At 40.7% G+C, this 144,179-nt stretch overlaps 1 protein-coding gene across 1 annotated transcript; it reads left to right on the forward strand.

The window, feature by feature from the left end:
• Nucleotides 1-35,491: 35,491 nt before the first annotated feature.
• Nucleotides 35,492-86,502, forward strand: LOC148025312 (etoposide-induced protein). The gene is made up of 11 exons (XM_087692245.1): nt 35,492-35,733; nt 75,942-76,007; nt 76,470-76,602; nt 77,728-77,780; nt 77,887-78,012; nt 78,118-78,181; nt 84,899-84,984; nt 85,087-85,169; nt 85,830-85,906; nt 85,980-86,101; nt 86,197-86,502. Exons 1-11 carry the CDS (start codon nt 35,492-35,494, stop codon nt 86,252-86,254), a joined length of 1,110 nt encoding a protein of 369 aa, XP_087548371.1. The 3' UTR covers nt 86,255-86,502.
• The last annotated feature ends 57,677 nt before the right edge of the window (nt 86,503-144,179 follow it).

Genomic DNA, 144,179 nt, shown 5'->3' on the forward strand with positions numbered 1-144,179 from the left:
ACCCATAAGAAACCATTAATTTATGAGGATTGGCATTCTGATCAATTTTATAAAGAAAAGATTCACGACCTGATGTTTTGAATGGTTGTAGCTCATAGGTAAGTAATCCATATTGCATTAATAAAAGGAAACCCTTGAAATTTTGTGAAAACTTATGAGATATAAATGTTCTTAATTTATTGTAACAAGTAAGTGATGAGGTGCATTGGATGTAATTGATGTCAGAGAGAGAACTAGGGAGAGAGAAAGAGGAGAGAGAAAGACTGCAGAGGAGAGAGAAATACTGCAAGAAGAGAGAGAAATAGAGTGACGAGGAGAGAGAAAGACTAGAATTGGAGAGAGAAATACAGGAAAGATGTAGAAGCCATGGAAGCTTGGAGCAAGAAGGGAGAGAAAGATTGTAAATGTATTGATATGTCAAAAGATGTGAAAAATTACAACTTCTCTCCTTATATACCAGTGTCAGTGTGACATGGCATATTATTAGCATTCTAAGTATTCCCAGCTTCTTACAATACATCCCTTCCCAAAAGTTTTTGTCCCCAAAAACAAAACTAGAAAGAGCTAAAGAAAAGATGGATGGAACAGAGTACTACTCTGTTTTTACAACTTTACAAATAGGGAATGAGTGAAGAATTATCATTACAAGGGCTGAATTTGAAGTACGGAAAGTGGACCCTGCTATATACATGATTTGAAGAACTTTAGAAGCCATTGGAGCCATAGAATCTTCAACAAATAGTTCCAGAAGAAAGTAGACAGCTTGCTGAAATAACAGTCCCTGCTAGACCAAATCTGCCATAACTTTTGATAGAAGTGTCAAAATGAGATGTACCACATATCAAAACGAAGCTCTTGAAGAGTACTTTAAGCTCATGTAGATAGCTCAATTCTGAAAATGAAGTACGGCAAAAACTGTTCTAAAACAGCGTGCTGTCCTGAACCAGTCTGCACCAATACTAGCTCCATAAGCAATAGACTTCAGCCACCAATGTATTCTTCAAGTATGGATACTCATCCAATATTGAATCAGGTCTCCAAGAAGCCTCTTCAGAGGGTAAACCTCTCCATTTAATCAAATATTCTGCAATAGAACGTGATCGAAGCTTCTTTTCACGCTGACCTATAACAGCCTCTGGGATGTACTGAACGATACCATCTTCATCAATAGGTGGCAGCTCATCAACTAAATCCACTGGATCACCATAATAGGGCTTGAGCTGACTAACATGGAAGACGTTATGAATCTTTGTAGAAGAGGGAAGCTCTAGTCTGTATGCCAAATCTCCAATCCGCTTAAGGATCCTGTAAGGGCCATAGAATCTGTGGGCAAGCTTATTACTGGATCCATCTTTCAATGTAGAATACTTGGATTTGGGCACCTTCAACAAAACTAGCTCTCCTTCCTGGAACTCTAAAGGCCTCCTCTTCTCATCAGCATACATCTTCATCTGATCTTGAGCCTTCCTTAGATTCACCTTGCATTGCTGAAGAAGGGTCTGCATTCTATCCAATTCTTCCTTCCCATGAGGGTTGATCTTTTCGTTAAAAATGACTGTCGGTAGGGGCACCTTGTAACCATACAAAGCCTCAAAGGGTGAAACTCCTATGCTCGCATGAGTGGAATTATTATAAGCAAACTCAACCAGGTGTAACCAAGAATCCCATGAGGTTTGGACATCATAGCAAAAATGGCGAAGATAAGTCTCCAACCATTTATTAACTCTCTCGGTCTGTCCATCAGTTTGGGGATGATAAGCCGTAGATGGAGCCAACTTGGTACCCATAGATGTAAATACCGCTTGCCAAAAGTTACTCATAAACTTTGAGTCCCTATCATGGACAATCACCTGCGGTAATCCATGCAATCTGAAAATATGCTCCATAAACTGGTTGGCCACCTGAGAAGCAGTAAACTGTATTTTTGTTGGGATAAAATGAGCTGCTTTGGTGAGTCTGTCAACCACCACATAAATACTATTCCACCCCTTCTTGGTAGTAGGTAAGCCAGTGATAAAGTCCATAGTAATATGAGTCCATTTACCCGTAGGAATAGGCAATGGCTGCAATAAACCCCCTGGCTTATGGGTGCTATCCTTATTTTGCTGACAAGGCATACACTTCATAACGAAGTCCTTGACATCTTTCCACAGTCCTTTCCAATAAAAGCTCTTGCTGATCCTGTCATAAGTCTTGAAAACTCCCAAGTGTCCAGCTAAAGGCAAAGAATGCATCTCCTCCATAATTTTTCTCTTGAAAGAAGAAGTAGAGGGAATAACAATCTTGCCCTTCCACCAAATAAGACCATTTTTAAGCTGGTAATGTGAGTTTTCTTCCATGAGACCTTGCTGTAATTTCTAAAAGATTTGGCTGAATTCCTCATCTAAGAGATATGCCTCTTGTAGCTCTTCAATCCAATCACTATGTAATTCCGTCATGGCTGATACTTTGCAGGCCCACATACGAGAGAGAGAATCAGCCACTATGTTATCTTTGCCCCTTGTATGAGTGATGTCAAAGTCGTAATTTTGTAATGTTGCTACCCATCGTCGTTGCTTTGGAGTAAGATTTGACTGAGTAAGGAAATACTTGAGTACGCAATGATCACTATGTACTCTGAATCGGCTGCCATATAAGTAATGGTGCCATTTCTTGATTGCATGCAAAATAGCCAACATTTCTTGATCATAAACATTCATGGCCATCTCCTTATCAGTAAGCTTACGGCTTTCAAATGCAATTACTCCATGATCCTGAAGCAAAACAGCCCCAATGCCACGGCCACTAGCATCACATTGTATAGTAAACTCTTTAGAGAAATCCGGGCATACAAGAATAGGAGCAGAGGTAAGTAATTCCTTTAACTGGTTGAAGCTGCTATCTGCAAGAGAATCCCAAAAGAAAGCCTCTTTCTTCAACCTGTCAGTTCAAGGGGTTGCAATTGCCGCATAATGCTTTATAAATTTGTGATAGAATGAAGATAGACCAAGAAATCCTCTAAGAGAGGTAGTAGTAGTAGGCGTTGGCCAATCTTTTATGCATTGCACCTTCTTGGGATCAGCCTGTATTCCTTTTTCACTGACTATATGTCCCAAGTATTCCACTTCAGTCTGCATGAAAGAACACTTCTTCTCCTTAGCAAAAAGCCTATGATGTCTCAACACATCAAAAACCTTCCTCATATGCGACAAATGATCCTGAAAAGTCTTGCTGTAGATCAAAATGTCGTCGAAGAACACCAAAACAAACTGAAAGAGGAAAGGTTGTAGAATCTTATTCATCAGGCTTTGAAAGGTAGCTGGAGTGTTTGTAAGGCCGAATGGCATCACCAAGAAATGGTAGAGCCCACGATCAGTCCTAAAAGCAGTCTTGACCTCATCACCCTCTCTCATGCGAATCTGATGATACCCTGATCTCAAATCAATCTTCATGAAGAATCGAGCCCCCTTAAGTTCATCAAGCAAATCATCTATCCTGGGTATAGGATACCTGTTCTTCATTGTTATCTTATTGAGATCCCTGTAGTCTATGCACATTCTGAAAGATCCATCTTTCTTTTTGACTAACAGGACTGGGGATGCATATGGTGAAGAACTTGGTTCAATGAATCCCATTTCAAGAAGCTCTTTGATTTGCTTGGCTACTTCCTCTCGTTCACATTTTGATAATCTGTAAGGTGGCTTATTGATCGTCTTTGAGTTGGGTTCCAAATCAATGGGGTGATCCACCGCTCTCTTAGGAGGCAATGAAGTAGGTACTTCAAATAGATCTCTGTACTCCTCAAGAAGAGCTGTCAAGGCTGGATGGTTTGCTGAATTATTGGGCTGATCCTGTGTTTCTTTGTTCAAATGCAATACAAATATCTGTGAGCGCTTCTTGTACTCTTTCTTGAGTTGTTGAATGGTGATAAGCTGAAAATCAGATTTACTAGGGATCCCCTGTAAACGGATGAGCTGTCCATTGGAGAAAAACTCCATATATAACTGTGAGAAATCCATAGTAATCCTGCCTAAGGTCATCAACCAGTCACAACCAAGTACAATATCTATGGGCCCCATTTCCAAAGTGATCAGGTTTACTTTGACTTCAAAATTTTCAGCCATCTGCAAAGAAACCTGTGGACAAATCTGTGTGATGATTTCCTCTTCACCATTAGCCACTTGTACTCTAATGGGCTGCTGTAAGTCGGTGGGAACACAATTCAACTTGTACAAAATGGATTTATTGACAAAACTGTGGGTACTGCCACTATCTATCAGGATGAACGCTAGCTTTCCACATATGCTTCCCTTCATACGAAGAGTATTAGGGTTCTTAGATCCCGTCCAAGCATCCATAGAGATAGAACAATTAGTGGCAGCAGGCAACTCATTACAAAATCCACCAGGATCAAATGGGATATCACCGCCTGGATCAAAAGGAAAAGAGTCAGATGGATCATAAAAGTACTCCTGTCCACCATCATCCTCGAAATCTTCATTTTCAGCATTGATTGGGACTGCATTAACTTCATCTATGTCATTTTCAAGGTCCTCAAGAACTAGCATACTCTGAATTTTTTGCTTGGCATTTTTGTATACACACTTTGAAGCATGGTCAGGAGTATACTTTTCCCCACACTTGAAGCATAAGCCTTTGTCCTTTCTTTCCTTGTAAAGATCCATGGGAATATTTCTGGAATTTGTATTGGCTGAAGTAGACTTAGGCTTATTGTCACCTTGCTTAAATTCAACCTTTGGACTGTTTGCTGTCCTGAAATTGCTTTGAATCCTAGAAGCATTAAATGGAGGATAAGTTGGTATCCGTAAGCTCCCACTAGGCATATGATTGCTGCCATAATTGTTACCAACTTGCCCTTGCTTTAAAACAGTCCTTGGCTGTCCATAACTTGGCTGAAATGAAGACTCTTTCCTATACTTCCTTTCAAAGCGCTCTGCAAGCTCAATAGCCTTGAAAAGTGAAGTAGGATTCTGCACCATAACATCAGCTGACAGGGATGGTTCTAAACCATACATGAACTTGTGTAACTTGGCCTCATCACTGATGTTTTTCACATACATAGTCAAGCTGAGGAATTGGTTTGTATATTCTCTTACACTTAGGCTCCTTTGTTCCAAGTTATACCATCTTCGTTCTAACTTCTCTTTTTCAAGAGGTGAAACAAAGACTTCAGCCATAAGTGCCTTGAAAGCTTCCCAATTCTCAATAAGTACATTCTCTTTCTTGATATACCTCCACCAAGTGTGAGCAAATCCTTCTAAGTGGAGGGAGGCAAAATGTATCTTCATGTCATCAGTTTTAGGAAATATGTTGAAATAAGACTCCATCTTAGAAGTCCATTCCTCTAATTCTGATGGTGAAGATGACTGGCCATTGAATTTGGATAAAACAATTTTATCCTTGAATTCTCTATCATGGAAAGGTTGCTGTCCCAAAACTGGCTGATCGGAATTTCTAAGTACAGAACCCCCAAAATGAGATTGAAATCTTCCAACAGGTGGCTGAGAATTACCCTGTAATCTTCCTATTGGTAAAGCACCCCTAGAATGCTGAGTATGCAGTCCAAAAGCTTGAGTATTGGCACCGTTCAAACTGCCCAAATAGTCATCATGCCTTTGTGAAGCTTCTCCCACTTCATATTGACTATTGGGTATGCCTCTCCTTCCTATGATCCCATCCCCATAACCATTTTGGTTGGATGGCTGAAGTGGAACTGAGGGGTCACTATTTGAACAAGCCTTCTCATTTACTTCTTTTGATCCCTTTTGTGACTGCATGAGTTGAGAAAATTGTGCCATAAGTTGGGCATTAGATTCTACCAACTTATCAATGGAAGCATTGGTTCGGTTAGTTGATTACATCATCTTCTCAACAGTAGACTTCGTTTGATCAAATGATAAAATCATATGCTCCATTGCTGACAAAATAGTCTCATGACGTTCCTTATGTCTAAGTTCATGGGCACACAAAGCGTCATTGAGAATACTAATCTCTCCTTTTTGAGGCTCTTCAGGGTTCTCTTGAAGTGTGCTTTCCATCATAGAATCCCTGATTTGCTGTGCATAGTCCTCTTGGACCTTATTTTTGCCTTTATGCCCTGCCATACTAGTGTAGTCTTGTAGTACCCCCTGTCAGTAAAACGGCTATAACTTTGGCTAGAAAACTCCGATTGCAAAACTTTTTTGTGCGAATCGAAGCTTACAATGCCCTCTTCGAGATGAGCTATAGCACGCTATAACAGGTTTAGGACAGAAAATTCTGTAACTGAATTTCAGAGTCTGAACTGTCCAGTCCTGCACCCTGTTTAGACCTGTAAGTGCCCTGTTTTGACCCTGTAATGCAAGAAAGTAACCTCCAATGGCTACCAAACCCTGCAAAGGGGTATATAGGACCTGTGGGTACCCTGTAGTACCTGCACCTGTACTTCAGTATCAAAGGGTGTACCTGTATCCACCTGTAAATACCCTGTGGATAACCTGAAAATGCCCTGTTTTACACTGTTTTACTCCAGTAGGTACTTGAGTCGTTGGAAAGTCTTCAATCTTCAATTCTCCACGCGCTGTATCTATGTGAGGGATAAAACGGCAGGACGGGCTCTCTACACGGGCTCCGAATCACCGGGAGGTGGGCAAAGTTCCCCCCGGGTCGGTTGGTTGCACCCCTTCGGGATCTTCGATAGTGAGGGAGGGTCACCTCTCTTTTGTCCCACTATCTCCCCCGGCATCCACCTTTTTCCTCGGTGGGAATATCAACATGGCAGAGGCTAGTGTGCTAAGCAATCAGCATGATATGCAATTGAAAAATAACCATTCAGCCTTTCATGAGATGCAATTGATTGAGATAAAAGAACTTGAGATGGGAGAAGGGTTTTACCTATGCAATTCAGTGACTCACTGATTGCTAGTACTTACCCTTTACAATTTTCCAATTTAGGCAAAAGAGAATCAACCAATCAATTGGATTAGAGTAAGCAAAGGAATCAATGAATGTATTCAGTCCATAGGATTCAAATGTTATGCTGAAATCTCAGATTAAGGCCCTTCATTCACTGATTGAAGACTAATATGCATTAGGCAAACATTGCATTCATGAATAGATGAATTCAAGCAAAGGTTGGCTGAGAATTTGATGAAAATGTTCAATTCTTTAATCTCTCAGTCAAATGGCTTAAGCTCAGCAATTGGATTAATGAGAGAGATTAAAAATTGAAGAGAAATACCTTGACATGGCTGAAAATAACTTGCCAAATGCTTGATAAGGCTCCCGGTTGTCCAATGTTAGCAAAATAATCCATGAAGCTTGTTTATCTGATGGTAGAGACCAAACTTGAAGCTTCAAATGCTTGAAATTGAAGCATTAAACCCGTTTCCCCCAAATTTTTGCTCCATAGAAGCTCTTGATCTTCAATCTTAAGCCATCCCGTGCTTAATCCTTGCAATTTGTTGAAGAATCCTTGCTGAAATGATTCCATGGGCCAAAAGGATGAAGAATCTTCAAGAAATTGTCAAGAAATAGAAGCTTGGGCTGAAGCTTTCATGGCTGCCCATGGACTGTTCATGTAAGGTTCAAGAGATGCTGAAGAATCATGAATGGAGCTGAATCCTCCCTTGTTTGCTGAAGATTTCTCTTGCCAAGGACCAAGGAGAGTGTCAGGAGCTGGAGGTGAGGCAGGCTGAGCAAGGGCAGGGCTGGAATCAGCCCGAAAATTGCGCTGCAATTTTTGGGGCTGTTCCTGGCCTGAATGCTTGCTCAATCTTGAGCAAGTAGGTGATCAACTTGAAGCTCATGTTGAAAGGCTTCTATTCCAGGTGATTGTTGGTCAGGAAGATCAGAGGTAAGAGAGATATGAGCAGATCTTGGGGCTGAACCTCCATGGAACCTGCAGGAATTTCCAGGAAAGGGGAAAGAGAAACCCCTCTTTTCAAAGTAACCACAGTTTGTTCTCAAACTAAGCCCGGTTAACCATTCTTTACCCTAGTTACCTCCATTTTTCCATAAAATTTGATGACGTCCAGCCATTTAAGCCTTTACCCGCCATATCTGACCTTGAATATCTCCAGATGTAGTCATTGCTAACTGTAGTTGTCCTGCAGCACTCCACTAGTCACTGTCTTGTACCATTTTTGTCTGAAATTGGTTTTGAAATAGGAAAATGAGAGTGAAAATGGAAGAAAATAATGGATCAAAGACTGAAGCTCTGATACCACTTGTCAGAGAGAGAACTAGGGAGAGAGAAAGAGGAGAGAGAAAAACTGCAGAGGAGAGAGAAAGACTGCAAGAAGAGAGAGAAATAGAGTGATGAGGAGAGAGAAAGACTAGAATTGGAGAGAGAAAGACAGAAAAGATGTAGAAGCCATGGAAGCTTGGAGCAAGAAGGGAGAGAAAGATTGTAAATGTATTGATATGTCAAAAGATGTGAAAAATTACAACTTCTCTCCTTATATACCAGTGTCAGTGTGACATGGCATATTATTAGCATTCTAAGTATTCCCAGCTTCTTACAATTGATCTTCAGGATTGTTTATGCAACGGCTTCTTGGTCCTTTATTGGAATATCTCCAAGTAATTTATTAGCAACATTTAGTGCAAGGGAAATGGAAGCCAATGATTCTATCCATTCCAATGTGCAAAACCGGGTATTCTTCACCTAAGTTTTTGTATATAATTTTAAAAATAGACATTATTATTCTTAGAAAACAATATAGATTAGTTTTCAAGTTTCTAGAATAACCATAATCATATGCTTAACACGACATATGACTAACAAATTAACAGATATTTTATTTGATGTTCTCTTATCGATATATTCTTAAAAATGATAAGATTTATTTGAAACTAGGGTGTCTTTTTTTCACATTTTTAATGATTAAAATCGATTCACACATGCACACTAATAATTTAGAAAAATCTGATTGTTTGCATCCTTGCACAAAGTATGAGCTTAGCATTAAAAATAATGCATAAATAATTCATTAAATCCTTAACACATAGCTTAAGTTGTTGTTATTTGTTAAAATCTCATTGAAACATCTAATTTGACAAAAAAAAAAGATTATATTTCTCATAGTTGAGAAAATAACTTTCAAACGATGAAAGGATATTAATATGCATGAATTATTCTAGCACTTTAGAGATTACAACAAAATGGTTGTACTTAGTTGCATGTTGAAAATGCACATAATTCTAGCTAAGTGATATTTAAAAAATATTAAAAGACTAAAAACTAGAATTTTTACTTAATACGATCGCTTAAATGATCAATTAAAATGTTGATTTTTTTTTCTCATTTAAATAATATAATACTATTTGAGAAGAATTGACTAGTTATTGCTTGCATTGGGATGCTATGTATAATGTGTATCCAAGAAATTTATTGAAAAACTTATCTATGCCTAGATATCAGACAGGATTGAGCAGATTGTACCTCCCCCAATAGCAACTATTGGGCTTGTATAGAGCCAATTTTCATTCCATCTATGAGTGCCAGACTAGTATCTAGGTAGAAAGATCATGTAAAAAAGTTCCCTCCTATGGTAACACGTAACTAAAAAAAGGGTAATCACATAGCTGGCCCTAAAATGCAGAAGAAACACACACATATATGATATGCCTTAAGCATCGGGAGCCCAAATGGATGAGAGCACAACTACTCACAGTGGAATCAGTACTTCCTCATCATTTGAGTTCCCCCAACCTCAATGGCAGCTAAATTGCTCCCTTCCTTAGCACTCAAACTATCACTCTCCTTGAACTATCCCTCTGCTTAGCAGTAATATTCAATGTCTCTATTCCTTTGAGTCATTAAATCACTCACATTGACTACAATAGTGATAGTATTTAATATGAAAACATACAAATAAAGTTATCCGAGTCCCACTTCACATGAGAATTGAAGCACTTATATGGCCATTCTAGCCATCTTGTATCTTCTTCTTTATATAATCCAAGCACACATCCTCAATGCCCATATATTTGTCCATGGCTCTCTACATGTAGGTGATGTATCCTTATCCCTAGGCACAACATGATCCTTGATTTGAAGGACATCCCACATGAGAGTATCGTAGCCCTCTTCTACTACCCATGCTCATACTTTGAGCAACTGACTTTGAGTTTATGACATGCATGATGGAAATGTGTAATGTTGTGCTCTCGACATCTAACTTTATGCTTTCTTCTCATATGCATATGACTTCATGTGCTCACTCTTCACAAAGTGGGTTCCACTTCACCTAAGCTACATATGGGGGATATCTACATCAATGTCATGCTCCTTCTTCAAGTCAGATACCAAAGAAATCCACGTATGAAATTGGACATGAAAAAAATATGTTTGCAATATATTTGCATGCAAACCTTCAAGCCTTGTCCGTATGTTCACTATATCGATGATCATTTGCAAGAGTTCCAAATTAGTGGGCCAGGGCATCACAAGTATCCATCAAATAAGTTAATCACAAGGCCTTAGAGGCAAAAACATTTGGAAACCAAGGCTTCACCTATCATTGAGGTAGAGGTGTTGGCCCTTGTCATTGACATTGTATGAATGCCTAATTGTAGGGAACATTGTAAAGACCCATGGAAAAGTTTACTACAACAAGAACTATTGTAGACACCATACTATCCACTATTTATAGGAGGATCTTCATGAAGCTATTGTGACCAAGATTTTATCCTTATGCCCTATAGTGGAAGTGTATGTGGCCTACTTGGTCCTTTACTTAAAATCTAGTCACTTTTATGAAGATTTTTTCAAAAATTTCCATTCTTATAATCATTGTAATAGAGATATAATTTGCTATCTCCATCATGTAATCAATTGTAATAGTCCCATTTCTTGTCTTTGAGGGAAAAAATCCTTGGGTGGGGATGGATTCTAATGAAATGAAAAATATAACTTATTTTTAGAGAGAGAATATATGAGAAATACTCTAGCTATACAGACCTCTTATAGTCAAAATTTTTCTAGTATTTCTCTCTCCTTATACATACATTTTCTTTGCTATTCAATTTTTTTGTCCCCTCTTAGACTCCCTCCTTATTATAAATGGTTTATGAGAAGACAAGAGAGCTTAAACTCCAAAATTCCATAGTTTATTACTTGAGGATGTTGCTAGTAGATTCAAGCTTAACAAGGATATGCCACTAGGTATAGTCTCAAATTGGCAGTAGCATAAGCTATCACCCTACTCATGACTTTTTTTTCAAAAAGGTTTTAACCTTATTAAGGTAATAGCCTTTGCACACAAAGCCCCTTTCATACTAGAAATCAAGGAAACTAGTTGAAGACATGTGTTCACACTACAATCCACTAAATTGGATATCCTAGAAAATTTTTACACACTGAGATTGGCTTGTTTAGTTATTTTTGAATTGGTTTAGAAACCTATGTGCTCACGCTATAGAGAAGTTGAATGAGTTATTTTGAAGGGCATAAAGGTGATTTCTATACAACTTTTGGGTGTTATTTTGGAAGGCAAAACATTTTGAAACAATTCCAAAAATTTAGCATGTTTTGAACATTTCTTAGACTTCATTTTCAACACAAAATACTATAGATATAAATCTAGAAAAATAATGTAATTACAACCCATAAATTGAAGTTCTTTGGGTCGTATCAACATTGTTTGAGCTCTATATGCATGGTTCTTGATGAGCAACTAATGTACATGATGTTGGGATATTCTTGGAATATTTTTTGATGATTTCCAATATGCAAAGCTTGGGACCCCATATTATGTATTTGCAATAGCTTTTTAATGTCCTTGGGATATGTGTGTGTGTGTGTGTGTGTGTGTGTGTGTGTGTGTGTGTGTGTGTGTGTGTGTGTGTGTGTGTGTGTGTGTGTGTGTGTGTGTGTGTGTGTGTGTGTGTGTGTGTGTGTGTGTGTGTGTGTGTGTGTGTGTGTGTGTGTGTGTGTGTGTGTGTGTGTGTGTGTGTGTGTGTGTGTGTGTGTGTGTGTGTGTGTGTGTGTGTGTGTGTGTGTGTGTGTGTGTGTGTGTGTGTGTGTGTGTGTGTGTGTGTGTGTGTGTGTGTGTGTGTGTGTGTGTGTGTGTGTGTGTGTGTGTGTGTGTGTGTGTGTGTGTGTGTGTGTAGTTTGGCCATTACTTTGACACTTTGGATACATTTGGTTTGCTAATTTTTGGCTATCATAATGCCAAACAATGCTCAAATTATGCAAATTGTTGGGGATAAGTTGATAAAGGATAATTATAGTATTTGATCTATCATGTGGAAAACTTTCCCATGGGAAGAGGCCTTGGGGACCTCATAAGAAGTGAGGATACATGTCTTGAGCTCCCTAATGAACCAAGAAAAGAATAGAAAAAGGCCTACAATGATTGGACAAGAAAAAAAAAGATGGTGCCACATTGGATTTCCATATGTCTATTAGAGACTTTGATTCCACACATAAAAAAACAACTACTCATAAGGATGCATGGGAGGTCATAGAGAAGATATATGACACTTGTATAAAGGCACATAAGATACATTTGAAGCAAAGATTACATGGTGCTACATGGCATGAGAATCAAAGTATCAATGCTAATGTTTCATATGTTAAGTACATTGCAAAAGACCTAGTTTCAATTAATGCACAAATTGAGGATGATGACTTATTTTTCATCACTCTAAATGGACTTAGGCCTATATACAAGTCCTTGGATACTTCTATTCCAATGTGAGACGGCTCTATGTCTAGCTTCGAGAGGAGCTAATTGCTCTTTTGATTTACAAAATAAATAAAACTTGGTCTTAATGCATCTAGCAATGGCAAAAACACTTATGGTGATCATGTGTTCTATCATCATAGAGGATGTGGTAGTCTTTTGAGAGGTACCTTCCTATGGTCAAGCAAATGCTTTTTCTCATGGTTGTGGCTCTTATTGATGTGGATATCTTATACCTAGAGGTAGGGGAAGAGAGTTCCCTACTTGGTTCACATCAAATCCAATGACCAAGTCATGGATATGGAGTATTGTATCCACAAGCTCATTCTGAGCTTGAGGGGGAGTGTTGAGAAAGAAGACTAGGTTAAGTCTATATTCTATGTATCCATAAATAAAAGAGAGACTATGTGTACATAGAATTAAAGTTCAAAAGAGATATAGCACTTTAGAGGGATACTTTGTGTGTAAACTATTGACAATTGAAGGAGTAAAGATTGCTTGAGCTTCCATGTCTTGTGCTATTCTCCCTTCCATTGTCCATATTGAGTCTTTTCACTAAAGCTACCCTTTTAAAGAGGAAAAACACTCTTGAGCTACACATTGCACTTATAAAATTATGCACTAACATAACAAAACTTACATAGGCTTACCATGCAATAATGAAGTTGCCTTATTGCACCATAACTTTGCTTGAACTATTGACATTTCTTGTGTAAATTGGAAGTTTTACATACTTACTTACCTTAATAGAATATCTTAGTATTCACATTAAAGAGAACCATTATCTACTTTTGTGAAATATTACAAGCAATCATAATCTTTAAATTCTATGTGTACCTAATGTTAAAAACATATCCAAGTGTGTACATTCATCCATGTACACACAACTCAATTAGAGACACAAGAAAAAGTACAATATGGTATAGAAATGGTCATATATTTGATGCAAGAAATTACACAACAAATTGACATGGATCATCATTGCAGGCTAAAAAAATATATGGCATTGCCATTAGTTGAAAACTAGCTCTACATAGCAAATATACATATTTTCAAAATCCCTCTGCATGTATGCCTATATTAGACATGAATAGATGGGAAATATATTTTAAAATAACATAGATACAATTGAACTAGCCTAAAAATGGCCTCAACCCAAAAGCACCAACCTAGTCTAAGTGACAATTTTAAACTAGTGATTTTTCAAATTTGTCTAGCTTGGATACAAGTGCTAGAAACCATTTACTTTTGAAGGAAATTTCCTTCCAAGTAGGCTATTAAATCTTTGAGCTCATTTACCAAATTGATTGAAGCTTGAATAGCCTTACAACCTAGAATTGCAATTCTTAACTTGGATACCTGCTGCTCACAATGCATAGTTCCATTAGATTTTGTTCATTCTCTTTGATTCAAATACGACTAACAACTTCCTACAAATAATTTTAGAAAAGCATCTAGGCCAAACTAAGTGCCTCAAGGTCTCCTCTTCACCATTACTACATTTGACAAATGTGAGGCCTCTCTTGCCTAGTTTCTTCCATGTGAGTATGCCACTCATTATGACATGCAATAGGAAAACTCTATCCTTTACATGAAGGGGAAGAGGTCAATTTGTCGAAATGGCATTGCCCAATTTCCTTGCATCTATCTACCAATGGTATTCTAAGTTGATTGCTCACCTTGTTGACGTCTTATAAAGATGGCTATTCCTTCTTTCATTGAGAAAGTTGATAAGGCACACCTATCCTTGAATTTCCAAAAGGGGAATGCAAGCCCAAAATTCTTGTCCTTAGAAGACAACATGATTTCAAATTGTGAGAGACAGCCTCCCAAGAAATTTTGTTGGCTTTGGTCAATTTCTAGTGCACTTTGGCTTCTTTGAAAAAGTGACCATATTTTTGCCTCATTCAATTAGTGCGAGACCTTAGAGCATCCAAACTTGCAAAGACAAATTCCCATTTTTCCAAAATACCTTGGCAATTTAAGAAAGCCTAGGTCCAGTAGACATTAGGGGAAATATGGACTCCAAAAGGGCCTTACAAGGAATTGATAAGAAAACCTTAAACTTAGATTTTTTCCTTAAGTGTAGTTATCATTTCATGGCTTTTTGTCCCATGTACCCCCTACATTCCTAGATTCCACCCTATCTTTAGTGGTGGACCACATCCCAAAAGAATGGGATCTACCTTTCTTTTCACCTAGATAACAACCCTTTTCATTGTCTAAGATGGGATCCACCACTCTTTCAAAAGTGCCACATTAGTAAGTCGGTTTTACTTTCTCCCCAAACAATAACCTTTTTATTTTTCACAAAGAAATGTTTTCTTTATCTCAAAAAGTACCCATTCACATTGAAGTTGAAATTACCCATTTTTGTATTCTGTTTTGCATTAAAATGTATGTTTAATATTAAAAAAGTATTAAACAAAAATAAAAAATTAAAATAGTCACTACCTACACTGTCATCATTGCCCTCCTCTACATCATCCACCTCATGACATCATTATTAGTAGTATAGGGGCATAAAGATTGTAGCAAAGCTCACAAAAAAGATCACAAAGTATTCCCTATGCTATAGAGGAAAGCATGCTCGGTGTTGACTTCATTGATGGTGGCAATATAAAGCCCATTACTACTAAGGCTTAAACCCACTATTCTTTGTGAGGTGTTGGTTGAGAGAGAGAGAGAGAGAGAGAGAGAGAGAGAGAGAGAGAGAGAGAGAGAGAGAGAGAGAGAGAGAGAGAGAGAGAGAGAGAGAGAGAGAGAGAGAGAGAGAGAGAGAGAGAGAGAGAGAGAGAGAGAGAGAGAGAGTGTGTGTGTGTGTGTGTGTGTGTGTGTGTGTGTGTGTGTGTGTGTGTGATAGTGATTGATAAGGAAAGAAGGGAGATAAGAGGAAGAGGTAGGATATATATATATATATATATATATATATATATATATATAGAGAGAGAGAGAGAGAGAGAGAAGAAAAGAGGGGAGAATAGTCAGAAAGAGAGGAAGTTAAAAAGAGACAGGGAAAAGAGAATTAATAGGAAGAGAGGGAAATAGAGAAAAATATAGCAGTTGGGTTATTATTTCCTGCTAGAAACTCCCTTGTTTTGCCAAATTTTGAGAATCTTGTTTGCCTCACCTAGTCTTACTTCAAGACGACATACAAATTTAGAGGTGCTACAAGGCCCCAAGGTGGATAGAGCAAAGAACAAGCTGTAAGAAGTTCACTTGCTATGATCCCCAAGGTAGTAGAGAGCTAGAGTGGGACAAGAGGTTGCATATATAAATGAGGTCCCATCTGATTGACTTCTACTCAAGTGCCATTGGATAGATTCAAAGTTATTTTGATTAAATTGTTAATTGATTGATTAGTCAGCTACTATTACTACTTGTAATAATGAAGGGAAAAGAGTAGTTCATATTCATTCTTGTCCATCCTTAGATTACTGTGCATTTAAGATGGAATTCAAACTTACAAGATCCTCAGGATATGGAAATGAAATTGCTCGTTAGGAACTAGTTAGGATTATTCCTTTAAAATCATAACTACTAGGAGTAATGGTAGATGCATTGCATATGTGTGTTAAGGCATTGCATGTTAAGATGATGCATTGTTTAATGGACATCTATTAACCTCCAAAAGGATGAAGAGTATTTGAGGGGTATCACATCCTAACAATGAGGGGGCTACCATATATCAATTATAAAATTGCACTTAAGGAGAAATAAATCATGGATTATAACTTTTGGAAACTATTTTGATTTTAGATGACATTGATAACCCAAAATTTATGCAAGAAAAAGGTACAAAATGTGGTCTACATCGGCAAAAAGAAAATTCAAGCAGCTATCATTGACAATATTCTTTGTAATTTGCCATGGTATTTTAGTGGGTCCACATTGTAAAGCCATGAGCATGAGAAGTAGTGTGCGTGTTTGCAAAAGTTGAAAGGTTTTAATGTTTCAATGTTCATAGACCTCCTTTCTAAGGTCTAAGAATGCTCATGTAAAACAAACCCTTAAAGGAATATGAAAAGGTGGAAATGAAGAGCCATGCAATTAGTGGGAAAAGGTGGTTTGGGGAGTTACAACTTCTATTCCTCTCCTTTATCTAGCTTCTTGCATGTATCTTCTTTTCTCTCTTGCATTGGCACAACTCTTGCTCTCTTTCCTTTCTTGTGCTCTCTTGCTTTATCTCTTCCATGGAAGGAGAGAGTGAGGATGAAGATGATGGTCTTATCTCTTGTGTGCCCAAATCTTGTGTGTGAGCATGGTTTCTTGTTGAGAGGAAGGGTGTTTCTTGCAAGTTTTTAAGGGCACAGGCATTGTAGATGCCACCATGAGGCCTGCTCTCTTGGTAGATTAGGTGCTGTCCTTGGGCTGTTCAGACATGTTTTAAGATATGCTTGTTTCTTGGAAAATGATGATTTTCTAGTTAAGATTAGGCTAATTGCCTTGTTTGTGGATTTCTAAAAGAAGAGCTATTGTGTTGCTATGAGCAAATTGTAATCTTCCCATTACTTTGTTTATTTTAATGTGTGTATACATTCCAAAGAAAATTGATTTATGTTGCACATTTAAAAAAAATAGCTCTAATTATGAAGATAATTATTATTATCAATGAGGTATTATATGCCAGTTCATGGAAGAAAGAGTTGGGAGACCCTCCCAAGACTAGCTTATTAAAACTATGTTTGTAGTATTGAACAACAAAAAGAACTAGCCTAGTGGATAGTCACTTAGCAGATAAGTGCACTGGGAAACAATACTATCGGGATGGATGATATCCTAGGAAGATTTTCCTACAAGCTAGTAGGAGCTTCTCGTGCGCAACCAACAATGCCAACGAAACCTTCATAGCCCGTTGCAAAGTATGCCAAGGCCAAGATGCCAAGGTCTATGCCTTGGTCGTAAGCCTTGGAGTGACGACCGACGACACCCTACACGATGCTCGTCCATATATTCGTAAATTTTTGTCTTCGCGCTACAAAAATGAAGCTCCCTCTCTAACATCATCAATGATGCCATCATAAGCGCTAAAAGAAAGTGTTCTCTCTTTGTCATCGATGATGTCATCGAAAAATGCTAAAAAGCAAGCGTCCTCACTTTTACCCCCTGTAAAACTATAAATTGAGGGCTTGGGGATGACCGAAAAAGGGGGACAAGAGCAATCTTGACGAGGACGAGACACCAATCAGGAAGGAGGAAACTCTATTTCGCGAAAGAAAGAGACATCATTCCATTCAACCCAAGGAAGGGGATACGCTGAAGGTCTCTCATCCTCTTCTACTCTAATCCAAGAAGAGAAGGCAATGAATAAATTTATCCTATTTTATCAATCCGGTTAGAAGTCATACCTCTACTCTCACCCCCATTCCGTCTACTAGAGAGAGAGAAGTATTGCTCTCCACAAGGCAAGAAGGACCATATGTGAGGCCTACTTCATTGAATCCTGCAATAACCATCATTATCATCGAGAGTCTTGCACCCAACCATCATTATCATCGAGAGTCTTACACCCTTGCTAACCGGTATTACTGTCATGTTATTCTTCTATGAATCCTATTTCCATCATGGCCTCGAAGAAAAATAATTCAAAAGTAGAAACCGTGAATGACCCTACTAACGTGGAAGCAACAATTGGAGTTGCGTGCACGGGAGTCACGGGTGTGGATAACAACCCTTAACCAATTTCGATACCACAGGTTTTTTTCTAAAAATTTATATCCGAACTCAATAGAAATAAGATAAGTCTCTTAAGAAATTCTTATAGGCTAGAAACTATTAGGGAAACTACAAAATTCTAGAACTCAAGAGAAATCATGAGGGAATTTTCAAGACGTATTTATTGAGAACGAATCCCGAAGAAATTAGTCAAGGATGTAATTGAATCTGGAAGCTTTGATAGAAGATTTTAAGACTAGAAATATCTCTAAGTTGAAGAAACGGACTTAAGGCCAAGAAACTTGGTTACAAGAATGTCATTATAAACCTTAAACTGAGAGGTTAGAGATCCCAACATCTAGATACCCTAGGGGAAGAGCTCACTGCGTGAATTTCAAAGGTCGATTGCTACGAGATTAATCATCACTTGAAAGTTGCATGAATGCTTGAAGTCATAATTGCTTGAAGACATCAATCTTGTTTGTGATTTTCTAGATTAGATCTTGATTGAATTAAGTATTGGAACAAATATAAATTGAGGACCCCTATACCTCCCCCAAGGATAGGTGCTAAATCCCCATACCAAGAGGGGATGTTTTTATCGCCACGGAAGCATGAACCGACTTCGATGGTGAGATGTCTCCCAAAAAGGATCGTATTAAGTAGGAGGTGGGTAAGGTGCTAGGGGGGGCTTTGGCTAGTAAATCCTTTTCGCACCTAGGAACTATTCGGTCCCCTATATGGCCCAAGTTCTACTTGGGATACCTAAAAATGCTAGCTATAGGTGGATTTGGTCTTGGTGATGTGTAGATGCACCGAATGAGGCAACATGTGAAATTATAATTTTTATCCTATATGGGTGGGAGAACACGCATTATGGAACATAATCAATGAAATCATTTTATTATGATTGTATGTTCGTGAGTAAATTATACAAATGAACAACTCTGTATAAAATGATTCTTTTTAATTAATGAAGTTGTTTTTATATGTTTCACGTAATGTAGTAGGTAATTAGATAACTAAGAACTTCCATATAGGGAAGTGGGTGGATGGATTTCCAACGAATCTAGTCCAATGGCAGGGTGGTCTTGGTTAGCCGAGAGATTTTCCCAAAAACAAACACCACGAAGAAATTCCAAGAATGGCCGATTTGTTGACTTACCTAGGGCTTGGTCTCAGAACCCGAACTATAAATTATCTTAGGGGAAAGGTACGGTGGCTATGCCAAAGCACTATGAGGGATTTCATAAATCCTTAGTCTGCTACTGGAAAAAAGCGTTATACTCCATGAACCAAGGGTAATGGCAGTCGCTCCTTCCGGACAAGAAGCCTCTTGAAGGACACCTTCGGATGTGAACTAGTTGTTGATAGGTGACTGTTTGGTCAATTAGGAACCATTAGGTGGGTCCTCCATGGGTAATGGTAGGAGGCTTCCCTTGCGGGGTAGACCTAGGGTTATAGAGCCGGACAAAATACAAACAAAATATGATCATTCTGGTTAGAGTACGGATGGCGACGACTGGAAGGTAAACTCTGGGCAACTACTAAAATGTTACTCATCACCTAATAAAGGCAGGTACGTTATAAATGATATCAGAGCCAAAAGAAATAGAAACTTGGTAATTGTAGCTTGAGATATGAGTTGTTTTTCCCTTCCCTTGCTAATATGTGTTTTTATCCTACCCACAGAGACGAAGATTGGGAGCGGTTCCTAGTCTTTCGAGTAATGTTTACATTCGCAATGCATTTTGCAGATTATGGATGGACAATGCAAGTAATGCGGATTGTGGATCGCATCTATGATCCTTCTCCACTATATTGGGAAAGACGCTGGATGATAAGCGGTGGATATTGTTATATCAATGCAAACCGTCTTGCCTTCCTTCAGACCAATTTGAAGAGGATAAGATGGATAGAAAACCTCTAAGTCGTAAAGGTTTATTTATTCCATGAAGCCAGAGTGAACTTAACTTTATTCACTAGAGACCGAGAGGTTAAACTAAATCGATATATTTACGATGAAGCGACAAAGGTCATCCTAGGGGATCGAATTATAGTTGTTGGTCGCTCTAAATGCCGCAACTACGTCAAAGATGGACTTCTTGATCTTCCTTTAAAGTACTAATTTTTAGATATACATTCTTCAAAGCCTGATTATTACCCAATGGATGTATCCAAATGCCATGCTTAGATTGTATTAAGGAAATTTTCTCTCCCAAATAACCAGCCATCCCAAAATAAACCATGTATTTTTTCCCTTCAGCAAAAGAAGTTATTTTGTCTATCCATTGAATATGAAATTCGTTACCATTCTAGCAATTAATAATTATTGAGTCTGTAGATATATCCATGGTTAGATTCCTTAAGTTAATTCAGAAAACTCTATCATGATATAACCTTCTTTGAATATTTAATATAAAGTATTTCTATCCTTCTAAAATGATTTCTCTTTTTGAAAAGATACGAGAAAATTGTATGATAACATTCATAGAGCTGACTAGAGAAAATCTTACAATACCATAGGAAGCTGTTCCTACCCTTAATGCTATTGAGATCCAAGAAAAGAAGTTTATGCTTAAGCAAATCAAACCACCTGAGTTTGATGGCCAAGGCAAAAATGTCAAAATTGAAGTAGAAATATGGGTCGAGTCCATGGAAGATTATTTCATTGCTAATCAAGCAATGATCGGCGAGTTAAAGCTAATAGGAGAAGCTTGAATTTGGTGGAAACAATGGTGTAAAGTCCAAGGAATCTCCGAAGTGTTTGTTAGTTGGGATGTATTAAAGGATGCAGCGAGAGGCTGGTATCTCTCGCTAGCATACCGCACACAAAAGATGAATGAATTCTTTGGTCTAAAGCAACTTGGAATGACACTAGAAGCTTATTACTCAAAGTTTGTAACACTTATCAAGTATGCGCTGTCTATGGATATTGCGTAGCAAGTATCCAAGTTTTGCCACAGATTGGATGATCCCTTGAACACATGGGTTGAAGCAATGCGTCCATCCAACCTCCAAGACGCATTGATAAGAGCAAGACCGATTGTACATGAACTCTACTCCAAACCAAGAAACAATAAGCCTTGGAATAATAGGTTTCAAAATAGAAATATAACTAGGGGCTATGCAAAAAGAGCCCAAGGTCAATTCCAATATGCTAATAGCAAGAGGGCTAAGACGTCAACAGTGGAGAACTTTACTGATGGTAGTAAGGATACTTTCAGGTGCTATTATTGTAACAAACTTGGCCACATCCAAAGGCAATGCCCAAAACTCAAGCAAAACGAACGCCAAAGCAAGTTTCGTAATGACCAGAGTCGGTGGATAGCCACAACTAGAGGAAGAGTTGCCATCATAACCCTCAAGGAAGTAGAAGATGATGAAGGTCCCACCTTGGAGACCAACATGGAAAGAGCGAGAATTCATGCCTCTCTCAACAAGAAGGGACCAAATCGATAGTTCTCAATGATTCAAACACCATCAACCTATAACAGTAGACCCTTTAAAAATTTGATTGATTGTGGAAGCACACATTCATTCATGTAACCAAGGTGTGCTAGAAAACTAGGCATAGACACAATGCATGTACCTAGGATGATAGTTGAGTTAGCTGATGGAAAAGAAGTTTCCTCAATACAACATACAAGTAAAGTGGAGTTTAATCTGGGTGGTAGTTAGACCAACATGCAATTCAAAGTGATGAACTTGGGAACCTATGAGTGCTTGCTAGGAATGGATTGGTTAATTCCCAATGACACTCATATTCATTGTGAAAAGGGCCAAGTCACATTCTTGAATCTTGTAGGACAACAAGTGACCACACAAGGAGAAGCAAGGAAACCAAAGATTCAATTAGCGAAAGCTTCTTGAATTGCTAAAGGTTTAAGAAAAGGCTCACTTATATACCTAATCAAATTAAATAAGATGAAATAGGATAAAGAAGCCGAAGATGAACTGTCATGGCTTAGGGAATATGCTGATGTATTTTCCGAAGAATTAACTAAACTTCCACCATAGAGAGAAGTCAACCACGAAATCAAGCTAGTACTAGGAGCTACACTAGTTGCAAAGCGACCATATCAAATGTCCATTTAATGCAAGATATATTCATAGCTTATATTGATGATTTTGTCCTTGTATTCTTTGGCGACATCTTAACATATTCCAAGGATGAAGGAAGTCACGAGTCACAATTGCGGACAATTCTTGAGACAATGCGAACTCACAAGTTGTATGCTAAGAAGAAGAAGTGTGTGTTCTTCAAGAATCAAATCAAGTATTTAGGGTTTATAGTCTCAACAGAGGGAATTTCAATAGATCTGGGCCAAGGTCAAGGATGTACAAGACTGGTTGCCTCCAACCATCATAAGTGAAGTTTGTAGCTTTTTGGGTTTAACAGGATGGTATCGTATCTTTATCAAGAATTATACTTTGATTGCTGCACCCCTCATCAATCTACTCAAGAAGAAAATTGCCATTAAATGGACCCAAGTTGAATAGTCTAGCTTTGACAGGCTCAATCTAAGCTTAGTCACAGACCTGATTCACAAACTTCTCGATCTTAGCAAAGAATTCGAAGTGGTGACCGATGCAAGTTCTCTTGCCTTGGGATGTGTACTCATGCAGGAAGGACATCCAATAGCATATTCCTCCAGAAAATTGAAGACTCATGAGAGAAATTATGCTACTCATGACCTGGAATTACTTGCAATTATCCATGCTCTTAAGTTATGGAGACATTATCTACTTGGGAAGAAATTCTCACTAGTATAACCGACCATAAAAGTCTTAAATGGATCTTCACTCTACTAGATCTAAATATGAGGCAACGTCGGTGGATCAAAGTCTTGCAAGAATATGATTTTGAGATCAAATATAGACCAGGCAAAGAGAATGTAGTTGTAGAGGTTTTAAGCCGCAAATCATTTCTCAATACACTTATCTCAGAAGAACCTCCTAAAGCTCAAACACTAACTACAATGATATCAATGCCTAGCAATCCCATCATCGAGCTAGCCAAGGAGAAGGCGAATAATGATCCTAAATATCAACAAATAGTGAAGGAAATTCAGAATAAAGAACAAAATTCTAAGCTTAAGACAAAGTATCTTAACTTCTCTATTAACGAAGGACTTGTCTACTTCAAGCAAGATTATGTACTCCTTCAAGTCAAGAACTTAAGAAGAAGATACTATGGTAAGCTCATGATTCCCCATTTTTAGGACATCCTGGCTATGCCAAAACTCTCAATGTAGTTAGGAAAAGCTATCATTGGGAGAATCTCAAAAGTGACATACTTAAATACGTAACCGAATGCTTGAGTTACCAACGAATAAAAGGTGAGCAAGTTAAGCTGTCAGGAAAGCTACAACCACTTGATATTCCTCAGAGGAATTCATTAGTATGGATTTCGTAGTTAGATTATCCTCAGTTCAAGGAGGATACAACTCCATCATGGTAATTGTGGACATGTTGACTAAGGTTATCCACCTTATTTTGGTCAAAAGCAACTACAAAGCCTCTGATATTGCCATGTTATTTGTCAAAGAAATCTTTAGACTTCATGGAATGACAAAAAGCATTATCACCGATTGTGATTCTCTATTCACTTCACATTTTTGAAAGGGATTATTTGAAGCTATCATTACATAGCTTTGTTTTAGTACAACTTATCACCCTCAAACTGATGGGAAAACAGAGCGTGTAAATCTAGTCATTGAAGACATACTTAGGGCATATTGTTGCAAAGAACCCAGACGGTGGATACAATATCTACCTTTGGTGGAATTTGCTTACAATGCATCCTATCATCAGAGCATTCTGATGACCCCATTTCAAGCTCTATATGGTCAAGAATGCCTAACTCCACTAAACTTCTCCGACCCTACCTTGAAGGTTGAAGCTTCTAAGAAGATGCTTGAAGAGATGGACGAACAAGTCAAAACCATCAAGCAAGATATACAAGCTACCAAGGATCAACAGAAAGCCTATGCTGAACTAGGGAGAAATAGCAAATCTTCCAAGAAGGGGACAAGGTTTTATCCGTGTACGCCCAAAAAGTAGCTTTTTATCCCTGGGAAAATTCAAGAAGCTAAGCCCAAGATACTATGGACCTTACAAAGTCATAAAGGCTCTTGGACCTAATGCTTATAAGCTGCAACTTCTTGAAACCCTAAAAGTTCATGATGTATTCCATGCTAGTCTCTTGAAGCCCTATATACCTAATCTTGATCATATTCTTGATGATCAATAAGTTGTAATGCCGAGCCAAGGTTTACTTGAACTTCAACCTGATAGAATCTTGCATCTAAAAGAAAGAATCCTTAGGAATAGGACCATTAGAGAATATCTCATCCAGTGAAAGGATTATCCTGAAGAGGATGCCACTTGGGTCGATGAGGTAACCCTTATGAAAGAATACCCCAAGTTTCTCTCGAGATGAGGACATCTCAATTTCTTTAAGGAGGGAAGAATTTAATGTTCCCATTACTTAGTTTATTTTAATATACATATACATTCCAAAGATAATTGATTTATATTGCACATTAAAAAAAGTTATAATTATGAAATTAACTCTCATTATGAAGATAATTATTATTATCAATGAGGTATTATATGCTAGTCCATGGAAGAAAGACTTCGGAGACCCTCCCAAGACTAGCTTATTAAAACTATGTTTGTAGTATAGAACAACAAAAAGAACTAGCCTAGTGGATAATCACTTGGCAATTAAGTGCAGTTGGGTGATGACATTGCCAGGATGAGTGACCTCTCGGGAAGATTTTCCTACAAGCTAGTGGGAGCTTCTTGCATACAGCCAATGATGCCGACGAAGCCTTCATAGCCCGTTGCTAAGTATGTCAAGGCCAAGATGCCAAGGTCTATGCCTTGGTTGTTGCCTTGATCGTAAGCCTTGGAGTGATGGCCACCCAATGACGTGCCATGTAGTGCTCACCCATATATTCATAATTTTTTATTTTCACACTACAAAAATGGAGCTCCCTCTCTGACATCATCAATGATGTCATTAGAAGCGCTAAAAGAAAGCGTTCTCTCTTTGTCATCGATGATGTCATCGAAAAACACTAAAAAGCAAGTGTCCTCTCTTTTACCCCCCACTCTGCAAAACTATAAATTGAGGACTTGGGGATGACCAGAAAAGGGGGACAAGAGCAATATTGATGGGGACGAGACACCGATAGGGAAGGAGGAGACTCTATTTTGCAAAACAAAGAGACATCATTTCATTCAACCCAAGGAAGGGGATACGCTGAAGGTCTCTCATCCTCTTCTACTCTGATTCGAGAAGAGAAGACAATGAAGAACTATATCCTATTCTATAAATTCGGTTAGAAGTCATACCTCTACTCTTGTCCCTATTCCGTCTACTAGAGAGAGAGAAGTATTGCTCTCCACGAGGCAAGAAGAACCATCTGCGAGGCCTACATCATTGAATCCTGCAATAACCATCATCATCATTGAGAGTTTTAGACCCTTGCTAACCTGTACTATTGCCGTGTTCTTCTTCTTCTACGAATCCTGTTTCCATAATGGCCTTGAAGAAAAAGAATTCAAAAGCAGAAATCGTGAATTACCCTACTAACGTGGAAGCAACAATTGGAGTTGTGAGCACGGGAGTCACTAATAGAGTCATGGGCACGGATAACAACCCTTTACCAATTTCGATACCCCATGTTTTTTCTAAAAATTTCTATCCGAATTCAATAGAAATAATATAAGTCTCTTAAGAAATATTGTGATCTTAGAGTATTCACTTAGTAAATTATTAGAATATATTATAGGCTAAAAACTGTTAGGGAAACTACGAAATTCTAGAGCTCAAGAGAAATCATGAGGAATTTTTCAAGATGGATTTATTAAGAACCAACCCTAAAGAATTTAGTTAAGGATATAGTTGAATCTAGAAGCTTTGATAGAAGATTTTAAGACCAGAAATATCTCTAAGTTGAAGAAATGGACTTAAGGCCAAGAAAATTGGTTACAAGAATGTCATTATAAGCTTTAAACTGAGAGGCTAGAGACCCCAAAATCTAGATACCCTAGGGGAAGAGCTCACTGCATGAATTTCAAAGGTCAATTGCTACGAGATTAATCATCACTTGAAAGTTGCATGAGTGCTTGAAGTCATAATTGCTTGAAGACATCAATCTTGTATGTGATTTTCTAGATTAGATCTTGATTGAATTAAGTATTGGAACAAGTATAAATTGAGGATCCCTATACCTCCCCCAAGGATAGGTGTTGAATCCCCATACCAAGAGGGGAAGTTTTTATCACCACAGAAGCATGAACCGACTTCGATGGCGAGACATCTCCCAATAGGGATCATATTAAGTAGGAGGTGGTTAAGGTGCCAGGGGGGGCTCTGGCTAGTAAGTCCTTTTCGCACCTAGGAACTACTTGGTCCCTTGTATGGCCCAAGTTCTATTTGGAATATCTAAAAATGCTACCTGTAGGTGGATTTGATCTTGGTGACGTGCAGAAGCATCAGATGAGGCATCATGTAAAATTGTAATTTTTCTCCTGTACGGGGTGGGAGAACACACATTATGGAACATAATCAATGAAATTGTTTTATTTTGATTATATGTCCATGAGTAAATTGTGCAAACAAACAATTGTGTATAAAAGGATTCTTTTTAATTAATGAAACTGTTTTATATGTTTCACGTATAACTAAGAACTTCCATAGAGGGAAGCGGGGGGATCGGTTCCCAACGAATCTAGTCCTATGGCAGGGTGGTCTTGGTTAGCCAAGAGGTTTCCCCAAAAACAAACGCCAGGAAGAAATTCTAGCAAGGGATGATTTATTGACTTACCTAGGGTTTGGTCTCAGAACTTGAACTATAAATTATCTTAGGGGAAAGGTATGGTAGAGCTATGCTAGAGCACTGCGAGGGATTTCAGAAATCTAAGCTTAGTTTGCTACTGGAAAAAAGTGTTGTACTCCATGAACCAAGGGTAATGGCAGTTGCTCCTTTTGAACAAGAAGCCTCTCGAATGACACCTCCGGATGTGAGCTAGTTGTTGACAGGTGACTATTAGGTTAATTAGGAACCTTCAGGTCGGTCCTCCATGGGTAATGGCAGGATGCTTCCCTTGCCGGGTAGACCTAGGGTTATAGAGCCGGATCATTCTGGTTAGAGTACAGATGGCGATGGCTGGAAGGTAAACTCCAAGTGACTACTTAAACGTTACTCGTCACATAATAAAGGTGGGTATGTTACACAAATTCTTTGATACACGATAGGTTTCCCCCGAGATTAGTGGTAGAGCTTTTCAGCAAGGGGCTAGATTTGTTTGCAAGACAATGGATGCTAGGATCAGCCTAAGACACAAGAGAAACAGGAAAGGAAACCATTTCCTAGACATATTCAAGAGAGTAAGAAGCCATTGGAATTAATCCACTCTGATGTATGGACTACTAAAGCTGCATCTATTGGAGGCTGTCATTATTTTGTCACTTTTATTGATGACTATAGTAGAAAAGTTTGGGTGTATTTTATGAAAAAGAAAAGTGAAGTTTTTGGGCATTTCAAAACTCTTAAAGATATGGTTGAAAAAGAAACAGGCCTGCAAATAAAATGCCTAAGGTCAGATGGAGGGGGAGAGTACCTCTCAAATGAGTTTGCAAGGTTCTTGCAGGAGCATGGCATAAAGCAGTAATATTCATATAGTCATACCCCACAGCAAAATAGAATTGCAGAAAGAAAAAACAGGCATATTGGAGAGGTATCTCGTGCCATGCTTAGTGAAAAAGACCTGCCAGATTTTTACTGGGCTGAGGCAGTTGCTACAGCAGTCTACATAATGAACAGGACTCCCACTGCAGCAATACATGGCATGACTCCAGAGGAGAGATATACTGGTAGGAAACCAGATATTTCTCATTTGAAAATTTTTTGTTGCATTGCCTATGTTCATGTGCTAGATGAGTTGAGATCCAAGTTGGATCCAAAAGCTGAGAAGTGCATCTTTATTGGTTACTCTCTGCAACAACAGAAAGGGTATAGATGCTATAACCCTTCTACTCGTAAGTTTACAGTGAGCAGAGATGTTGTTTTTGATGAGATGAGTAGCTGGTATAAACCAGTAAATGTGATTGATAATGTAGATGCACAAAATGGTAATGCTGCACAGAATTCACAGCAGTAGTCACAAGATATTAGTGGACCTGGAGTGTCCTCTAGCAGTGGTTCACATTCTTCACCATAGACAGGCAGATTGAGATCAGGAGAATCTTCTCAAAGCAATGCAAATAGTGGTATGCAGGTATCACGAAAAGGAAAAGAGAAGGTATATCAGCCCATGTTTGATGTGAATGCAGGTCACTCTTATGTGGATGGTGAATCCAATGGCTCAGAACAGAGCATTGATGATGAGTTGGGTATTCCTTCTATTGTTACACCTGGAGTAAGGAAGACCAGGGATGTTTTGAGAGCACCTGGAAGTGAGTCTACTTTGTGTAGGTCTACCAGAGCTAGGTATCCTGTGGATAGGCTGAAATATGATGGATTTACAACCATTCACTATGCCTATATAATCAAAGTGATACAGGAACCAGAACCCACTTCTTTTGAGCAAGCCATGGTAAAAGAAAAATGGGAGAAAGCCATGGATGAAGAAATGGATGCTTTGGAAGTAAATGCTACATGGGAATTGGTACCTTTGTCTAAAGATAAGAATGCAATTGGTTGTAAGTGGGTTTATAAGGTGAAGCACAATGTAGATGGTTCTGTGAACAGATACAAGGCAAGATTAGTAGTCAAGGGGTATGCACAAACATATGGCATTGATTATGAAGAAACATCTAGTCCGGTTGCAAGGATGGCAACCGTAAGAGCAGTCATTGCTATGGCTGCATCAAAGGGATGGTCTTTACATCAGATGGATGTAAAGAATGCATTTTTGCATGGTGATTTGCAAGAAGAGGTCTATATGGAGCAGCCACCAGGTTATGTGCATACTGTTCATCCTGAGTTTGTTTGCAGGTTGAAGAAAGCCTTGTATGGCTTGAAACAAGCACCTAGAGAATGGTCTGACAAGATAGGACAATATCTTGTCACTATTGGCTTTCAGATTTCCAAGGCAGATTTCTCACTTTATGTGAGAAAAATAGAGAATTGTATTATGTTGCTTGTCATTTATGTTGATGATTTGATTATCACAGGTGATAGTGATGAAGATATCCTTCATGTGAAAATGCTATTGAAGCAGAAGTTTGAGATGAAGGATTTGGGAGAGCTGCGTTATTTCTTGGGCATTGAGGTGATAAGATCACCAAGTGGGATATGGCTCTTGTAGAGGCAGTATGGATTGGACATGCTGTCCAAATATGGGATGACAGGCTGTAAGCCTATTTCAGTTCCTTTGGAGCAGAATGTGAAGCTAAGCGCAAATGCAGGTGAGCTTCTGGAAGACCCTACTATGTACATATGCATAGTAGGAAGTTTGATTTATATGACTATTACCAAGCCAGATTTGAGCTATGTTGTTGGATTGGTAAGTCAGTTTATGCAGGCTCCAAGGAAACCGCATTTGGATATGGCTAGACGCATACTCAGGTATGTGAAGTCCACATTGCAGTATGGACTATTTTATGAGACTGGGATTCAGATGCAGTTGCATGGATACACTGATGCTGATTGGGCTGGTAGTATTTCTAATAGACGATCTACCAGTGGATATGTGTTCTCTTTTGGAAGTGCTGCAGTCACTTGGAGCAGCAAGAAACAGCCTACAGTTGCCTTGTCGAGTACAGAGGCTGAGTACAGGGGTGCAACAATGGCTACATGTGAGGTAGCTTGGTTGCATAAGCTACTTTATGATATGCATCAGCCTACAGATGGGCCAGTTGTCATTTATTGTGACAACATGAGTAGTATACACTTGGCAAATAACCCAATATATCATGCTAGAACAAAGCACATTGAGGTGCATTATCACTATGTGCGGGAGAGGGTTTACTAGGTCTTATTGATCTAGTTTATGTCAGCACAGAGGATCAGGTAGCTGACATATTCACGAAGGCATTGGGCATAGAGAAGCTGTGCAAGTTCAGAGACCTGCTTGGTGTGCAGGAATTGGGATTGAGCTCAAGGGGGAGTGTTGAGATATCAAGCTCTACTCGTGATATGCCAGGGTGATCGTTGTGCATTTATGTCACCGACTTGTTAGTTGCAGATGCGATTGGTACACTGCCCATGAATAATAGCTAGATGACAACTATCCTTATCTACTCTAGTTCATGGTTCAGTTAATATGCCACCTTAGTTAGTTGAGTTTGGTTTGAGACCCATATATAGGGTTCTTCTATTTCTTTGTATGAGAGTTCTTTTGGCTTACACAAGTAATAAGAGAAAAACTGTTTTCAGCCTCCACTTGTGTGTGTATTCCCCCATTGTGTAAGTGAGAAAACTACAAGTGAGACTCCTTCCTTCTCTCCCACAATCTTGACATTATGGTCATGGGCTGATTTCATGGCTGAATACCATATGCTCTTATGAGAGATGTCTTATGCTTTACCGTACTGTGGTTGGTTATGTCATGCAGTTGGCTACGACTCTTCTTCATGTGGGAGCGTTTGCATCCTTGGTTGATGCCTTTATGTCCTCCCGTCTGTTGAGGTTTCATGAGCCTTGGCAACATGCTTCTACCACTGATGTACTTATAGATAATTGTCTTTATGAGCAGGTTCCCTCCGTTGGGATAGCCCTTGATTGCTTGAGCTTCGTGGATGCTATGGATAGCCCTATTCATGATGACTTGGATTCCTTGTTGTCTTCTACATGTTCTTCTACTTCAGATGTTGTTTGCTTCCATTGTGGGAAGCTTGGGCATGTTCAAAGAAAATGCTTTAGTTGGATTAGAGAGCAACAGAGATAGAGACAGACTCGACATGAGCAGAGAGTCAGAGATACAACAGATGCAGTAGATGTTACCACTCTTACTAGTGGTGAGGTACATGCAGTTACCCATGATGATGTAGCTGAGCATGTACTCCTGTCATCTTGTTTTCCTACAGCTTACTTGCTCAGTGATAAGACCTATACGTTTGATTGGCTTTTGGCCTCTATGGCATCTTGTCATGTTACCCCTCATAGAGCATGGTTCTCTTCTGACACGGAGGTTGACGGATGTATTGATTTGGGCCTTGAGCAGTCTTATGCTCTTGTTGGTACATGGGATATACACCTAGCTTTGCCTAATGGGACTTCTCTTATACTCAGGGATGTTTTACATATTCCCATGCTCAGTAAGAGCTTGATTTCTATTAGTCAATTGCATAATGCAAGATATACTATTTCTCTTCAGGATAGGTCATGGAAGATATATCGTGGTTGCTTGGTTTTGGCCAAAGGTTCTAGAGTTGGTTCTCATTACCTAGTGCATGTCTCTCATGTGGGAGATTCTATGGTTGCAGTTATTCGGATACCACATGCATTGTTATGGCATTATCGCCTAGGCCATATGCACCACAGAGAGATGGAGATCTTGTCTCATTTAGACTCATTGTTGCCTTCTATGTCACTTACAGATCTTGATGCTTGCCCTGATTGTACTCTTGGTCCTTGCATAGTCCCCTTGGCTTATGGCAATCGTACGAGGCATGCTTCTCTAGATCTTGTCCATTGTGCAGTATATGGACCTATGCCTTCCCAATCACTAGGTGGAGCGTCGTACTTTGTGACCTTTGTTGATCATGCTACCCACCGTTTTTGGGCTTTTCCCTTGGTGCAGATTGAGGATGTTGCAATTATGCTTGACATGTTTATGGATTCTGTTGGTAGCATGCCTAGGTGCTTGCATATGGATTATGAGAGTCATGCTCTCTCTCCCAGCTTTTGGACCTCTTGTCAACAGTATGGCATTGATTTCTTGTGTCCATGGTATTATGGGATTGCTCGTGGTATGTGGACTGACCTTACATGCAAAGGTTGCTTCTATGCTTACCACAGCTGGGTTGTCTTATGGCTTTTGGACTGAGATCCTTATGATGGCAGTCTATTTGGTTAACAGGACGCCGTGCTTGACCTTGGATGGTATTATACCCCATGAGGCATGGAGTGGCATATAGCCCTCCTATGATTACTTGAGGATGTTTGGCTGCCAGCCATCTGTAAGTATGCCACATGAGCCTATGTCACATAGATGTATCCTCCTTGGTTATGGAGATGGTGACTTTAAGACCTATAGTTTATGGGATTTGGATGCCCAACAGGTCATACGCAATTGTCATTTTGTCTTCTATGAGATGCAAACACCTCTCAGGCCTCTTGATGAGTGTTCAGTACGCTTTATGACTGATTTTACAGTAGCTATAGTGCCATTACAACAAGTTGTTTATGCTGAAAATGAGGCACTTATTGGCCCAGATGACATAGCTATATATAGCAATTAGGGTCAAGATGTTGGTGGTCAGTTGCTAGACCCCTTGCAGGCTCATGAGAGCCATTTTCTTGTAGTTTCGCAGGCTGAACAGCCAGCCATATGTCAGTCTTCCACTTCATTGAGGCCACATGTAGTCTTGAGACCCCGTTGGACGAGTATCCGGGATGTTGGCTCTCTTTTAGTGATTGACTCTGGAGAGTTTGACTACTCTCCGCTGTCTTATATGCGCTACGATGATGCTTTACAGACATGCACTAATGAGTTGTGCTTGCTTCATGAGAAGCATTATTGGATTGCTCCATTATATGGACCTGCGGGATCGCTTATCTCTTGGATGTCATGGAATCGAGGATGCTTGACTCTTCTTCTGCAGAGGTTCTCGACACTTCTTGCACAACTCACTTTTCTATTGGGCGTTGGGTGAGATGTCATGATTCCTCACTTTTTTTTTCTTTTCTTTGTTTTCACTCCCCAACCACATTGACCTTTTAGTGGGAGATTGTTGGGGTAAAAGGCCTCTGGGCCTACCCATGTACACTGTGATTGCCCATTCTTTATTCATATATAATATGATAGTGCAATAAGGTTGTTAGTTCAGTTGGACAACACCTACATTATGTGTGCTATTCTCTCCTGCATCTTCCTCTTCTCCTTCTCCACTGCCATTGAATCCCCTTCAAGATAATGCCTTATTTGAGTAGGAGAAGTGATTAATCGCTATCCACCATGAGAGCTCCACAAAAGCTTGAAGGGAATAAGAGAGAGAAAGCCTGTTTGCAAAAAGTAACAGGACTTCTAACCCTAATGGCTTATTTCTTAACCATGACTTTGTTTATTGTGCATCTACCTTGGTTTGAATGCCCTCCATTTAGCTCTAACTAGGCCCTCCTTTGCATTTGAAAACTCCTTAGTCTTTGCAACCTGTTCACTTTAAGATTTGGATACCCTGTCCTTAAGAAACTAGAATGTAACTAGTTTAAGAAGGAAATCTAAGGTAAGATTGTAACCAAATGGATCGAAGACCAATCCTATGATTCCAGTTGTCAACAACAGAACTAAGAGGTGAGAGAAGAGAGTGCAAAAGAGGAGAGAGAATGCATGAGAGGAGAGAGAAATACTAGAAAGATAGGAGAGAAAAGAGAGAAACCATGAAAACTATGAACAAGAAGGTAAGATGAAGACAATGTAATTGTATTATTGTTAAGTGATGAAAATCTACAATTCTCAACACCTTATATATTTGTGCAAGTGTGGCAAGGTATAATTAATAAAACTATCTCAAATAATGTGTCTTCCCAACTTCTTACACATGATCATTTAGCGAAAGCCAACACCAACACCAAGATGGCTGCACTCTATAGCTTGTCGAATGCCACAAGCATGTTGTTGCTGTTTAGCTATACCAATAGCATAATGCCAACTCTCTCTCTCTCTCTCTTCTCTCTCTCTTCTCTCTCTCTCTCTCTCTCTCTCTCTCTCTCTCTCTACTAATGACCGTCAACTTAGAGAGGGAGGGACATAGAGAAGATGCCCCCTGCTTTGGCCTGTAGGTTGCAGCTATGCTAAGGACCAAATTTGCATACTCGAGTAGAGAGATGTCTACTCCTTGCCTTCTCATTGAGTTATCAAGAGATTGTCCCAATTGATTTGACACAACAATTTATTAGGGATGGGAATAGTAACATGTAGACCGCTGGCCTAAGGAGCACCCTGAGATACATGGATTTGTAGTAGGAAAGAAGTATTCGATCAGAATTAATCAATGTGGGTTGATGAAGCATACCTCTTCTCTGTATTTGCTCTTAGTCAAGGGAGATATGGTGGCATGGCTAGAATTCTGGAGTGCCATAAATTTACGCTAAATCAAGAAGAATCAGGGCTTACCAGCTCAATGCATGTCCTTTATCCATGACCCTACTAACTTTGTACTTGTGACACAGCTTCATCCATGGACTTTGTTATGAAGATGTTTAGATGCTTCACCCCATGACTGCTTCTAAACATAGATTTCTTCGTTGTGGTCATGGCCATGACTATGTGTGCTAGTTGGAGATTTATTGGATTCTAGAAAGTCCCTTTTGCAAGAATTAGCAAAGCTTTCCAATCAGACTTAATTGCACAGAGATGGTACTTCAACATGCCAACAACTAGCAGCTTTGCATCATGGAATTACAGTTGATGTGAGCCATAGCGGACGATGGTGGAGAAGGGGGCCGGTAGAGAATCTATAGGTTGACTGGAAATGGGGCAAAAGAAAAGTGTGTAGCATAGAATGCAAATGTAAAACTAGTGCAAAAATATAAATTATCTTTAATAAAAATTAAAGCCATATTTTTCTCTCTACAATTAAACTTGGATGCTGCAAAAAAGGGGACTTAGTGTAGTGAATAGAGTACCATTAAAAGTGGTGAGTACTGCGTTCACTTGCCTAAGCAAAAGAGATGTGGAACGTTTTCACTCGTTTACACCCATATTCTCTCTCCTCCATAGGACTTCATCTCTCTTCATATTTAGCCTCTCTCTCTTTTGCATGCCTCATTCAAGGCAGATGACTGTGCGTAGATCGTGCTAATTGAGAGACTTACACGGGTCTCAACTCGTAGATAGTGAACACTGAATAAGATCGATCGGACACGTCTACCCGGTCCGGGAAACGGCCTTTCTATGGCCTTTGAAATAAAACCAAAAAAGAACTTGCAAATGGCGTGAAGACGGATGTAAATAAAAGAATGCTTTTCTTCTGCAAAGGTATGTCTGTCTGGCTTTCCCGTTACCCTTTGAATGTTGCTGGGAGCCATTCTGTATCTGCCATCGTCTGTTACTGTGCCAAACACAGGGAGAAAGAAGAGTTTCCTCTGATGTCTCCGGACAGAAATAATTGGGACTATAAGATGGACAATTTCAAAACGGCATGTCACATGGCATGCTGCCTCTGGCTAGCAGGTTTTCGTGAGGCTTGCTGTCTGCATCGTGCATGTTTCTTTTGTAAAAGGTGCGCGCTTTCTGAACTGTTTTTTTCTATAACATTGCCGGATCACATTCACTTTTGATTGCAAATCAAATCAAAGTTATGATTTTGCCAGGACAAATCACGTGAATTCCACAAGGCCATGCCTTCAAAGCAGTGATTAGATGTCCCAATTTGCAGTGTAAATTTCCCACTTGAAAATAAGAAATCCAGTGTGACGGCTGGACATGGCAACTTTCAACGTTAGAAAATAAGCAAAGAAATTTAACTCCAGGCAGTCAGTACAAATTCCAGTTGGCTAGTTTGGATGATCGTTAATATAAGGGATGAAAGATAAGTGTTCTTTCAAGCCATGGTTTTACTCTATGGGAGGGGTGAAGAACAAAGAGTAGGAAAGTTTTTTACAATTTGGTCCTAATGTAAATTCTGAAGAGAGAAAACGAAGACAAATGTGCAATCAGGGCCAGGTACTGACTTGCTGTAGCTTCTTCGATGGGACAATTCTTGTCATGAATCTACAGAGCGAGCACAAATATGACAAAGGTACAATTAGAACTAGCTACTGACCTGCTGTAGGTTGCATCAGATGGTTTTGATTATCAACTTTTTGCAGTCCACTCTGTCTGAGACAAGTGTGGCTATGGATGACGTGCATCTGCAAGCATGTTTTGTGGTAACAGGTTCTCCCTTGGATATCCTTAAATTAACCAAGTTGGTCCTCTGTCTGTTACCTAGGCCATTGTTCCTCAAGTTATAATTATCTCTCGAGCATGTTGAAACAAAGATTGTGCTTCTTGAAACCCTATGGCATTTCAAACTGGCATGATGGAGGTTCTTTATGCAATATCTCTTTAAGTTATGGAGGATCTAGTTACATTTTCTGATAGATATGTCCTACTTAGATAAGACTTTCAACAATTCTACCCCCTAGAAATGTGCCCACATAAAGCCATATTTATCCATGCACATGCAGAAACCGGTCTTTGTTTATGTCACTTACTATCCATTAGTGGAATTAACAAAAGAAGTTATTTCTCAATCTTTTCCCCGGTGAGAGATTCTCAATGATGTTCACATAACATCTTCATGGAGCCAATATACCAATCCTCTTGTAAGAGAATTGTGCCTTTCACATGTTTCACAGATTTTCAAACAATTTTGGAACCATTGATAGATGATATGCAGAGAAGATAATTACGGGTGTAGAGAGAATGTTGAGCTAAAAAGATGCATTACATATTAAATCTTTATTAGCTCATTAAAACAGCCCCAAAACTCAAATTTTACCAAATCGTTTGTGTCCCCTTAGCAAACACCCAAACTTTGGAGGGATCCACATCTATAAATAGGAGGTTGCCTCCTCCATATTCGCAAGTGCATTACTTGGTCCTTTGGTCTTGCTATGCGGGGAATCCCCCTCCTGCATAGTGTACCATCCCTGTTGTTGCTTAAATCCCAAAACACTCTTCTTGTGTTGATGACCCATCTCCTTTGTTGAAGGACTCAAGGAGTGGAAAGGAATCACAACCTATTCCACCCTCCTTGATTGATCCTTAAGCTAAAAAGATACATTACACATTAAATCTTCATTAGCTCAATAAACAACCCTAAAACTCAACTTTTATCAAAGTGTTTGTGTCCCCTTAGCAAACATCCAAACTTTGGAAGGATCCACATCTATAAATAGGAGGCTATTGCATTCACAAGTGCATTACTCTGTCCTTTGGTCTTGTTACGTGGGGAATCCCCCTCGTACACAATGTACTACCCTCCTTGGTTGCTTAAATGTAGAAACCCTCTTCTTATGTTGATGAGCCATCTCCTTCGTTGAAGGACTCAAGGAGTGGAAAGGGATCACCTACATATTTGGACCCTATTCCACCCTCCCTAATTGATCCTAAACACGGACCATGTTCTGATGTTGATACTTGGTCTCCTTCTTTAAAGAAAAAGGGAGTGGTAAAGTCCAATTATCATAAAGACCCTTCTGGCATTACTTGCATAAAGAGAATATGTTTTGTGTCTTTTTCTAGAAACATGGCCCTGTAGATGACAATTGTCACTCAAAGGCCAAGGGTATTAGACCTACATCCAAAATCACATCATTCATAGCTAAGGTTATTTTATCCACACCTTAATTAAATCCAATCCCCATTCCCAAACCAACCTCAACCCCTTCCACTAGTGATAGTGCCACACCCAAGGAGATTGAGCGGGGGTCTTTCCCAGGGAAGTAGCGCAGTTTCTCCATCCCTGGTATCCGTGTTCCTCATTGGCTTGCCATTAGTGCGGTGGATCTTGGATCACCTCCGTAGTCTATCCCTTATGGCATTTTTGATTGGCTTGGTCATTACCTCTCAGTAGGCTAGTTTCTTAGGAGTCATAGCCATAACTTTTATTTTTTTTCAAGTCTTTTGTTGCACATTTAGTCATCTTTCATTTACTTTGTTGCATTCTACACTCACTAAGCTTTCTTTTCTACTTAGCATATTATTCAAAGCATCTCAATATAGAACATCTGTTATGCAAGTTTTTTTTTTGATCCTTTAATGTTGGGGTTTGTGTTTTAGTTTAGGACTAATATTGGAGGTATTTACCAATCCTAACTAGGTTGAAGGTTTGATTTTTTGGTTCTTGCGTTAGTAAGTATTGCTGCCATTAGCATGGAAATGAAGATGGTATCTTTCCTCTTGAGATTGGCCATCCTTTTTCTCTTACCTTGGTATTTGTTCTTCTTTCCTATCAACCGAGGTGTTTTTACCATTTAAATATTATTTATTACTCCACTAGTTTATTTCTTTTTCATGTTATGTGGATTGCTACTTTGGTGGTTGTACCTACGATATTTGGTTGATATTGGAGTCATCTCTTGAGATTAAGTATGGGCATATTTCACTTGCCTTGGTGGCTGACTCTTCCCCCCCTCTTCTAGACGGGGTGTGTGGGGACTTGAGTTCTTGAGATACTTTAATCTTGCCGATAACATTTGATTAAGTCATTAATCAAATATGCAAGGTTGTTTAGGACGTGTGATGCACGTTGCAATTATTTCATGGTAACAAGCCAATGACCTCAAGGATGCAGTGGATGTCAAAGGCAAAAGTTGTGATAAGTTATGCCAACTGGGTTTTGGTGGTTGATTGGTGTCAAGTTTGACCCCAAGACAATTGTTTGGTCAATAAGTGTCAGTGGTGACACTGGGGACTAGCATTAATTAATTAATTAATGCTAGTCTAAGGGTCAACAAAGGTTGGAGACTATTGTAGGTTGCAAATGACTTAGCCAATTTAATTATGGATGGGCACATTTAATTTTGGGCAGGGTTAGAAGGGCCGAAATTAATTTAATGGCTAGAAAATGGGTTTGGAAGGCTACCACTTGGTAAAAATGCCCATGCAAATTGAGAAAACGTTTTTGGGGGCCGGAGAGAGGGATTCAGTTCATTCAGCTTGTTATAGAGAGGAAGGAGATGCTGCTGGTCTGATCTGCAGCCATTGTAGGATCTTCTGAGGCAACAAGGAGCAGGAAAAAACCAATTGGGAGCAGGTGATAGCAGTTCCAGCCCTCCCAAGAGTTGGCAACAACAGATTGGTGCTAGCGATTGTATTTTTAGGGCTCGTGAGCAAGTGGTGATAGCATTAATTACTGTTTGATACATGTAGTAATCAAATTTCAGACTTTTGTGCGTGAAAATCAAAAAATTCTCTCTCCTTCTCCAACTCGTGCTAAGCCATTCTAAGCATCTCTGAGCCATTTGGAGCAGATGTTAGCTAGATTTGGTGGACAGCTAGAGGATTTTTGCTGTAATCCCTAAATTTTTGTAGAAATTAGGATTTGACAGTCACCTTGGACCCGTGCCATCAATAGGAGGCATTATACATTGAAATCAACACTTGAAATTTGAGAATTGTTAGGGATTTCAAATGCCTAGCCATCCATTGTAAACTTGGGGCAGCATTTGGCTGGTTGGGGTCCAATTTAGAGCAAATCCTAGGTGAAATTCAAGGGGTAAATTGCCCAATTTGTTTGCTGATTGTTGGACCAGCAAAGGGCTTTTGGATTAGCCATGGAGATCGAGAAATCTCGGTTTGTAATATATCCATTTGCATGGTGGAGTGCTATCCTAGTGCTTCTCGATTATCACTGGAGTCCTCTCCTAAGGTTGAGATTCAAGCTTGTCTACACCACTTAGTTAGCATAGGAGCCCTCTCTCGAGATTGAGTAAAAGCATGTTCCATGTACTTAGGTGGTTGATTCTCCTTTGGATCTTCTAGCTAAGGGGTGTCAAGTTTACCTTCATCATGAATTATTTTCCTTGTGAGGGACATTGTCCAAGTAGCTGTTGCATGCACATCCTCATCATGTAGCATTTGTTTATGCATCTCATTGTGCAAAGCATCCTTGAGCAGACCTTGGTTTATTTTCATTGGCAATTCTATTCCTACCATGCCTCCCTATCTTCTTCACCATTTTCTTTGTCATCAACACCTTGGACAGGTGGTTGGAATAGTCTTTTATTTTGTGATGTTGGATGTGACCATCTCTCTTTATCCCTTTTCCCATGTGTATAGTTACTTCAAAAAAGAAACAAGTTCAAAGTGGTTTAACATCACCTTTAAAGGTCTTGGTAGGTCATTGGGTAGCCAATGAGTATCCTTTGTCCGATGCCTTGGCCTCTTTGGGGTGACCCATTAGGCTCCTGAGATAAGATAACCATTGCCTCTATAGTCTTGGTAGGTCCTTGTGTAGTCGATGTGCATCATTGGCTTGATACCTTGGCTACTTTGGGGTGGGATATGAAGATATGCTAGAGTTTGCACCGAGGAAACACAGCATGTACGACCAAGATTGAAACACAAAGACTTAGATCGTGACAAGCAAAACTCAAATCCTAAATGCAAATCGCAAAATGCAAAAACTCAAAACTCAAACATAGGGATAAACACATAGAGAAGAAACTCTGAAGTGAATGAATGGTGTAAATGAATATAAGAGTATACAGAATGCCCAAGGGCAGAGCAATGCAATGTCAGAGAGTGATGTCCATTGGAGCTGGATCCCAAGTGTAGTAATCACCGGTCGGAGATGAGAGAGGGCTGAATAATGAAGGGCAGCAGGCTGGTCACCAAAACACAACAATCAGAGGTTGAAATCTAGTAAACGTTATAGTGTACCACCAGAGGAAGGCTGAAAACTGATCACCCAAGGCAAAGAACTATTAGGTGATAATAGGAGAGGTGTTTCCTGATGTAGGCAGCTTGCTAGATAGCAAAAACGCAGGTATTGTAGTAGTTTCTCAATGGGAGAGATGGCAGCAGGCTGTTGCCACAGTTGCCTTCGTACGTCTCAGTACCGTACGGCACCATATGTATCTGTACGTAAAAACATGCCCACTTTTGCAACCGCGTTTGCCGCGTATTGCCGTGTTCCTTTTGCACTTTGAACCTACGTGTTTTGCCTGTGTGGTACTTTTGGCCCACTTTTCCCACTGTGTTTGCTGCGTTCCATTTGCACTTTAAACCGGTGTGTTATGCCTACGTGGCACTTTTGGGGGGTGAGAAGCCTTGGATACCTCATTCACCCCTTTTCCAACTATGCACTTCCCCCCTAGCCCTCCTTGGATTCCATCCAGTTGGTAGCCCTCTTTGTCTGTTGATCCCTCTTCGATTGTTAGACCCTTCTCTCATCTACGAAAGGTGCTCCTCTTCTCCATGCTTCGACACCAATTCAGCAAGCATTTGCCATTCTCATCTCCCTCTCTTGGATCTTGAATTGATTTGTGATTTGTCATTCTCATCTTCTATCTCCTCTTTCCCGCACCTTATCAAAGCATTTGCCATTCTCATCTCCCATTCCCTCTCTCTCACTCTTGCTCTTTCAACTTTACCCCAACCCTTGGGCCTCTCCTTCTCTTTCAACTTTCAACTTTCAAGTTTCAAGAGTCAAGACTCAAGCATCTCACTCTCCCTCTCTCTCTCTCACTCTCTCCCAGGCCTCTCTATCCATCATTGGCACCATGACTCACGAGAAGCATAAGGCCTTCAATTTGCACATGATCCATGTGGAGAGGGACACAAAGAAGTCCAACTCCCACCATTGGACATGCAAGTATTGCGAGAAGCGCTATAAAAGTGGTGCAACTGGCCTTCTCTGACATCTTTCCAAGACAAGGGGCAAGTTGTTCCATGCAAGGAGATCCCTCAAGACATCGTGGAGGAGATTCTCGCCAAGATGAGAGGGGGATCCACAACAGGAGGAGGAAGTGGCTTATCGGCACCAACTTCTACGTCTACTAACGAGGAAGTATCGAATGTGGGCGTATCTTCAACCGATGTGGAAGAGGCCTCTACCATTGGTGGTGGAGACTCCACATCTACATGCGGCTCCGGTATAAGACAAAGATTGGAGGCTCATGCGTCATCGGAGAGACAATACTCTCTCTCTCAAGCTCCCGGTCATGTGTGTGGATCGGTTGCTTTTCTTAGAGAAAGGCAACAACTTGTGGATGTTGAAATTGCACGCACGGTGATTGAGTGTAATCTTGCATTCAATGTTCTAAAACAAGAGTAATGGAAGAAGATAAAAGCCATTGCTAATGTGGGTCCATGTGAAGGATGGACCGGTGTCACATACAACGATATGAGGACGAAAAAGATTGATGAAGCAAGAGCATTCAATGTCCTAAAGCAAGAGCAATGAAAGATTGTAAAAGCCATTGCCAATGTGGGCCCATGTGAAGGATGGACTGGTGTCACATACAATGACATGAGGATGAAAAAGATTGATGAAGAGGAGAGGATTGATAGAGCCCTTGATCCTATTCGGGCCGCATGGATAAAATATGGTTGCTAAATTCTCACTGACGGATGGAGTGATGTAAGAAACATGGCATTATCAACATACTCGTCTCATGTCCACTCGGCACTTGCTTTTTGCAGGGTTTAGATACTAGCAAGAGGGGGAGAAAAACGATGGGCGCATTCATCTACCACCACATTTGGTAAGCTATGATTGAGGTATACATTGCATTTTAAATTTGTTTCACTTTTTTCATTATAATAATTGATTTGTGCATAACTACCTATCTCCGTATTATAATTTCTCTCTAATATCTATCTCGATTCTCTCTTTCCCCTCCAGCCCCAACCCACCTCTCTCTTCATTATTGAATCTTGAAAGTCGAAACTTGAAAGGCTCAACTTTCTCTTTTTCTCTCTAATCTCCAAGTATTGTAAGTATACTTGTAATTTGTGAATTGTGGTTGTAGATAGGCCCCTTGAATGTGGTGCAAGTTATTACTGACAATGCATCGAATTGTCGGCTCATGGGCCGTTTGCTTGAGGCCGAGTTTCCCATGATTGTGCAGACTTCATGTGCAAGTCATTGTTTAGACTTGCTCATGGAGGACATTGGGAAGCTCAAGTGGATGGTCCGCAAAGCTACATCAGTTGTCACCTTTTTCATGGTAAAGGTAAAGGTGCTTGTGATGTATCATGAGCATAGCAAAGTGGAGTTGAAGAAGCCTTCTTCAACTCGTTTTGCGTACATGTGGTTATTGTTGGAGCGCCTTTATGAGGTGTGTTTCACCTTGTGCTAGACAGTGGTGTCCACTCTATGGAATGAGTGGGATGAGCATGAGATAAAGGAGGCCAAAGCCATCCAGCACTTATGCCTTAATGAGTAGTTTTGGTAGAAAATTTGTGCTGTTGTCATGGTTGTGACTCCCTTTTATAGGGTGTTATATATAAGTGATTTCGAGGGGCCCACTATAGTCTTTTCATTTACTTCTTTAGAGTGGCATTGGTGGAGGCACGTGCTTGTATAGTGATCACAGAGACACAACGTGCACATGTTTTAGAGATAGTAGAGAGATGTGCATGGATGCATAAGCCCATCCATGGTTTTGTCGCATTGGTATATCTTGTCTACAAGTCATCGATGATCATGGATGATAGAGAGCTCCGTTATGACCAGCTTGCTTATTTGACTCGTGTGGTCCTTGTGGATGATCATAATGCAGTGCTGGAGGAGCTAGGATGCTATGCAGATTAGAGAGGGTATGTGGCTTTTGCTTCTCCCACTTGTTGGAGGAGAGAGCCACTTGTAAAGCATTTATTTTGGTGGCAAAACTTTGGATACACATTGGAGACTCTTTAGCCCTTAGCCATGAGGGTCCTTGCTCAGGATTGCTCTTTCGGTACATATGAGAGAAACTGGAGTGCCTATTCTCTTATTCACACAAAGATTTACAATCGGCTTAGCATACGGTAGAGTGGCTAGTCTATTGTTGCATTAACTTACGCATGATGAGGGCTATGATGAGCATGGATAGTCTGAAGCAGGTAAGGTTTAAATACTTAATCATAAAATTTAAAATTTGTTGTTTTGAACTTTGAACTTTAAAGTTTATACTTTACAATTTAGACTTTAGCATTTACAATCATATGTGCATTGTGTAGGTGAATGTTGATACATTCAAGTTGACAGGCGATACTCTTCCGAGTGTATATTAGGAGGTGGACGAGGAGGAGATGATTTTTGCAGAGCTCTATAGAGAGCTAATAGCAACAATTACTTGTAACACTCGTAGTCAGCGTGCTCATGGGTGAGGAGTTCGAGTAGGTGATAGCAGGGGCATGGTCATTCGATGCTCTTCAACATTGAGGAGGGGTGGTTTGAGTGGCTTGTGGATATATGTAAGGCGGGGCTCTAGTAGCTCACATCTTGTGCCTCATGATGACATCCCCCCTTTGCCTACATAGCTGCCACCTAGGGAGCTATCATTTGATGATTGTAACCTCATCAGTGACAATGAGTATGAATGTGTCGCATCATCCGATGCCGAGGAGTCATCTTTAGACTCTCTTGATGAGAACTTAGATGGTTATGATGATAATGATGATGATGATGATGATAGCGATGCCTCATCATAGATTCATAGGTCTCTCTCTTTTTTGTATCTACTACATTGTATCGCATGTTTTGCGCAGCCCATGTGACCACGATGGTCACCCTCATGTATTCATCTTATTTTGTAATGAAATGGCTATTTCGACTTTAAACATGTATTCTATCATTTAATGATTAATGGTTTTTTAAAAAATCATGTTAATTTTTTTCGTACTATATTGTACCGCACCTTATAAAATCATAAGGTATCGTTTAATACCATATCGTACCTTTCATACTTTACAACTATGCGTGTTGCCTGGCATTGGATGTTGAAAATGCATGTTGATCAAGTGCTATGATGGCGCAGCAGATGGAGACTTCCAAATAGCAAGGCAATGGCTGAAAACAAGTCGTGTTGAACAGTAGATGGTAGGTGGCTGATGGCTGAAATTTGCACGATAGAGTGAGAAACGTGTAGAAAAGAATGAGGCTGAATGGTGGGCAACTTGTCTATTTATAAAATGTTGAAGGGTGCCCCAAAAAATTAGGGTTTTGGGGGACCATTGAAACTCTCTCGAACTGTGCACCAAATTTATATTTTTCTTTAATTAAGCTTGTTTTAGAGCTGTTTAAAAATGTAATCAGCTGTAAAGCGTGTTTTAGCTAAACACCCTCTCTCTGGCCTAAAGCTTAGTCTAAAAGAGAAAGCCAGTAATGTTTAGCCCAAGGCGTCCCACCCCAAAGCAACCAAGGCGTGTGACAAAGGGTACACGTTGGCTACCTAGTGGCCTATCAAGACTACAGAGGCGATGGTTATTTTACCAAGGGAGTCCAAGTAGTCACCCCAAAGAGGACAGGGCATTGGACAAAGGGTGCTCATCGGCTGCCCAGTGGCCTACCAATCTCTACAAATGTGGATGGAACCACATTGAACTTGTTTTTTTTTTTTTTTTGGGTGGAAAGTTAATTTTAGGGGTAACGGCCAATTAAGTAACAGTGACCTAGACGATGGAGTAGGGATGCATAGCATGCTATATGCTAAAGAATGCTCATGTAGTAGTAGGTGCCACTTGGATAGTGTCCCTCATGGGGAAATTGTTCACTTGCCCAAGTGCCCTAGTACAAAGATGATGAAATCATGCAATGCATAGGGGAAGGTACAACAAGGGGGAAGGTCGGTATCAAAGACAAGTGCTGAAACTTGTAGAATACCAATAAGGGTAGGAATCCCTTCTCAATCTAGATATTGATGCTGAAGAAGGAAGAGGAGCCTGAGGATGTCAAGGGCTTTGTGTGGTGCCAAGAACCAAGTAGATGAAAATGATGAAGCATCCCTACGGGAAGAGCAAGGATAGAAGACACTGTCATGATAGTATCAAGAGAGATGCTACACGATCCACCGCGAGAGGGAAAGCCTCCATGTTGGTAAAAGAGCAAAATTCCAAGTAGATGGAACCATGAAAGGAATGGTGTGCATCTCTTGTCTCCAACTCATAGAAGGACTGGTGCAAGCCTGTATGTTAGCTCTACACTGAAATACAAAACCTTGTAAAAGAGATCAAAATCTGCAAGCAGAGAGGTGAGTAGTGAGATACTCCAAAAAAACAAAACTGAAAATAAAGGAAAGCAAAGCTAAGTGCAATGCAATGAGTATGTAAGTATGCAATAAAATTCTAAAAAGGGAAAGGCTACTATCGCGCACGGTGAGGTGGGAAAGGGGCACCTAGAAGATATAGTGGATGCCCTGGGAATGGATGTGTAAAGTGCAATGGGCGAGCCACTAGCAGACCAATTAGCCAATCCTTCAGGAGTAGTGAAGGAGATAGGTTGCTAAGATTGTCCGTGTGCCATATATCCAGTAGCTGTTGGGGCAGATGGAGCAGCAACAGGAGGTGTAGCCCCGTTGGATTGGCTAGCCGAAGTGGAGGTAGTTGCAGCTGCGTGTAGTGGTTTTCTAGGAGAGGAAGACCTTGGGCCTTGGTACATACTCCTCGTCCATTGGCCCGACCTTTGGCAGTGTGTGCAAAACCTATATTTCTTAGAAATTTGCTGCCAAAGGGGTTGTGTTTCTTTGGTTCCGTTGGAGGAAGTGGTGTCACCCTTGTTCTGGCTTGCCTTCACATCTTGCGAGTTTTTGCTACTGTTGATTTTTCCTTTCGAAGAAGAGGCAACCAACCCTCGCCCCTTTGAATGGATGTGTGTGGACTATTCTTGTGGACTTGATTGTGTAGCCTCGCACAATGCAAAAACTAACACTTAAACTCGTAGAAGATCAGCAATCTAGGTAGTGAGATAATGTGTTGGATAAAATGGAAGTATTTGTTGGGCACCTTTTTTGAGAAGAACATGACCTAATCGTCGTTTGACTTCGAGGAACCAGTAGTGGTAAACTCGACAAGTAACTACCGATATTCTGCCAACTTGACTTTCAAATCATCCCCTTCCTTAATGGAAAACTCTTGAAGCTCAAAATCGAGATTGATACCTCGAGTGCGATCTCGAGCCACATAGCGGTCAATGAGATGACTCCTAACGCTCAGGTGCGAGGGGAAAATGCTATAACTGAGAGTGGAATTCAAGAAGCAACCCTTGCATTGACTTAACATTGGCTGTGACATTGCAGACTCTCTATTGACAGATGTGATTAGGGTGAGCTAATCGAGGGTTCGGCACAAGCTCTCGGTACTAACAACGACGTCTCAAAGTCCTTGAGATTCAAACACTTGTTGCATGAAGTTTGACCAAGTGGTGAAATTTGAATTGATAAACCTAGTCTTATCCACGAAGGCATTCTTGGCCGTTGCAACAAGAGTAGTAGTGCTGGGAGATAGAGAAGGTGTGTAATGAGAGTAGGGTGTATAGGGGGGATAAGATGGGGGAGTGCAATATACTTGGAAAGTAATTCCAAAGTAACCTACAGTGCATACGAAAAGTGTACATATCAAATCCAAATGTGGGCAAGGGCGGACTAGGTATAGGCATGGTAACTGCTTGTGGAGCCCAAAGTAGAGGAATAGGGACAGTGAGAGTAGAGGATGAAAATCCTTGCATAGGAGTGACCGAAGGAATGCGTGACGGCAATCCATAAGTAGAGGATGGATATCCCTGTAGGGGGTTTGTGAGTGTCTTGGGGCAGTGAGGTGGATGCCCATCACAGCTGTCCTAGAGTGAAAGGATGTGGTATAGTGGGGATAGGTGAAAGGTACAATGTTAAAGGGTGGCATTTTTCCTAATGATGCACCAAGAGGTAGAGTGAATGGAGGGTAGGTAGATGGTGGAATTGAGAAAGAGAAAGTGGTAGAAGTAGAGATGGAAGATCTAATTCCTAGTGTGCTGTGTCATGAGGACATGTATTTTTGAAACCGCACTTAATATGTGGATTAATTTTTAATCACATGATTAAGTAAATGTTACACATGTGAGGTGCAACTGGGGTTAGAGTAAATTTATGAGCATGGGACCCAAGAAAATCACCGGATGTCAAAGGCAAAAGTTGCTATAAGTTATGTTGCACATGTACTCTTGGTGGTATCTAGTGTCAATTGTTGGCCTAGGTCATTCATTTGGCCATAAGTGTCAGTTGTGACACTAGAGATGTGGCGTTTAATGGTATCTAACGCCAATCTAATGGTCAAAGGTGGCACAGAGAGACTAGGGAGTGGAAGATGCCTAGCCAATCTATTTATTGGCCAGTCATATTATTTTTATGGGCACTGAAATAATTATTAGATTAATTTTCAGTAATTAAAGGCTGAAAATCAATATTTAATGACGGATAATGTTAGAAAAACCTCTTGGAAAGGCAGCCACTTGGCAAACTTGCCCATACAAGCTGGTGAAAGGTTGAAGAAGAGGAAAAACGAGATGATTCTTGCTATAGCAAATGTGGGAGAGCTGTGAGCAGCTATGACTAGCCTATTTTCAGCCATTGCAGCTAGCCACGAGTGAGTTTTGAAGAGGCGATTGTAGATTCGGACCCTCCACAGCTGGGCGATTGCATCCAGGTACAAGGTGACAGCTGACTTGGATGTCTCAAACTATAGGGGATAGCATTTAATGCTGTTGTGGTAGGGCAACAGAGCTGTATTTGACTGATTTTTAGTCATTCTTCGCGACAAAACTCTGAATTTTCTCTCTCTACAGCTTCCTCTCTCATCTCCCGGCCATTTCATAGCCTTGCTTCGAAGATCTCAGCATTGGGACCCTTGGAGACAGAGAAATTGTAAATCTCTTTGCTATAAATCCTAATTTACAACAGAAATTAGGTTTTAATAGCAGCCTCAGGAAGTGCGCCAGAAATCGGAAGCTCCAAGACTTGGATTTTTCAAGGTTGAAGGTGAATTTCAGCAAAATTCAGGTGGAGGACTAGCCAGCCATTGAATTTGGGGTATTTCCATCGTCTATGAAGTGAGTGAAGGCCAATTAAATGCCCAATCAAGGGGCAAAACAGATTGAAGACTTGCTGGTCACTTTGGATAGCAAGGGGAATTTGGATTATTGCGAAGGAGATTGGGAGAATCCCATTGTAAATCAACTTTTTCTTCAATAAAGCTAAAGAAATACCGAAAGGGGTGCTAATTTTGGGGCCAATTGGGTGTGCATTGTCCAAGATCAGTAGATAAATTTATATTTTTCAGATTTGATTTATTGTTTGTTGTTGTAATTAAGTTGTAATCAAGGATTTACCGCCCATCCACAGAAGGTAGGCTAGTTTCATGGTTCCATTGCCGGGATACCATCAAATCCTTTGAATTGGTGGGTTTGTGGTACTTGATTGGAACTTGGGACTATTGCATTATTGCTAAAATTTTTCTCAGCAGTGGATTACGGCAATCATGTCTTCACATGGTGATACGAGATCAAGTGGAGAGGATGCATCACTCCTTGGTCAATCATGTGGTAAAGGGAGATGCAATGACTGATATTGGGCATGGTTCTTAGCAAGGACGGCATGCTGAAAATGTGGAAAATGACCCAAATGTTAGCACTTTAATGCATAAGGAGGTTGATGACTAGCAAGGGGTTGAAGAATTTGATGATAGCTTCAAGGATTCAATGCGTACAGCAACAAATCTTTTTGCTGAATTGGCAAAGGATCCCTAGTTTACTCGATTCTTGAATGCCCCAAAGAAGGACAGCAAAGACAAGGAGAAGAAGACACCTTCTACAGCTTCGGGACAACCACAAGAACCGAAGGAAATGCCTAAGCGTTCTTTAGAAGAGCCCAAAATGCTTGATGAGCACAAACAGTTGGTATCCGTGGGGCAGCAAGTGCAAATGCATGGCCAACTTGGTAGTGCCAATCCATGGGAACATGGGCAGCATGGCAATTATGCACACGCAAGCATGGGACAACAAGGATACTTCGGTGGCGGTACCATTTTTCATGCTATGATTGGATAGACACCACATATGGGAATGTATGGCACAAATCCCTATGGTATGCAGCAGCCAATGCATGGCTCACAATACCCAATGTATCCGGGTAATGCAAGTGGAATGCCTAATCCCATGTATGGCAGCATAGGCATGATGCTTGGGGCACAAAATGGGCCATATGGATATGTATCGGGCACCCCCAGGGATTGTTGGAGCACAAGGATTTAGTGTTGGTCATGTAGGTGCTTCAGATAGTGCTGGTTTTTATGCCAATACAGCCAATGCACCCTTTGTGCAGCAGCCCATTTATGATAACTTGACTCCCATAGGTCTGTCGAAGGACTATGATGAAGGTGGCAAAAGCATGAAGTTTGAGCCTTTCAGTGGTGCATAAGATAGGCTGAAAGCACTTGTTTTTATTCAGCAGTTTGATGCAGCCTATTCTGGAGGCAACTTCACAGAGGCATCTAAGATACGCAAGGCAACCACATTTTTGAAGGGAAAAGCATTGCAGAGGTAGTCTACACTTCTTATTCAAGGGAAGTCACCTACCACTTGGGTCCAGTTCAAGCGAATGTTTGCTTCAAATCGGTTGACAAGTACCTTTGAAGTAGACATTATGAGAGCTTGGAATCAATTGAATTCCAAGGACTGCAAGAACTTGGATCAGTATAATAAGAAGTTTTGGGATGCATTGCTGCCAGTTACTTCTTATCGCACAATATCCCTCCATGAGTAGGTGGAGAAGTATATTTGTGGTTTTCCAAAGGGTATTTGGGATTTTTGCATTAAGTCCAGTGTTCCTAGCATGTACAGCCGACACATTGCTGCGTGGAAAGGATGTAGGATTCTATGATGAGGATGCCAAGTCACATGTCAAAGAGGCAAAGACCAAGGAAAAGGGTAAATCTGAAAATAAAGCTGAAAATTAGGGCAGATCTGAAAATAGGGCTGGAAAGAGGAACGGATTGTAGAGAAAGAGTGGGAAAAGTGATGCACGACGTAAGGAGCTGATGGCTGCAAATAAATGCTATATATGTGTGAACAGGAAGGGCATATGGCATGCAGCTCTCCTAATAAACAACAAGCTGAAAAGGATGATAATAAGAGAGGAAGATCAGGGGTAAGATTCTAGAAGGTACTTGGTAAAGTTTCAGAATTATTCACCAATGGATGGAGGAGGATGACTTGGCAGACTATCGTCAGTTGTTGCAGCTTTACCTTGATGCTTTCCAGTTAGAGCCGACTTTAGTTTGGGTTCAATTAGGTTCAACAGAGCAGAGGTCCAAAGTATTACTTGATGCTTGTGAGGGAGCCAGCACCTCTGCTCCTCAGTAATGGACAACTCTAGAAGCAGTGGATCTCGAATGTATTTAGCATAGATTCAGGGTACTGTAGTTGAACAATATGTTTGCCAGGAGATCACTATTCAGTGTACTAGTCACTACGTTTGGTATGCAGATCGGTATGGTTTTCACTGTAGCTCTGAAACTGTACATTTGCATCCGTTATGCTCAGTGTGTAATCAGTTATGCTTGGTATGGCATTGGTTATGCTTGGTGTAGCATTAGTTAATGATCATCAGGGGCTGATTATCAAATGTTGGTTTTCAGTGTATGATCATTAATATTCGGTGGTATTCAGCTGGTTTTGTGGACAGCAACATGTGTTATGATGCCATTGATGTTTTAGCCATGGTTTATGCTTGGTTTTTGCTATACTATGGTTTGGTTTTGCTAGATGAGTTAAAGCTCATGAGAAATGGAAATGTCACATGATAATCTGGCAATGCTGTTGAGATTCTTTGTGAGTCTTATGTTATGTTATGTTTTGTTGGCTAGTAATTTTCAGCATATGTTGGGCATATGGAATGGTTGAACAACAGTGCGCAATGTTGTGTTGACTATGACGCCCTATGGAAATTCCAGTGTAGTACTTTGCTTTTGATGCACTTGGCTGTCACCAGGTGGTGATACTTTTTACATTTGCTTTCCTTATTTACTTATATAAATATTTTAATTTTCTTTTCTTTAGTTGCTATTGCTTTTTACCCCTAGAGTTCTCTTGGAATAAGCCAGGATCTTTGCATGGCCAGAAGAGGCAGCCATTGGGACAAATTGGACTAATGGTTTGTTTGAGTCTTAGGATTGGTTCCATATTGAACGGGCATCGAAGAATAGAATGCCAGTGGTTTGGGGCTGTGTGCTTAGCCATTGGAGATGGTGTAGGACAATGAGCATGGCCAAGACAAAAGATACATATGTAAGAATGCTCATGGAATAAAAGTCACTATAACTGAGCCACATTACACTTTTTAATGTGGTTGCAATGATAAAAGTTGCTCAGAACAACTTGAGGAATACAGGGGTCACCATCCCTAAAATTTAGGGTTGGACCCTAGAATATGTTCGCATCATTATCTTCGTTTTTGCATGAGGATTACTTCTGTGGTCTGTGCCGAGGTCAAATTTTGCACGGAACATGGAGAATTTTAGACCGGAAACTTTAAACGGGAAAAGTGTTACATGTATGCCACGTGGCACAAATTCCCAAAAGAGAGAGAGAGAGCATTAGAAAAAAACGTAATAGGCATAAGGGGCAGATCAGAGAATGAAGTTTTGAGGAGTTGAGGGCAGATTGATGCAGTTTCATCAGCTATGGAGAGTACTTCATCTCTGACTCATGTACGGAGTAGAGCTTGCTCCCTCTGATAAACTCTCTCTCTATTCTCAGAGGAAATGCTTTGCATGATGGGCTGATTCCATCGAAGGTACAATTCTGTGTTTTCTTTGCACTTCTGCTGAGGCAAGAACCTCACTGTTCAGGTTCAGGAGCAGCTGTTGACTTCTCCAATGCATGAACTAAAAGGGATGTTGTTTTGAACATATTGGACAGTAAGAACAAGGAATTTAGAGATCTGCAGATTGCAATTCTGCACATGAATCATTGAGTTTTGGTTACAGGAAATGCTTTCCTAAAAGGAATATTGTTCTGGACATGCCGGATAGTAAGAACAGTGAATTCAGAGATCTGCAGACTGTAATTCTGCACATGAATCATTGAGTTTTGGTCACAGAAAATGTTTTCCTGAAAGGGACGTTGTTTTGGACATGCTGGATAGTTTTGGTCACAGAAAATGCTTTTCTAAAAGGGATGTTTTGGACATGCTGGACAGTAAGAACAGTGAATTTAGAGATCTGCAGACTGCAATTCTGCACATGAATCATTGAGTTTTGGTCATAGAAAATGTTTTCCTAAAAGGGTCATTGTTTTGGACACGTTGGACAGTAAGGATAGTGAATTCAGAGATCTGCAGACTACAATTTTGCACATGAATCATTGAGCTATGGTTACAGAAAATGCTTTCCTAAAAGGGATGTTGATTTAGTCATGCTGTACTGTCCTTATGCAGCTGGGATTTACTCAGAAAAGATGAAAACCAACTGTTCACATGTTATGTATTTTGAAACATTTCATTTTTGTGACTTTCCATCTTTTAATTGATAGAGAAATACCGAGAGGGGCGCCGGAGCGAGGGAGTGAGGTTTCTGTTTGTGTGTGTGTGTGTGAAAAGATGAGGTATTAAATGAAGCAACTACCGCTTTATGTGAGTCATAGATTGGTTGCATGGTTCCATTGCCGGGATTTAAATTCTTTTTTGTAAGAATTTAAGCTCGGACAGTTTTGGGTGAAAAGGCCATACACATAGATTTTACAGAGATTACAAGACTAGAGAGATGGCAAACATGGATAAAGGCAAAGGAAAACTCCCCCATGAAGAAGAGAGTTCTTCTTCTGCTCATAGACACCGAAGAGAGAGGATCGGTGCACAGGTGTCAGCACCTTCTAGGCCCAAAAGTAAGCAATCGGCCAGAAACATGTTTTAAAAATTACTCGTTGAGTTATCACATAAGTGACCACATGTAATATAAAATCTTGCATTAAATCAAATTTGCAATTTGACACGAGAAGACGCCTGAATGAACCCAGCCAACAAAAAAAGCAAATACGCCTCGTAAATAATATTACGGTGGCTTGATCATAATATTTTCCGCATTATATTTGATTTAGCATCACATTGATTTTGCAACGGCAAGACAAATCGCAAAAGCCTTAATTGGTAGACAAAGAACGTGCAAGAACGAGCATAATATTGAGTAAGTTAAGTATCAAAGAGTATGACATGACTTTATAAACTAGATAAGTATGAGGTACCTTGGCCAAAAACTACCAGATGAAGTCGTTTTGATGAAAAAAAGACGTTTTTGAAAAAATAGGTAAAAAATCATGACGTTTTTGATTCCTGGAGGAAGAGAGAGCATTTTAAAATCATTCCCATGCCACCATCCAACAGGTAGGCAATCAAAAAGTATTTTTTATCAAGCTTACTTAGCTCTTGACAAGTAGCCAAAAGAATGAGTGACTGTATGCTTTTCCCTCATGGCTATAAATACAACCCCTCTCCTTCACAAAGAAAGCAAGAAGGAAGACCTCTTGATGACGGAAAAATTTCTCTACATCTCTTTTCCATTCTAGCTTGAGCCTTGAAGAAGGAAAATACCCCTATTCTACCTCATTTTCATTTTCTCTACCCCCTGTTACGCCTTCTTTCATATAGCCATATCGCTAAGCAAAATGTTGGCGAAATTTTTTTAGACGACCACCAACTCTCCCTGAGCTACCACGTTAATTTCGCTTGACATCCATAGCTCCATAAAGTCGCAAAAATTCAAGAAGCCCATTTGAAGCAAAAGAAGCAAGAAACGTGGTCGATGGAGAAAATGACGTGGTAGGAATTGGCGAAACCCTCGTTGCTACAAACCTGATAGAGATAACATCTTGACGGTTTGGAAAAAAATAATGTTTTATAAGCTTATCACTATATTTGGCTTTAAATGATTATAAATGCATTTTAAAGAAGATGTATATGAACTGCCACTTAGGAAAATGACCTAAGTAATATAATAATAAACTATTCAGTAAAAAGACTCTTTCACTTGAAAAATGATTATATGTCTATCATGAAGAAAATATCGTAATTATGGTTTATTTCGTGATATTTATTGTTATTTCGTTAATGACACGTGCGATTATAATAACAAAAAAAAGGTAGATGGTGTTAGGGAAGGGAATATTTTATAATTTCTTTTCGAAAGTGACTATCTCTATTTCATTTTACTAATGATAAATAGACGCATATGAGTCTTATAATAATTTATAGAAAATCATTTAGATAATATTATGAAATAATCAATGCATTAAATCAATAGAAAATTGTATAGTTTATATACTAGACGCGCATAAATTAGGTGTGTAGTAATATAATTCGATGTTTGAAAGATGAAAGAAAAATTACATTTATGATTTTTACATTGCTTAGAATAAAGTTTTTAGAAAAACAATTAGCATTGCATTTATGACATAGCTAAATGAAAATTGATCTTCCTAGATAATGTTGAAAGTTCGACAAATCGTTGGATATCGTCGATTAAACGATAGAATACAAGCAGAATAAAATAAAAATTATTTTCTTGTTGAAAACACACACAATGTTAATATTAATGGTTATATTAGTGAGAGCGTCAATATCATGAGTCGACCCACATATGAATCAACGAGAAAACCTTATCTAAAATATCGAGGACGTTGAAGCAAAAACAACTATGAAATACTCGACAACCCTGAAACTATCAGTATTAAGAAATTAAATAAATATCGAAAGTCCGTAAGACTTATTGGACATTGATAGGAATTTGTCGATACAAATTCTAATGTCTAAACAGACTTGGAAAAGCATTTGAAAACCTGCTAAGTGTGGGTTAGGGCAGGGCAACGCATGAATTGCTTGCCATAGGTATAAATGCCCATATTATCTTTTAGGGAGAAAATACCAAGTTCTCATAAGGATAAAATAGACTTCAGATCCGCGAAATAACTTGCGGATCCGGAAAAAAGAGTTGCAAGTAGGAAGAGAAACCCTAAGAATAAGGTGGGACTTTAAAAGAGAAACCTTAGAATTGGGTGGGGCTGCTTCCTATGCTAAAAACACTTGTTGCTATTTCTTTTTTTTAAAAATTTGTGCATGTATTAATGGTTGCACAAGAATGATTAATTGTGCTTGTAGTAGTTAGATCTGATTGTAAATATATAATCAGGATAATAAGAGGAAAGATCGCGCTATGCCTCCTCCACGGCTAGACACAGAAGCCTACTCCAAGGGGGATTGTTTTGTACTGCCATGAGGAGCTTTGGACCGGCCCCAATGGCGAGAGGTCGCTTGGCGAGGAATCCATTAGGCAAGAGGAGATGGGAGTGCCAGAGGGCTCTGGCCTTAAATCTCTCGATCGCTCCTAGAAACTGCCTGACCCTCACGTGAATGAGGATGGGATCCTAGAGTCCCTGGTACTAGTGAAGGGATGAAAATCTTGGAGGGTTTGCTTTCTTCTGCACAGACAGAAGGGATTTTCCGATGAATGGAGGTTTTATCTTTTGCATAGGCAAAAGGGGAAAATCATTGTAAATAACTTTTGCAAAATAATAAATAAATATGTTTTGTCAAAAGATTGTTTTTCTGTCTTTGTGTTGTGTCGTAAAATTACGCAAAGGAACCTATGATAATGGGTTAATTAACGAAGCTGCTTTTATATGTCATAACTTAATGTGATAGGTAATTAGAAAACTAAAGAAAACCGTTTGTGGGAAGCGGGTGGGCGAGATCCTTGACGGATCCTTCCTACGGATGGGTGGCCCTGGTGAGCTGGGAACTTCTTTCAAGAGATTGAATGAAATGTTAATTAGGAGAAATTAGGTAGAGCCGAGCATTGACTTATCTAGGGTCGGGTCTTAAAACCTTGATCAATAATTATCTTAGGGGAAAGGTGCAGCGGCTGTGCCAGAACTCCGTTAAGGTTCCCTGAATCCTAACTAGTTGCTGGAAAAAAGCGTTGCACTCCATGAACCAAGGGTAACTACAATCGCTCCAATCGGACAGGAAGCCCTTGTGGGACATCTCCAATGGAGCTAGCTGATGCATTAAGACCTCAATTGTCAAATTAGGACCTGAGCTTGCAGGTTGATCCTCGTGGGGGCGGACGACCTTCCGTTACAGGTTGGACTCTAGGAAACCTAGACGATAGACCCTGTGCATTCTCGCGAGTGCCGGGCGAAGCCATCTAGGATAGTTTCCCAATGGACCACTAAAACGTGCTACTAGAGAACTGTTAGGTAGGCATGTGATAAAACTCTACTAAAGATAAATACTTTTTCCATTCTCTTTAATTATCAGAGACATAATATTTCAAAAGGTCCAGAATAGTAGAATTAGCACTTTCACTCTGCCCATCCATTTGAGGATGATAAGAGGATGAAAACTTTAACTTTGTCTCGAGGTTCTCGAAGAGAGCTTGCCAAAAGAGATTGGTCATGCGGGGATCTCGATCACTTATAATGGACTTAGGCATGCCATGATGTTTGAAAATATGAGCAATGAATAGCTTAGCCATATGATCGGCTTTGATTGTCTTTCACACAGATACAAAGCGAGCTTGCTTACTGAATCTATCAATGATGGTCCAGATTGCATCGTTGCCTGCTTGTGTGCAAGGAAGCTCTATGATAAAGTCCATGGCTATACTTTCCCAAGGCTCATTGGGAATAGGTAATGGCTTCAGTAGACCAGGTGGTTTATGCCTGTCATATTTTACTTTTTGGCATATCTTGCACTCGCGACATATATTTCAATGTCAGCTCTAAGAGTGGGCCAAAAGAAATATCATTCCAATGCTTGAGTAGTGGGTAGAATACCCCTATGTCTAGCATATGGAGATGCATGTGCTTCATCCATTACCTTGTGTCTCAATGATAATGCTATACAAATTGCTTGATGATGATACAAATAACCATCTCGAATTGAGTAAGGTGTAATTGATTGACCTGAGTTAAGCTGATCCCATATGGTTGAGAAGTTGGAATCAGTTGTATACATTTTGGGTAAATCCATGAACTCGTTATGGTAAATAGTTGTGATTGCATTCACTTGAGGTTGCCGTGATAGAGTATCTACTACCACATTCTTAGTTTCAAATGTATGAAGGATTTGAAAATGAAACATAGATAAGAAATTTGCCCAGCGCATCTGTTTCTTTGAGAGCTTCTTCTGAGTGAGGAAGTATCTTAGACTTTGGCGATCTGTTTTAATAACAAAATTTGCACCAAGTAAGTAGTGTTTCTATACTTAAAGAGCATGTACCACTGCCATAAGCTCTTTCTCATATACTGGAGCATATAGCTCATGATCCTTGAGGCATCAGCTCTCGAATGCTACTACATGATGCTCTTAGTTGAGCACAGCTCCAATGCAATCCCCAAAAGCATTGTAGTGAACTTCAAAAGGATTTTGAAGATCCGGAACTATGAGAACCGGTTCTTGAGTCACAAGATACTTAATTATTTCAAAGGCTTGTAGTTGCCTTGATCCCCAGCGAAAATGCATTCGCTTCTTAGTAAGGTCATGTAGAGGATATGCAACATATGTAAAATCTCGTATAAACCTCCTATAGTATGAACATAGGCCCAAGAAACTTCTAACTTCATGTACAGAAGTAGGTGTAGGGCATTCAATAATGGCTCGAATCTTCTCAGGATCCATTCTCACCAAATTGTGAGAAACAATATGGCCCAAGTAATGAATTTCTGAAAGGAAGAATTCACTCTTCTTAGCATTGACTTGTAGTCTATGCTTGCGAAGCTCTTGAAAAACAGTAGATAGATGTTTTCTATGCTCTTCTTCAGACCGTGAAAATATTAGAATGTCATCAAAGAAGACACTTGTGAACTTTGAGTGAGGTTTGAAAATTCTCTCTATCATTCGATTGAATGTGGTGGGTGCATTAGTCAAACCAAATGGCATGACTAGCAACTCGTATAGTCCAAATGTTGTACGAAAAGCTGTCTTATGAACATCTTTAGGTGCTATCCGTATCTAGTGATAGTTACTCTTGAGATCAATGCGACTAAAGGTACTAGCCCTTTGCAACTTATCCAAGATATCATCTATCCTTGGGATAGGAAAACGATTCTTGATTGTGATCTTGTTCAAAGATTTGTAGTCTATGCACATACGAAAAGAATCATCTTTCTTTTGAACAAGTAAGACTGGAGAGCAATATGGAGAAGAGCTAGGCTGAACTAACCCTTTTTCCTACAGTTCGTTTACTTGTTTTAGGATCTCCTCTTGCTGACTTGTACTTACTCGGTAAGGCGGTAAATTGCCTGGGATAAGATCAATTGTGTGATCTTCTGGGTGCTTAGGAGGTAACTCTCCTGGGAGTGAATTACTAAAACAATCTTCATATTGTTTAACAAAATCATATGTCTTGATCAATTAAAGAGAGGGGTTATTTTAAAGTCTGAAACTTAGAAGCATTAGTTGGTATTGTGTGTTCATTAGAGGTATCAAGTCCCCTTAAATCATTAGCTTCTTTTGACTCTCTCACAAAAATCATGTACGCAGAAATAGCTTTCTTCATTTCTTTAGAAATGCTAACATGACCAACCATTGGCACAGGCCAATCTCCTGTATTAGCAATGCATACTATGTTCGACCCTTGAATTGAAATGCAAGGGTTTTCTTAACAAAATCGGGAAGAGGTCTAATCTTGTAATGCTAAGGCATGCCTAAGATAACATCACAATTACCAATGGGTGTAAGTAGGAAAGATTCTTAGTCGTGGTAATCCCCAATTCCAAGATTTAACTTTCCTTGAATAGGAGTAGAATTGGTTGTGAGTTCTTCAAATGCCGAACGTGATCCAATTGGTGTTCCCAATCAATCCGATGGAATTTGTAGCCTTTCAACAGTATCAATTGACACAAAATTATCTGTGGAACTTGGATCAAAGAGTATCAAAACTCGTTGATTGTTGAGGGTCTCCCAACCCTTTAAGAGTTGTCTTTTCTTCTCATTTGAATGAGTGTTAGCTTGCACATCTAGAATAGAATTTGAGGATGGCGGAGGAGGATCTTTAACCACATTTGCTTCCTTCCTTTTGTGAGGACAATCAGGCTTTATATGCCCTAACTCATCACAAAGAAAGCACATTCCTTCCTCTTTGTACTTTTGTATCTCAGGGGGTGAGAGATACTTGCGCTTCTTCTTGTTACCCTCTGGCTTTGAATATTGGTCATGGGTAAAGGTAGGTCTTTTTCGATTAGTCCTGTCTCTTGGTTGATCATAGAGGTGCTCTTGTCTAGCTCTACAAGAACTCATCTCCAACTTTTGAGATGTACCAGGTGTATGCAAACTTTCAACTATGATGGCAGACTCCATCATGTGAGATAAGGTTTCATGTGGATACACCTTCATGGTTTTGTGTAAATGAGGGAGTAGGCCAGCTTCAAACTTCCTTTTCTTCTCTTTATCGTTGATCTCCATGAAAGGAGTAACCTTTGTCAATAGATGACGTACCAGCGAGACAATAGGGTTTGTGGGGAGGAACTCAGAGTGAACTCGGCAAGCATGGAGAAGAGAAGAGAAGAGAGGAGAAACTCTGATAAATGGAATGATGAAGTTCCGAATCATGGAGTGAATGTGATACAAGGAAACAAGGGTGCTGTAGCACAAGGAAGATGATGAAGACAACCAAGAATCACGAACTGCAATGTCCTCTTGAAGGGGTGTGAGGGTAGTAGAGAGGCTGGAGAGAAGAGGTGACAGATTGAATGAATCAGCCCCGTGAGGAATGAATGAGAGAGTGGCCTATAAATAGGCACACTTAGTCTCGGATGGCACCCCTTTTTGGGGCTGCAAACCTTAAACGTAAATCCTAAACGCAAAAATTAGAAACACAAAAACGCAAACTGCGAGTGAAGGGTTTCTCAACACCTCCTCTCAGGTCCAAAAAGGGGAACAAGAGAAGAGTGAGGTGGAGATGCAATGCTTATACAGCAGGTGCCACTTGGACAGTGTCCCTCATGGGGAAATTGTTCACTTGCCCAAGCACCCTAGTACAAAGATGATGAAAATATGCAATGCATAGGAGGTATGTCGGACGTTGTGTGGTGCTGAGAACCATAAGGATATATCCGTACTCGATCTCGGGAGGTGGCTCCATGTTGACCAAGTGACCAATGCAAGAAGAGAAGAGGAGGAAGAAGATGTAGAGGATCTTGAAGATCCAAGATTTCCATTGGAAAGAGAACCTGCAGTAAAGACCAGTAGACAGAGTGAACTGGAGAACCCGAAATACAACCTCGGGAGAGAAGCCACTAGCTTCGTGCATCTATGTTGGAAGGAATATGAAGGCCTCGTCACCAAGTCGCGGTTGAACCTCCGAGGTCCCGATCTAGGTGGTACCTGAAGATCCTGGGTATGAGTAGAAGAGATGACTGGTCGAAGACAGTCACCCCAAGAAAGTAGAGGATGGGTGAAGAACTTCATGTGGAGTAGGTTCCCCCTTTGAGGTGGGAGGTGGAGGGACCCCCGCTGAAGTCGAAGAAGTAAATGCCTCCTATGAGGGCAAAGAAATAACATCCCCCTCTGAATCCCCCTCTAAAGTAGATAGGGAATCCAAAAACTCATGGATCACGAACTCCGAAAACTATGTGGAGTAGGTTCCCCCTCTGAGATGGGAGGTGGGGGGACCCCCGCTGAAGTCGAAGAAGAAGTAAATGCCTCCTATGAGGGCAAAGAAATAACATCCCCCTCTGAATCCCCCTCTAAAGTAGATAGGGAATCCAAAAACTCATGGATCACGAACTCCGAAATGTCTGATGACGAAGGAGGTACCGCCGGTCGTGCCGAAGAAGATATTTGGGGTGCCGAAGAGCTGCCAAAGGTAGCCTCTCAAACTTGAGTAGTCAAGGATGGGAAAGGGTGGGGCTCAGAATGAGCAAGATGTGGGCAACAGTTGCTGTCTCTTGGTGGAGCAGATTGGGTAGCCGAAGAAGAGGAAGGAGTCGAGCAGCCACTATCTCTCGAAGGAGCAGATTGACGAGGAGACGGTATCAAACAATCACTGTCTCTTGATGGAGCGGACTGTAGATCCATAGGTCGTGGAAGCCACTGTACCTGAAAATAAGTGGGAGAAGACTGTCGTTGGCATTGCGACGATCTCCAAGAGGTTATAGTGCCAATCGATCCTCCATGTGCTTGAAAGGACTCAGTGCGCATCAGATGCGTCTTATTACCTTGAGCATAGTACTTTGATAGCCGATGCAGAACGATCTCTGTGGCCCAGAAAGGAGAGGTGGCACAAGGAGTGCTTGGTGGAAGACGCATGTACTTCGGGAGGGGGGGGGGGTGGGGAGCAAGGGTCGAAGTCGGCAAGCATTGGTGGTGTGTCCGGTGATGCCATGGAGCACCCAGTAGTCTAGACATCTGTTGGTAAAGAAGCCATGGATACTAGTGTGCCTTGCTGAAGAAGGAAGAGGTCAGCCACCATGAACCATGAACCGCAATGTCCACCTCAAGGGATGGGAGGGTAGTGGAAGGGCTGGAAGTGAGCTGCGAGTGGGAGGAGGATGTGACCAGCAGTAAGAGGTTGCAACCAGTAGAAAAACGCAGGTGAGGAGAGAGAAAGACTAAAAACGCAGGTAGCAGGATTGTGATGATGTGGCAGGCTGTACGGTAGCAGGTCTGCATAGGAACAATAGTCACCTGGTTGAAATCAGCTCCAAATTGCATGAAGAGGGCTGGAAATCAGGTGCCAATTGATGGAGACAACAATGGACAGCTTTGGCTGAGATGTCCTCCGCAAACGGGGTGTGGGCAGCAAACTGAAACACCTGAAATCTGCAAAAACGAGACTTTGATGCAGTGGAAGAATAAGAGAAGTGGATGCTGAACCCGCCACCGATCTTTGCCTTCACTGGAGTGGAGGATCTTTGCTGCTAGGTGAGTAGATCTGGCTTTGATACCATGTCAAAAGATGACGTACCAGCGAGACAGTAGGGTTTGCGGGGAGGAACTCAGAGTGAACTCCGCAAATATGGAGAAGAGAAGAGAAGAGAAGAGAGAAGAAACTCTGATGAATGGAATAATGAAGTTCTGAATCGTGGAGTGAATGTGATACAAGGGAACAAGGGTGCCGTAGCACAAGGAAGATGATGAAGACAACCACGAACCATGAACTGCAATGTCCTCCTGAAGGGGTGTGAGGGTAGTGGAGAGATTGGAGAGAAGAGGTGACGGACTGAATGAATCAACCGTGAAGAATGAATGAGAGTGTGGTCTATAAATAGACACAATCAGTCTAGGATGGCGCCCCTTTTTGGGGCTGTAAACCTTAGACGCAAACCCTAAATGCAAAAAGCAGAAACGCAAAAACACAAACTGCGGGTGAAGGGTTTCTCAACACTTGAGAAGAGTAGACCAAAACTTGTCCACATAACTAGTGACCTTCTCATGCTCTTTCTCGCCTAGCCAATCCCATTCCTTCTTGACATCATTCTCAAAATCAGGAGGCAAGAACTGAGCATAAAACTTCTTCTTGAACTTCTCCCAAGTCGTGGGTTTCCTTCCCTCCAAAATGAGAGTCAACCACCAATTGCAAGCGATGTCTTTTAAGTGCATGCCTACATGACTTAGCTTGGACTTTTTTGAGAAATTACCATCAGAAAAAGCAACTTCAAATTGGTTGACAAAGGTTAACGCCTTAGCAGGATCTCTCTTATCGGAGTAAGAGTGAAACTTTATGTCCTTATCTCCTGACTTGAAAGTCTTAGTCTTCTTAAGCTTGCTTCTCTTGTGGTTCCTCTTTGTCCGTTTGTGGATTGTACTAGACTTAGAATCAAGAGAGTAGGAACTAGAAGTTGACAAGGAGGAGGAGGAACTTGAGTAATCAGGGGAGTAGCTGGTTGCTGAGGGAGATGACTCCATCCTTATCCGCCTCACTCGAGGTGAGGTCTTTTTACTCTTCTTGATCCGAGAGTCCTTCTTTCTTCTAGGAAGTTTCTCAACTATTGGATGCTTTGCACCTTCACCATCAATTGGTGCAATGGTGTTTCTTCCAGTATCACCATCTTTTGGAGGATTCAGTCCTTCATAAGTAGCTTCTTCCCTTGCCTTTAAGCTGTCAATAAATTGACGTACTTCGGGAATTTTCAACAAGCTACGATACTCTGTCAATTGAGCCTGTAATTGCTCACTTGTAGGCACTTCATTAGTTGTCATCTTTACCTTCTTCTTGCAAGGATCGCCTTTACTTTGAGAAAAGCAAAGAGACCTGCTCTGATACCACTGTTATAAGATCCGAGATACACAGTTGACTTTCTTATATACTTAAAATATATATGGCGAATATTATGCTGGCATAGAGGGAGAATAGATGAGAGAAAAGAAAGATGTAGAGAGAGAGAGAGAGGTAGGGAAATTGGCAACACACTAAGGACTGGAAGATGGCCCCCCCCCCCCCCCCTTGCAGAGTTATATTATTCATAAGGAGCAAGCTCCTTCGTTACACATAAGCCGGTTTTTACTTGTAGATCTTGAAAACAAGATCACGGTTCCTTGCACGGTATACAACGGCTAACACTTGCACAACTTGGAAGTTGGTACCTTTTGATCCTTCTTGAGTCTCCTTCTCTCCTACACAATATGTGTAGGGCTCTCCTCTTGGCGCTTGATTTCAGCAAAGCTTCTGCAGCACTTGCACATTCTCTTCTCCTCTTGGAACTTGATTTCAGCAAAGCTTCCGTAGCACTTGCACCTTCTCTTCTCCTTTGGATGTATGCAAAGTGATGGTTCCTTGTTCCCTCCCTCACACCGAAGGAGAGCCTCCTCTTTTATAGGCTTTCAAGAGCTTCTCTTCTTGGAGAGAGACTTGAGTTGATTTTCATGCAAGAGGTTGTTCCAGGACCTACTCTGGAGCACTAATTTCGAGATATCCCTCTGTGCGTTGTTCAGATGGAAAAACATCCAACACGAAAGTTGTAGATCGCGCTGTTTTCGATAACCTTGCAGCTAGTTTTTAGAGATCGTCTTTCTATCGCGAGATGTTTTAAAAATGGATTCACCATGTCTTTTTTAAAAAGAACAGCTTCTCTTATTGTACTTTTAACTTGTGATCCATGCAACCAACTTAAGGAGAGTTCATTAAATTGCCTTGGGCCTCAACCTTAAGATTGACTTCCACACAAAAGCTTATGTCTTTTTTGACATTAGAAAGAGAAAATCACTTCTCTCCTCACTTCCAGAGGATCACGTCTCGTCTTTCTTAGTGAGAGAATTACCTCTCTTGTCTTTCTTAATGAAAGAAAAGACCTTAAACCTTAACTTGTAAGGGAGAGGATGACCCCAAATGAATGCAATGGTCATTACACACAAGTAAATGTTCCCAGGCGTCCCCGGATGCACACATAAATACATATACACAATGCTAATGCACTTCCTCTTCTTAGAACTTAATCCATCTTCATTTATGTGTAACTCCTTGGTTCTTGTGTACACTCTTACACTTGGCAAACACTTCTTTTCCCCTTCATAACTTGTACTGCCTGTACCAGATATCCCTGCGATAGTGCTTTGATCACCCCATTAAGTGATGCACTAGGGATATTGGTCTCTAAATGGTCTCATGGCCATGCTAGATCATCATCAACACTTAAAGAAAAGTGAGTCATTAATTTATTGACATGAATTTATTAAATAGAGAATGTATAATAAACAATCAATTTAGTGACACGACACGACATAATATCTATAGGCTATCGAGACAAGGCTGTTGAGACAGGGCAGCATCTATAGGCTGTTGAGACAAGGCAGCAACAGCAGTAAATGATTGATTTTCTTCAGTTCTTTGCATCTATAAGCTGTTGAGACAGGGCAATAGCAGTAAATGACTGATTTTCTTCAGTTCTTTGTGAAGAAAGTCTGAATTTTCTCTCTCCTCAACATTCTCTCTCATCTCCCATCCTTTCTATGGCCTTGCTCCGAAGATTATAACATTGAGATCACTTGAGATTAAGAAATTTCAGATTTCTTTGCTGTAAACCCTAATTTGCTGCAAAAATTAAGGTTGAGCAACAGCCTTGGGAAGCGTACCAGAAATTGAAACCTCCAAGACTTGGATTCAATAGGGCTGAAGCTGTTTTCAGACAAATTCAGGTAAAGGGACTAGCAAATCAATGAATTTGGGGCATTTTCCATCTCTATCAAAGCAAATGAAGGCCAATTGATTGCTTGACTCAAGGGGCAAATCAGATTAAAGACTTGTTGGTCATTTTGGACAGCAAGGGGAGTTGGAATACCGAAAGGGATTGGGAGAATCCCATTGTACATCAACTTCTTCTTGCATTAAGTTAAATAAATATAAAAAAGGACACCAGATTTGGGGCCAACAGGGTGTTCAATGTCCAAGATTATATAGTAAAGTGTGCATTTCAGTTTTGTGAATTTGTTAATTGTTGTAAATAGTGCTTAACCAGGTTATTTACCACCCTATCCGAGGAGGAAGGTTGGTTTCACTAGCATTGGTTGCTTAGTTAGGTCTAGATCTTTATCAGATGGATATTAAGACAACTTTCTTACATGGGGACTTGCATGAGGATTATTATATGCAGCAGCCTAAGGGCTTTGAGGCAAAAGGCAGGGAACACCTAGTGTGGAGATTGAGAAAAAGCCTTTATGGCCTTCAACAGACACCTAGGGAATGGTACCACAAGTTTGATGCTTTTATGTGTTCACAAGGCTATACACGCAGTAATATGGATCTGTGTTTATATACGAAGAAGGCTTGTGATGGTAGCCTTTTGATTTTGGCTCTCTATGTGGATGATATGTTGATTGCTAGGAGAGCTCCTGATGAGTTGCATGCTTCGAAAAGTCAGCTCAAGAAGAGCTTTGAGATGAAAGACATGGAACAGGTCTCATATATTCTTGGGATGCGCATTACGCGTGACTGCTCTTAGGAGCTTCGTTACTTGTCACAAAAGGAGTATATCCAGAAGGTCCTTGAGCGGTTTCATATGTAGAATGTTAAGCCTATTGGTTATCCTTTGTCTTCTCGTGTGAGGGTGAGTCAGGCCGATTGTCCACAGTTTGATGAGTAGAAGGCCGAGATGGCCAAGATCCCTTATGTATCTGCAGTGGGCAGTTTGATGTATGCCATGATAGCCACTCATCCTGACATAGCTTTTGCAGTGGGAGTTGTGGCACGCTATATAGCTACACTTAGCAGGTGCCATTGGGATGCTGTCAAGGGTATCATGAGGTACTTAAAGGGCACAATAGATATGTGTATATGTTATGGTGGCCAGGATACAAGAGTAATGGGGGACACTGACTTTGATTATGCTGGACATACAGGCAATAGAAAATCCACCTCTGGCTATGTGTTTACCTTTGCTTGGGGTGCTATTTCTTGGATGTCCAAGGTGCAGAAATACATGGCACTCTCTACTATAGAGGCTGAGTATGTTGCAACCACTAAGACTTGCAAGGAGGCTCTTTGGTTAGACCATTTGGTGGCAAATCTTGGTATGATTGACACGGTTCCTACATTGCATTCGGATTCCATGAGTGCTATCCAATTAGCTAAGAACCGGGTCTTTCACGTGAAGACGAAGCGCATTGAGGTGTGGTATTACTTTATCAGAGAGGTTATTGAGGACAAGTCTGTTGACCTTGACAAGATCTCGATTAACCAAAATCTTGCAGATCTGCTCACAAAAAGTCTCTTAGCAGAGTGTTTTGTCTTTCTTAGGAAGTTGATGGGCATTGGATGAGATGACCTCTATTTCTCATTCTGTTGTACTCTATGTACACATTGTAATTTGTTCTTTTTTTTTTCTTATTCCCTCTTCACTTGAGGCACATTTGACTTTAAGTGGGAGGTTGTTGGGAGTAAAGACGCTCGTGCTTAGTCGCCTGTGTATTATTATACTGATAGTATTTGCACTTACATACTCTAGGTGACGGACACCCATCATTGTCACTTCATTCTTTATTCTTTCAGTGATATTTGAATAAAGGAAAGACCGGTCACACATTGTGATTGTTGGAGTTTCCACATCTTGAGTCTCTCTCTCTTGCTCCATATGCTATAGTTCACACCTCTCTTGCTTTCGCTTGCTTGTGCTTCCACTTGGGCTTCTCCCTTCAGTTTGAGCCATTCAGTCTATTCAGCCTACAGGAGAGAGAAAGGAGGCGTTGCTGGTCTGATTTGCAGAAATTGGAGGATCTTTTGTAGTAGGAGAAGGCCATTTAGGGGTAGATGATATCAGCTGTTTGGGAAAGATCTTGGCATTTCTCAGCCATTCTCAGTAGATCTTAGCCAAATTTGGTGGACAGCAGTGAAAATTCTGTTGTGAACCCTAAAATTTTGTAGAAATTAGGGTTCAGTACAGCCACCTAGGGACCCATGCCATTAGTCAAAGGCATCATACACTGAAATCAGCGCCTGAAATTCAAGGAATTATCAAGGATTTCAGATGTTGGCTTATCCATTGTGATTTTGGGTAGCATTTGGCTAGTTGGGTCCTATTTGTGCAAGTCCTAGGTAAAGATCAAGGGGCAATTGGACCGAATCGCTTGTTGATTGTTTGTATAGCAAGGGGATTTTAGATTAACTAAGGAGATTGTGGAATCTTAGCTTATATTCAATCTATTAGCAATTAAAGTTAAAGAAAAACTGAAAGGGATGCCAGTTTTGGGGCCAACAGGGTGTCTACTACCCAAGATTATTAAGATAAAGTGTGCATTTCAGTTTATGCTTATTCATTGATTGCTGTAAGTGAGTGCTTAATCAGGTGTTACCACCCTGTTTGAGAAGGAAGGCTGGTTTCAATGGGGCTGAATGGTGGGCAAGCTGTCTATTTATAGACGTGGAAGGATCCTCCCAAATTAGGATTTTGCATGTGGGACATAGAAACTCTTTAGAACCACTCCTTGTTTAATGAAACTTTTGGTAATTCATTATTTTAGGGCTATTTTAAAGAGCTATTCAGAATGGAATGAATTTTTAGCTCAACATCAGGCACTTGGATTAGCGGAGGAGATTAGTGAATCTTAGTTGCACTCCATCCATTTGCAATTGAAGATAAAGAAATACTGCAAGAGGTGCAAGTTTTGTCAGAGTGCAGCGGTGCGGAAGCGTAGGACTGAGAGAGAGAGAACGCAGAGAGAGAAGGGAGAGAAAGAGATAGTGTACACTGAAGATCTGCTGTATAAAGAATGCTGAATACAAAGATATACACGGGCGCAGTGCGCTGGACTGCGTGTCTCCACCTCGACGATGCGACCTGCTGTCCACCTCGAAGTCTGCTGCAGTCTGCACTGTCTGCTGTCTGAAATCTGCGAACAGAGACAGAGATCTGCACGGCACCGGTCTGTAATCTGCGACAGAGAATGATCGCCAGACTGCTGAAAACGTCAGCAATAAATAGGCGAAAAACTGCCTGGAATAGGGCGCCAAAATAGGGCGCAGCCTGATAAAAATCGACTGCAGGCAGTCGGACTGCCACGTGGCAGTCCGACTGCACAGTCCGACTGTGCAGCTGGTCCGACTGCTGGACCAGCTGTGCTGCTGCTTGAAAACAGGCTATGATCTCTGACACCCCCTCTCAGAGCCTGGACAGGGCAGAAGCCTGAGGGATCTGGAATGTTGCCGAAGTAGAGCTTGAGGAAGCGCCTTTGTAAACAAATCCGCAAGATTATCCTCCGTCTTGCAATACTCCACAGTGATGGTCTCATCCAAAAGCTTTTCTCGGATGAAGTGGTACTGGATCTCAATGTGCTTCGTCCGGGCATGAAAAACAGGGTTCCTTGCCAAAGCAATGCAACTCTCATTGTCACATCGCAGCAATGTAGGACGAGTCTGGGGGCACCCAAGCTCCTCCAACAATCTCCGAAGCCACACAACCTCGCATGTGGTGGAAGATGCGGCCCGATACTCCGCCTCAGTAGACGAAAGGGCTACCGTGGGCTGCTTCTTGCTACTCCATGAAATAACACCTGCACCCAAAGTAAAGCAGTAACCTGTTGTAGACCGCCTGTGGTCCACGTCACCGGCCCAATCCGAGTCGCTCCAACCTGCAAGTACAAGATCTGACCCATCTGTCCCTGCGGGGTAATGAATCCCCAAATCAGACGTCCCCCTCAGATACCGAAGGATCCTCTGAGCAGCCTGCCAATGCATCGTCTTAGGTTCACTCATGAACCCTGCCAAGAGCCCAACAGCAAAACATAGATCAACCCTGGTGTTGAGAAGCCAAATCAAAGACCCTATCAACTGTCGATAGCGGGAAGCATCCGCCAAAGGAGAAGCTGAGTGGGAAGTGGCCTTCCAGTTCGGATCCATAGGAGTAGAGAGGGCCCGACAATCTTCCATCTCAAAAGACACCAAGAGCTCCTGAACATATCTCTGTTGGGAGAGAAAGATCCCCCTCTGAGACTGAAAAATCTCATGTCCTAAAAAGAAATGGAGTAGCCCCAAATCCGTCATCTCGAACGTCCGATGTAAAGCTGACTTTGTCTCCTGGACCTGCTGTGCATCATCACCTGTGACAATCAAATCATCAACATATAATACAAACAGCACACAACCATCCTCGGAAGTGTGAACATACAGCTGCGGATCGGCCTTGGACCGCCGATATCCCAACTGAGATTGGAGGAACGAATCAATCTTCTCGTTCCACGCTCGCGGGGCCTGCTTGAGACCATACAGGGCCTTCTTCAACCTGTAGACTTTCCCGTCCGAAGAACCAAAGCCAGGAGCCAGCCAAAGCAAGAACAGCTCTAATGGTTGCCATACGAGCTGTAGGGGCAAAGGTGTCATGACAGTTAATCCCTGGGCTCTGGGCAAAACCCTTAGCAACAAGGCGAGCCTTGTGCTTATCCAAAGTACCATCACTGAGATATTTGGTCTTGAAGACCCACTTAACTCCAATCACCTTCTTCTTCGGGGGGCGTGGCACAAGTGACCAAGTGCCATTCCTCTCAATAGCCTCCAGCTCAGCTTCCATAGCTTTCTTCCATGGGGCGGACTGTAAAGCCTCCTTCACGAAGGTGGGCTCTCGATCCTGCATAACTCGGGACATCAAACAATAATTGGAGCACACAAGCTCCGAAGAATGCGCCTGGTGCCTCCGTGACCGCCGCGGACCATCCTGCGGTCCCCACTCCTCAGGAACCCCCTCGATCCCTGAATCACGGAGTGTGTCACGGGCCCAGCGAGGAGGAGGCCGAACCTCCCCTCGTCGTTCTCCATGAGTAGAAGACTCTGGAATGTCCACCGGTGGTAACTCCTCAGAAGGAGCCGGTGGAACAGTAGACTCTGTATCAGAAACAGAATCATAATCAAACGGCACAGGCTCCAGCGGAACTGTAGAAGGAGCCAAACTCTCCCCTGGATCTCCAAGAACGGGATGCTCCTCACCCGTTGAAGAAGCCGGAACCTCCACAAACCGCACATCACGGCTAGTATATACATCCCGCTTGACGGGATCATAAAGTCGGTAGCCTTGGGACTGGGAGCTGTAGCCAACAAATACCTGTTTGCGGGAAGCCGCTTCGAATTTGTCACGGTGAGCTTTGGGAATGTGAACATAGGCATCACACCCAAAGACCCGAAAGTAAGAAACATCTGGCTTCGACCCAAAATACGCCTCAAATGGAGTCATCCCTTCCACGGCCGAAGTAGGAGATCGGTTAAGAATGTGGACTGCAGTAGCCACAGCCTCGGCCCACAGAACCTGGGAGGTCTGTCGGTGCTCCATCATGGTGCGCGCCATCTCGATCACACTACGGTTCTTCCGTTCGAGAATACCATTTTCTTGTGGAGTATTCGTATTGGCAAACTCCTGGTGAATTCCTCTATCTGCACAAAACCGATCAAATTCATTAGAGACAAATTCACCTCCCTTGTCGGATCGCAAGGTCTTCAACTTCCGGCCTGATCGGTTCTCCTCAAAGAGAAGCCAATCCTTGAAGTGCGAGAAAGCTTCTGATTTTAGTGCCAAAAAGTAGGCCCATGTCATCCTGCTATAGTCATCCACGATCAGCATGAAGTACGAGCTCCCACGCAGGGACTCATTCCTCATAGGGCCACATAGATCCGTAGATACTAACTCCATCGGTGAAGTAGACCGCCGCGAAGCGGTGTGGGGAATGGCATCCCTATGCTGCTTCCCCCTTATGCAGGAGACACATGGCTGCTGGCTCACCACTATATCCGGCAATCCTCGAACAAGCTGTCCCCGTGACGCCTTCCGAAGATAGTCATAGTTCAGGTGACCAAACCTAGCATGCCATAATTCAGACTGTGACTGTGAGGTAAGAAGAAGAGTAGAGAGGGCAGTGGAAGACTTCAGTTTGTAAATGCCGTTCTCCTCATATCCAGATGATAGAACCTTCCTCGATTCACGATCAAGGACTCGCACTGTAGAACTGTCAAACTCCACCGGAAGACCAAGAGAGCAAATCTTATGGACTGAAAGGAGATGGTACCCCAATCCTGGTACATGCAAAACCTCTGAAGTATGGGTGCCACCTCGTCCATCCGGAATAAGCTGCATCTTACCCCGACCTGCAATAGAAACTGAAGAGCTGTCTCCAATGAGAACCTGCCCACGCGAAGGTCGCAGCTGGGCAACACCATCTGATGAAGGAGTCATGTGCCGTGAGGCACCACTATCAATAATCCACTCTCGAGATTGGGAAGCCGCCATCGCAGCATCAGAAGCATTCGTTGAAGCGTCCTCAATGACAACTAAGTGTAGAAATGCAGCTGATGAGGGTGTAGCCACCGCTCCAGAATCCTTGGTTTCCTTCTTCTTGGTGTCCTTCGAGTCTTTGTCAGGGCAATCCTTCTTCCAATGGCCAGTCTTTCCACAAATATGGCATGTGGAGTCTTTGTCCTTGTCCTTCTCCTTGTCCTTCTTGGACTTGTTATCCCCCTTCTTCTTCTTTGGGTCCTTCCCCTTCTTCTGAGAGGCTTGACCTGTCAACGCCTCCGTCTTGGAAGCATTCTGTCCCTTTAACTGTTCCTCTTGGTCCAAGACCATAGGAACCAACTCCTCCCACCGAAGAGTAGACTCTCGCCCCGAAGCAATAAGGGCAGAGTAAAATGTACCGAATCGTGGCGGCAACTGGGACAAGAGTGTAATCGCCATGTCTTCGGAGGAGATCGGCTTCCCCGCATTCTGAACCTGCATCTGTAGCTGCCTTAGCTTGTTAATGTGTTCCCTTAGCGAAGAAGACTTATTGACGGACAAGGTCCGCATCTGAACCTCCAAAGAAACCCTCTTCATCAGGGTCATCCGATTGTACATTTGATCAAGCTCCAGCCATATCTCACGAGCCACCGTCAAGTGCTCGATGTGAGCGATCACGGCTGTAGTGCATGATAGAAAGAGAAAGGATCGAATCCTGGCATTCAGTTTGTCCCAATGAGACTGGGCCCTGGCCAACTCCGCACGAGCATCGGAAGAGAGTTTGGACTCATCTCTTACCGAAGGCCGGTCAATATCTTCCTGTACCAACTCCGCCAAATCATAGGACTCCAGAATGGCCAACATCATAACGCGCCAAATGCGGTAGTTGTCGCCGTCGAGCTTCTGATCTGTAGGAAGAGCCGGTAGGACAGGCACCTTCCGGTCCATAATTGCCTGGAACTCCAGGTCCATCTCTGTAGACATCTTCACCTGCAATGCCTTCTCAAACGCAAAAGCAGCCCCCTCTGATTGGGTAAACTCAGCCTGCTAAGGCTCTTCTGCGTCCCGAAGCTTCTTCACCCGCCGGAGGCGATGAAAAAGCAAAACCTGCACTTTTAGGTTGAAAACTCAAACTTTCTCCGCGTCAAACAGCAGTAAACAGCAGCAAATCCACCACCTGTACTCCTTTCCTGTGCGCCCACGCTCGTTTCAGCCTTGTTCCAAGGCGCAGCCCTCCTGTCTGCCCTTAAACGCAAAAAACGCAAATTTGTGTCGCGATGGAAACTCCTCTTCAGGTTGATTCTGCGCTCAGTCAGCCCTCAAACACTGCTCTGATACCATGTCAGAGTGCAGCGGTGCGGAAGCGTAGGACTGAGAGAGAGAGAACGCAGAGAGAGAAGGGAGAGAAAGAGACAGTGTACACTGAAGATCTGCTGTATAAAGAATGCTGAATACAAAGATATACACGGGCGCAGTGCGCTGGACTGCGTGTCTCCACCTCGACGATGCGACCTGCTGTCCACCTCGAAGTCTGCTGCAGTCTGCACTGTCTGCTGTCTGAAATCTGCGAACAGAGACAGAGATCTGCACGGCACCGGTCTGTAATCTGCGACAGAGAATGATCGCTAGACTGCTGAAAACGTCAGCAATAAATAGGCGAAAAACTGCCTGGAATAGGGCGCCAAAATAGGGCGCAGCCTGATAAAAATCGGCTGCAGGCAGTCGGACTGCCACGTGGCAGTCCGACTGCACAGTCCGACTGTGCAGCTGGACTGTGCAGCTGGTCCGACTGCTGGACCAGCTGTGCTGCTGCCTGAAAACAGGCTATGATCTCTGACAAGTTTTGGGGCCAACAAGTTGTCTATTGTCCAAGATTAAGTGGTAACATTTGCATTTTTAGTTTATGTGAACTTTATGCTTGTTGTAACTAGTGCTTAATTAGGTTATTTACCACCCTATCTGAGGAGGAAGGCTGGTTTCACATGGTGTGCTGTCAAACTGAACGTCATTATCGGTAGATGAGTATCTATGTTTGGGTTTGGAACCACCCTATGCTCCATTCTATCCGATTTCCACTCCATGCACCTCCGAAAGTTGGCGACCCCCCTTGAAGCTAGGAGACCATCAAGCATGAAGAAGTCATGTGGCTTCACGTTTACCCTCATCTTTGGGTCTCTGGTGCATCAGATAGTCGATGAGTGGCTCTGATGCCAACTATAAAACACGAATCATCCAAAGCATACAACTTATTGTGAAGAGCAAATGTGCTCCATGTTGACAGAAAATGCGTGTTGTCTAGTCCAGATCTCTGAGCAGCCACAAAAACTCCTCGGAGTGTGCCCATCTTGTTGTTCAGTTATCCATTCTTGCAGGAAATGGAAAAATTCCCTTACAGGAATGACCATCCGGCCTTGTGGCTGTGGTCTGTTGGCCGACCAGCCACTTATGTGTCTGTGATGAGTGAGCCAAAATGTCCAACTGCCATGCCACAACTTTGCTTGCCTGTGCCTGCCTGTCCATACACCCATGCTCAAATTTCCCAACCTATCTCAACACAATTGTTTGGGAAAAGGCATCAACCTCCATTAGGTCTTCTGGGAACTCAGCTGTAAGATGTCATTTGCTAACAGGGCTTAACAATGGTGTCAAGGGTTGGGCTTTGAAGTCTCTCTAGTAGGCTGGCTTGCTTTTGTGCCCAATAGAGTATCCCATATATCAAGGCTGTCAGAATCTGTTTGAGTTTGGTGAGGCCATGCATGAAGCAAGTGTACAACATGTAAACAAGTGGAGTTCTCACAAATAACTTGCCACATGAAGATGCGCAGGAAGGAGATGGATCATGGATTGAAAAGGAAAATTTTCATCATACAGACCATTCATAAGCAAAGATGAAAATATACTAATTGTTATGAGCAAATACTGTTTACTATAATCCATGGGCAATTAGTTATTTGTGAGTTGGAGCCACATGCATTGTGTGTGCACAAAACATAGTGCTTACACAGACACCGATCATTCGTACAGTACACATGGCTTGCACAGGGAACTGGTGAATCTTTGTATGCATATAGAGTGCCAGTGCACATGGCATGCTGTTTGAAGGGTAAGGTTTTGGCAGGAAGAAAATAAGTCCAACAAAAAATTTTCTGCAATATTTTTATGATATTTAAATGGTCAGTTGAATTGAAATGCTCAATCTTGTGATTTTGGGCTTTTGTCTCCAGTTCCATGACTCATTTTCTAACATTACTTAAACTTGCTAGAGCCTTCACAATACTTTGAAATCTGATTAGTTGGTGGTGTTCTGGCAGGTCGCGCAAAATCTTTGTTAAAACCGGACAGTGCTTTTTGCTAAATGGTTGTATCTTCTTGGGAAGGTGACACCATGCCCGTTTATATTTTTGACAAATACTATTATGCACGTTCTTGTGTGTCACCTTTGTTGCATGCTCGCCCCCCCATCACATGACATGCTTTGATGCTAAGCTCATGATTCACATGCTATCTTACTGACTTGCTAAGTGCCATTTGAACCTTTTACATGTGGCTGCAAATGTTCTTGAGAAGGGAACCTCTTAATATTTTGTAGAAATTTCTGGAATTGTCTTTATGCAATTTAATACTGTAAACTAAGCTGATGTACAACTAGATTGCTGGGTGCCTGCCAAGTTTCAAAACTTTTGCCATGCTTGAACTATGTACTGCTAATTTGCCTCATGATTCCACAATCTCTATGATTCTTTGTATTCTCTGTACTCAAGTAGGACATATAATCTCATAAATTGACACTGTATGTAGCTTGCTTGATTAGTGACTTTCTTTTGGTATTCTTATTGCAGCATTTTCTTTCTCCAAAAAGTTATAGTTCCTACCTTGCAATGGCTGTTAATGTCTAATTACAAGGAAGAGCAGCAGGCAATTAGACTTGGAGAAACCTTCACACCCCAGAAGATTTTTGTTGGAATCTGCTATGTGAGTGCATCTTTCTCACCTTTTTAGATCTGAAGTATAGCTTAAGATCTTGATTCTTGGATTGGGCTTACCTGGAATCAGCATGAGTATTGCGAAGCAACTGATTGACATGCAAGGCTTGAAATTCTTGAATTGGTGCAAGGCTTACCTGGAATCAGCAAGAGTATTGCGAAGCAACTGATTGACATGCAAGGCTTGAAATTCTTGAATTGGTGCAAGGCTTACCTGGAATCAGCAAGAGTATTGCGAAGTAACTGATTGACATGCAAGGCTTGAAATTCTTGAAGTGGTCCGAAATCTTATGAGCTTTTGGTGTGGAGGTGGTTAACAGAATTTCTGGTATCAAGCTCGAGGAAAGAAATCTCCAAGTGTTTACTTGAAATCCGCTTGCCAATAGGCTAGAAGCTTTAGAATATCTTTTGAAATCTGGTTCAAAGCTTGTCATTTTATGAGTACTGAGGTAAACGCTGGTGACTGTGGAAATGAAGAGCATCAAAAGAAGTGTCTGTGGTTGTGCTTTATCTGGTTCAACACTTCAATATCCATGAACCTGCCGAATCAAGCTTGTCTTGTAAATTTTGTATGATATAGGCCTCCTCTCAACAGTCAACATAGTCAGCTCATGTGGCAGCAGTAGTAGCTCTTAATCTCAGGCAGGTCTTGGGATCTCTGATGCACCAGACATAAAGCTGTTTTTTTGACCTCCAACTTTGACCTTTAGCTTTCCTTTCATGGTCCCAGTTTCTGTATCAGCTTCAGTCTTTTGGCATGCTGGAAAATAATGATTTAAAGCACCTTCATTTTCACTTCTTCATCCATTTTGCTACTGATGACAAGACCAAGCCTTTGAAAAGACGAGAGGTTTTCTGGTGGTTTAAGGAGTTATTTGAATAATATGTTGTGCAATGGTGAATCAGCGTGTGAGATGCATTTCTTTGCATTAAAACCGAATGAACTAATTGAAAACTGTTAGAAAACTGATAAATGACTGTGCAGAAACTGATTCAGCTAGTCTGAAGCTTAGATTGAAAAGAAACCTTTGAAATGTAGCTGCTTGATTCTCTTTGGGTTCAAACGGTATGCTTATGACATGTGAGTGATGACTTGGTTCAAATTATCATGCAGGTGTTTTGGCTATATCCCCTGAAACTGATAAGCTTTATCATCAACTTTATTTGGTGAGGGTGAGATTGAGTTCCGTAAATTTTGTTTCTGTGCAGTTACTTTTGGGATGATGAGAGGAGATTTGGTCTTAATGATACCTGATTTGGTTTGTGTTGACAGGTACAATGAAATTGCAGAGCAAGCTTACGAAGTGCTGGAAAGAAATCAGAATATGGAATCTTTGCAAAAACAGCAGCAACCAACTCAGAGACGACGAGCAGGTCAGGGCAGTGGGGAATTAGAGAGGTGACTAGAGGCTGCTGTCGGTTTTAGTCTGCGTATGCTTGGCGTTTAGTGAGCTCAGTCTATTTTCCTTTTCCTCCTTGAGAATGTGTGTGCTGTTTGGTGCAGCATACTGTTGAACATTGGTGAGCAGATCTGGTCTTTCAGCATGCTAATCATGTTTCTCATTGAGGTATGGCTTTAAACATGATAACTTCTTGTCGTTAACTTATCAGATGTTACATTTTTGCATTATGAATGGGAGACACATGTAATGACCTAGAAAGACAGTTGTGTGATGTTGAAGTCTGATTATATTCAGTGTAGATTTAGCACGATGAACACAGAAAAGGAAAGACCTTTTATGGGAATCAAATCAGAATAAAGGCTGTAAAAAGCTTTAAGGTAGCTACTGCTACAGCTCCAATTTTAAATGGATCCCAGCAAACGCTTTGTGGTTGATATTGATGCATGGATGGGGAAACGGCCCAAAATGTGTCTTGGAGGGGCCCAAAATGTCAAAATGCATGATATGCTTTTCCAGTACTAAACGTTTCAGGTTTTTTGAAATGTTTGTCATCTGCCATCTTCCTAGGTTTTAAATGTTTTGGGACAGGTGTTTTCCACATGACCACGGGATCTGAGATGTTTTGAAACCCAAAGCTAATTGGGTATGAAGTTATAATCCATTTAACTAAAAACGTCCTTTGGACGTTTTTAGGTCAATAAAAACATATTGTTTTAATGAAAAGTGTCATGTGTCTTTAAGGTCAGTTTTTTGCTGGTTAATCCATTTCTACTTGACACTTTTGGAGTAGTTCGTTTTCATGATGGTGCTTTCAAGTCTTCTCAATAGTGGGCTTCTTGACCCCCGCCCACCCCTCGTAAAGGGTAATTGTATAAATGACCAAAACATAATCTCCAAAGTACAGTATGACCAAGAGCACAAAGACACAGCATGACCAAAAGTACAAAGGGTCTATATGACCGATAGGAGAGTTGGAAGAAACTGCAGCATGCCAAGGAAGCAAATTCTGACGAATTCGTCAAGGGTAGTTGTAAAAATTACCAAAACATAATCTCCAAAGTACAACATGACCAGGAGTACAAAGATACAACATGACCAAATCTACAAAGGGTCCCTATGACTGATAGAGGAGTTGGAAGAAACTGCAGCATGCCAAGAAAGCATATCCTGTTGAAGGAGAATATCTACTGGTGCAATCATGTCGAGCTGCCAATGAAGAAGGCCTCTCAAGTGGACTATATAACTCTGTACTCCTGAAGAGGGATCGAAAATGAATGCATTTTGCATAGTCCATACATGCTTACAACCTCAGAAGTGTAAAAAGTGCAAGAACATATTAGGCTGCACAACATCTGAGAACTTGGGATGTCCAAAGACCCAATTCTTTGGAAGCATTGACAACCCTACCAATTAAACCTAATGGTAGGTAGTAGTGACCAAACTTTCCTCGCCATTGGACAAGAAAGGAGTCAATGATGAGAAATGTCCACATATCAACCATTTGAAATATGACATTTGGAGAGTTCAGAGGCAAGAGAAAGAGCATTGTTCAACATTCACTAGATGAAGACATTGCATTTGAATGGTGTTTTGTTGAGCCAGCCTATCATCACCACAAATTTCCACCAGGATTTACCTTTATGGAGACCCCTACTGTTGTTGCCCTTTTGGGCTAGCAAATCCTTATCCCGCATAAGCAAGTGGTATATTTGATTCATTGAAACACGGTCCTAACATAGCCGACCATTAATCATCCAAACCTGGCAAGGGGTATCTTGATTCAATGGGGGAAAAGGTTGCATGGCATGCAAGAAGGTGGAAAAGTAGTCCCATAAATGACAATAGCCTTTAGGAACACAAAATAAGTGTCAAATTGATCTGAAAGACATGATAACATCACTTGTAGGTAGAAGAGCATGAACAATAGTGATTAGTCCTAGGCAGTGCCATTCTATTCACTATTGGCCTTTGTTCTCATCCACCTTTCCATGAGAGAAGCTTCGGAACCACTAGCAAATTAGCCCTTAAGGAGTTTTCTGCTCATGATCCAGAGGTGGGTGCCGGGAAGATTTAACAAGCACCAATTTCCAGGAATGGATCAAATGATTCAAAAGCCTAGAAGATTTAAGATGAATATGCTATTTAGCATTAACCACGTGCCACCATGAAGCAAGAAGGTTGGTGTTTCCATGCTTAATACCCTGATCTTCAAGGAAAAACTTGGCAATCAAAGACTAGGGATGCCAACCCTCACACAAAGCATGGAAGAGTGACCAATGAAAAGCAATCATGTGTGTATCCAAATCTAAACGAGCCCCACCTTTCATTTTTTCTTGGGGTGCAAACATGGTGCTAGGAGATCCAAGATATACCCATTTGTGTATACTCTCCTTCTTTCAAAGCAAGAACCGGATGGGCTGAGTCATTTCCCGTAGGTAAGTGTTTGACAAGGGAGCAATGGTAAGTAATGTGAAACCATGATACCATAATTGTTTGAGCAACTTTCAATTTTACATAGAAAGGCTAGGCTTGTGATTTCCAATATATGAACTTGTCCATGATGCATGTGGAAATCCAATCTATCAACATTTTAGGTGAGACATGTGCCCCCCAAAGGATAGCCCAAATGTCTAAGAACAGTGTCTTTGAGTACAATCGCACCTTGCCAACGCAAGGCCTGAAGATCACTTTCGATGCAGCTAATAAGGGTTGTGTTATGAGGATGTGAAATTTTGGTGCTTTGCTTAACATTTGATCAAGAGAGAATCAAATGTGCACCCTGAGATATCAGTTGATGCCAAAGGCAAAAGTTGTAATAAGTTAGCCTTATAAGTATTGGATGGTACCCGGTGTCAAATTCTGGCCTAGACCAATTTATTGGCCATTAATATTAATGGGGTGACATTAAAGACTAGGCATTAATTAATTAATTAATGTTGTTCTAGGGGCTAATAATTGCTTAGGGATACTTGGGAGACTAATTGGTCTAGCCAATTTAATTGTTGGCTGGTTAGATTAAATTTTTGAGCACTAAAATAATTATTAAATTAATTTTCAGAATTAATATTATGAGAATTAATTCAATAAGCTGGATAATGTTGAGAAATGGGATTAGAAGTTTGCTGCGTGGCAAAACTTCCCATGCAAATTGGATGGAATTGTTTTGGGGCTGGTTCAGGATCATGGCAGCCATTCAAAGGCTTGTGGAGGCTGGAGAGAGAGAGAGAGAGAGGGGGGGGGAGGAGAGTGCCGTTGCTAGCTGTTTGTGGCCGGTTTCCAGCCGTCAGAGAAAGCTTTATAGGCAGCTGACAGTATCTAGACAATGGGTAGCAGCAGACAAGATCTCCAGACTGCTGGATGACAGCATTTATTGTTGTTTTACAGTGGACAACTGCTGATTGAAGTACTTCCGCAACACAAGTCAGAATTCTCTCTCCTATCAGCTTCTATTCTCATCCATAGATAATCCCTCAACAGTTTCCAGCCATTTCTAACTTGGGGTGAAGAGCAATTATAGGAATTGCTGTTGAAACCCTAATTTACAGCAGAAATTAGGATTTAATAGCCACCTCGCGAAGCGTGCTCAAAATTGAGGGCCTAGTTATTGAATTCTAGGAGCTGAAATTGAAGGATTAAAGGGAGATTCAGGAGGCCAGCTAGCCAATATTGAATTTAAGGTTGTGCTGCTTGAGGACCTGTAACCATTTCACCTATGGAATTGCTTAGCCTGACCACATTTTTCCTAGCCAAGAAAGCATGTAAACCTTATAGAATTTATGTAACTGGCAATTATTCTCTTGGAATCCCTCTGATAATGCAGCAATTTTAGCCTGTTGACAAGATCTCTTTTGAATAGTATCAATGAACTGCAACAATCTCAGAGATAGGAAGCATAAGGCTAGATGTTACTTATTCTTTGTCTAGAGAGGGTAGTATAATGTATTCCATATTGCTTTAACCGTTTGCACATTACAAACCAATAGATTAAGAGAGGTTGCTCCTTGAGATGGAATATCCAATGAGAACTGATATAGTTATTGCTGCATATAGCCATCAAATATCTCATGCTAGAGAAAGGAGCAATTAACTTGCAAATGCAGGTTGCTCATAAAGCATTGAAAAGGATGGGTAGGGTGCTTATGCATCTAAACACTAGAGGGAAGTGATTGAAAAGAGCATAGCATTACAAAACCTCAATTTCCAAAGCCTCTGGCAAGAAAGAACCTCTCTCTCTCTCTCTCTCTCTCTCTCTCTCCCCCACCCCCCCATGTTGGGAGAGAGAAAAATATGGTGAAAAAATTGCCACTAAGAGCTTGTTCACACACACACACACACACACACACACGGAGACTCAAATCCGCAATTTTGGAACCATGTTTGCATCCAACATTTCTCCCCTTCTTTGTGATCGAAATGACAGTCCAATAATAAGGAAGGACTCAAACAAACGTGAGACAACCTGCTACTACGAAAGTAGTACCATGCCAAAGAATACCACCATGAGGAGATGGTGTGGAAGCTCACCTGATGATAGAGGAGATAAAAGGGAAGGATATTTTCATAAAGATACCTCTAGATCAAGTTGAAACCCTCGAGAAAGATGCGGAGTCCACCACTGAAGGCCTTAATAATGTCACACCAATAGAGGGCGAGTTGCCTTGGAGAAAGGAACTAGCTCAAGACATGGAACCAAGATGAAAGCCACCAAGCAAGAATGGAAGGAGGTTTGTCATTAAAGGGGTTAAAGAAGAAGCCAAGAAAGAATTGCAAGTGGTTACAAATAATGCTAAAGGATTCAAGAAGGCAGAGTTGGTCACTGCAACTATCAAAGAGGATAAAATGAGGCATGCAACGGGACTTATGTAAGGGTGATGGGCATTGAGGAGGAGGACATTTCCCGCGAAGAATATGGAAGGCATCTATGTGCAAAATCAGGATACCATGAAGAACCCCTCCCATTCCTAATATGGAAGGTGGGCAAGGATCTCATGCAACCAAGTGCAGTAATCTTACAGTTTGAAGAGGATATCAAGAATATTGCATTTCCCAAGAAGAGAAGTGTTTTGCAGGGGTTGGAGGGTATACCTGTCCACTTGGATAAAGATCTCATGCAAGCTCAAGTAGAAGATAGGAAGCAACAAATGCCAAAAATAAGGGGAGCGCGAGCACAATTGAAGAAGACAATGTATAGAAATAGTCATGTTATCATTGATGGCTAGGCAGTTGCACAAGGACAAACGGCCTAGGAGATGTGGGTACACCTCGTACTGAAGATCTGTAATAGAGCATTATGGTCAGATCTTGGATGGGGGTGGAGGACATGATCAGCAGTAGGAATGCATTCTTTCTTACAGAGACATATTGCTAATATCAGGGCCCAGAGACTAAGAGAGGGGACTACATTCTACCAGGCATAACAGGGTTGTGGGAATCAGCATTTAGAGGAGCACACGGACGGAGAACAGGTAGGGCTAGAGTATCAGACAGGGAGAGCTCCGGCAGAGGATCTGTAGCATGAGTAGAGACCTGTAGGCGGATTAGGTTCCGGGTGACAAAGACCAGGTTCATGTATATTGTGTGCACTACTTCCCACCTGATACCTCCAGCTATGCATAGACAGATTCTGCAGAGAAAATGGGATTGCCTCTAGAGGAAGATAAAGGAAGGACTACATCTCCGTAGTGCTCTCTGTGACGAGATCACTGTATGTCTGAGACTTGGAGAAGTTCTTTCAGTGGGAGACTTCAATGCAAGGACGATGGGCAGTCTGCAGACAATGCACTATGATTTCGAGGGAGATTCTATACAGTTATGGTTTACCTGTGATAAGGAGGTCTAGAGCCAATGTTTTGAGGCCATCATGGACCAAGTATAGAACTACACCCTATGCGATGTGCTATAGATAGTGATTTTACCAATGGAGCAGTTTGCAGTTCTAGATGAAGCTCACCAAGGAATTTTCGATGGCCTTTTTACTGCTAATGTGACTATTAAAAAAATCCAGCAGGCTGGATTGTGGTGGCCTACCATGCATGGCAATGTGCATAAGTGGGTCCGATGATGTGATTCTTGGCAAAGGTTGGGTTGACCTGGTGCCAAAGACCACTTGCCACTTCAGCCAATTCTACCCTTGTAGCCCCTCAAAAATGGGGTTTGGACTTTGTTGGTCCAATCTCATTGGCGACAACATACACAAAAAACAAGTATATCTTGATGGCAATTGACTCCTGTATGAAATGGGTGGAAGTATGGGCTCTTTTGTGAATAAAGGCTAAATCCAAGTAAGTTGATGTTGTGGCAGGCATACATCAAACTGACTAATGGATTATTACATTAACCATAACATATGTCTTGCTAAGGCTCAGAGGTGGATCGACAGTTCACGTCCTTGTATTCTCCCATCATCTCTCTGCAAAACCCTAATCACATAATCAGAACTGCAAGGTTTACACTCAATCTATCATTTCTCAAGAAGATTAGGACCATTATCACCCTTCGGATTGTGTGATTGCATCTAAGTCCTGCTGGCATCCTTATTAGCGTACTTGTTCTTGAGGGATTATGGACAATATTCCATACTTGGTACACTTGACAGGCAGATGTATATGGAGACTTTCGAATCAAGTGCACGAGCTGCAACCACTTTGTGCACTTGACTTACTATGTACTATGTTTCTTAGTGTCCACTTACATGTGAGGAGCTTAATCTGATTTAAAACTTATGAGCATGATGCATTTGTTCCTGATTTGACACTATAGTTTATGGTTGATAAATTTATCTGAATTCTTTTGTGAACTGCCATCTTTTTCATGATCAAGAAGAAGGACGACCAATATTTTCTATTGAGAGACTCTTTTCTCTTGTTATATTTATTGATGCAGGCATCATTGGTGAGTTTTGTACCACATATTGGACAAATTCTCAACTTTTTTCTCTTGGCTTTTTATTATGCATATTATTGCTTTGAGTAAGTATACTCTTCTCATCTGACCAGTGTGTGGTTTCTCCAGAATCTGTTAGATGCTTTTTTCCAGTTAATTTAGCTTTGATCTTGGTATTATCTTTGCAGTTACAAATGGGGTTTTGCAAGATGGAGCCTTGAAAGACGGCTCCTTTTTTTCGAAACAAACTGGGCTTTCTTTGCTGGTTTTGGTATTGTACTTCTTTGAATCTGTAAATACTGAAACTAAAATAGCAGAGTAGGCCGCACATCAGGATCAAGAATGCTCTTTAACAGATGCTACTTGAACAAAGGGAAGCTTCGTAAATCTGGCTGGGGTATTGATTCATATAGGAAAAATGGTTCACCATATTTCTGTTGGGTTCACCATGTTCTAGTGTTTTAAATGAACTTTGGATCAAACATCTTTCTAGTATGGTTTACTTCATTTGTTGTTCTTTTATGTTTTCCTTATACTGGTCTATGCTTTGGTTTGTTTTTTATTTTTAGAGCAGTGTTTTTCCCTTGTTACGATAAGATTTGTTAATCCACTACTGGGGTTTCAAACTTGGATTCTCACATATGCACTAGTGAAGTAGTAGTGGTGAAGAATTATAAACATCAACAAATAATGCATTTCTTCTGGTTTGATTTATGTTCATAGAGTGTTTGGTTTATGTGGTTATGTTATAACCCTTTTAAGCCACTGCGGGGTTCAAACTTGGCTTCCTGAAATATGCGGAAGTGGTGAGCTACTGCTGACAAGATTTATGATTTGTGCTCGAAGAAAGCATAATTCCTAACCAACTTGAATAACAGAGTCTTGTCAGGGTTAGTTTCTCTTAATTTCAACTGACTTCCTTGTTCTCCAGGGAGCCCTTGTGTATTGGCATCTTTTTTCCTCCCTCCACTTGTGAGTGATGGTGTTAGAGATATACTTTTACCTATGGTAAGAAAGTTAGAATGACTTTTGTTTTTCACTTTGTGCATGTTAGGACTGACCATGCAATTCACTCTGGCAGTTTGTGCTTGTGGCAACTGTTTCCAATCCAGGTGCTGTAGTTGCCTCTTATACAGGGGGAAAAGATTCTTCTCATGCACCAATAGTGAAGGTTCCTGTGTTTTATCTAGCTAACATGTCGATGTAAGCTTCTCAAACACAATCAGCATTTGCTATTGAGTTTTGAGTATAACTCCTTTCAAGCTTTTCTTATTGAGAGTTTATTCCTGCTCTTGCAGGCTACTGCTTGTTCGCACATTCCGAGGACTTACTAGGTTCATATCATCGAGGAGCTAAAATCACCCATCACAGAGAGGATATTCTTTAAAATTCCTTAGTGTTCGATTCTGTAAATAAAAAGTATCCACAAGCTTGTGCCATACATTCTAATCCACGCTGATTGTAACATATACAACTTGGTCAAAGATCCGAGTTGAACAATATTTAATTGCGCCTTCTAGTGAAGGGACCAATCACTTGTACATATCAAACCAGCAACATGTTGAATACCACATGGGATTTTTGGATGTGAGAGCTGTGTTCAGTCTTGCAAATGGCTTGTATATATGTACTAAACTTCCAGGTGTTTGAAATTTGTTTTCCATCGCTTGTACATATCAAACCACCAACATGTTGTGGTGTTGGTTAGCTACCATCTTGAAGGGGGGGGTGGGGGTGGCGGGGAGGGGGTTGAGCTAGCATCTTGAAGGAAGTTTGGTGCCACTTGCCTAAGCCAGCGGCCTGCTGGACTTGGAATTTGTCTGATACCTCATTCCTTGTCCAGTCTAGATGATGTATCTTATTAGGAATATTATCCTGTGTGTGTGTGGGTCTCTTGAGTATCTTGTGAGGTGGATCTAGACATTGTCGTGGGACATAGCTATCTTTTTCATTGCCTATAGTCAGCTAGGCTGATGCAACTCGTTATTCAAGCAAGGCAACAACCTCCACATGTTGGCAAGTGTTCGACTCCAGCAAATTTGGCAAATATGTCTAAGCTGCCCATGGGACTTGGGAGCACTTACCTAAGTGCACTCACCCATTTTTAGTCCACCCATCCCTTCCCTCCCTCCTTACTTGCCCATCCTAAGTGATGCCAAATAGATCACCTGTCAACCAGCAACAACCGCTCCCCCCCCACCCTAAGTGAGTCATCGACCAATTCCTTGGCAGAGTCTTTTGCCAAATTCCCAAGGGTTACGAAGGAAGGTGGAATGGGGAGGGGTCATCAGGGCAACGGTGAGAAGATCCCCGCGCCCCCCCCCCCCCCCCCTTGGCCTAAGTGAGTCATCGACCAATTCCTTGGCGGAGTCTTTTGCCAAATTCCCAAGGGTTACGAAGGAAGGTGGAATGGGGAGGGGTCATCAGGGCAACGGTGAGAAGATCCATTACAATGAGGGCTTGCAATTTGGATGGGATTAACAATCTTGTACCCCTTCAATAGGCTTCTAGGTTTGTCCTCTTGGACTGAGTTCTCTAATCATGTGTTTGTTAAGAGGAGTGTAGCTTTGATGCTACAACCCAATGATACCTAGCCTCCCCATGTCAGCCTATGTCAAGTGATGGTGTGCAAAGACACCTTAGCCATGAAAACCCATCCAACTATTGGTGCATTATATAGCCAAAGGGCAACCTTGTCTAATTAACCTCTTTGGTTGAACTCTCCTAACCAACTACTATTGATCATCTATTGTTGGATGTCATATAATATACTAAAACCCCAATGTAGTGTGTTTCAAAAAGTAGACATGGCATGGGCCCCTCTTGAAAGTTCTAGTTGATTGTCATAGGCTTTCTAGAAATCCAATAGTAGGATTGATATATGTTGACCACTTCCAAAATAGTCTCAAAAAGTAAAGTGTTGCTTTCTAGAAAACAACTATATGTGACAAAGCTTTGTTTATGTTCATGGATATTGAAGAGGGGCCTTGTGGGAAGATAATGGTGATGGGTTGCAACCCCTTGATCTCCTTCTTGACAAGTCTACCGCATGTTGGGAGGCCAATTGATACATCTTGATGCTATTAAGGATTTTTGGAAACATTGCTAGCACATCAACCACCCTCATCAGAAGTCTTATTTGGGGCATAAGTTTGCTCCTCCCTATCATGAGAAAGTTACTAGGGCTTACCTTTGGTTTTTAAAGTACTAGTGACCATATGGTTCATCATACCTTTTAAGGAAAGAAGGTGCCCTTTGCATTGTATGTAAACTAGGTACTAAGCAATATCTCTAATCATAGAAGTGGATGGAAATCTAGATTTGGTTAGATGTACTTAAGGTTGGACTTAGTTAGCTAGGTGCTTCTCTATTTTCTATTTTGAGTAGCCTTATAGTCCTAGGATTGACACAATTATTGCTTGGTATTGGTGCCACACTTGTGAGGAGTGTAGTGAGTGGCCATCTAGAGGCATAATGGATTTTAAGGCCCTCCCACTTTCCTTGAGGAGGTTTATTTTAGTTATTTAATTGTAAATAAGCATAGTTATTTCATCGAACATTAGTAGACATCAAGCCATAGACAAGCCATGGATTACTCTTATTTCAAATCAACCATGACATAAGGGAGCCATAGCTGTAGATGAAGATGAAATTGACAATGAGAAAAGCATGACATACCTCATGTTGGTGGACATGGATACTCGCCTCCATGTATGGTAGGAAGTCCCAAGGATATCCTTAAGAAGATAGCCTTCAAATTGATAAATGTCAAGAGATATACAAAATGTTACATCTCTACCTTTTATACCTAACCCTAGTTTTCATAACTTAGGTTAATTTTCCTAGGGCTAAGGGTAATGCAAATATGCTTAATGACAATCCAAGTCGGCATGAAATAGTATTGTTCTCAAAATAAAAATATGGATGAAGCGCCAAAGAAATAGCTCTGCAAGATGTAGATCTTGTTGAAGAAGCATTCAAATGAATATGATGAAGACCATTGATTGAAGAAGCAAAAATAGTAGACTAATATTGGATTTCCTACAAACTGAAAGAAATAGGGTTGATTGTAGTAAAATTGCCATAAAGTTTCATGGATAGTTCCAAATTGCACAAGTCAGATATCATGATGAAGTGGACAAACATAAAATCTTCCTTTGAGAGCATGACAAAGCAGAGTGTCACTGAAGCAAAACACCTTTGGGAGCAAACAGATACCCATCAAAGTAATTATCATTTTTATGAGAGAGATTCGATTAAAAGGAAATAAATTAGGCATATCTTGAAAATCATATGCATGCAGATCCTCAAAGCCAATCATCACTTGGATGAAATGGAAAGCCATCCATTGGGTCAAAAAACTCATCATGGATGTCATCCTTCATTTAATGTAGCTCTTCATAGGAAGGATTGGCTTCAATTTGTAGTAAATTTCCCTCAGGTATCTCTTCATCATTCAATTCTTTAATGATGGTCATGTAGCTTTAGCACTTTTAGCCTTACACTTTTGCCTTTGATTGATTGTCCTTATTTTGCCACATTTGTAACACAACCCTTTTGCATGCACATCATGAAGCTTATCACTTATCAATAGCTTGCTATTGGTATTATTAGATGAAGGCTTGGTTCCAATCTCAACCCTTTTAAACTCACTTTTTACCTCAACACTAGACCTATAATTATTCCCTAGTTTTGAAGAGTATGCAATAGGAAAATTAGGCACTTTGTTGTAGGTATTGTTGTAGGTATTGGACCCTTGTTTCCTTGCCTTATTCCCTCTCTTGATTGGCTGAAATATTTCCCTAATCTTTTGGATTGGTTTGACTGTGAAGCTCCCACTAATTTAGGCTAAAAATTTGACAAATCCCTCTTGTGCTTTTGACTATATCTTTCAACAAGTTGAATGGTCTCATGGATGATTGTGGGCTACATAGCTCCAACCTCTAAAGATAGGGCAGGATCAAGGACAAAGGTGTACTTATTAATTTGGTTGTATTCAAAATGCCTTCCATATACATGGATAAATTAAAAACAAGCTTGAATAATGTCTAATGGTAGGACCCTTTGTTGAAGTCCATACGACTGCATTTCTAGCTTCTCCTTTTCTATTGGTGAAATGTTAGAGTACGACCATTGGCTGTCCAAAAGAGTGGTGCTCCACATTTGCTTGACCATAAGATGATTGCCTCCCTTCATTCTTGTCTTCATGAGTGGGTTGATTATTAAGTTCAACTCTCCTAGGCATGCTTATGGGTTGTGGATAGAAAAACTTTGTAAAATGGAGCGCATCCATTTTGCCTAGAGTTGAAATGCGCTCCCTCATGTTGGTCATTATTCCTTGGAGTGAATTCATCTCTTGCCTTGTACTTGGCTTTCATTTGAGGTGGTTGATAATGCTCAATCTTGATAGCTCACCTATCTTAAATTTAGGTCCACTATGCTAATTTGTTTGTCTAGGTATTGTAGGCTTAGTTGGGGTTGAATTAGAAATAGTAGATATTGGTGTAGGAGTAAACTTGTCTCACTGAGTAATGTTCATGTGCTTTATCTCATTGGGTAATTATTGGTAGTCATTAGAATCAAGAGATGCATTATTGCACTCGTCCAAGTGATAGAAATTTGTGCACTAGACATACTAATTCTCACATCTTCTTTCTTATGATTGATATCATCATCAGAGGGATTTTGTTCATTATGATATGCCAAAATATCCTCATTAATAACATCCATTGTTTGATCCTTTTTCTTCTTCTTGGCCATAAATATTTGAGTGTTGTCTATGTGACTCGCTGTCAGTGCTTCAACTATAGCTTTTGATTTGGCTGTCCAAATGACAAGCTTTTTGGTTCTAAATGGAGATTACAATGTTCACTTCAGTGTAATTATTTCACTTTCTCATTAGAATCAACTTGCAAATTTTTGTAACCACATTTCCAAATCTATCCAAAACATGACAATCACTTGTTTGCACCATGTTTGATATCTGTAATGACTTGTAATCCCTAATTTACACCTATAAATACTTGGGAAATAGTATAGGTACCTATAGAGAATGTATGGAAACCTTCTTGAACTAATAGAATCTTGTGGGAACAAAAATATGTTGAAAATACCCTATAGTACCCTCCACAGTATGTGTAAGTACTATAACATTGTAGTACTCTGTTTAGAACTATGTAACTTTATTGTTTGAATCTATAATAAACATGTGACTACTTTTTTGAAACAACCTTTAACTACTTTGGATATTTAAAAGGTCTTCATTCTCCACTTGGGTACCTGTGGTTAGGGATATATCAACAGAGTCAAGGCTCACTAAATGGGCCTAGGACTATCAAGGGTATGCAAAGTTCTATCCTAGACCTAGTTGTGCACCCCTTCAGAGTCTTTAGTAGTAGGGGAGGGCCACCTCACTGTTGTCCTACTACCTCTTCCAACATTCGACTTTTTTCTCATTAAGAAATCAACATGGTAGCTCAATATTAAAATAATCAAACAAGCATGTCATGCATTGATTGAAAAATAAACTTTCAATATTTCATTATGTACAATAATAGGAATGGAACGGAGATATTAAATGGATAGAGAAAAGGGATTACTATACGCAACCAGTGACTCGTTGCATTGCCACTTACCCTTCTTACAAAGGATTTTAGATTATCAATGACCAATCACAACAAACCAACCAGTGTTATAGATTAGAGGGAAAGGTTGATCTATAATAGAATTCTCTATCTATAATAGAATTCTCTGACAAGATTTCAATCAAAATACATTGCACAAAGACATTAGGCTATTGATTTGATTGAAATGTACATTCTAACAAAGAGAGTAGCTTCTAATCCAATGAAAGACTCAATTCTTGAATCTTCTTAGCAAGTGGATCAAGGCCTAGTAAATGGTTGATGGAGAGATCAATAATCAAGAAAATACATCTTCACAAGTTGACTTGATGCTTGATTCCACACAAATCCAATGCAATGGAAGCTCAAATGATGATGTAGCTTCCTTCTTGAATAGCATTTGAGGCATCTTAATGCTCAACAATGATAAATTGAGCCATTGGACACAAAAACCCTAAGTTAGAGTTCCATAATAGCTTCATGGCTCTAAGTTTTCTTCCATGCTTTGATTATTGCCATAAGTTTGAAGTATGACTGCTATAATAAACCCTTTCCTTGAAGATTGAAAGCTTTCTTTAACAATCTTCAAAATTCCATGAAGATTTATGAGTTGCCCTGTTGTCTATAGAGAATGGAAGAAGAATATGATGGCCAAGAGGGGAAATGCTAAATCTTAGCATAAAGACTTGCCATGAGTGGTATAGAGTAATCTTGACCAAGAAGTGAAGAAATCTCTAGGAAATCTGGAGCTTTCAACGATCATTCATGGCTATCCTACTTGTTATCCATAGTTAGGGTTTAATAAAGTGTTGGAAAGGCAAGCAGGGTGGAAGAAGGCTTTCATTACTTGTCAAAGATGCTTTATTGAGAAAATTACCTGAAAACAATGCAATTTGTATTGAATAGATTGATGCTCTCATTGCTTTGAACCTCAAGACTATATTATGGGTGCTTAAGAAAAATCTTGCGAAGAGGGAATAAGAGTTCTTCAAAAAGTAGAAAAGAAAATAGTATTTTCCAAGTCAGATGAGTCCTATTTTGTCATTTTGTCTTCAAAAATGGCTTGTAAATTAGTGACGACTTGCCAAACTCATAAGGTCACCACCATTTTTTTCCACACCATTTTTAGAAGATCCAAAATAACCGCAATTCGTTGTAGGGAATCTTGACTAGTCATGTTTATGGTCAATAACTAGACTATGACTAAATCTTTTAACTTCTATGCCATGTCTTCAATGCAGAAACTAGACCATGAGTTGAAAATGACTTCCCAGTTGGATCAAAGCTAGGATCTCATACCACTATCAAGAAGAATAGCTCTAAAGCAAAGAAACTAAAAATATCTCATGGAACACAAGTAGACATCAAGCCATAGCCATGACATGGGTTAGTCTTATTCCAAATCAATCATGACACAAGGGAGCCATAACTATAAATGAAGATGTTTCATGCTGGTGGACATTGGATACTCACCTCCATGTATGTGGGAGATCCCCAAGAGATCTTCAAAAACATAGTCTTCAAATTGATAAGTGTCAAAAGATGCACAAAATGCTACTTCTCTATCTTTTATACCTAGCCCTAGCTCTCATGACTTGGATTTTTTGATCAATTATTATTATTAATGATTAATTATTAACCACTTATTTTTAATTATGAGCCACATTTTTTCCCGGTCTAGGGCTCATATGAGGGTGCTATTTAAATAGTATAATTCTTTCATACTAAATAATTCTTTTATATACAAAAATACAAAAGATTATTTCATAAGAAAGAAAAATTTCATACTAAATAATTCTTTTATATAAAAAAATACAAAAGATTATTTCATAAGAAAGAAAAATTTCACTAATATTTTTCTTCATAAAAAATGGTAAGCCATGTATTTGCTGACGTGTCCCCATCTTAACCACATATTTTTGGGGGCCATGGGGGGGTAAAAGGCCCTTGGGCCTGCCTGTGTATAGTGACCGCCCATATTCTTTATTCATATATATATGAGATAGTGCAATAAGGATGTCATATGATTCTTGACATCACCTACATTGTGTGTGCTCCTCTCTCTCGCATCTTCCTCTTCTCCTTCTCCATTGCCATTGCATCCCCTTCGACTGGTATCAGAGCTTGGTCCTCTAGAGTGCGATTGGGCCGTGCACGCAATGTACAAGATCCTATTCTGAGGTATTCTCAGCCCGTTCACAGTTTCACAATAGGGTTTCAAGAAGAGGTAGCCATAGCTTCACTTGTTGGAGCTTGTTTCTACTTTCCCTTGGCTTGAGCCTTTGTAGGCTTGTTTGGGGCTAGTGCATGCCATCATTGGCACTTGGCTTAAGGCCTCCTCACCCTGTTTTGCTTAGCCACATGCTACTGTACCAGCAATGTGATTTGTGCCAGGTTCACAGCTTGAATGGGTAGCAAGCTCTTTCACAAGATGATCATCATGCTTGATGTCTAGAGCACCTTGGACCACTTGGCAATGATCTACGACACCTATTGAAGCTTGCACATGACTTGGGGCTTTGATCTTGATCTCCTCTTGGCTGTATAAATAGCAGCAAGACTAATTTTAGCTTGTCCGAGACATTTACAACAACCCTAGCTCATTTACTTTATCTGGCACTTGGTTATGGGTTGTTAAAGCCTCCCAACACTTGGCTTTGGGTTTGGGCATTGATATTTATGGTTGGCATTGAGCTTGGAGGTAATTTAGCTCAGCCATGGATTGTTTGAACAGTCCCAAGACAATCATAAACAAGGCAGCACCTTGTCATTGATCTTTACAGGTACATGTGATGGTCATTTGATGCCCAACTATACCCAGATGATGCCTTTATGTCAGGGAATGTATACCTATGGTTTGTTGCCTATCAATTTGAGCTTGGTTTGAGCACTGATTTTATCAATTTAGAGTTTATTTGTTTTTGCTGGAATATGAAAGGGAAGTGGAACCCAAGAGGAAGAAGCTTGGAGGTTGGAGCTATGGCGGATGGAGAGCAAGAGCCAAGAGAGAGAGAGAGACTCAAAAGTGGGAACTCCAACAACCACAATGTGTGGCCAGGCCTTCCTTTATTCAAACTGTCACTAAAAGAATAAAGAATAAGTGAATGTGACGGGCGCCCACCACTTGCAGTGTGCAGTGGCGGGTACTATCAATGTAGTAATACATAGGCAGCTAGGCGGAGGTGCCTTTACCCCCAACAACCTCCCACTTAAAGGTGAGTCTGCCCCAGTGAGAGAGAGAAAAAAGAAAAGACAGTACAACATGTACACATGTACAATAGGATGAGGAAAAAGATGCCATCTCATCCAATGCCCATCAATCTCCCGAGGAAGGCAAATCGCTCAGTAGTGAGGCTCTTCGTGAGCAAGTCTGTAGGATTTTGCTCAGTCGAAATCTTGACAAGGTCAACAGATCTATCCTCAACAACCTCGCGAATGAAGTGATACCTCACATCAATATGTTTCGTATTCGCATGGAAGACTGGATTCTTGGCCAACTGGATGGCACTCATAGAATCCGAATGCAGTGTAGGCATATCATCTGTCATACCAAGGTCTGCAATCAAACGGCCTAACCAGATAGCCTCCTTGCAAGCCTTTGTGGCTGCAATATACTCGGCCTTTGTAGTAGAAAGTGCTGTACACTTCTGCTCCCTGGACATCCAAGAGATAGCCCCTCTAGCATAAGTGAATACATAGCTAGAAGTGGACTTCCTACTATCTGCATGTCCTGTATAATCAGAGTTAGTGTACCCCACGACTCCTGTATCCTGGCTGGCATAACAAAGACACATATCTGCTATGCCCTTCAGATACCTCATGATACCCTTCATAACATCCAAATGTTTCTTACTAGGTGTAGCCATATAACATGCACAATCCTAACTACAAAAGCTATATCTGGACGAGTGGCTATCATGGCGTACATAAGACTGCCCACGACTGATGCATATGGAATCTTGGCCATCTCGGCCCTCTGCTTATCTGTCTGCGGACAATTGGCCTGCGAAACCTTCACATGAGAAGGTAATGGACAGCCAATAGGCTTAACATCCTGCATGCGGAAGTGCTCAAGGACTTTGTGAAGGTACTCCCTTTGTGACAGATAGAGTAGTCCCTGGGATTGATCGCGCGTAATGCACATACCAAGTATATGAGAGGCCTGTCCCAGATCTTTCATCTCAAAGCTCTTCTTAAGCTGAGCCTTAAGAGCATCTAGCTCCTCATGAGCTGTCCCTGCTAAAAGCATGTCATTCACATAGAGTACCAAAATCAGTAAAGAACCATCATGGGCTTTCTTCATGTACATGCATGGATCCATAGCACTGCGACTGTAGCCCTGTGACTGCATGAATGCATCAAAATTATGGTACCATTCCCTAGGTGCCTGCTTCAAGCCATATAGACTCTTCTTTAGCTTGCACACTAGGCGTTCCCTGCCAGGGTCTGCAAAGCCCTCAGACTGATCCATGTAAATCTCATCATGCAAGTTCCCATGTAAAAAGGCCATCTTGACATCCATCTGGTATAAGTCTAGGTCAAGCTGTGCAACCAAGGCCAAGGCTAAGCATTGGGTGGTCATCTTGACCATACGAGAAAAGAATTCATCAAAGTCAAAACCATGCTTCTGCTTAAAACCCTTAGCAACCAATCGAGCCTTGTATGCTGGCTTGGGGTGTCCAAAGGTACTTTTCAGCTTGTATACCCACTTGCATGGCAAAGCCTTCTTACCCTGAGGCAAGGAAACCAAATCCCAAGTCTGATTCTTATGTAATGAGTCAAGCTCAGACTGCATAGCCCTTTCCCAAGAGTGACAATTGCCCCTGTGCATAGCCTCATCATAAGTGAGAGGCTCTCCTGCATCTGTAACCAATACATAATCCATAGAGGGTGCAAAACGGTCAAGAGGTCATCTATCTCTAGTAGAATGCCTCAATCCAGGCTCTGCTACCTGACCGAAATCCTGTCTAACATCAGCATGTCTACCATCTCGACCATGAGCATCAGGTGATGCTGCGTGCTGTCTAGCTGTCCGTGGAGCAGATTGAACAGGAGCAGGTGGCTCCTCCTAAAAGATAACTATGTGTACTTCAACCACTTTCTTAGGCTGCATATGCATTTTGTCCTAATGAAAGATGACATCATGGCTACGGATCACTTTCTGCGCTTGCGGATCCCATAGACAGTAACCCATCTCTCCTACATCTCCATAGCCAATGAAGATGCATTTGACACTTTTAAGATCCAACTTATTGCGTTTGTCCTTGGGTACATGGCAGAATGCCTCACATCCAAAGACATGCAAATAATCATAAGAGGGAGACTTGCTTGCCCATACCTCCTTTGCAACCTAAAAGTCAATTCCACTGCTAGGCGACTTGTTAATGAGATGCACTGCAATAGTAGCTGTCTCAGGCCAAAAGTGCTGCGATAAGCCAGCCTAGTTAAGCATGCTACGGACCCTTTCCTGAATGGTCCTATTCATGCGTTCAACCATACCATTCTGGGGAGGGGTGTAAGGGGGAGTCAACTGACGCTTAATATCCCACTCATCACAAAACTGCTCAAAAGCACGTGATACATACTCACCCCCATTATGTGACCTGAGGCATTTGAGCCTTTTCCTAGATTGGTTCTCTGCCAATGCAAGCCAACGATGAAATGTGTCTAAGACATCGGATTTTCTCTTTATGGGATAAGCCCAAACCTTACGTGATTAATGATCTATGAAATTAACAAAGTACTTTGCCCCACCAACTGACTGATAGGGTATGGGCCCACATAGATCTGAGTGCACAAGAGCCAAGGGCTCACCCATGCGTTTCTTACCAGACTTTTTATGCGTATTTCTAGTTTGCACCTACCACACAAACAATGATCACAAGAATCAAAATGCAAAGAGTCAAAAGGCAGAAGATACTACAAAGCACAGATCATTTTCATTCCTTTAAGATACATATGCCCCAAACGAGCATGCCAAAGGGATACATGGGGAATAGAACCCACAGAAAAAACATGATCCAATGTAGCTCCAGATACAAGGGATAGAGGCTGCCAGACTTGGTACCTCTTGCAAGTACAAGCCTACCACGAGTAATCTTCCATGCAGAGTCTCCAAAAGACACAAAATACCCTGCATCATCAAGCTGTCCAGCTGATGCAAGGCTGCGAGTCAACGCAGGTACATAGCGTACATCATGCAAAACAAAAGAACAGCCAGAAGAAAACTGTAGCCTAACATCTCCAATGCCCACAATGTCAAGAGACCCGTCATCACCGAGACACACAGAACTAGACATGGTATGATAGGTATGAAACCAATCTCGACAGGGTGTGACATGAAAGGACACACCTGAATCCAAGAGCCAACACTGCGCATACATAGAATGTATCTCAGGAGCCTGTAAGGCATCACATGAAGAAGCTGCAAGTATGTAATCATTATCTGAATCAATGGCCTGCATGACATTAACCTCTTCTATCTTCACACTGGACTTTGCAGGTACAATACTGCGCTTAGAAGACTTTTCCTACACTTTTTCTTTTCCATTTTTCTTGCGCTTATCATCGCACATTTTATGTCATTGCGGTTTAATATGTCGTGCTTTCTCACAATAATGACAGGTAAGATCAGACTTCCATCCATGGGACTTACTGCGACACGTGACTTGGAGCTACGCTTCTGAGAGTCCCTGCCCTTATGATCACTATCATGCCTGCCATGTCTGCCACCTCTAATGGTCAATGCATGTGAAGAGCGGGAAGTATCATTGTTTCTCGTGTTGATTTCCTTAGTCAATAAAGCACTCTCAACATCTTTGATTTTCAGCCCATCAAGCTTATTCGTGCATATGGTAGTACGGAATACATCTCATGATTCAGGCAAGATGCCAAGCAAAAACGACGGGTGCAAGTTGTCTTTGAACTCAATACCCTGTGACAATAGACTCTTCATGATAGCATGAAATTGACTGAAATGAGATGAAGGGGAGGTCCCCTCCTTCATGCGAAGGTCCATTAACTGCTTTAGCCAATACATCTGTGATACAGGACTTTGCTGCACATAGAGCTCCTGAATCTTTTCCCATAAATCCCATGCACTCTGATTTTCATCTTCAACAACATTATGATGGACATCTTCTGAGAGTGACAAAATAATGGTAGACTTGCATAGCTCATCAACTTCCATCCAAGCATAATCATCCATATCCTCAGGTTTAACACCCTTGAAACGCAAGGGTTTAATATGCAACTTTTGCACTATTCCATGAAGCTCAAACGATGCTCAAATCTGCTTCAAATCAGTTCCAAAGCATAGACATAACATCCCATAACATCCGGGCATCATTGGGCATCAATAGGCATCAAACGGATCATGCCATGAAGCATTAAATAGTAAATGTCAAGTGCTGCCTTGTTTTGACAGTCTTGGGACTGTGTTTACAGCAAAGGGCTAAAGGGGGAAGCACTCGAATCATGCACCGGGAGCCAAGATCTAATGCGGGGAGTCAGAAGATGATCAGAAAGGTTGCAAACAATGCTGGGAAGCCGGGAAAGGAGCTAGAAATGCCAGGAGGGGATCAGCCCAACAAGGTGCCAATGGAAGGCTCTGATGTTGAGGGGGCTCTGATGCAGCCCTACAAGGTGCCAATGGAAGGTCGGAAGCTCGGGCAGGAGGCATGAGATCAAAGCATACCTGCAAATGAAGGTGCCATGGCTGCCATTGAAGCTCGGGTTGAAGCTCTTCAAATTCGGGCTGAAGAGAATGCCGGGCAAGCTCCAATGCCTTTGCTCTAATACCAATTGAAAGGGAAGTGGAACCCAGGAGGAAGAAGCTTGGCGGTGAGAGCTATGGTGGATGGAGAGCGAGAGCCAAGAGAGAGAGAGACTCAAAAGAGGGAACTCCAACAACCACAATGTGTGGCCGGGCCTTCCTTTATTCAAACTGTCACTAAAAGAATAAAGAATAAGTGATTGTGACGGGCACTCGCCACCTGCAGTGTGCAGTGGCGGGTACTGTCAGTGTAATAATACATAGGCGGCTAGGCGGAGGCGCCTTTACCCCCAACAGAATATTTAGGGCTGAGTCTCTCATGTGGAAGATTCTATGGTTGGTTATCTCGATATCACATGCATTGTTATGGCATTATCGCCTAGGCCATATGCACCACAGAGAGATGGAGCTATTGTCTTGTATGGGCTCCTTGATGCCTTCTTTATCACATGCAGGTCTTGGTGCTTGCCTTGATAGTACTTATGGTCCTTGTAGAACCCCTTTGGCTCATGGCGATTGTGAGAGGCATGATCCTCTAGATCTTGTTCATTGTGCGATGTATGGACCTATGCCTTCCCAGCCACTTGGTGGAGCGTCGTACTTTATGACCTTCGTGGATCATGTTACCCACTATGTTTGGGATTTTCCCTTGGTACAAATTGAGGATGCCACAGTTATGCTTGACAGGTTTATGGATTCTACTGGTTGCAAGCCTAGGTGCTTGCAAATGGATTATGAGAGTCATGCTATCTCTCCTAGCTTTCAGTCCTATTGTCACGAGTCTAGCATTGATTTCGTATGCCCAAGATATTATGCGATTGCTCATGGCATGTACCTAACTCTACATGCAAAGGTTGCTTCTATGCTTACCACAGTTGGGTTATCTTATGGGTTTTGGGCTGAGGCCCTTATGATGGCAATCTACTTACTTAATAGGAAACCATGTCTGACTTTGGATGGTATTACACTACACGAGGCATGGAGTTGCATGAGACCCTCCTACGATTACTTGAGGATGTTTAGCTACTAGGCATTTGTATATATGCCAGATATGCCTATGTCACGCAGATGTATCCTCCTTGGTTATGGAGATGGTGAATTTCAGGCTTATAGGTTATATGATTTGGATACCTAGCAGGTTATATGCAGCCGTCATGCTGTCTTTTCTCTCAAGCCTCTTGATGCGTGTTTAGTGCGCTTTATGGTTGATGCTACAACCGTATGTCAGTCTTCTGCTTTGTTGAGGTTGCATACTATCTTGAGACCCCGTTTGACATGTGTTCGAGGTGTTGGCCCTTCTATGATTGAATTTGGAGAGTCTATGTGCTCTCAGCTGTCTCCTATGCGCTACGCTAATGCTATGAGCTCCTCTAATGCTTATGCATTACAACCTTGCACTCAAGAGTTGTGCTTGCTTCATGAGAAGCATTCTTGGACTGCTCCGTTGTATGGAGCTGTGGGATCGCTTGTCTCCTGGATGTCATGGACTTGGGGATTCATATTGTCTCTTTTCCTTTTTCTTTGTTTTTCCACTCCCTGGCCCATTTGCCTTTAGTGGGAGGTTGTTGGGGTAAAGAAATTGGGGATGCATATTCCTCATCTTGTCTCTTTTCCTTTTTCTTTGTTTTTCCATTCCCTGGTCCATTTGCCTTTAGTGGGAGGTTTTTGGGGTAAAAGGCCCTTAGGCTTGCCTATGTATAGTGACTGCCCATATTCTTTATTCATATATATATGAGATAGTGCAATAAGGCTGTCATATCATTCTTGATAGCACCTACATTGTGTGTGCTCCTCTCTCTCGCATCTTCCTCTTCTCCTTCTCCATTGCCATTGCATCCCCTTCAACACTAGGCAGGATGCAATGGCAATGGAGAAGGAGAAGAGGATGATGCGAGAGAGAGGAGCACACACAATGTAGGTGCTATCAAGAATGATATGACAGCCTTATTGCACTATCTCATATATATATGAATAAAGAATATGGGCGATCACTATACATAGGCAAGCCCAAGGGCCATTTACACCAATAGGCCATCATATAACAATCCCATATTTACCATATTATATGAATCTCATATTCATATTAATGCAACCTAGCTTGGGAATAAATACTTAAAGGGATTGTTTGAATGGAAAGGATTTCAATATGGTGAGGTAAGGAGGGGGTCTTGAAGCTTATCGTCTTCTTTTTGTCACTTTATCTTTTCTTATTCTCTTTAACTTACCACCCTTCTTTCACTCTCTTTTCCTCTGTGTGTGTGTGTGTGTGTAGCCTCTCACTTCTCTTTGCACTAGACCACCTATATCTCCTTCTCATTCTTTCTCTATCTTAGCCCTCTTTCTATCTCCTTTTCTCTCAATCTCAATCATCTCTCTCTCTCTCTCTCTCTCTCTCTCTCTCTCTCTCTCTCTCTCTCTCTCTCTCTCTCTCTCTCTCTCTCTCTCTCTCTCTCTCTCTCTCTCTCTCTCATATTTGAATGTCAATAATCTTATGGAAATAGAGTGCTCCTTGCTTGAAGTCTCTATGAGTCTTCCTCTATCCTACCCTTTTCATTGACCTTATCTCCAACTCCATCTCCACTACAATCTCTCCCTCTTTTCTATATTTCATGGTGGATGGTAACATATGAATAGTTTTTTTATTTTTTTCAATGTAAAAGAAATATCTTAAGCTTAAAAATTTTTGGACCTTAGGGCTTTCACATAAGAAAGGAGAGGACAATTGAAAACATTAGGCATTGATGATTATTCCAATTGACGTCCCATATTCTAATGAGCTTACTAAGGGGTTGATTGTTTCTCTGATACAAGAAGAAGAGAGATTTGAGTCCTCTAGTTATAAAACTTAATATTTATGATTAAATATTCAAGCAAATGAAAACAAGATTAGTTACATCCGAAAGCCCTTGCAATTTCTTATCATTGTTAGGTCAACTAAATTGAAATAGAACTCACAATTTAAAGTATCCTTATTTTTCCAATACCTTGAGATGAAATGCTCTCAAAATTCTAATCCCTTCATTTGCTAATACATGCAACATGTTGAAAGTGTTGTTTATTCACACCCAAGTTACTAATACTAACCAAGTCTAAAATATTCCACTCTAATATTTTAGTAGAATCATTTGTATGCCTTTTCCAAGCCTCCAAAATACCTTGTACAAGGGAGGAACCTTACTTTTATTAAAATATAATACTACTAAACACGAAATTTTATTCCAATTAAGGTACTCTTGAACATTCAAATTTTCGAGGCAATGTCCATGGATGATGATGGACTACTCTTCATTAGGGTTTTATTGATGCACAATAGTCCACCTTGTTGCCTTTTATTAGCCATCACTAGAAGTCTAAGATACTAATAATACCTTTGTTGTTTTTCTTACAATTGCTTTAGGCCATCTAAGGGATCTTAAACTTGGTGGATCCTCCACCCCAAAAGACATTCTTGCAAATGGCTTCAAATTGACAATATAGAGGTTGGACGAGGAAGTCTATGCAAGAAGGATTAACAATATATTCAAGGAGTTTTGAGGTCTTGAAAATGCATTGTAGATGCAAAGAAAGAGTACTCTAGACTAGTGGGAATGAAGCCTCCATAACAAAGTTTCTATTTTTAAAAACGTAAAAAATCATTTTATAAAAAGATATTAATACATTATTAGTATGAAATTTTATTGTGAATATCTATTTTCCTTACCTTGTAATTGTGATTATGACAACCTTTACATTAATGACATAGGGTCTTGACCACCTTATATTAATGACATATTTGAAATTGTATGATAATGAAAATTCAATCTAAACTTGAATTACCCAAAAGCTTAATGTTCATCTTTTTTTCCATCATTGTTGATTACCATGCAATAAGTAAAATCTAGGAAAAGACAGAGATATGAGAGCTCTTTCATGTCTGCTTGGAAGGGTAGGATCAAATATTTCAAACTTGAAGTAAATAAGAATAGCATAAAAAAAGTTTTAGTATAACATCTAGAGAGTTGCATTTGGAACCTAGAGCTTCAAATCTTCCATTCCATAGATTGAATTGTAAGTACTTCATTCTTAATGATTTTCTTTTCTAAAACTTAGTATTAGATTTTACAATAATAAATTTTGTTTTTATTTGTAGATGTCTATTCTTCTAATCTTAAGGAATGACAGCCAGTTAAGCCTACTGTTGATGGTATTGATGTTATGCATGGCTTGATTGGAGAAGAAAAGTACAAAGGTAGGAGAAAAACACCACTCATAGAGAATGAAATAACTCTTATTATATTATCCCTAAGTATGACCAAGGGGGAGAAATATCCTTTCTTTGTTTGCCTAATTTTACAAGCCTTGAGTAGTCTTTGCCTAGAACAACCACTTGTGGGAGTTACAAATGTGAAATATTTTATGGGATACAGATAGTATTAAAACCTAATACCTCAACATATTACTTTGTTCATGCTTATTAATGTATTTTTTCATTTCTTTTCTAATGCTAAGATAAGAAGATCAAAGGTCATTCTCCTAGTAGTCAAGAGGCTAGCATGTGATCATATCTTACAATTTGTCAATAATGAGGGGTGGGATACCAAGATAGAAGGAAATATATTTCTCTATTTCTTGCAAATACATGCTTACTACTGAAAATTTCATCCTATGTTGGTGGTAGTTTAGTTGCTTTGGATTAGAATCTTAAGGATTTTAGCAAAGATTCTGTAGTGGATCTTAATGTTTGGTTCAATGTCGACATTATTATGATCATGAAGATTAGATAATTATATACAACTACATCAAGTGAGGATGGATGTATAGAATCAAGATATTGAATTACCATGTTCATTTGTATTTCAACTTAATAACAAATGGGTAAGTTTATAATCAAGCTACATATAGTAGATGTATATTTGATTCCATTTCTTGACTCCCAAATATCAATGCTAATCATTTTGTAGATATCAAAGAGGAGAGAGAAAAATTTATAGTGCAAGTATATTGAAAAAAAGATATGTTTATTCTCAATACAAATAGAAGTTCAAATATTGCAACAAATTTATATTTATCCTTTTCATGTTTTACATACATAAAATTTATGAGACAATATAGAAAAGTTATTTCTTTTTATGAGGAACATCCATTTTAGGAGTTCTTTTGCATTTCTTTGATGCTTTGGTTGCCTTAGGTGTTGAGGGCATGCCTTTACTTATTGCAATTGTATGTATCTCTTTCCTTCTTTACTTTCACATTTTTCATGATTTACATACATGAAAATTTACAATACAATACATTAAAGCTGTTTCTTTTTGTAAGAAACATCGGTTTTAGGAGTTCTTTTGCCTTTCTTTGATGCTTTGGTTACCTTAGGTGTTGAGGGCATGCCTTTACTTACTGCAATTGTATACATCTCTCCTTCTCTACTTTCACACTCTCTATGCCCTCATTGTTTGTCTCCTTGTTTTTCTTGTGTCTCCTTGTTTTTCTTGTATACAATTGACAATTATGTACTTGAAAACATTTGCTCATGTATATCAAATATTCTCACTATTATAGCAATATTTGAAAAACTATCATAGATTCAAAGGAAAAGAGTGTTAATTCAATGTTATTTTGCAATGGACTATCTTTTGAGTGAAACTCTATCTTAAATTTAAACATATTGCACATTACCATTATAATTTTTTTATCATTAAGATAAATAAACCTAACTAATCTTTTAGCATTTACAATTACTATCCAACCATAAGAATAGCTATCAACTTGATTGGGGCTCTATAACCAATAACACAAATCAAAATTATGTAACTTATTTATGATAGTTTATGGAATCAACTATCTTGATATATTTTAATAAAAAAACTTACCACAACTTGTCTATACTCCATTAGTGCAAGTAGGTTAGAAGGCATAGGAGGGTTTTTTGTAGTACCTCAATCAATAATTTTGCACCTCTATATAAAAAATAATAAAATTTATAATACTTACTACAAATACAAGTTTAAATGATCAAGAATCCTTGAATTATTTAATTTACATCTTAGCATTGTCATGGATTCCTATCAAAGCATTGATTTTAAAAAAATTACTTATCAATATAGTCTATGGCAATCAAGCTTCAATGAGATTTGGAAACAATCACAAGCCAATAATTTAGTATAATGGACTCTTGAAATTAGACAAAATACCAAGCTACTTACTTTTCATGGTACGGAAGCAAAATAAGCTCTAAAGTATTAAAATCAATTTAATTGAGCCAATGATCAATTCCATTTATATCAAGCTCACTAACTCTCATGTAATGGGAGATTGAAAGATCAAGAATCTTAAATTTTTTGCTATATATTGAAAGGGAGTTCACATATCATACACCTAGTAAAAGCAATAAGATAGTGAGTACATAGAAACAAAGTTATTACTATAAAAACACAACCTTAAGAATAATTAAATTTGGATATATTATACCTCAATCTAGTAAGAAGAATATAGTTATTTACTTCTCTCCTTTTATTCTTTTGGATTTGAAAACATTCTAAGTCCAAAGCAACAATGCCATTTCTCTTGCCTATGCCACAAAGTAAGAAGCAATACACATTGAAGCCTATTGGATTAACCCCCTCAAGCATATCAGAGAGCTCATACTCTAATCCTTCTAGTTATTTTTCTTATTTTAATTATACTTTTTTCTTCTTGTGCTCCCTCCATTTCTTTGCTTGCTCTTTTGTAGCCTTTTTCTCCTCGTCATACTATATTGTATCTCTCTCATATGTGATATCCTCTTTAGGACTTGTGTCTGTCTTTTTCTTCTTATACAGTGGCACATTTAAAATATTGTATGTCTTCACATTTGTAAGAAAAACTAGCTCTAGAGCCTTGGAGAATCTATATCTTAACCTTTTGAAGATAGTCATGTCCTTATCCATAAGTGTCAACTTGTGTTCATGGGAAGCACACACACACACACACACACACACACACACACACACACACACACACACACACACACACACACACACACACACACACACACACACACACACACACACACACACATGAAAAACTCAATCAAGAAATCCTTTGTAGCATCCTGGATGCAATTAAGGGCACTCTTTGTCCACTTGAGACTGTTGAGACTATGCTTATCATGTATCTTCCTAACAAGCCTTTGGAATGTCAACTTTGGAACTATGTGAACTCTCTTAAATATCTCACACATGTGACAATCTTCTCTTATGTTTTATTGGTGGCTTGGATGGCTTGGAAGACTAATGGATCTTTTGAGCAATATTCTTAGGACCAAATTTATACTTTTTTGCAATGGCTTTTATTCTAGCCATAACTAAACTCACCAACTGTAAAACGAAAAATTTCTAGTAATACACTTAATAACCTATCATGCCCTCATGGACGTATGAAATGTGAAAACCACACCATGCAAGGAATAGATAGCTTGAAGATTTGCATTTCATATGATATGCTCCAAGAGAACACAACTAATGTTAGCAAACATGTTAAATGTGAAAACCAGGGCCATTAAGCAAAAAGGATAAACTATATTTACATTTCGTATGACAGTCATGCAGACTTCCTCTATCAATATGTGAAACATGAGATCAATCTTGCAAGCAACACACAGCCACAAGTTTTTGTGTTTCTTTCAAGAAATAATCAAGATGATGCAGAAATAATATCTACAACGTATGAAATGCGACAAGCTAGCTAGAAAATGAGACATGAAGATTAAAATAATATTTCATGCGACATGTTTGCAAAAAATAATTAAGAAAATTAAGTTTTACCTTGGAGGATTAACACTCGCTAGGATGTTCTTACTGGACTTAGGGAGTTTGCTTGATTTCAAATGAGCCTCAGAAAGGATAAAATGAGCTTTGACTCAAAAGGTTGGATTGAAATGATCAAGTTTATCCCAACTTAAGAAAAATAATGTTGAAATTATTAATTATAGTAGTATTTGGTTGCACATGGTCTCATCAAATACTTTTCTTAAACCCCAACAATAGCATTACATGTTAAAATTTACATTTTAAAAAGAAAAAAAATAAGAGCTCTCTTTTTAGATTCCTAAATATCCTTTTTGGCACAAATTCCAAGAACAAATACTCTATTATTAAATAATTTTTTAAAAAGTCTTTTAAATAGTAGAATCATATAAGTTTTTCATTTTTAGATGCAATATTCTCATATCTCCATCAAACTTGAGCAAAGTGCTCTAGTGTCCCATTGCAACAAAAAGCACAACAAACCATCACCTAGTGCATCACAACATCAACAAGTCAAAACTTGTAAGCGATAATTTTAACTCAATTTCTTATTGAGTGTCTTGTGAAACATGACTTCTCTTCTAAATTAGGGGCATATAAAAAGGGTAAAGGTCACTTGTATTGGCAATCGGTTTTGACACAATAATACATCTTTGTCCTTCATCTCTCTCTAGTTTCTCATGTCCTTTTATGGCTTCCAACCATCTCTCTTCTTCTTTCTTGTCTTTCTCTCTCCATTTCTAGTATTTCTCTCTCCTTGTCACTCTCTTTCTCTCACTTTTGCACTTCTTCTTCTCTCTCTTCTACAATCTTATCTCTCCTCTTTCTCTCTCCCCAGTCCTCTCCTTGACAATTGGTATTATAGCATTGGTCTTTGATCCATTTTTCTTCTATTTCAATCCAATTTTCATCATAAAAATCAATTTCAAACAAGTACTACAGGTACAAGACATGGACAGTGACTAGTAGTGACTTGCAAGACACCTAAAGTTGGAAGAAGACAAATCTAGAGATCTTTGAAGCTGGAAGGGACAAATATGGTCGTGGATGGTCTAAATAATAGGTTGTCACTCAATTCTAGGCATTTTTGGTAGCTAGTTTGGTTAAAGAGGTCTTACTTGGAGCAAAAAGAGAGACTAGTCCTAGTTGCTTTTGAAAGCAAGCTTCTTCTTTATTCTTCCTTCAAGATTTCATGGCGGATTTATCAACATCTCTCTCTTCTAGGGAATCCATGGCCAAAATACATGCTCTATCTTGATTCTTCTCATCATTTCAAGCAAGATCATAACTATTCTTGAAGGCAAAAGCATCATGTGAGCTACAGTAGTATTTTAGGCTATTGACACCAATAACAGGGTGATTTAAACCATTTTTTATGGTTTCTAATGTCATAGAAGTGGCCTGAAAGGGCTCTACTGTTGGATTTATTGTACTAACACAAATTTGATAAAGGTCTCGTAGTGAGGCTTCTAGCTTTTCACTTAAACTTGCTCGTCAAAAAGGTCTCGTAGTAAGGCTTCTAGATTTTCAATTAAAATTGCTCGTCAAAGATTTAGTAGGTGTCATAATTTCTGGATTGCATCCACCAGCTCTTCACACTGGAAGTGAGCTTGATAGGAAGCAGATGACCTTTCCATGATGCAAGCAAGACCTCAAGGGGGATAGTGATGCCACGGGAGCTTATGGTAACAACAAAGCCTTCTTCCCCTCTCAACCGCACTACCAGAAAAAGAAAGATCATACAACCATTTTTTTTCCTAGACCTTCTCTCCATTTCTCTGCCCTTATATCTCTATTTCCTTGTTGTTTGTCTATTTTCTTAACAATTGCAAGCTCCCGTGGCGAAATAAGGTCTTGCCATCAACATCGACCTTGGCACTACCTACTTGTGCGTCGATGTCTGGTAGCACGATCGAGTGGAGATCATTGCCAATGACCAGGGTAGTCATTTCTAAGTTCAACAATGTAATGTCAAATTTCAAGATAAGTATCAAACACCTACATAGATTGTACATGACATTGCTAGCCACAAAGCTAAAAAACAACTTACCATGAGTGAAAAAAAAAGATGCAGTAGCCCTAGGAGTTCCTAACGACAAGGAAGAATCGGACGATTTTTAAATAGAACAATCTTGGTGGAAATGACTTGTATTTTGAAAGTGAATCCGTAGAGTTTTAGCCTCTTGCTCATTCAATTTCTAATGCTTTGCTTGTGCATTGTTTGAATTCCAAGCCTGATGGGATGGTTTGATTGATTTGGCTTTCCACTTCTTTTCGGCGGCTTTAGTAGAAGGCCTAGTTGCCTCTCTAATTGAGATTTGAAGGCAAATTGATTGCGTAGATGAAGTGTGATTGGTGTGGAGATACATGTCATTTTTGAAGTTCATTGTAGCAAAGATGTCGCGGCAACGACAAGGAAGAAGAGTCGAGAAGCTAGCATGTGTCAAAGATATCTGAAAACAAAAATGGGAGAAATCAAAAGAAGTAGCAGGTGAAGGACCATTGAAGCTACTGCTTTTGATGCACTCCATGTGTCAAGAACCTCAGCTAAGGTTCTCAACAATCTGTCTCTCTAAAGTGAGATCATTGTTCCTAGAAGACGAATCGATGTACCAGGCAGTAGAAATGATGCTAGGATGAAGAAGATTAGGTAGTGATTTGATCATACAGTGTGGAGAGTTATAGAGGCATTCCCTAGTAGATTGAAGATGATTATTCTCCATAGCATTATGGTTTTTCTTACAACAAAAGAGGTAAAACGTCTTGCATGATGCCAATCAAGACATAATGCAACTTGGCTTGCTTTCAGTGTCATATCTCCCTTTACAAATACCATAATTCAGAACAACATTTGAGCAAGGTGTGGGGTCATCATTCAAAACAATAGTTGAGCAAGGTGTTGGGTCAGGCTCTTATAAGTAAGGTGTCATAGACTTTGATGCATATAACAAATGACTAAAAAGCAAGTGATTCCTTTGGTCATACAGTTATTGTGAGCCAATTCGTGCAGCCTCTTGCATGTCCGCAAGGAACTTGTGGTGTCAGGCTAGCCCTCTGTGTCCTTTGACTTGTCAAATCCTCTTTTGCATTTTCAACATCGAAACTCTAGTTTTTTGGCTGAAGGGGTATTCGTCAGATTCCATAACTCAATAATGGAAAACCCCAGATCTTGAAGCTTCTAAAGCATTTGTTTCCTTTCAAGTTGCAATGACTGAGTGGTTAACTTTAAGCCATCTAAAGTGTCATCACTGATGCTTTTGGAATGGCCTTATTAATTGGACATCTAACTATGAAGTAGAAGAGGAATTGTTCATCGAAAGGAAAAGTAATAGCATAGAATTCAACATCCTCCACCATCTTCTAAATATCATCTTCATAAAGGTCTCCGGATGATTGAATGAGTGATCATCATCATTAGTGGCAATCAGAGGCAGCTTGATGTGGTCATGCTTGAGCTCTGAATGGAGCTCTCTTGCTCAACCCTCGAGACCTATGAACCGCTTATTGGACAAAAGTTTCAAGTCAAGCGGCCATGGCTACCTCTCACATAGCCAATGCACTCTCCCTACCTATGGGGTGTAGTGAGCTTATCTTGATGTTCGATCGAGTATCCTTCTCTCTCGTGCACACCGGTAGCTCTACAATCCTCGATGCAAGGTCGAGCAACCTCAATCCATCTCCATCAAGCTCCATCTTCCATAGGTGCACGAGACAAGAGAAGAGAAGAGAAGAGAAGAAGAAGATGAGAGGAGATGGGAAGCTTCTTCTCCTTGATCCCTCACTCTCACACACTCACTCTCTCACTCCCTCACTCAAGGACAAAACAAGAAGGCAAGAAAAAGAGAAGAAGATTTTTGCCACACACTGAGAATCAACTCTCATTCACCTTTTGAACTTTGTATACATGCCCTAAGATCCTACAAGCAGGGGTGCCCTTCCCCTTTTTTACATGACCAACCATTGTGGTAAGGTTCTTTTTTCCATTCCCTTCTACTTGGCCTATTTCTCTAGTTTATGCCCATCTATCCTTTTACAATTTGCACAGGAGCCTCATGCTCTTTTAAAAATTTTTTGGGACGCCTTTCACTTAAAAATATGCTTTTGCCCTTAGCTTGATTTTAGAGGCCATCCTTGCGCCTTTGCTTGCTCTCCATCCTGCTTCTTTCATTGCCTCCATATTTTACTTCTTTTTCTTCCGTCTCGAGTTGGGGTAAACATTACCCCCTCCAAGTTTAGTGCCAATCTCATGGCACTGATGTGGAGTGGTTAGTAGGAGGGATGGGTGTAGCCGGATGGCTTTTTTGAGTTGGTATACAAGCTCGTGTGAGGGTTGGTGTTGGGGGTGGACTAGCCCTTGGAATTGAGGTTGAAGTTGGGGCGGGTCCTTTTTTGCTTCTTATATTGAGGGGATTTTCCCTTTGAAATTGAAGTTAAAATTGGACAGATCCTTGCGTGGACAGAGGCGGATGGATGGATCCATATTTGAAATTGAAGATAAAGCTAGGCATATCCATTTTTTGGTCCTCTATGGCTGCTTTCTCATGTACTATTCTAAATGAGTTTCTTCATTCACTTTTTGATTGGGGCTGCCTCAGTCTGTTTCTGTTTTGTTTCGCATGCATGGTGATATCGTCGCACAAGATAGCCTTGTTCGTAAGCAAATGCTAGTTCTAGGACACTTGCCTTTTAGAGCTTGTGAGGGTTTGATCCCAGGGGAATTGGGCTTGGGACGAACGGATCACTCGATTAAGGTGGTGGGGGTCAGGGGCATATTTTATGGATGATGGGCCCCTCGAAGTCGATGGTTGGGGCCTTCGTTTGTACCTAGAAAGAAAAGAAGGCTACCTTACCGTGTAGTACATAGTGCATGTACTTATGGAACTGGAGATGGGTCTAGCCCTTGGTGGTGTCCCACACTTGAGGACCCAGTGCGTGGTGTATGTACTTGTGGAATTGAGAGATGGATCTAACCTTGGGCAAAACTCTTGCTGGTGTCCCACAATTGAGGACGCAGTTTGTGCATCGTCATATGTGCAATACATCACTTAGGGAGACAGGTCTATGAGAATGTCCTATCCTTGATGTGCCCTAAGCATGTGTAGTGGGGGATGGGGCTAAGTATAAAACCCTAGGTACAATGATTGTGGTATTCAAAATATTTTTGGAGGATCTAGTGTTTCCACTTTTTCTTTCTTTGTCTTTGTCTTTTTTTTGTCTTTTTGTTTTGGATTAGATGATTACATCCGACATTCTAACATAGGGGTGTGCTTAGGCTGTGACCTGATCTTCATTGAACGATTCACGAGGTGGTCTTAGGGACTTAGTCAAAAAGGCATGGCTCTGCATGTATTCCTTGATACTAGCCTTTACATTAAGAGGTGTGGTTGAAAAGAAAGGATAATTACACCTTGTAAAGTGACTATCGCTCATGTCCTCTCAAGGATCTTCATACAAAAAAAGGGAAGCACGGTCATCCTCATCATGAGCCTAGCCATAGCGCAGCTATCTATTCCTAAGTTAATGTAAAAAAAGAGTAGGGGAAGGTGGGCTTCCTCAACTGCTCGCTTTTGCTTATGCAAAAACCTAATGGTCCTAAGGTTATTACAAGTAGTTATGAAGGCTGGGTCTGGGTAGGAAGAGAAATCCTCGAGGAAGCGGTTGATGTGGATGGGCCCAAGTCCCTTGCTTTAAAGGTCATGCATTCCTTAGGAGTTGTTGCATTGACATTGTAGATCTTTGGGAAGTCCTATCTGCCATGCATCCCCTATCGTAATCCATTCCATGTCTGCGAGGGTAGGGCATGTACATAGGATCATTCCTTTCTTTCGGTAGCGTACTGCAAAATGCCATCCATGCATCAAAATTGGTGTCCCAAATCCTCCTCCGCCACTTTGGCTATGCCTTGTAACCTTGGATGGTTTTGGAAACCTGATAGACCTTATCCTGCCAGTAGTCTGCGAGTTCCTGCCTCTATTGTGTGATTACAATGCTCCGCTCCTTGACCCATCGGTTCGCCAAAGTATTTCCCAAATGAATGATCCTTTCCATTATCTCCAAGGGTAAGACTCGGTTCAAGGTTCATGGGTAGAGGAAGGAGAACTCAAAGGGTCGGGATTGGAGCTCCTATTGTTGCCAGATAGTCAGCTCATGTGGCTAGTTGATGGGATAGTAATCCCCTTGTAGTGGCATGGGCTCATCAAGAAGTTGCTATGGCTATGCTCGTGCTCTTTGCCAGCTTGCTCCATGAGTTTCTGTCTTCTTCTTCTTGCAAAAATAATGCGCTCAGGAACCTAGGCACCCTTTGGCTCTTCTGGGGGTAGATCATGATTGGGCTCTTTGGTTTGTAGTTCTCCTCTGAATTTTTGCTTGAAGTCCGACTCTTCCTTGGTGTCTTGTTCTATCATGGGTGGGACTAGGGGTGGATGGGGTTGCTCTGGTTCATCGAATCCAAGTTCCCTAAGCTCATCAATGGAGAGGCCGGCTTGTCGTAAGGAGCTGTGTTGCTACTCTTGGGTCAAAAATGTGTGTTCTTGTAGGCCATACCTTAAGGCTGTGGTCGTCAACTCCAGCTTCCTTTTCATTCTCTCCATCGAATCCTTGCCATCAACTTTTATGCCATGAAGCATTGTGCTAAAAAAGTCTTGCCTTTGTGTGTCGGAGCATGCTTCAATGGCCTCAGCTCTGGATTCTACGAGCACCCTCTCACACTCCGGCACCGCTAGGTGCTCTGTCAATCCTCGCACTCTTTCAAAATTGTGCCTCTCCCACTACTGTGCCTTCTCTTTCAGATCTTTCTTACCCCTTTACATCTCCTGGGACATCATCATTACCACTTGTTGCTACTCATTCCACACTTCCAGCATTTGGGTCTTCTCTTTAACCTAGTGGTTCAACTACTCTTTAGCTATTCTTCTACCTTGATCAGCCACCAAGAACTGATGGTGGGCTTCATCGAGTCTTTCTAATAGATCTTCATTGACTTGCATTTGTCTTTGCAATTCTGCTTGGTGTAGCCTTCTTTCGATCATGGCCGTGGCCATCAATCCCTTCACATACTATTGGGCATTTCATAGGTTGTCCTACAGTCACCTGGTGGCTTCTTCTATGGCCTCTTCCTTCTCGTTCGACATACTCTATCTCTCTCTCTAGACTTGCTCCTCCATTGCTAGCTACAATCTGAATACCATGGCATCCTCCCGTTCTTGGCATTCTTTTAATGTCTGGTCCCCTTCCCGCTGGCTCTCCCGTAGTTCTACATTCATCTCTTTCACCCATGCCATTCGTTATTGGAGTTCAACGAATTGTTGGATAAGCAACTTGTGGCCCCATTGCTCCGCCACTAAGTCTTAGGCTTCATCATCTAGCCTTTGCCTTAGGCAATCTTCATTCTCTTATGCCTTCTTTTCTTTGGTACTGAGCTGTTCTTTCAGGTTTTTGAATTTCTTTTTAATGTTCCATGGCTTACCGTATTATCTCTAGCCTTAGCGCCACATAAAATTCTCTTTCTACCTCTAGTTTTGCAGCCATGTCTTTCTTCTCTTCCTTAGCCTTTTCTAGTTGGGCTAGGAGTTTAGCTACATAGGCATTATAGTCTGCAGCCACGGGCATTGTTGAGGGTGTTGTGGTGGTGGATGCTTCTAGCCTTTGCTGCTTTGGGTCTTGCCTTGACTCAACATTTGCTGCAGCCGGTCTTTTGGCTCCTGTCCTTGGCACCATCTCTTTTACTTTCGTGACTAAGAATTGCATTATGGACATAAGTTTAGTGGTGTCCATGGCAAGCTCTAGCTCCTATGTTATGGCGGTAGTGGTGGTGGTGGTTTGAGGTGTGAAGGGAGGGGATGTAGTGGGGCCTTGCCCTTTCCTGCAACAACAAGGGCCGCTCCCGCGCTACCGCTAGGTTCATCTCTCCAGCACCATGAGTCTCCTTGATAGACCTATGCATGGCCTCTACCATGTCTTCATCCTCCTTTCTCCTTAGCTCCTCAGCCTCTTCTTCTGGTCTTCTTCGTCTCTCCTCCTCGACTCTCTATGATTCTTCTCTCACTTTCTTCATTTCTTCCTCCTCTTCTCTCCTTCGTTCTTTTTTTGTCCTTTTGGATTCTCTTTGGGCTCTTTTCAGCTTCGTCTGTTCCTCCTTCGTCATCTCATCTCTCCTTTGCTGGGGCTTAGTGGCCTTCTTCTTCTCTTGTGCCTTGGCCTCCTTCTAGTTATTTTGCACTTCTTTCTCTCCCCGATTGTTGCTGATGGTTCTTGCTGGATTGCTCCACGTCAGGGCACGTCGACTGCTAGGGTGCCTCTCTTACCTCTTCAACTCCTTCTGCCTCCTTTATGGCCTCTTGGATGATGGCCATTAAGACTCCACCAAATTTGATCGTGGATGCCTTAGAAGTAGGCTTCTTTCGTGTTGATATGGCCCTTGAGGTTGGGGACTCCCCTCCTGTTAGTGCTGCACTTGTGGCTAGGACGGAGGCTGGGGTTTTAGGACAAACCTATTTCATTCCACTTCTTCAAGGGACCTTGTGGCTATGCTCTCCAGTAGTGGCACACCAATTCTATTCATCAATGCATTGTACCTCTATACCAAGAAGAGGGCATGGGACATTTTTGCTTGCATTCTTACTTTTGGGTTTGGGATGTTTGCTAGACTTATCACGTCCATCATGTGCACATCATGCTTGTTCATTCCCAACATGGCATATACATCTCTCCGAGGGTATTTTTCTTTCTTGGGGGCCAAACCTAGGGCCTTCTCCACCATTGCAGCACTTAGGGGTACCTCCACTTGGTGCTCTTCTTCTCCCGTCCTGATTGTTACTGTGCCACAATTCCTTGCATCATCAAAGCTTCTCAGGAACTCTACCCACATGTTGTAGTCAAATGCTTGTCCTACTTTCTCCATGTACTTCTAGAGGGCACATTTGTCCACGAGCTGCTTTACAGCCGGCTCCTCCAAGATGGCTTCGTCCAGGTTCAATGTGTGTTTGAAGGTGAAATGGCTAAAGCCCCTTGTCTCGACACTTAGGTCGTATTTAGTATGCTCTTCTTCCATGAAAAGGAGCTTGCCACCTTTATCTTGCCCTGCCATTGTGGGGACCTATCATTCATCATAATCCAACATTGTGTTTCTCAGATGAATTTTCGGTAAGCAGGAAATTGATTTTGCTTCCATGAAGAGAATGAAAAAGCTAAATTAAAGACATGAAATTTTTGAACAACAGCTTATTCATTCCAAAACATTTTTTACATTTTCTTTCCAACTCCTTTTTCTTTCTCTATTATTTCCTACTTTTAACTTTGATTAAGCCTTTTTGTTTCCTTCTTGCCTATGTTTTCTTAATCACCTTACCCCTTTCCCCCTCGGGAAATGATGAGAATCCTTCTTAGGATTTGACATGGGAGAGGCAAGGCATTTGAGCACAGTATGGTGCTATCTACTTTTGCATAAGCCAATCATAGAAATCAAGGTTGTATTCCAAGTGGGCCTGGCGATTGAGATTACGAGGGCTAACGTATACTTGGGTAATGTAAGTTAGGACATTGGTTAGAAAATCACCCGAGTTAATGCAGCTAGCCACATGTAGCTCCTCTTCTAGGATGCGATCAATGTAAGGGTGGGCCAAGACCTAGTCGTTTAGGTATTTGTTTCAAATGATGGCCAAGACCTTGAAAGAGGCTGGTGCTATGTAAGTTGGGTCATACTCGGTTGTTTTAATTGCATGTCGCTTCTCAACATTAGTCATTACTTGGCAACCCCATTTCTCCCATTGGAGACGTAGATTACACCATTTTTGTAAGAACAATGAGTCAGAGTCAACGAGGCAAGTGAATTCCTCAAGCACAATGGGTGACGCATGCCTTTAGGGCTTGCGATATGATGTTATTAGCCGTCTAATAAGTGCGTGCTCTTTTGAGATTTTACCATCATTGATCAAATCCTTTGTGACCTTGGGGAATTTAATGGTCATGAACTCCTATTCTTCCCAAGTGCAGGATAAAGAACAAACATTAGAGGCAAGGGGTTCATCAAGCAAGCCGAGGTTAAGTCTTTCGTAGCTCCTGGAGAATGTGGTAAAGGTGTTATCCAAGAGCTTGATGCAAGTCCCCAAGTCATCTGCCATATTCTCAACAAGGTCCTTAGTGACCGATAGAAATGAACGTTGCTCGTAGGAAGGCCTTAGACCTACTGGTGGTTGGGGTGGAATTGAGCTAGACCATGATCGTTTGAGGGGCAGCGGACTAGACAGTGGTGTATCTAAGGGTAACTCTGTAGTTCGATTCGTGTGTCCAATGCTGCTTCAGGGTGCTGAGGGTGGCTCCAGTGGCATAGATGGTGCATTTATTTCCTCTTGTGCAGCTATTGGGGTACCAAGCTCTCTAGAATTAAATGATTCCGAGGTATCAAGCTATTGTTTCGATCGATATATTGGTTGGGGTTCAATGTCCACAACTATCATGGGTTCTGTGGGTCTTGCAACTTGGGTTTGGTGGGTTGTCATTGCCTTAGATGGAGTGTGGCTACCTAGGAGCGGGGTGGCAAGTGATGGCCGTGGTGGGCTATGCTTCTAGGATCTCCCTTCTTAGGCACCCATATCTAGGTGTTGCCTTTGTAGTATCCTTGGGCTCAAACAAATCTTTGGGAATCCATCATAGCTTGATTGTGCGCCTACGTGGATAGTGTCGATTTGATATGTTAGGTTCTGAATTTTAGTTGTTAGCCTTGAGGGGCTATGTTTGCTTGCTATGAGTTGGTCGCTTTTGATGCCTTGGCACACCCATTTAAGTGTGGGCTCTGTGACCTTGGGGATGGCCTTAGCTGGTGCTGGTTTTGTAGTCTGGGTGGGTTGTGATGACTTATGACCCCCCTCCTTAGGCTTGGTCCTAGGTAGCTCTATCGGTGGCATAGCAGACTTTGGTGGGGCCTTGATTCCCTTGCTGAAAGCTGTCATGATTCGAACATTGCCAATGGAAAGGTGAATACGCTATAGATTGTAGTCCACATTGCAGTGTGCTTGCTTCTTGAAAGTGTGTCCCAACAGTGATTCTTGACTTGCATCCTTCGTATTTGGCAATACATAGAAGATGATTGGTAGGATCTCGGAATCAATAGAGATTGTGATCTTGCACTTCCCTGGGTGCACATGACTTGCCCTCGAATGGGTTGAGTCTAGCATTGGTGGATTGCAACTGGGGTTGACCAATGAGGGTCCAATGAGCATGAGTCAAGACATTGAAGTCAGCTTCCTCATCAATCAAGGCATCAAACATGTGTGTGCACTGTACGGTGGCTATGATGTGTAGGTATGCTAGTGTTACTATCTCCTCATCCTCATCCTCTAATTTGGTGATAGTGGCAACATGGACATGGACAGGGGCTTCTAGCATAGGCGAATTATGTAGTGGATGTGTGGGAGGGTAGTACTTCTTCATGTAATTGCCATTAAAGAAGCCTATGCCCTCACCTTCAAGGGTTTCAAGTTCTATGTTGCCTGTCCTACTAATGTTGCACACTTGGAAAGGTCCTAATCCTTGGAATTTCATTTTTTGCTTGTGGCCCTTTACCAAGTAGAGAAAAACAAGGTCTCCCTACTCCAAGCCGCATTGTTTGACGTACTTGTCAAACCATATCTTCCGTCGTGCTTTCTCACAAATTAGGGCGTGGGTGGCTAGGAGCTGGGTCTTAGTGAGTCATTCCAATTCCATGAGACAGTTGATCCATACTTCCTTCCCTTCTCATCTCTCTTTTGTATTTCTATTCGCAAGCTAGGGATAAAGAATTCTAATGGCAAGATGGCCTCAGTCCCATAGGTCAGGTGTCTGTCCCATAGCCATTTTATAGGATGTCTGATAGGCCCATAATGTTGCCATGAGTTTGTTGTCCCAGTCACTTCGCGAGGTAGAAACTACCTTTGTAAGAACATTGGCTAAGATCTTGTTCGTGGATTCTTCTTGGCCATTAGCTTGAGGGTAGTAGGGTGAGGATTTCTTATGGATGATTAAGAAGGTTGAGAGCAAGTGGGCAATCACTTCATTGATCAAGTGAGTGCAGTGGTCGCTTACTAACTTGATAGGGCAACCAAATCATGAGATAACTTGCTCCCATAAGAACTTCGATGTAGTCCTAGCATCATTCTTCTTGGTGGCTCGTGCCTCGGACTATTTTGTAAGGTAGTCAGTTGCTATGATGATATATCTAGCATTTGAGTATTGTGCTACAAGACTGAAGGGTCTAATGAAGTCGATTCCCCATTTCCCAAAGGGTTGTCATGCAATGATAGGGGTCAACTCCATCTTATCCTTTCGTGATGGAACTTTAGTCCTTTGGTACTCATCGCAATGCTTTATGAACTTAGCAGCATCACGGAATAGGGTGGGCCACCATAGCTGAGATTGCAGTACCTTATGGGCTGTCGTATCCCTACTGAAGTGCCCTCTAGCAATCCCACCATGCGCTTTACTCAATAGTCGTGCATCTCGTGTTGGCACACACATCGCCATAACAACCCGTCTTTCCCTAACTTATAAAGTTAATCGGTTATCAATTGGTAAGGTTGGATTTTCAAAATAAGTCTCTTAAGTTTGGCCTTCTTGATAGGTCTCTTGGGTAGACCATGCTCTAGCACTTGGACTATGTTATCCATCCAATACGATGTTAGATCAACTCTAAACAAGTCTTTCTTACTAGACAAGCTAAAAAAATGAATGTCCGACAAATTGTCAGCTATGCCTTGTCCAATAGCTTCTCCTATGGGTATTTAGGACATGTGATCAACCATGTAGTGCTGCTTGCCCTTGCGTACCACCACAGAGAAATCAAGTTCTAGAAGAAGAGGCAACCATCTCGCAATGTGTCTAGTAGTGCATGGTAACTATTCACAAGATACTGCAAGGCTTGATGGTTTACAAAAAAGGTGAAAGGCGTGGCCAGGTTGTAGTGCCAAAACTTCTTTACAATGAATAACATGGCCAAAACACCTCCCTTTCTGTGGTGGAGTAATTCATCTTTGTGTCAATGAGTTGCCTACTAGCAAAACTCACGGGGTAATCCAAGTTATGTTTGCTAGGCTGGCATAAGACAGCTCCACTAGCAAATTTAGATGCATCTATATGCACGTGGAATGTGATGCTCCAGTTTGGGGCTTGTAAGATTGGTGTAGTTGTAAGAGCCTTTCTCAATTCCTCATATGCCTAATGGAACTCGTCAGTTCACTCGAATACGATTAATAGCTTGTACAATGGTCTCACAATCAATGTGTAATTCAGCACGAAGTGCTGATATAGTACCCTATGTGTGGCCTAAGAAACATTGAACTCCCTTACAATACTTGGGTGGCGGCAAGTTGACAATGACTTGACTTTCAAAAAGTTGGTGGCTATGTCGTTCTTGGACACCACGTGTCCTAGAATGCACCCGTGCTTGACCCAGAAGTGGCATTTCAAGGGGTTCAATGACAAGTTGTAAAGCTGGAATTGTTCAAAGATTGCTTGCAGCTTTTCCAAGTATTCTATCGAGCTAGAGTGCACACATAGGTCATGTACAAACACCTCTAGCTCTCTCATCTAAGCATATCTTTGAAGATGGTGCACATTAGATGTGCTGAAAGGTTGCAGGTGCATTCATTAATCCAAAGTGCATTATGATATGAGCGAAGACACCCCACTTAGTGGCAAACACAGTCTTGTGCCTATCATCAGGATGTACCTGCACTTGGTTATATCCAGAAAAGCCATCCAAAAAGCTGTAGGTCTCTTTACCTGCTACCTTTGAGCATGTACTCCATGTATGATAATGGATAATTATCCCTTTTTGTCATAGTGTTAACCTTCTTATAGTTCACGCACACGGATCTTCCCATTCTTCTTCATGGCTATCACGATCAGTGATACCCAGTCCGTGTGCTCTATTTCGTACATGAATACTGTCCTCATTAGCTTATTGATTTCTTCCCTCATGGCTTGGGCATGTTTTAAATTCACAGGGTACAGTCATTGTTTTACAGGCACCGCATCAGGGGCCATTGGTATGTTATGCATCACCACTCTAGTATCCACTCCTTTGAGCTCATCTAAGGACCAGGCAAACATGTTGATGTAATCTTGCAAGAGTGCAATGAGACTGGCCTCTTCCCCCTCATTCAGATCATCGGTTATAAACACATGTTGAGGCCTCTTGCCTTCCCTTGCCAAGTTGACTTCCTTGACCTTGGCCGGGTTCCTTGATCGGCTCACTTATCTATCCTTTTCTTTTCACCCCCAGCAAGATCACTACCTTGTCACCTTTTCTAAACTTCGTAAAGCTTGTCAGTAGGTCCTGTAGTTTCTTCTACTATTTTTCCTTCGACTTCTTCGTCTATCCCCTCCTTTCTTCCTTCAATCGTCTGTGCCTTAGGTGAACTGACAGGTCTCCCTTGGTGCGTTTGGTCCTAAGAGGTCGGAGTATCTTTGGCTCACTCTCTGTACTGACCTTCGATTCAGAATTAAACCCACAATCCTCACTAGAGGAAGGTGTTTCTCTCGAGGGTCGTATCTCAGTTGGGTGTGTCCGTCTTAAGGAAGGGTGTTGTGGGTGGTTGGGCTATCCTTGCTTGTTCATAATCTATTGCTCCTATGTGCTCCAACCAGGAGCGATCACACTCCATCCGCATGACTCCTCTCTCAATCTTGTAAGCACTCTCTTTCTGAGGCTTGGAGTCCAGTCTTATCTGCTCTATCATTCTTCCCTCAATGTCGTGCTCTACGGTGTCTATCTCTTCTTTGCTTTTCTCACTAACTGAGAGGCAGTGCTTGTACTCATTGTTGAAAATTTCACCTTCTAAATGCTCATCATCTCCTAGACTCTCATCTCTAGCTTCTCCCTCGTTGGTGACAAAGGCCCAATTATACATTAAGTTCAGGTGATGCAGCTTAGTCCATTTTCACTTAGGTCCGTCCAGGTCCTTGAGGGGCTTGAGATTAGTGGCGGGATTGCCAGTCAATTTGCATGTTAAATACTCAAGGATCTCATGAAGTTCTAGCCCATTGCTAGGAACATGTAAAGAGATAGGTCTACGTTGGCTGCTTGAGCTCCTGGACATCATACATAGTGGCATTGTGGGCTCCTTCTTTGACAAACTTGTAGTTTTTATAGCTTGTTTGTACATCTCCTCTTCGTCTGAGAATGGGAGATCGATGGTCGCTAGAACTTGCATCCAATCTTACTCATCCTGAGGTCAAGGGATGTACTTGGTTAATGGCTTGTATAATTTCTTTACTAGCATATTACCCTTGAGCATGGCAGAGATGGAATCTGGGTCAACAGGGGTCATCTTCCAAGTGTCCATCTCGACCCTCACTACTTCCATTTGGTTTCCTAAGAATATTAGACCATTGCCCCAATCTTCGACAACTCGAGGGTTCCTCATCCAGGGTCGGCCTAACAGAATGTTGTAGTCCACTCCCTTCATGACGATGAAGTTCACAGAGAATTGGACACCAACGATCTTCATTGACCAAATCTTCAGGACTCTGAATGACTTTACTTTCATTTTGTTAGCTAGAGTGACATTGAATCTAGCGGTTTTGATAGGTGGGTTTTCCCAAACCTGGAGCATAACATGGCTCAACACACTCACTCCTACCCTAGTATCTACGATTCCCTTCTGTGTTACATCTCCTAGGGCTAGGATAGGTAAGACTGCATGCATCTTAGTGCCTTCCTAGAAGGCATTGACGTGTAGGGATTTTGGCATTGAGTGCAACATCAAGCCATCTGCGTGATTGCCTCATGATCATGCAAGTCAATGGCAGCATGCTCCATCATCGGTTCTTCCACCCAGTATTTCAACTTTTGCCATTGCATGGGGTGTTGTTTGAGTAGATCTCCTAAACTCAGAGTCACTGGGGTAGTCACTAACATTGTGAGGAGGTTGTTGGGTGCTTGCCTCTCCTAGGTTTGTGCTACTTGGCCATTGGTCTTGACTGACTGGCTAGCCCATAGCATCTAAACTTGGCTTAGATATCACCACTTGTGGCATGGGTGCATCTCTCGACCTTGGTCCTACAGGTGAGACTGGCATGCTCATACTAGAGAGATCCATGATCTCGCAAGGGAGACCTTATTTTGCATTTGAGAGATTAATGAGAGCTTGAGAGAGAGACATGCTGATCACAAAGGAGATCATGTGCTTTTGATTATGGTATTTTTGGCTATGATCCAGGTATGCAAGAATCTTCTTTATATACCATTGATATGATCTGGAAGGTATGACAGGGAACCATGACAAGTGCTAGGAGAAATCAGCCAAAAATCATCGCATTATGCTATCAGGCTCGTAGTTGGACCACTATGTCATGGTTTGACTCCCAGAATTGGGCAGTCGGACAATCGGACTGCAAGAGTCGAACCATCCGATTGCAAGAGTTGGACCATACCCTTTGGTCCGATTGGACACCCAACCATCCAATCGGATAGCCTTCCCCAGTCGAACACCCATTCTAGTCAAAGGTGCACAGTTGATGGACTAGGAATCGCACAGTCTGGACAAGCAATCGGTAGACCAACTTAGGAATCGGACCAAGCTATCCAATTGGACCACTCCTCCGAGCCCAATCGGACCATCTGACTCTGAGAGTCAAACCCCCTAGAATTGGATAGTCCAATTTTTGGGAATCGGACCAATTGGGTAGAAGACAAAAAACTAGGAATAGGACCACCTCCTCAGGTTAGGACCAATTGGGGCACATTCCCAAACATCCTTAGATGCCTAATCTGGCTCGTAGAAGCCAAAAATGGAGAAAACCGCTACTTTGCAGCCTAGAAGCAACCTCTAGCAGCATGGCTGACTTGACTTATAGCCAAAAATTGACCTTTATATGGTAAACCAACCTTGATAAAGTGTATATAAAGCAGCATAGACCCTAGAAAAATCCTTAGGAGCAACCAGAGACCACACTTAGAGCCATATCAGGTGGTGGATAGCCAAGGGGGTAGCCACACTTGTATGATTGTTTTGTTTTGCTTGCGCACCCCATATCAAGTGCACCAAAAGAACGAAAAGCTTGATTTTGCACCATGCACACAAAGCACCAACACTGATGTACATAAATTGAGGACTATTTTGTATAACAAGGAACACACTCAGAGGTAATAACTCGAAGGAACCCACCAATAAGAGAAGACCCCAAGACATAGATGGGTGCTCGAGAGCCCCCACTAATAAGACCCTCTAAGACAACAGGAGAATGAAAGGACAACAAGATTGAGGGCAAATCGCTACCAGAGCTACTCAAATTGATTGATAACCTTGTGGAGTAGAAAGAAAAGACGATGCTAGGATTGAAGACAAACCTTAGAGATGACCAGTTGGACTTGGGTGAATTTCCTGGTCTAGGAGTACGACCTGCTAACCAGGACATTAATCCACGATAAGCTAGTAGAGGAGGTAGTGGCAAGCCAAGAGAAAGAGAGAAAAGCAGTTAGGAAAGCACTACAAGGCATAGTTGCCAAGAATCGTGAGTCGAGGGCTAGGAAGCTACATCAATAGGACATAGATGTGCATGAAGCTCGATGCGTGCTAGCACTAGTCGACAAAGGCAAGGCAAGACCATGCACAAAGAGAGAGAGAGAGAGAGAGAGAGAGAGAGAGAGAGAGAGAGAGAGAGAGAGAGAGAGAGAGAGAGAGAGAGAGAGAGAGAGAGAGCACTAGAGGTAGACATTATGATGAGCGAGCTTGTGACCAAGCAGCTCATGGACAACACAGTTGCCGAACAGAGTGCAATAGTGCTAGCAACCTCACTACTCTCAAGCCTAGGAATTACTCAGGGGGCGAAGATCCAATAAAAAATCCTTGCAATAGCTAAGTAGTTGGACAAGTACCAGCCTAGTAGTGACCCGTACAGCTTCGTAGAGAAGTTTAAGCAAGTTTGCAAGGGCAACGATCTCACGAACCTTACACAACACTCCTAGACTTTTGGGCTTTTCTTAGGCAATAAATGTAGGACATGGTATACTAGCTTAGACACAGCTGAGCGAGTAAACTTTACCCACTTGAAGGACATTTTTATCAAAAGATTCTCAAAGGCAGGGTACTCTGATAACCTCATAGTTTGACTGATAAATGTCAATCAAAAGGACAAGGAGGACATAAGAGACTACGTCACTCATGTGCGTAGTCTCTTCAAGAGAATCCAATGAATGAGTGGCCCAATGAAAGAGCTGTCTCCACCATGTTCATAAACAGAATCCACAACAAGGAGTTGCACAAGGCTTTTGTGAGTAACTCTAGCTTGCATTGGGATGTGTTAGCTAGGGTCTTTGATGAAGCAATTAGGGTGGATGACCAGCTAAGAGAGAGAAGCTCTTGAAGTACAAACCGCGACAACTCCAGTCAGAGGACCCCATAGATGATCACAACCTCTAGCGAGAGATCAACCCCTAGCATGCAGGACAAGGGGAAGAGTGTAGATCAAGTCGATGAGCTAGCCGAGGTGAGAATGGAGCTAACACAACTATAGGAATTGGTGAGGAAACCAACGGTACCACACGCCCAATGTGTGCATTGTGGTAGCAACCACCTCCCAACTGAGTGCAAGGATCTTAGATCTAGGCCTTGCAAAAATTGTGGTAGGCTCGACCATGATGCCATGCATTGTAGGATGCCTCAGAGATCCCCCTACTTCCAGCAGTACAATCCACCATACCTAGGGAACATGTCGTCAAATTTCTTTGGAAGAGGTCTCCAACTGGCACTCCCAGCATCAACCAACGTGAAATTAGTCATCCCTAGGATGGAGATCAACCCGATAGGTATACCTAGGCCACCAGGACCTTACGTAACCCATCCACCAAGCAATGCTCTAGTCCATTACGTGGAGGAGCCTAACGAAGACAAAGCCTATGTGAACCCTTACATCTCGTACAACGATGAGGGCAATCCAGTCCTAATGGACTATTGACCAATATCGGTGATGGCATTAGGTAGAGGTAGGGGTAGAGGATTCACAGGGTCGGACCCAAGATCCAATCTCATGTTGGACTTGCGGTAACCTGGGCCATATCTTATCACAATGTCCATAGAGAAAACAAGAGAATAGGAAAAAAACTGACCTCAGATGTATCGAGTGCAGCATCACTCATCTCTTTGATGATTGCTCTACCGACAATCGTGCCATTAGTGCCTTTGGAATTGTTCGGAGTTGAGGCATTCGACAACGAGGACACAGCTACCCCATTGCATGTCATGACCAAAGCACATATGAAGCAAGCAAGCATATCATTTCTTGGGCCTAGCAACTTAGACGCAGCCTCAATAGGAAAAAAGAGCCAAAGGAGAAGGAAGAAAAGGATTGACGCAAAGGTTATGCTTAAGACTAAGGATGTGACAACACTAATAATTGGCAAGAAGGTCACAGATGTAGACGTAGAGACCACCACTCCAAAGACAACAGAGAAAGGGAGTGCCAAGTTGGGGGAGTATTCTCACCCTAGGCACTAACTTGAGGCAATAGCCAAAGTCAAGGAGTGGGTAAAGGAATCCCAGGAGCACCTCAAGGATAGTGAGCCTACCTTAGAGGAGACCACGAAAAGTAGATCGAATGGCCTTGTGACACATTGCTTAACAAACTTTTTTTTGTGTGCAAATTATCTAATGCTCAATGTGTAACCGAGCTTAGGGATCTCTCTCTCTCTCTCTCCCTCCCCCCCCCTCTCTCTCTCTCTCTCTCTCTCTCTCTCTCTCTCTCTCTCTCTCTCTCATGTAGCCCCTCAATATCAATGCCTAGGTTTTACAAAGTTGTAGCAAAAACTGCAATTTACAATAGTCCTAGAAAACTCAGCTCTACTACTATGAAATCAGCAATGATATTGTGTAAAATCATCGTTTTTGGAAGCATAGCTAAGTCTAAAGTAGAAAACCACTAGAAGAAGGTAGGACTACCTTGATACAACCTTCATCATTAAACGACCTGCCATATTTTGTTTAGTGAAAAACACTTCTATTAAAACAAAGCCTCAAAGCTTATGTCAAAGTACACAAAGGAATCATGATTTTGTTTAGTTAAAGTAAAACAAAATAATTGTGAATATTTGACCCAAAAGTATTTCCTAGGCATGAAATAATAATTATCTTAACACTTAATTTGACTTTATGCCAGCCCTTATTATCACAAAGTTGTAAACTTGTTGCCCAAATGGATATGTTAGAAGGATATATGAAAAATGTAATACTCCAATTTGCATATAATTCATAGCATTTAGCAAATAGTATATACATATTTAGTGGTTTTGCAATTTTCAAATTTTCCACACACACACAATATCATAGCCTTGGGTTCCATAGAGCCATACCAAAGATTGTAATTTATAGAAACCCTAGAGAACTCAGCTACACACACACACACACACACAATATCACAGCCTTAGGTTCCATAGAGCCATACCAAAGATTGCAATTTATAGAAACCCTAGAGAATTCAGCTATGCTACTGCATTATCTTCCACACACACACACACACACACACACACACACACACACACACACACACACACACACACACACACACACACACACACACACACACACGCACGCACGCACGCACGCACGCACGCACGCACGCACGCACGCACGCACGCACACGCACACACGCACACACACGCGCGCGCGCACGCACACACATGTAGCCCCCCTAATATCATAGCCCTACATTCCATAAAGCCATAGCAAATACTAGAATTTACAGTAGCCCCTAAAGAACTCGACTATGCTACTGTGTAATCAACATGCTATTGTGTAAACTCAACTTTTCAGTACCACAGCTAAGTTTACAATAGCATAGATGCTATTAAAAGAAGGCATGACTACATAATCACCTATAGGTGGCCTTGTAAGGTGATAGCCACTGTTTTGGCCTCATGAGTAGCTCAAGTAGAAGAAAGAAGCCACATCAATTGGGAAGAGAGCAAGTCTACTAGTGGCTATAGGAGTCCCAACGAATCTAAAGTAACTATCATCGTTTAGAAAGACAAGCTACAATATATTCATGGAAGAGTGGAACATTCAAATTATGTGTTGTATCATACATAAGATTGAAATGTTTTTAACGTACTCATTGTAAATAAGGGTGATGTTGAAGCTCTATAATTCCTATCATGGTTCGTCTTGCCTTCTTTGGAAACTTATTGAAAGTGGAAATGTTTACATTACTCCATGCCATAACAAAGAACATGTGATAGTTTCATTTTGTTGTGATGGCATATGTTTCACCTTTTTGTTTTGAGTATAAAGGTCAAGGCTAAGGTATAGAGAAACTTTGGTGCCTTTAAGACTTCATGTGGAAGGATATTTTGAGTGTATAATGACTAGTCCTTTTCTTGAGATGCATAAAATGTTGTATACATTATGTGGAAAATGTGATCCCAAAAGAGTCCATTAGTATCTCTTCTTGGAAAAATCACTAATATGGAGATGATTTTCATAGGTGAAAGCATAGCAATGGTCATTGTTAATTGCCCATATTTGTTAGAACCTTGGGAGGAGGATTGGACAAGGCCCCTTTGGTCTACTTACCTACTGTTGGCTTAGTGAGTGGTTGCCATGTCCAAGGATTTTTTTGGTGAAACTCTTGAAAAAGGGAAATATAAGTCTCTTGAATTGAAAGAGTGGTGACTCTCTATTTGAAGGATTGATTGCATGAAGAGTGTTGTGGGAATCAACATCAACCTATTGTTACATGCTTACAAAACCTAAGAAAATAAAGATATAATCAAGAGTTTGAGTTGAGTGTTTGAGGCCATTAGATTTGATGATAGAAGGAACCTCCTTGGATAGAAAGATTTAAGGCTAACACTTGGAGGGGAGTTCAATTATCTATGTTGGTGGCTTCAGGTTGTAGCATTTGTTGGATATCCTCACAACTTGAGAAGGGATTTTGAGAGAGGTGAGATGCCATTAAGAGTATACCATTGTCCTAAGGGCAATCAAGGCATAGGGAAGTTGCTTCTTTGTGGTTTCGTATGAAGATTTTTCCCCTTTAGCCTTTAGTTGGCATTGTTGGTCTTATCAAGTAAGGATTAAGTCTATCAAAAACCTAAATGCTAGGTCACCTAACCCAATCGACCCTCCTTAGAATCTTGATCATGTGTGCTTGTGTGGGTTTCCCCTAGCAAACTAAGAGTGTGTCAACATATATCGTCATCATTGTCAATGTTAATGAGAAGTGCTTAGGGTTGAGTATAAATGTGGTTGAGTATAAACATGATGAGTGGATGAGAGAGCCTCAACAGGTCAAATGCCATGAGTTTTTAAGGAAATGTATGTTTATTGTAGCCTTATATCTGGCTTGAAGGAAAAAGTGGAGCTAAAATCTTTGATAATTTTGATCAAGTAGTAACACGTGCAAGAGAAAATGATAGAAAATTAAGGTACGTTACACAAAAAATAAAGGAATGTGTATAAATTTTTAGTAGTTTAGAATGGTCAATTATTGAAAGAAAATTGCAATATGTATAATTTTAGGAAAAATGAGTGGTATGAACTCATTGTCTTCATGGCAAGTAGACTCATAACTCACATAAGAAGTCTGGCATGACATGCATGGGTGAGCCTCTAACTCTTGTTCATTGTGATGTTTGTGGACCTACACCTTGTCTTTAGATGACATGAAGTATTTTTTTATTTTCATTGATGATTACTTGCATAAGACCTGTGCATACCGCATAAAGCAGAAATCAAAAGTCTTGGCTACATTTCAACATTGGCTTGCTTTTGTTAAGAAACTAGACTGGGTATAGATTGAAATGCCTACAATTTGACAATGAGGGTGAGTATGTATTTAAGACCTTTGAGCAATTTTGTGATGAGAGGGGTAGTTTCAATTGACCACCCCATACACCCCACCCTAGAATGATATGGATGAGTGCATGAATAGAATGATTCAAGAGCGAGTTCATAGTATGCTTTGCCAAGTAGGCTTATTGCAACACTTTTGTACTGAGGCAGTTATTACTATTGTAAATTTGATTAATCGATCCTCATGCACTGCTGTTGATATCAAGTTGTAGAGGAGGTATGGATTAGAAAACCTCCATTATATGCTCATTTGTGTGCCTTTGGTTGTTTGTTGGAGGAGCCAAATGGGCATTGCGTGGTTGACGGGGCCTCCGAAGTTGGTGGTTTGTTGCTTCCAAGGATAAGTGCAATAAGCTAGATCTTAAGTTCGTGAAATACATCTTTCTTAGTTATGGGGATGCATGTGAGATGGGCTATCACCTAATATGAGATCCACAAGCTCGGAAGGTGATTTACAACCATGATATTGTTTCCATGAGGAGAAAATGCATAAGAAGCCTAAGCAAGTCGCTGAGGTACACATGGCAATCTTTCAAGAGGAGCCTTCTGTTAATGTATGCCAACTAGATAGCCTACAACAACCGATGCCCAAGACCATGATGTTAGACAGGAGGTACATGCCCCACATCCTATTTTGTGGTGGGCTACTAGAGATAGATGTCCGCTTAATCGGTTTGTGCTCTCTATGATATACTAGTGAGCCTCTTGCCTATGATGAGGCCATGCACAAAGATGATAATCACTCTTGTTGGGAAAGGACCATGTAGTCAAAGTATGACTCACTACAGAAAAATCATATGTGGGATTTGGTTTCTTTGCCTAGTGAAAAATGTGCTTTGCCATGTAATTGGGAGTATAAGTTGAAGAGTATCCATGGCTACCCTAAGATAACTTGTAAGGCCAGATGGGCTGCTAAGAGTCTTAAGTAGGAGCATGGTATCGACTTTAGTGAAGTCTTTTCTCCTATCGTCAAGATGACTACCTTATGCTCGGTTTTGTCTTTGGTTGCACAGCTCAATTTGGACCTCTATCAGATGGATGTCAAGACAACTTTCTTATATGGAGACTTGCATGATGAGATTTATATGCAACAACCTAAGGGCTTTAAGAAAAAAGGCAGGGAACACCTAGTGTGCAAGTTGAGAAGAGCCTTTATGGCCTTAAGCAGACACCTAGGGAATGATACCACAAGTTTGATACATGCACTCAAAGGGATATACCGACATCGATATGGATCTGTGTTTATACAGAAGAAGGTCTATTATGGCAACCTTATGATTTTGGTACTCTATGTGGATGATATGCTCATTTTTGGGGGTGCTCATGATGAGCTGCATGCCTTAAAACTTCTACTCAAGAAGAATTTGAGATTAAGGACATGGGACAAGCCTTATATATTCTTGGGATGTGTATCACGCATGATCGCTCTAAGGGGCTCCTTTACTTTTCATAGAAGGAGAACTTCCAAAAGGTCCTTGAGTGATTTCATATGCAGGATATTAATCTTATTAGTTGTCCTTTATCTTTTCATGTGAGCCACACTAACTATTTGCAATCTGATGAGCAAAAGGATAAGATGGCCAAGATCCCCTGTGTATTCGCAGTGGGCTATTTGATGTATGTCATGATAGCCACTTGTCCTGACATAGCATTTTGCAGTGCAAGTTATGGCTACACCTAAGAGAGAGGAAAAATTGAGGAGAGGGAGAGAATAAGGAAAGTAAAAAAAAGAAAGTTGAGAGGGGGGAAGAGAAAAAGAAGAAAAAAATAAAAATGAGAAAAAGAGAAAAGAAAGAGTAGAAAGAAAAAGAAGAAGAGGGGAACATAGAAAAAAATGAGAGAGAGAGAGAGAGAGAGAGAGAGAGAGAGAGAGAGAGAGAGTTGTAAGAAAAAACTTGAGATAAAATTGTTGGCTATAATATATTTATGGTGATGCTAAACAACGATCAAGGGTAATGGCTTGGACATTGTCATTGGATGGGAGCCTAACATGTATGTGATGTTTTCTAGGTTATCTCGCAAACATGAATTAAGTTGTGAGAAAACAATAAGATAGAGTGGTGTTAAAAAGTAAGTTTTAGGTTTTGGATATAGTTAACAAGAAGCTTAGAGAGAGAGAGAGAGAGAGAGAGAGAGAGAGAGAGAGAGAGAGAGAGAGAGAGAGAGAGAGAGAGAGAGAGAGAGAGAGTTGTAAGAAAAAACTTGAGATAAAATTGTTGGCTATAATATATTTATGGTGATGCTAAACAACGATCAAGGGTAATGGCTTGGACATTGTCATTGGATGGGAGCCTAACATGTATGTGATGTTTTCTAGGTTATCTCGCAAACATGAATTAAGTTGTGAGAAAACAATAAGATAGAGTGGTGTTAAAAAGTAAGTTTTAGGTTTTGGATATAGTTAACAAGAAGCTTAGAGAGAGAGAGAGAGAGAGAGAGAGAGAGAGAGAGAGAGAGAGAGAGAGAGAGAGAGAGAGAGAGAGAGAGAGAGAGAGAGAGAGAGAGAGAGAGAGAGGATGGGGAGTCAAATACCATTGCTTTACATGTGCCCTAATGGTCCATGCAAGCACAGAGCACTAGTACTTCTTTATTTTAAAGTACTTAGTCTTATTGTGCAAAATATGTTGCAAGATAAGATCAAAATTTACAATGCCTAGCCTTAAACTATCTAAGAGATTCAAATGTCATAGTTCATTCTAATATATACATTGTAGCTTCTAAGGAACCACAATGCACAAAAGAAAGGTGATGTGACCTTTATATATCCATGGATTCAACAAATGGAATAAGGCAAGGCGCACATGGGTTCCTTTGGGCTTTAAAGAAAGCAATGTGAACCTGGATTTTAAATTCAAATGAACCCTAAGAATACAAGCTTTTGTTAGTAATTTAAAGCAAATGCACATTAATTGCAATGTGAATAAAGCTATTGGAATAGATATTAACACTTTACTTTATGTGACCAATGCAAAAACCATTTGAAAAAGACCTATACAAAGGCATCTTAACATGTAGGTTTTGATGAGAATTTAATTGCACAAGTCATTGTTGAGATGCAATACCTCATGATTTGTGGATTAATGTGCCATTGTCCTTAAGCTTATTTGTGGCATTGTTTACCTAAATCAATTGAGGATACAACCTCCATACTCGCACACAATTTGCATTCTAGCAAAGCTCATGAGGCTAAAATTCACCTTGTTCACTTTGCATTTTTATTATCTTTGCTTAGAAATGGATCAAGATTAAGAATAGTGCACTTCACATACATTGCAAAGAATGCTCTGCACCCTATCTACAAATTTTGATGACTTTGAAAAGGCTACTTGTTGATAAAAACCATGGAGATATGCAACAAATCATATATCATATAGTTACAGTGTATAATAGTGAACATATGTTCACGCTAATGCAACAATTTTTTTAGTTGCAAGATGTTGATTGTGCATGCACACACACACGCACATGCACATGCGCACGTGCACGCACACGTGCACGCACACGCGCACGTACGCATGCACCCACACACGCACGCACGCACGCACGCACACACACGCACGCACGCACGCACGCACGCACGCACACACACACACACACACACACACACACACACACACACACACACACACACACACACACACACACACACACACACGTGCTCTGTGTGTGTGTGTGCACATGCACGTGCACGTTGTATTCGAAAGAAACACAGTTTTATGTTTTTGTATTGTATTTCAAAGAAACACTTACAAATAATGAAAAAAGCAATGTCATAAAGGGAGGGTCTCTCAATGTTGAGAAAACATATTGTGTAAAAGCAAAACCATGAAGATGCTTGTATCTCATAATCTCACTTCCCACAATATTGACATGCATACCAAAAAGGTTTGTAAGTACAAGAGTGGTCAATGTTGGAGCTTGTGAAACCTCATTCAATAGGCAAATGGTACAAAAGATGACAAAAAGCAACTTGATAGTTCATAATATAGACATATATGAGTCGAAGCAATGAAAAGGAACTATGAAAAGTTGAAGGATAGGAAAAAAAAAGTAGAGTAGTGCCAAGCAAATCGGGCTAATAAGTAGAGGAAAAGGAACAATATGTGTTTCCATAAGAACTACATCCTCTCACTATAACTTTCTTTAATGGTTCCTCAACAACATTATGCACTAGAGAAGCACCAATGCCCTCATTAGAATGTTTGGAATGCTCAAAACTAGCACCCTTGGTTTTAAAAAAAGTTTACCTTGACTTGCAAGGACATGTAAAACTATCTTTAGTAGCAAAAAATACCATAAATAGTAATGTTTTGCCTAGAACAATAATACTACTAACCAACATGTGAAGACAGAATGCAGACCTCCATGCTGCACAATGACTTCATCAAAAGCAAGTGCAATTGATGCACCCCAACTAGGCATGACAAATAAAAAAGTTATGATGTTGATAAGAGAAGGGGATCCATGATAAATGTGTTTTGGTAATTGGCAATCTGCTCAAGGGTCCTAGTACATGAAAGCACTGGACATATCTCCCATATTGTACGTCCACAAAAGAATGTGATGAAGGATCCAAATATGGCAATGTGGGAGGCCACTCAACAATGCGAGCTAGGGTTCTACACATAATGGCATCTGATACAAGGGGTGTGAACTGCTCTAGCAAGCACAATTGGGTGGGGGTCATGGTTATCGCTTTGAGAGGCTTAGAAAAGCTCTATAGTGAAAGGTCTATCCGTAGGGATAGCCTCGGGCAGTAGGAAATGTGGATGTCGCCGGGGGGGTGGGAGGGGCTCTAGTCGTAAATTCTGCATTACTCCTAGAATCTGATGAGCCTCTTTGTGACCCAGGATGGGATATTAGAACCCTAAATACTTGTTACAAGGATGGAATCTTGGTGGGTAGAATACCCTCGTGGAATTTTGTATATCTTCTACAGGGTTAAAAAGATGAAAATTATAATAAAATTCTAATATAATAAAGAAATTTGTTTTACTCAAGGGTTGTTTGAATTGTATGCATGTCAGTGAGATAAATTACGTGAAGGAACGTGTGATTTAATGAACTAATTAAGGAAGCTGGTTGTATATGTTGCAATAAATGTGTTGCAAATAATTACAAAACTAAAGATGATTTTGTCATCAAAGGAAAGCGGGTGGGCGTAACCCCCGATGGGTCCATCCAACGATAGGGTGGTCCTTTAATTAGTTGGGAGCTTTTCTAAATTGGCGATAGAAATAAAAAGATGATAAATTGATCAACTAGTCGTTAGGTAGAACAAACTTGTATTGTTTTAGGGAGACTGGAATGCGATTTTGTCTTATGGGCATGAGGGTTGGCATACCGCACTCCCTCCGTCTCCCATTCTCTTTGAACCAAGTGCAATGGCAAGTCCGCTTCAGATCGAGTAATCCTGTAGAAATGAAAACTCAAAATTACTAACACTAGCTGGCTATTAGGAGATCCGTTTGATTTTAGAAACCCGAAAATTTAGGTCAATCCCAATAGGTTCGATCAGAACTCTTCCGTTGTGATGTAGACTCTGTGGGATTTAAGTGACAAACCCCGTGATATTTGAAGGGAGCACCGAGCGGCATCATTTTGAAACCTATTGATGGACTACAAAAAGGTGTGCCTTGGAATGAGCCTCGCAGACACCTCATAATTGGTATCAGAGAGCTCGTTAAAATAGTATATGATGTAAGCTTAAGACGTTTTTTTTTTTTGGATGGTAAATATAGCCTAGGACATGTTTTCTTCTCTTTGTTAATGTATGTTTTGAATTATGGCACAATAACGAATCTTGGAAAAAATACTTGATCTTTCGAGTAATATTTACGTCAGATATGGATTCATCCTATTTTGCCTTGAGAAATCAAATGATACGAATACTAGATCAGTTATACAACCCCTCGTCTTTATATCGTGAAAGACGGTGTGGATGATTAGCGGAGGATATTGGTATATCGATGCAAACAGTCTAGCTTATCTTCAGAATAATTTGAAAAGGGTTAAATTATCTATCTATTTTATGAAGCTAGTGTAAACTCAACCTTATATACTAGAGGCAAGAAGATCAAACTAAACTAGTATATCTATGAGAAAGTTACAAAGATCCTTCAAATTGATAGAATAAAAGTCGTAGATCGTCTAGCCACCGCAACTATAAGAAGGGCGGATTTCCTGATCTCCCTAAAAAATATAGATTCCTAGTTATTTACTCTCGGAATCCAAGCTACTTCATAAAGGATGCATCACAATGTCATGCTTACATTATTGTAGTAGGGAATCAATTTTTGAAAAAAAAAAAGATGAACTTGTGAGCTATCTGATTACCTTGTACATCCGTTGTAATAAAGATTGATTGATACTTTATCAATCGGAGAAATAATGGAACCTTATTTTCCCTTAGAACCTCTAAAATTGCAGTTTAATTTTAGCAATGGGAAAAATAGTTTTATTTGAAATTGTTTCAATAAATTAAATGAGAAATAATTTGAGTAACAAACTCTAATATTAATGCTATATAAAATCCGCAAAGTTTAACTTGGGAATTGTGAAAATTTCCCAGAATTTTGCACCCACAATAATTTCCAACGAAGTCCAAGAGAAAATGAGTCTTTTGAAGTTAGTCAAACCTCCAGAATTTGACAGGAAAGAAGGCAAGAATGTGGAAGCCAATGTAGAAATTTGGATCAAATCCATGGAAGATTATTTCACTCTTGTTGGAATTGTCCTAGCCAACCAAGCCATCATAGTTAAGCTAAAATTAATTGGCGAAGTTTGACTCTGGTGGAAGATCAAGGTGTCCCTCAAAATACCATTACTTGGGATTTGTTGAAAGAAGCTGTAAGAGGAAGATATTTACCTTCAGCTTATCGTACCCAAAAGATGAATGAGTTCTTTAATTTGAGAAAATGGGACTAACCCTAGATGCGTATTACTTCAAGTTTATTTCACTTCTAAACACTCATTTGGAAGCACCTAATAGACCTCCAAGATGCTTTGATTCGAGCTGCTCCTATTGTGTGGGAAGTACAATCAAAGCCTAAAAATAATAAGTTCTGGAGCTATAATAACCAGAGCAAAGGAGGATTCAAAGGTCAAGCAAAAAGAACTCAAGGCCAATTTTACCAAGGTCAGAAGAAAAAAGGCAAAATCCAATGCAGTTGGAAATTTTGTTCCTATCTAGGGAAACAAGGATGGTCTTAGGTGCTTTCACTGTAATGGGCCCAGACATTTCAAGAGAGATTGTCCAAAGCTTGGTGGAAACCATCGGCAAGGCCAATTTTGAGGTCAAGGCAGAGCTGCCCAAGGCTATGGTCAAGTAGCTATGGCAAGAGAAAGTACGCCAAATATTACCCTAAAAGAGACTAATAGGGAAGAAGACCCTACTATAGAAAAATATATTGAAAGAGCAAGGGTTCATGCTGCATTCCACAAGAAGGATCCAAATCGTCAATATTTGATAATACAAACACCAACTAGTCATCGAGGTAAATCATTTAAAGTTTTGATTGACTATGGAAGTAAACACTCATTTATTTCTCCCAAGTGTGCCAAGAAGTTAGGAATAGATACAGTAAATGCATCAAAACTGCTTATGGAATTTACAAATGAAAATGAAGTACTTTCTACACAGCAAATTGCTAAACCTAGGAGAAAATATTTCAAGCATGAGGTTCAGAGAAATTAACTTAGGAGCTTATGAATGTTTATTGGGAATGGATTGGCTGATTCCCAATGATGCTCATATCCATTGTGGAAAGGTCAAGTCGCATTTCAAGATTTGAATGATGAAATAGCAACTACACAATGTGAAACAGGGAAACCTAAAGTTCAATTAGCAAAAGCTTCTCGAATTATGAAAGACCTAAAAAAAGGATTACTTGTTTATTTGATCAAGCTTAATAAATCAAGATAGTCAATAGAAGAAGAACCGTCCTAGTTAAAAGAATACACCAACGTATTTCCTGAAGAGCTAATTGAGTTGCCTTTGGAAAGAGAAGTCAATCATGAGATCAAACTTGTTCTAGGAGCCGCTCCAATGGCAAAAAGGCCTTACAAAATGTCTATTCCTAAAGCCATTGAGCTAAAAGAGTAACTCAAACAATTGCTAGAACAAGGGTATATTCGGCTAAGTAGTTCACCATGGGGAGCCCCAATATTATTCCAAAAGAAGAAAGATGGAACTCTTCGTCTTTGTATCAACTACCAATAGTTGTATGCCAAGAAGAAGAAGTGTGCCTTCTTCAAAAGGAAGATTGAATACTTGGGATTCATAGTGCCTGTTGAAGGTATATCAATAGATCTTGCCACGGTCAAAGATATTCAAGATTGGCCACCCCCAACCACTATCAAGGAAGTGAGAAGTTTTCTAGGTCTAACAAGATGGTATAGGATATTTATTAGAAACTATGCCCAAAATGCAGCACCTCTTACAGACCTACTCAAAAAGCAAGTTGCTATTATCTGGATGCCAATTGAACAATCTAGCTTTGAGCAACTAAAGCATAGTTTGGTAACTACTCCTATCTTAAGGCTACTTGACTTAAGCAAGGAATTTGAAGTTTTCACAGATGCCAGCTCTCTTGCATTGGGATGCGTACTAATCTAAGAAGGTCATCCTATAGCTTACTCTTCGAGAAAGTTGGAAGCCCATGAAAAGAGATATGCTACTCATGACCTGGAGTTGTTAGCTGTGATTCACACTCTCAAATTATGGAGACATTACTTGCTTGGAAATAAGTTTTCCTTAGTCACAGATCATAAAAGTCTTAAGTGGATTTTTACTCAGCCTGATCTTAATATGAGGCAACGATGGTGGATCAAAATTCTGCAGGAGTATGACTTTGAAATTAAGTTCAAATGTGGTAAAGAAAAAATAGTAGCAGATGCCCTTTGTCGTAAATCCTTCCTTAATGCTCTTATCGTTGAAGAACCATCTAGGGCAGAAACTCTGGCTATAATGGTATTAATGCTAACTAATCCTATCATTGAGTTGACTAAGGATGAAGCAAATAAGGACCCAAACTATCAACAATTGTTTTGGGAAGTTCAGAATAAAGAACAAAATCCCAAATTCAAGACTAAGTATCAAGAATTCTCTAGAGATGAAGACAAAGGACTTGTTTATTTCAGAATGAGACTATGCATTCCTTCAAGTCACACTCTCAAGAAAATGATACTTTCTTAAACTGAAAGGGCTACACCATTAGAAGGTTCAGACCTTGTAGCTTCCAATCAAACATTGGGTATGAATTGATCTTTCAAAATTGTGTGTTGTTGTGCCTCTCACATGCATTCAACATTGGGTGCAATTGACTAGTAAGCATGGATACTTTCAACATTTGAACATTAATGGCACTAGGAGAACTTCTATTACTAATAACAAGTGACATTCTATGCACTTGCTTTGTTGTAGAGACTATTTATTCAGAATAACCCAGTTTGATGAGACATATGGTTCTCATTTGAATGGCAATATGAAGCAATTCGTCCTGAGTGAAGCCTACACGTCTATGTGTGGAGCCTTGTATGGAGTCTTTGACTAACTCTTGTGGAGTTTAACCAAAGTCCATGTAGTTTGTAGCATGGGCTCTCTTGAATAGCATATGCACATTTGGGGACATTTGGGGGTAACGATATCAAGATCTATCCAAAAAAAGAAAAGAAAATACAACAATACAACAATGTTATTAATAAGAACAATGTAGAGAGCGAACACACACACACACACACACACGCACGCACGCACGCACGCACGCACGGCATATGCACATGAGGATATAAAGTTAGACACACATAGAGATGTATATAAAGAGATAGAGATACAAATACAAAGAAATAGAGCGTACACACACACACATAGAGAGAGAGACATAGAGAATGATGAAACATATGCACATCAAGAGGTAGAGTTAGACAGACAAAGAGATATGTAATAGAGAGAGAGCTATAGTCAAAGATAAATACAAAGGGAGAGAGAGAGAGAGAGAGAGAGAGAGAGAGAGAGAGAGAGAGAGAGAGAGAGAGAGAGAGAGAGAGAGAGAGAGGGAGGGAGGGAGGGAGGGAGGGAGGGAGGGAGGGAGGGAGAGGGGGAGGGGGAGGGGGAGGGAGGGGGAGGGGGAGGGAGAGGGAGAGGGAGAGGGAGAGGGAGAGGGAGAGGGAGAGAGAGAGAGAGAGAGTGTGTGTGTGTGTGTGCACGCATGCATGTGCACACATATGCTTGTGTTCAACACATAAATATCAAGACATAAAGCTATTGACAATGATTTAATACACACACAATCAAAATTGTCCCTATATGCACATAGAGAGAGAGAGAGAGAGAGAGAGAGAGAGAGAGAGAGAGAGAGAGAGAGAGCAAAAAATACATCTTATTTTCAATGCACTCTAAAAATGAACTAATTTTTTTAAAGGAGGAAAATATAACAAGGGGGGGAGAAAGAGAGAGAGAACAATGAAACATATGCATATCAAGAGAGAGAGTTATATGTATGTATGTATGTAGAGAGTGATATATATAGTTAGATACAAGTAGAGCTATTGATAGTGATTTTATGCACACACAAAATCACCATATTTTCCACACACACACACACACACACACACACACACACAAGTGTGTGTGTGGATGGAGAGAGAGAGAGAGAGAACTTAATAAATGTGTGGATTGCAAATATGCAATCTTAAACCAACTAATTTAACAAAGAAGGAAAATATAACCAATGGAAAAACATCACACAAAACCATTAAAGAAATAGTTCCACACAAATGAGCTACATTTTTCAAAACTGAACCCTACTACCTAACCCTAGAAGGCCCAACATTTGCATTGACATTGCCAAAGGGATGCACACCATTGTAAATTGCCCGCCCATTGGCTATCTAGGCATGCTTTTAGCAGTCTATTGAGAAACGAATCTAAGCATTGTTGCTTGGAACTCCCATGGAATATTATATGTTTTGTTGCTTAGGATTTCCTGAATCCGCCTTGCAATGGAATGTTCACAGCCGAACCCATTAGGATCAACCTAAAGTTTGGGCTCCTAGTGGCCAAGGTCTCCTAACAGCATTCTAGTGTCGGATCTTGGACATCCTACTTTACGCAAAGATACCCAAGCCGAAGCAGACCCATGCCGTACTTGGTTCAAAGAGAATGGGAAACGAGAGGGATGCACTCCTCAACCTCTCTGCCCGTAGGGCATAGTCCCATTCCGGTCCCCTAAAACGGCATGAATCAGGGTTCTAATCTAACAATTCCTAAGGGTCATCGAATGTCCATAAAACCTTGTGAGAAGCCTCCTAGTTCTCTGGTACCACCCTGCCATAGGACAGACCTGTCTAGGGTCTGCCCACCCGCTTCCGTTGCTTTAGTTTTCTAATTAGGTCCTACCACATTTATGTGTGACACTTAAAGTTAGCTTCATTAATTAAGCCTTTTACGAAACATGGTTCGTCCACATAACTTATAGCACAAACACGAATACACAGCAAACAATCTATTGACAAACAAGGTCAAACAAGTTCCTTAACTTATCTTCAAGTTAATCTTTGTCTCCTGCCTATACAGGAGAAATTATGTATCCCTTCTGTCCAACAAAAGTATCCCTTCTTCCCTGCAGAAGTAAACTGGTCCAATTCACATGGCACCACAAATTCAATCCTTTATCTAGAATAGGATCTCCCAATATGCCTAGACGTTGGGGGCCACGAAGGTCTTCAACTCCATTCTAGACCTAGCAAGGGGTGTCCAGAGCTCCAACTGATCCGCAAACTGTCTAGGAGCGAAATATCATTCCCGTGGTTGGCCTTTTCACCACTCGACCTTCAGCCCATTAATCGAGTAGTGCCCTCTTTGGGTTAATCCGCGGTGCGATCGTGGAGCCGTGGAATATATCATTCCTTAATTAAATCCTTTAATAATCAAGCACAAGCAAGACATTCGATCCTAATATCATTTTCAAGGAAAACATTACTTTATCCCCATGGAAACTTGTCAACATTGACCCTTGCCATGCATTTACCATAAATCACAACCACTTGAAACAATCATCCAAACAACAAACTAACAACTAGTTGAATGTAAAAGCATTTAGGATGTTGTTAGATCAACCAACAAAAACCAATTGTATGCTTGCCATACAATGCAAGAATAGTCGCAATAACATTTCCATCACATATATGCTCTTCCCCTTGGGATCAAAGAGCGATTCTATGTAAATTTTACTTAACTCTTGTATGCACAATTTTTTTAATGTCATGATTATGCCATTCATAACCCCTAACCAATTCTTCCTTTTAATTGCTCTATCAATGAATAAGCCATATGCAACTAGGTGCAATTAACTTTTCTTATACATGCACTTTGCAAGCTCGATCTTTTGAATACGTGAGATAAAATTTATCCCTTCCAATAACCTGTACGCGTGCATCATAATATGGGGCCTAGCATATCTCATACAAGAATCAAAACAAGCATCTATCAATTTGAAAATACATTACTTACGAACGGTACCGCAATTGGATTGACGATGATGCCTTCATCTCAAGCTTCATTGTTGGTTATGGAATTGCCATCCGCATGTGACATTCTTCGCTTAGAAGCCATCGTCTGCAAGTAGACTCAAGAGATTAAGAAGACAAAATAGATTCGAGATAGGGGAGTGTAAGGGAAAATGGGTGAGTCGAGGATCGAAATAGAGGAAATTGAGCTAACTCTCTTCCTTGCAGCCTCTCGGGGTGACACTTCTCTCTCTCTCTCTCTCTCTCTCTCTCTCTCTCTCTCTCTCTCTCTCTCTCTCTTTTAAGCTCTCTCTTACAATCTCTTGGAGGGATATCCTTCTCTCTACCTCTCTCTCACAGCCTCTTGGGGTCTCCTTATCCTTCCTTGTGCTTCCCCAAGCCTCATATTTATAGATCATAAATCTGATGGTTCCATAACCCACAGGTTCCAAAATGATACCCCGGTTTCTCTCGAGATGAGGACATCTTGATTTCTCTAAGGGGAGGAGGATGTAATATTTCCATGCAATTAAAAGTTAGTTGGTTAGTTCGAAAGTTAGTTAGTCAATTAATCACTTAGTAAGATTACTAACTAAAGCTAAAAAAATTTAACTAACGTTAATAATTAAGGATTTTTATTTAATTAAAATATATATTAAAAAAATCGAGAGTCATAAATTTGATATTTTTCTCAAATTGACAAGGACCGTAGCCACCCTTTACATATGTTCAACGTGAACGAGACTTATGAGCTATATTAATCACTAGTATTAATGTGTATAGTTTGGGTGGTCCAAAAATATTAGATTTTGGGCAAAACTAGTATATTTTAGATATTATCCTTAAAAAATATGGAGATTTCTACAATTGGATGTCATTTAAAAGAAAAGACAAGTGATGTTTTAGTTAGTTTTGGAGATTTTATGAAAAGAAAAAAATAAAGAGAGGATTTGTGAAATTACATGCGCCGCGATCGAAGTCTACAGACAGTAGACAGCACTTCATACAGAGAAAAAAAAGAAGTGAACTGAGAGTTTTCTAATCAAGTGTCTTGGAGTTCTACCCACCTTTCAAAGCCAATGGAACCATCAAATTTATGATCTGAGCATCAGATCACTGATCTTTCCAAGATCCCCCTCCACAAAGAGCTCCACTTCTCAGCCACCACAAGCCCTCTCCTCTAATTCACTATAAATAAGAGGCATTGGGAGGCACAAGAAGGATAAGGAGACCTCGAGAGGATTCAAGAGAGAGGTAGAGAGAAGGATACCCCTCCAAGAGATTGTGAGAGAGAGCTTTTGAGAGAGAGAGAGAGAGAGAGAGAGTAGTCACCCTGAGAGGTTGCAAGGAAGAGAGTTAGCTCAATTTCCTCTATTTCGATCCCCAACTTATCCATCTTCTCTTATGCTCTCCCATGTCGAATCTATTCCGCATTCTTTATCTCTTGAGTCTACTTGCAGATGATGGCCTCCAAGCAAAGAATGTCACGTGTGGATGGAAATCCCACAACTAGCAATGAAGCTTTGAGCAAAGGCATGATTGTCAATCCAACTGTGGTTTCGATTGTAAGTAATGTTGTTAGAATTCAAAGAGGCAGAGACAGAGTGAAGCAGCATGCTTCCTCTCTCCCACTTCATTATTCATTCCACACTCTATAGTGAAAGTACAACCTAAGGTCATAAGATCATTCACACCAGTAGTGGCACCGACTTATTTAATGTACCTAACTACTATGGCTAGACTAGCTGTGTCCAGCTCATGTCGGTCAACACACATAAATGAGCTTGATATTCTAAC

Source organism: Lygodium microphyllum, chromosome 14, assembly GCF_053477565.2.
Source record: "Lygodium microphyllum isolate KBCC chromosome 14, Lygodium_microphyllum_v1.1.10, whole genome shotgun sequence".
NCBI classification, from domain to species: domain Eukaryota; kingdom Viridiplantae; phylum Streptophyta; class Polypodiopsida; order Schizaeales; family Lygodiaceae; genus Lygodium; species Lygodium microphyllum.

Bases quoted from the DNA above. Each gene is read 5' to 3' on its own strand.
- LOC148025312 (XM_087692245.1), top strand. From the start codon at position 35,492: ATGTCTGTCTGGCTTTCCCGTTACCCTTTGAATGTTGCTGGGAGCCAT. The intron at 76,008-76,469 runs GTGACACCATGC...TTCTTATTGCAG, and splicing joins GGTTGTATCTTCTTGGGAAG to CATTTTCTTTCTCCAAAAAG. The intron at 84,985-85,086 runs GTAAGTATACTC...TTATCTTTGCAG, and splicing joins TATGCATATTATTGCTTTGA to TTACAAATGGGGTTTTGCAA.